Source organism: Garra rufa, chromosome 21 (genome assembly GCF_049309525.1).
Source record: "Garra rufa chromosome 21, GarRuf1.0, whole genome shotgun sequence".
Lineage (NCBI taxonomy): Eukaryota > Metazoa > Chordata > Actinopteri > Cypriniformes > Cyprinidae > Garra > Garra rufa.
In genome coordinates, this window is record NC_133381.1 from 6,151,584 (window position 1) to 6,295,762 (window position 144,179).

Consider the following 144,179-nt stretch of genomic DNA (forward strand, 5'->3'; position numbering starts at 1 on the left):
CATTCACTGCAGAAGATCAATTGGTGCGCAAGTGATATACAGTAATATAGTCTCCAAATCTGTTATAACGAAGAAACAAAACCATGTACCACTTGGATGGCCAGAGGGTGAGTACATTTTCAGCAAATTTTCATTTCTAAATAGAGTGTTTTCACGACGCGTCATCAATCAGCCATATTGGTAGCACTTAGCAGAAACAATGCCACTAAACCGAATGTAACTTGCATATTTTGCTGATTATTGCTGCTGAAAATAGTCAATTATTGTCATGTTTTGGGCTGTACTAATCGGTCGTACTGAACAAGAAAAAAAAAAACATTTGGAGTACTAAAGACTGCCAAAGGTTATAACAAATCAAAGAGCAGAGTGCAAAAACCTGTCTGAGGAACTAAAAGTTGTTTGTGGTGGGCCAAACTGAAAATAATAATTAATAATAATAATAATAATTTGCTGATTATTGCTGCTGAAAATGGTAAATTATTGTCATGTTTTGGTCTGTACTAATTGGTCGGACTGGGAAAAACATTTGGAAAAAAAACTATTTGCCCAAATTTATAACAAATCAAGGAGAAGAGTGCAAAAAACTGTCTGAGGAACAAAAGGTGTTTGTGGTTGGCCAAACTGAAAACCATAGTACCGAAGGAACAAAATCATCTACCACTTGGATGGCCAGAGGGTGAGTACATTTTCTGCAAATTTTCATTTCTAAATAGAGTGTTTTCACGACGCGTCATCAATTGGCCATTGATGGCACTGAGCATAAACAATGCCACTAAACCGAATGTAACTTGCATATTTTGCTTATTATTGCTGCTGAAAATGGTCAGTTATTGTCATGTTTTGGTCTGTACTAATTGGTCTGACTGGGAAAAACATTTGGAGTACTACAGAAAACTGCAAGTTGTAACAAATCAGAGAATAGTGCAAAAACTGTCTGAGGAATAAAAGACATTTGTGGTTGGCCAAACTGAACCAGGATTTTAAGGTCAAGAATCTTGACAACATTTGTGTTTGTTCTTATCCTTTCCGGTCAGGTAGTTAATACTGCGCGTACGTACCTTTAACACCAAATTCTTTAGTTTGTCAAAATATTGTAGCCTTTTTATGCTTACTAAGCCCTTCTCTATATGATTTAGCAGCTTCAACACATTTTTTTCCATGGTATAGAGAGCATAAATTAGTATGAACCATGCAATCATGCTGTTGTTTACATCAATGTGGCCGCATCCTGGATAGCTGACCAAATCGTGACCTGAGTGCAAACCCTCTTCATTTAGTAATAATCTGGACAATACAATGACATAATATAATAATAATTTTATAAACCTGTTTTCATTCTTGAGCACATTACTTAACAATCCCCTTTCTAATAACTTTTTAATTGAATAACAGTTCTTCAGCCACAACACTTTGATGCAACAGTGTCTTCTTGTTTTCTCACAATACTAACATGGAAATCTGCCAGAAAAGGTAAAAGCGCTACACCTGTACAACCTGTCTAGCAGCGCTAACAGATGGGAAGTGCTTACGGCCCGAGACGGGAACATTTCTCGTGCCTCTGGGGGGAACGCGTCAGACCTGTGCGACAAGATACACTGCCACGTACGAGCACAAAATCCGTTCAAACCTGCTTTTCCATGCACAGAATCCTGAATATGCTGTCAACGGATGCCTACAGTAGGTTGAGGCTGCTATAGAGGCTTGAACGCAGTATTGTTTGCTCAATATAGTCCAGATCTCTGGGGGGAGCATCAGAACGCTGGAGTTCTTCACATTCACTCAAAAATGCACGGCAAAATTGGGTCATGCTGGGAACGGCTTCCTATTTCTGTGACATGAACCATTGTGTATGGAAGCTGTGCATCAGGCTGTGGTGTTTGATCGCTCCCCTGACCTGGATAATCGCTGTATGAGGCACATTTCACTTTTACTATTTTAAATAATTTATCATTTTATAAACTTGACAAAATAGAGCAGGGCATTGGGATTGATTAGTGTATGTTTTTAGTATCTCTCAAGTACTAAAGTTGCAGAAATTATGCACTGAAATGGAAATTATGCCAGTTTTTGTCAAATAACGTAAAGAGAGATATATTAGCTTGCGATCTGAGACACAGCATTACACATTTATGCTTTTATGGGAAATTAATTTTGTAACACAGAAGCCCTGATGGAATATGGAAGCTACATTTATTTTTCATTAGTGTAACTTCATTAGATTTATTTTTCTTTTTAAACATTCTCTCCTGCTATTTCCCCAAGAAAACAAACTTTTGACGGCTATATATGAAAATATAGGCCAAGTCCCTGCGCACGCTGCTTTCTGCAGAGAGAAACATAATGAATTTGGCATCCTGACAGCATTTCTGTTCACTCCTGAAATGTTTGAGGGTGAAGTGTGTAAGGCGCATCTCAGTTAGTCTTCTTCCATGCTGATGTATTTAATAACCCGTGAGCATGTAGCAGATTAGCAGGGGAAATGAGACACATCGCCACAGAGGTATTTATTAGATACTCAGCATGAAAAACGCATTCAACATGGTACTCGTTCATGGTCCCCAAAATGTTTAGTTGAGTATTAGTCATTGACAATAAAATAAAATATATAAAAAATACAAATTGCAAAATGATGCACTATAGAAAACAATTCTGCACAGTTATGTACACTCTGGGAATACTGGGATTGTGAATCAGCAGCAGGTAGGGTTGGTCTTTGACAGCTGTTGCAGGTTGATCTGAATGCTCTGCTCATCTTCTTTCACTGATTCCTCAGCATTTTGGAGAATGTGGTTTACAAGGAATTTAGCAGCTTTTTCCACATTGATATTCTTCTAAAACACAAACACAACAGCAAAACTCCATTAAGTCTAGCTGCTTGGAAGTGACATTACTGTACATTTTACAGTATAGGTGCCCAACCCTGTTCCTGAAGATCTACCTTCCTGCAGAGTTTAGATCCAACCCTGACCAAACAAACCTGTCTGTAATTATCAAGTGCTCCTTCAGATCCTAATTAGTTTGTTCGGTGTTTGATCAGGGTTGGAGCTGAACTCTGCAGCAAGGTAGATCTTCAGGAACAGGGCTTAGCATCCCTGTTTTACAGTATGGTAGTATAGGCAATATTATAAATGTAGTATATATATTAGTGAAAGAGAGAAAATAATAATAATAATAAATATATATATATATATATATATATATATATATATATATATATGTGTGTGTGTGTGTGTATATATATATATATATAAGTCAAAAGTTTGCATACACCTTTTGGAATCTGCTACTAAATTTTTTTTTTTTTTTTTATAAATTCAACTATTATTTTCTTTTTTCTATATGCAAACTTCTTTTATGTGAAATATCTTATTCAGGCATTAATGCATTTTGTATGATCCCTCTTATTTTGCTAAAAATAATTAACATTTTGCAGATTCTGCAAGGTGTGTGAAAACTTTTGACCTCAGCTGTACATATTGATAGCCATTACTTCAGTTTTCAGTGTGGTCAACAATTTTTAAGTGTTGAAAAAGCTGCTTAATATTATTTATTTTTTTTCGTAATTATTATAGGCCTACATTACCGTAAAAAATTGGGTTACGATTTTTTTTTTTAAAGAAATTATTTTTATTCTGCAAGGACACATTAAATTGATCAAAAATGACAGTGAAGACATTTATAATGTAACAAAAGAATTCTATTAAAAAAAATGTTTTTTTTTTTACTTTCTATTCATTAAAAAATCCGGTTTGTTTCCACAAACAGGTAAGGCAGCACAAGTGTTTTCAACAATGATGGTAATAAGAATTAATAAGAAATAAGTAAGTTTCTTAAACAGCAAATCAGCATATTAGAATGATTTCTGAAGGATCATGTGACACTAATATAATATAATAATAATTTATATATTTATTTAATATAATTATCCAGAATTGGTCTAAATATAAAAATGATTGTATGATAATAATCCATTCACCTTTGCTGATGTCTGAAACCATCCAACAAAGCCCTTCTCCAAAGTTTCTCCAGAAGAGAGACATTCCTCTGGCTCATTTTAGTTTCATCACATTTATTGGCCAGTAGAACAACAGGGATCGGATGGCCATTTTTCAGAATTTCTTGAGCATCGAGTTCACGTTTCCAGTTTAGAGCTCCATCCAATGTTGACTCGTTTGTCACATCATACACAACAAACGCACCACAGGATCCCTTGAAGTACACACGGTTTAGTCCTTTTACACGCTCTTGACCTAGATAAACGAGAAGAAAACACTTTTAATCAGAAAGCACCAAATTAGTTTTGAGATGCAGAATTATGGTCCTAATTTATAGGGAAACACTGATTAGTTTACAAACGTTTCAGATCCTGTGGCAATGCATGTTTTTATTGCATGGAGTTTTATAATACAAAAAGTAATAGCGAAAGTAAAACTGTGCCACTAAATGGTTAATAATTACCTTTTATGTACCACTAAAAATATTTTTTGTCAAAGGTAGACACATTTTTGTCATATTTTGCTCCTGGTATCAGTTTCTCAGCATAGTACATTGAGGTCAAAAGTTTACATACACCTTGTAGAATCTGCAAAATGTTTATTATTTAACTGAAATAAAAGGGTTCATACAAAATGCATGTTATTTTTTATTTAGTACTGACCTGAATAAGATATTTCACATAGATGTTTACATGTAGTTCACAAGAGAAAATAATAGTTGAATTGATAAAAATGACCCCGTTAAGAAGTCGTTACCTGATTGATATTTGTTTATGAGACACTTGTTTGTCCTGAACAGTTAAACTGTCTGCTGTTCTTCAGAAAAGTCTATCAGGTCCCACAAATTCTATGTTTTTTCAGCATTTTTTTTTCTAATTGAACCCTTTCCAACAATGACTATGATTTTGAGATCCATCTTTTCACACTGAGGACAACTGAGAGACTCATATGCAACTATTACAGAAGGTTTAAACACTCACTGATACTTCAGAAAACAACAATGCATTAAGAGCCGGGGGTGAAAACTTTTGAACAGAATGAAGATGTGTACATTTTTCTTATTTTGCCAAATTTTTTTTTTTTTTTTTCATTTAGTACTGCCATTCAGAAGCTAAAGAAGATACATACATGTTTTCCGGAAGACAAAATCAGTTGCATTTACCCTATTCTACAAATTCTCTTAACGCATTGCGTTTCCTTCTGAAGCATCAGTGAGCGTTTGAACCTTCTGTAATAGTTGCATATGAGTCCCTCAGTTGTCCTCAGTGTGAAAAGATGGATCTCAAAATCATACAGTCATTGTTGAAATTCACAAAAATGCTGAAAAACCAAAGAATTTGTGGGACCTGAAGGACTTTTCTGAAGTCTGCAGTTTAAAGGTTTAGGACAAACAAGGGACTCATGAACAACTAAATAAAATAAACACAGCTGTGGATCATTCAGGTAACAACACAGTTTTGAGAATCAAGTGTATGTAAACTTTTGAACAGGGTAAATTTTATAAATTCAGCTATTATTTTTTCTCATGGACTATATGTAACATCTTTTATGCGAAATATCTTATTCAGGTCAGTACTAAATAAACAATAACATGCATTTTGTATGATCCCTCTTATTTTGATAAAATAATTAACATTTTGCAGATTCTGCAAGGTGTATAAACTTTTGACCTCAACTGTACATGTACATTAACATTATTAGAGTTTTATGCCTATTATCTATTATGACATTTTACTAATTTTAAATTAAAACAAAGACTTACCTGCTATATCCCACAGCTGTAATCTAACCCGTGTGTGACCGTCCCAATCTATCACCTTCATAGAAAAATCCACACCTATAGTTGTTTTCAACTCCTCGTAGAATTGATTCTTCACATATCGTCTAATAAAGCTGGTTTTCCCAACTTTACAGTCTCCAATCACCAAAACTTTAAATAAATGTTCAGTGAATCCTAATTCTGGGCCTCCTGACATTTTCCTGGATAGCGATAGCGAACAAATCGCATCCGCAGTAAATGACTTAGTTAAGATTTATTCCACCTTGTCGTGTCTTCCAACCATGCCAACAACACAGACTGCTTCCAGCATTAAAAATAGTAAAACAGATTTTACAAGGTAAACCTGATGTCAAAGTTCATCCATTCATGAATAAAGTGACAGTGAGACACACAGGTGTTGAAGACGGTTCTTTAACATGGTCATACGAAAGCAATAACTGGTCACATTTTGGGAAATTATTAACTAAACACTGCAGCAACCACCCTGAGAGCTTATCTACAAAATTTACAGTATCATTAACCTAATAAAACATGCTTACTAAAATGATAAGCTAAGCAACTCCAGACAAATGCAACAGAAATAAATGTAATCTGTAGAAACGTAGTTTATCTTAAGATTGCTACATCTAGGCTCATACAGTATGCAGTGAATGATTCTTTTAAAAAATATAATAGCACAAATGTTTTCTTAAAGCTATAGTTTCAAGACTACAGTATCTGACAACACATATTGCACTGCAACAGAACAAAAGAAAACTTATAGCATAATAATTTCAGATACCTAAAATGTTACCTGAATACAATCCTCTATATTTGCTTAAAATTCCATAATAATTTAGTAACCTGCATGTCATATAGGACTTAAATGGTCATAACAAGAGGATTTAACTGTCTAGATATACAAGAACTCGTGGTACATTCTGGTGAAACTGCCGTCGGTGGGCCTGCTAAGCATTAGGGGATCTTGAATCTTTATTAACACACTGACTATATAAAGCATGTAAGTATTTGAAGCTGATATGAAAACATTTAACCAACAATTAAGAGAAGTTACCAAATACAGACAATAATGTCTAATGGAACTGTAAAAGTCAATGTACTGTAATACTACAAACTATGTTATGTTATGACCATTTAAATCCAGAGATATTTACATTTTCTTCATTATTTAAAAATCACACATAAATAAAACACAAATCATATATACACTTCCTATTGTACTTTAAACACAAAAAATACATTAAAAACAATACAGCATGATTGGTTTTGACGTTGGCACTTAAAAACTACTGATTTTTTGCTACATCTTGCTAATAAATTCACTAGGCATTTGTTGTCTACACTTACTGTAGTTTACTGCGCACATATGCTGAATGATTTAATGCTGTAAAGACTTAAAAATGTTTATTTGATATAGACTGTAGTTTATAAAAGTCATGATTGTATAAAACACCTTAAACACATATATAGGGTTGCTGCACATTGTTTGAATTCCTAAATCTTCATTTTCTCTTAAAATGGTTTCTGCAGCTCTTTAAATTATTTGATCTATTATGAAAAGCATAAATGGCTCAGAATATGCAGCATTACAATGACTGGTGTTGGTTTCATGTCAACTACTGCTGCCGTACTAAAGCAAGTGATAGTGACACAAATCAAAGGGCACCTACACATTTGGTTCCTGCTTTTACTCAATTCAGCACTGACATTAAGGTCCAAAATTAACTTTTTGGTCACATCTGCCAGTTGCAGGTGAATTGAGAGAAAATGTACTCACTATTCAAACAGTATTTTATAGAATTCAATATTTCAGAATTCATTTTTCATTTCATGGCTATTTATTTTTAACTAAATCTAAAAACATGAAAGAAAGAAAGAAAGAAAGAAAGAAAGAAAGAAAGAAAGAAAGAAAGAAAGAAGTGCTGGGCAACAATTAATCGCAATTAATCACATTCAAAATATCTAACTCAACATACTATAGCTTTCATTGATTATTTTAATTGTAGTTAATTTACTACTTTGAGTTAAACTAAGCGAAAATTATGTTGTCTGGGGAGCCAGCTGGGAGAAAAAAAAAAAAAAAAAAAAAAAATATATATATATATATATATATATATATATAAATTCCTTATTACAGTATATAAATTCCAAAATAACAGTTTTTGTTTACATAATTTATGTGTGTGTGTACTGTGTATATTTATTATGTATATATAAATAAATACACACACATGCATGTATATATTTAAGAAAAATATGTTTGCATATTAAATATATTTAAATATACAAATATACATTTAAATATATACATGTAAATATTTTAAAATATATACTGTATGTGTGTCTTTTATATACATAATAAATACACATATTTATTATATAAAAAAAAGTTTTATTTTGGATGCGATTTATCAGGATTAATAATTTGAACAGCACCAAAATAAATAAATAAATAAATAAATAAATAAATAAATAAATAAATAAAATATTTTATATGATTTTTTTTCAAGCTGGTTCCCAAGAGAATTTATAATATTTGTAATAAATAAACTCAAATTTAAATAATCAATAAAATATACAGTTTATAGACATTTAAAGAAAAAAAAATACAAAAACACACAAAATTACAAAACTTTAAACTGTAAAATTAACAGTAATACAAAAAATTATAAAAAATATATATATATAAAAACTAGTACAGTATATCAAACGTATACTATACTGTAAGTGTATCAATTATCTTTTTATTGCCACACCTGCCAATTCCAGGTATTTACTGGATTTACCAGACAATTTGTTTAAAAAAATAACTGAACGTTAACTGAAATATAAATAAATGATAAAAAAAATATTTCTCTTATTTTTAGTTTAACTTGAGGTTGATAAAATGGCTTAAAAATTAAATAAAATTAAAAATAAATAAATGTAAACAATATAAAAACAATTCAAAATATTACTAAAATAACTAACTAAAATGGTATAGCAATGGTTTAGCAATTGGCTCATTTAAAACGAATAGATTGTACACAGGCTTCTCCATGTCTATGTGGAAGAAAAGATGTACTGGCAAAACTGTGCTTGCGTTTGGCAGTTGGCAATTGTTAATTTTGGACCCTGGAACATACATTCACTTTCATACTGTCTCTTTAAATCAATCAAATATAATATTAAAGCTCTCCAGTGCAGACGACTTAAGTCACATTATTGCACGAACTACTAGCGTAGCTATTATTTCACAAATCTAGAGCTGACATGACCTCCTAAAATAAATTTCAAAGGGTCGAGGAGCTTTGCTTATAGTCTCTGAGAATGACAGACGCGTACGTCACGCTCGGCGGCGTGCATAAGATGGACTCGGACACCGGGGAGTTGCGAACGGGGCTGCCCGAGCCGAGCGAATCCCGAAACGGAGAAGGTGGCATGAGAGCTACAGAGTCCTCCATTGACATTTTAATCTGCACCAAGTCCTCCTCGTCGTGGATCTGCGCATTGTCATACATGTAGCCGTGAAGAAGCCCGAAATGCTCGTTTTCAACCTCCTCCAAAGGGGAAGTGGGTTCGTCCGGGTACGCGCCCAGTTGCATGGGCAAAATCGGATGCGGGTGCAATATTTGGGGCTGAAGAGGCAAAATCACCCCGTCGCCCGGGTCAGACAGGCTTATGATTTCATCCAAATCTGGCATGTTTGAATTAAACTTAAGCACCTCTTGATCTGAGATGCCATATTGAGGGAGAACACTGTTTATTTGTGGCATGTGTTGCTCGGGAGTGTAAAAGGTCATATCGGCGCCCGCCTCCTTCATAGGCTTGATGACAGGCGACTGCCTGAGAGCCATCAGAGGAGGGCTGCCCGAGGGATTGTATCTGATCGGGTCGCCCTCGTCCTCCTCGGCTACATTGTACAGAGTCTTGGTGCTTAAATTGGAAAACTCCATGCCGGGGTTATTGTAGGTATTAGTTAGGGGTTTGATGACAGCCGTCTGATTGGATCCGGCTTCCTGCCTCTTCACATGTACAGACAGTCTGTGCCACATGTGTTCCCCTTTCGGAGGATGTCTTGAACCTGGTTCAGACCATGACACAGACTTTCCATTAGAACTATGAACAAAATAAAGACGACTGTTATTTCACAGGAACCGAGAAAGGTGAACACAAGAACAACATTTCTGGTTCGTGTAAAAAATTGTGTAGGAAATATGCTGAATATTATTATTCAGATATTTGGTGTATGCTTAAAAATATTTATTTTTACAGACCAAAATCTTAATCACAGTATATTTTATTTATATTATATTACAGTAACAGTTTACAGTGAGGTCCAAAGTCTGAGACCACCTTGAAAATGTGGTATTTTTTTAACATAAACTTGGAAATGCACGTTTTTTTAGATCGTACACTTTGAATAAATGATTGTAAAGACGGTCCGATTTTCTTCCATTAACCCTCAAGATGCTTTTTGGAATATCTCAAATCACGCCAAAGATTATGATTTCCAGCTTCAGTGCTACAGTCATTAGAGAAAAACAATCAATCAAACAAACAAACAAACAAACAAAAAAACAGTTAAAAAATTCAGAATTTTTCCTCAAAAAATAAATAAATAAATAAATAAAATAAATTATACACACACACAAACACATAACATTATAAAGTAACATTTAAATATTTAATTTAATATATTACAATACACAACCAGTCAAATGTTTTGAACAGTAAGATTTTTTAAATGTTTTTTAAAGAAGTCTCTTCTGCTCACCAAGCCTGCATTAATTTGATCCAAAGTACAGCAAAAACAGTTAAAATATTTTTATTATTTAAAATAACTGCTTTCTTTTTAAATATATTTTAAAATTAAATGTATTCCTTTGATTTCAAAGCTGAATTTGTTTTGCATCATTACTCCAGTCACATGATCCTTCATAAATCATTATAATATTCTAATTTTCTGCTCATTTTATTATTATTATTGTTATTATTATGCTGAAAACAGCTGAATAGGAATTTTTCAGGTTTCTCTGAGGAATAGAAAGTTCAGAAGAACAGCATTTTTCCGAGATAGAAATCTTTTGTAACATTATAAATGTCTTTATCATCATTGATCGATTTAAAGCATCCTTGATAAATAAAGGTATTATTTCCTATCATTTCCCCCCAAAAAATAAGAAAAAGAAAAAATACAGTGTACTGTATAATGTTACAAAAATATTGTTTCAGATAAATGCTGGTCTTTGGATCTTTCTATTCATCAAAGAATCCTGAAAAAAATGTACTTAACTGTTTTAAATATTGATAATAACAATGATAAAAAAAATGTTTCATGAACAGCAAATCAGCATATTAGAATGATTTCTAAAGTGACACTGAAGACTGGAATAATGATGCTGAAAAGTTAGCTTTGTTCCCAGGAATAAATTACATTTTGAAATATATTCAAATAGTAAAAATATTTCAAAATGTTCTTATTTTGCTGTACTTTGGATTAAATAAATGTAGGCTTGGTGAGCAGAAGAGACGTCTATAAAAAACATTAAAAACATTTAATATAAATCTTACTGTTCAAAAAATTTTGACTTTGATATTACATTAAAACACAGCAAAATAGAACCATTTCTATTAGTGCTCTCAAACTTTTGGACCACACTTTATATCACAATATACATTACAAATAAAAGGAAATTTCATTTAATTAAATGTTTAGCATTTTCCTGTTTTATCTGGAAATTATTTAGACTTAAAAAAATATCAGAATATTTATAACAAATGAATTTGTCTGGCATCAGTGCAGAAACACCTTCACATTATTAAAACAAAAGACAAATATTATAAAATAAATAGTTGCAACCACAGCCATTGCAAGACAGCTTATATAATAATATTATGCATACTGTATTTTCACAACCATAAAGACACTAGGCACAAAGATCTTGGACTTCTCACTATTTTTCTGCTGTGGTATAAAAATGACAGCAAAATCTCTTTTGGTTGACAACTTCATAGCATTATCTAATATACACCATCATACCACCCAGCAACCAATGGTAATTCTTGCTCTTGCCATTACATACATCTAAAGCTATAGTCCCACAGTCTCTCCCAGCCGTGCTGCTCAGAAACCCCGGGTGTGCATGTTTTAATTGCAGTTGACCTGCAAATTACAAGATGTCTGAGAGAGCCGTTAATTCAAGAAGCTCCTGAAAATGGCATGATCTTAAGATCTGAAGAGAAGCTGGAATAACAGGACTAGACCCATGGGCTCTAATGCAACAGGACGGAGAGAGACTGCTCTAACACAGCTAAGCGACTTACTTGGCATTTCCAGATGCGTTCTTCTTGCGTTTGAACATGTTTAGCAGGCTGTTGCTCCTGCAAGCAATTTTTCCATCGCCCACATGCATGCGCACCACGTCGGAGGTGGTGAACGCGCTGCGTACGTTCCTCTCGGGCTTGGCGAGGATTATGTACATTTTTGGCGTGAACATGCAGCCGAGAGCCACCGTCACGCTGAGGCTCACAGAGAACGAAGTGGTGATGATCTTGTAGTTGGAGCCGAAGTAGATCGGCACAAACGCCAGCCAAATAATACAGGTGGTGTACATGGTGAAGGCGATGTATTTGGCCTCGTTGAAGTTGGCAGGGACGTTACGAGTTTTAAAAGCATAATAGGTGCAGCTGAGAATGAGCAGGCCGTTGTAGCCCAATGGCGCAACCATGCCCAAATTGCTGGTGTTGCATATTAGAAAAACTTCTCGAATACTCGGGTAGGATTTGATAGGCTCCGGAGGCTCCAAGATGATCAACGTGACCTCTAAAGTCAGTTGCACGCTGATGAGGATGAATGCGATCACCACTTGTGCCCAGGCGCTCATGAAGCGTGGCTTGCGTGTGCATATTTTCTTCTTGCTGCCGGCCAGAATTCGAGCGATGCGGTTGGTCTTGGTGACGAGAGCCGAGTAGCACATGGAGGCCGAAAGGCCCACGAGGAGGCGCTGTAGGTAACACGAGGCTAAGGTGGGACGGGCGATGAGAGTGAAGGGGCAAATGTAGCCCAGGAAGATGCCGGCCAAGATGATGTAGCAAAGTTCACGGCTGGAGGACTTGACGACTGGCGTGTCTCTGTACAGTATAAAGATGAAGGTGACAAAACTGGTCACTAGGATGCCCAGACATGAAAAGACGACAGCTGCGACGGATTCAGGATGACCCCACTCCAGGTAGCGCAGGGGAAGGGGCTCACAGACTGAAGAGACAAGACAAAATTATTAGATCGTAAGTGAGACTATGAATAATGTATGAAATTATTAGTAGTAGTGTTTGTAAGAATCACTATTAATATTGCTTATATTGTGCTATTAATAATGTTCAATTAATTTTCTAAGCATCAGGCTTTTTTATCTGGTAGATAATAAATCTTAATAAACCTTAAAATTACTGATCAGAATATCAAGGGACACTTTTGACTTGGGCAAGTAAGCAACCATTTAGCAATGCCCTAGCAATGACTCAGAGCACCCTAGAAACAGCAAAGCAATGCACTAAAACCCCAACTACATAACAACAACTTGCAACAACTCAAAGTACTTCTGCAACCACATTGCAACATCCTGGCAACTGTGCATAAAATTTTGGGATTTTATGTTCTGTTGATTTGGACCATGAAATGACATTTAGAACATTTAAAACTACTGCACAGCAACAACATTTTTTTTTATCAAGGAACAGTGGACAACTACTTTGAATACGTTGGCAAACACATAGCGACAACCCACAAAACCTGGGGTTGTTATAAATTTTTTAAATTATGATCCAGTAAGTAACCACCCAGCAACACCATAGCAATCACATAGCAATGTACAAAACATTTAAAATACTTTATCAAGCACACAGCTCCATTGTTTCCACTGTCCATAAAATCTTGGGATGGGTTCTGCTGACCATTAAGTAACCAACACCCTAGCAACTAATTAGAACATTCAAAACTACTGTATAGCAACGCCCTGGCAACAACATTTTTTATTGAACAGTGAGCAACTACTTTATACACCCTAGCAACCACATAGCAACAATCCACAAAACTTGGGGTTGTTATTATTATTATTATTTTTTTTTAACTTGGACTAGTACATAACCATCTAGTAACACTCTAGCAACCACCTAGCAATGTACAAAAACACTAAAAACACTTTGACAACCAAATAGCAACATCCTGGCCACTGTCCATAAAATTTTGAGAGGAGTTCTGTTGATTTGAACCATTTAAGTAAACAACACCCTAGCAACTAACTAGAACATTCATAGCAATGCCCTGACAACAACTTTTTACATGGTTTTTACACAGTAACCAATCACCTTGAACACCCTAGCAACCACATGGCAACACCCTGACAACAACATTATTTAATTGAACAGTGAGCAACTACTTTAAACACCCTAGCAAAAACATAGAAACAGTCCACAAAACTTGCGGTTGTTATAATTTTGTTAACTTGGACCAGTAAGTATCCACCTATGAACACCCTAGCAATCACATAGCAAAGTACAAAAACACTCAAAATACTTTAGCAACCACATAGCAACATCGTGGCCACTGTTTATAAAATTTTAAGATGAGTCCAGTTGATTCAGACCATTAGGTAACCCATACCCTAGCAACTGAACATTCATGCAACTGCATAGCAACACCCTGGCAACAACTTTTTTTACATAGTACAGCGAGCAACCACGTTGCTTTTTTTAACTTGAACAAGTAAGTAGGCACCTAGCAACACCTTAACAACTATTTAAAACATTCAAAACTACTGCATAGCAACACCTTGGCAACAACTCTGCTTTTTTTTACACAGAACATGAGCAACCACTTTGAACATCCTAGCAACCACATAGCAACATGCTGGCAAAAATCTACAAAACTTTTTTTTTTTTTTTTTTTTTTTTTTTACTTGGACCAGTAAGTAACCACCTAGCAACATTCTGGCAACCACATAGCAATGTACAAATATGCTCAAAATACTTTACCAACCACATAGCAACATCCTGGCCACTGTTTATAAAATTTTAAGATGAGTTCAGTTGATTCAGACCATTAGGTAATCCATACCCTAGCAACTATTTAGAACATTCATGCAACTGCATAGCAACACCCTGGCAACAACTTTTTTTACATGGTACAGCGAGCAACCACGTTGCTTTTTTTAACTTGAACAAGTAAGTAGGCACCTAGCAACACCTTAGCAACTATTTAAAACATTCAAAACTACTGCATAGCAACACCTTGGCAACAACTCTGCTTTTTTTTTACACAGAACATGAGCAACCACTTTGAACATCCTAGCAACCACATAGCAACATGCTGGCAAAAATCTACAAAACTTTTTTTTTTTTTTTTTTTTTATACTTGGACCAGTAAGTAACCACCTAGCAACATTCTGGCAACCACATAGCAATGTACAAATATGCTCAAAATACTTTACCAACCACATAGCAACATCCTGGCCACTGTTTATAAAATTTTAAGATGAGTTCAGCTGATTCAGACCATTAGGTAATCCATACCCTAGCAACTATTTAGAACATTCATGCAACTGCATAGCAACACCCTGGCAACAACTTTTTTTACATGGTACAGCGAGCAACCACGGTGCTTTTTTTAACTTGAACAAGTAAGTAGGCACCTAGCAACACCTTAGCAACTATTTAAAACATTCAAAACTACTGCATAGCAACACCTTGGCAACAACTCTGCTTTTTTTTACACAGAACATGAGCAACCACTTTGAACATCCTAGCAACCACCTAGCAACATGCTGGCAACCACATAGCAATGTACAAATATGCTCAAAATACTTTAGCAACCACATAGCAACACCTTGTTGATTTGGACCATTAAGTAACCAACACCCTAGCAACTATTTGGAACATTTAAAACTATAGCAACACCCTAGCAATAACTTGTTTATTTAGATTTGGGTCAGTAAATAACCACTTTGCAACCACTTTGAACAATCTGGCAACTGCACAACAAACTAAAACACATCTGAACACCTTACTAAGCCCTGAAAACCACTTTAAAATGTTGTGCCTTGGTTGTCTTGAATTTGGCCAATCTAGCAAAACCTCAGCAACCATCGAGCAACAGTCCAGAATCACTAAAAACACACCTGCATTGATTTATCAGATTTTACTCTCGACTATTTTCATAGAATATGAGACATTATGAATTTGTGCTTTCACCTAAGAGGTCAACAGTGGGTGGAGATCAAGGCATGCATTGTTGAATATGCATTAAAAATGGCGAAAACATACACTTCGCATTGCCGCTTGTCTTTGTAGGACTGGCCATCTGAGTGTGACCAGCTCGCTTATGCACCAAGAGCTAAAGTAGGTTTCCAGCTCACCTAAAAATAAACAGCCCTCCACTAAGGGACCGGCCGTAAGAAAGAACCAAGCCAAAGGAGACTTGAGAGACTGCAGCAGGAGAGAGGAAACGAATGCTTCCTCATTACCAACACCAGTATTCATGAGAGCCAGACACTTTAACCAATTATAAAACTCAAGGAGAGCTTAAGGACAACAATTTGTATTTAGAAATACATAAATCAATAATAAAATCTGTATTTGTCCAATGCACATGGGATATTCTTGAGCTACAGTGAATCCGTGCATTACGGCAGTAGCAGAGAATGGAGCTACACTGTAGTATAGTATAGAACTGATGAAAAATACATTGCTAGGACACTCCAGGCTGCTGCATTGACATTGACCATCATAGTGTATGAAAATAGGCCAGAGAAGTAGGCAGTGAAGTAGGGCTGTCACTGGCGATAAGTTGTACGGCGCAAGCAATCTGTAAAAATGATAAATGGCCTTCAGGTGTCATGGGAAACCTTTTGAAAATAGGACAGTGAAGGTCTTTTAAAAAGCCAAATCAGTAATGTAAGACTTGGAGAATGCATGGATATTTGATGACGCATCTATGATGCTTCGATTCAGACATTTATGTTTTCTTTGACTTTTAAATTAAAAAACTAATTAAAGTAATTCAAACTTTGGCCAGAAGTACTAGTAAGAAAATCATTTGCAACATTTTAACATTTTCTGAAGAAAACAGACTGTGCTTGTCTGTGCAAAAGTCACCACTATAATTCTATTGTCATATAAAAATAGTAAGTCTGAAAAATAATATCACACCTCTTCCTGACAAGCTGTCATTCTTGTCTGGCACAAATGGTGACACTGGATTGTTTAAGGCTGTAGACCAAGTTATGTATTTTAAAAGGTCAGTTATACCACATACTTTACTTTTAGTTTCTCAAGTGTTTCTCTATGAAACCAGTGACACTTTACAATATCATTTGTTAACAAAAGTTAATGTAGTAAGTTAACTAACATGAACAATACATTTGTTACACTATTAATTATTCTTGGTTAATGTTAGTTAATACAAATACAGTTGTTCATTGTTTGTTCTTGTTAGTTCACAGTGCATTAACTAATGTTAACAAACACACCTTGTGATTTTAATAATGCATTAGTAAATACTGAAATTAACATTAACTATGTTTAATAAATGCTGTAGAAGTATTGTTCATTCTTAGTTCATGTAAACTAATGTAGTTAAGTAATGTTAACTAATGTAACTTATTGTAACGTGTTACCATAATTTCAAATAGAGATCAAATGGAGACCTGCAACTCAGATTTTTTTTATTAAAAATACTCCAAGACACCAAAGCCAGCACTCAAAAATCTGATATTTCAGTATGAACTCAAACATTTCACATCAGAATATTGTTTACTTGCTCAACTATAGTGTCTATTGTATTTTAGCAGAGTCGATTTATTGAACATTTTGGCTAATATGATACTCCAGCTACTCTAACATGTGCTGTACGCAGTAGACCAATCACAACAGACTGGGCCATCTGACCAATCAGAGCAGAGTATGCTCACAGAAAGGAGAGGTTTAGAGAGACTGAATCTTAGGGTGTGTTCACACTTGTCATGTTTGTTAAAACAAACTCTGGTGAGATTGCTCCGTTAGTGCAATTTATTTGAGTAAGTGTGAACGCTGCAATCCGAACCCTGGTGCGCACCAAACAAGCGGACCCGAGACCACTAAAAAGATGAACACCAAACAAACTCTGGTGCGGTTCCAATAAAATATGAATGCAACACGGACCAAATACTTCTAAACGAACCAAAAACAGGAAGTAATGACAAGCTGCAATGCTATGCGACATGATTTAATGATTTTACTTTGATGTCATACACTGATCGGTCTACGCTTTAAGTTAAACAAATCTTTTTGTTTGGGGTGTTCGGTGAGTTCCGTCACGAGATACAGTGACATGCAAAAGTTAGGAAACCCCTTGCAGAATCTGTAAAAATGTAAATAATTTGAACAAAATAAGAGAGATCTTACAAAATGCATGTTTTTTTATTTTATTTAATAGTCCACAAGACTAATGCTGAAATTCTTAAAATAACCCCCTTCAAAACTTTTTGAATTTGAAAATCAAGGTAAATTGTACTTAATTTCAACTTCCAGGAAACATGCAAGTATCTTCTGTTGCTTTTGAAGGGCAGTACTAAATGGAAATAAAAATGATATTTCAACAAAATAAGAAAACTCTGGACATCTTCATCCTGTTCAAAAGTTTTCACCCCCCGGCAGTTAATGCATCGTTTTACTTCTGGAGCATCAGTGAATGTTTGAACCTTTTTTTAATAGTTGTGTTTTAGTTCCTCGGTTGCCCCCAGTGTGAAAAGATGGATCTCAACATCATACAGTCACTGCTGGAAAGGGTTCAAATATGCAAAATATGCTAGAAAACTGAAGAATCTACAGGACCTGGAGGATTTTTCTGAAGAATAGTGTTTAGTTTAACTGTTCAGAACAAACAAGGAACTCATGAACAACCATCACAAAACAAAAAACAGTCATAGATCATCAAGGTAACCATACACAGTATTAAGTGCTAAGGGTTCCCAAACTTTTGAATTTTTTTTTAAATAATTTCAAAAAAAAAATTGTCTTGTGGACTATATGTAAACATATTTTATGTAAAATATCTTACTCAGGACAGTACTGAATAAAAAAAAAATAACATGCATTTTGTATGATCTTTCTTATTTTGTTCAAATTATGCCACTGTATACGTCATTTGGACCCGATCAATCAGGCTGTGAATGTGTCACTATGCTTTTAGGGTCGGGATCTTTAGGTTCGCTGTCAAAAACGCCAGTATGAACGTTAAGCGGACCAGGACCAAATGTAATATTTTCCTTTTTTGTCTGGACCAAATTAACCAAAAGAAGTGCGAACACTGCTTCTAACAAATCTTTTGAGAATTGTTGGAAAATAAGGTGATATTAAATCATTTTAAGAAATCTAAAGCGTTGTTTGACCTCGCATGCATGTAAACCTATTGTAAAGACTGCCAAAACAATATTTAAAACCTTAAAAATGGCATATTAGGGGCACTTCAAAGGTAAAATATTTAAACATATTTAAAGCTTTCCCTGAGCACAAAAAACAAAAATCTAAATAATGACTATTGCAAATGAAATACCTTGCAGTTCTGGGTCCGGCCACCATCCCAGCTCACAGGCTTTGCAGGTGAACTCATCCAGGACATATTCATTGTCCTTACAGGGTGTACAGATCCAACAACAGCTCACCTCGCCTTTCCTGATCACCTGCGTGGACACAAGAACACATTATACATATGCACTTCACTGATAATATAAACTGTTTTTCATAAGTTTTTACTAAGAAATATACAAACTCACCTTGATCTCTCCTTTGGAGCAGGGCTCACTGCAGACAGAGCGAACCATCTCACTGCGGTTCATCTGGATCATATAATCATCGATACTTAAAACGCCTTCATGCCACGAGCCGACGTTTATATAGTCATAGACTCCAGGCTCGACATACTGCAAGTTCATAATGTCATACCTGCAAAAAAAAAAAGAGAGATAGAAATTAATCTACAATACAAGGAGTTTTCTCAAAGGTATCTAGGTCAAGCAAAACTTAGGGTTAGCAATTTAAACAAACCCCTAAAAAAGTATCACACTTCAGCATGTAAGTCATCTTAAATTTTCATTGGAATAAATATACTTCACTAATGCAAAATGTCAAATTTTGCTACCAAAACATAGATTTATAGACAAAACATTCAGAAATGTCTGCAAGCGAGTGTTTTCCAAAGCCAGGCCACTGGACTTATTTGGACGCACACTCCATGGTGGTTTAAAAATTAATTAATAGCTATTTTTGTGTTATTCATTTAGTGCATAAAACGTAGCTTTATGTAGGCCAGTAAGTAAGACTGACCTGCCTGGCGAGTCCCCGTTTTCATCGAACCACACATCTTCTCCAGACACGCCAGTAAACGAGGTCTTGAGGAGAAAGTCCAGCAGTGTGCTGCCATCAATGGGGTCCATGGCCTCACACAGTCCCACGTGACCCGGACACAAGTACTCATGCATATCGTGAAGACCGTGAGCCATGGCGTAGATGGCATTAATGACGAACCCCATTTTACTGTCCTGGACATAGTTGTCCTCCAGGCTTTCATAACCTGTGAGAATCAGCAAACCAGAATGCAATTATTAGACCATCACTGCAATGCAGCCTGAGTGTTTTAGTCAACATGAATCAACATTCCCAGCCCGTTTTACTTCCTTATAGATCTAAAGAGCTATTTGACTACTGGTTGACATTATTCCCAATCTGCATGGCTTAAGTGATGTTAGTCTTTTCATATAAGCAATGAAGACAAACAGTTTAGTACTTTAGAATAATATGCGCGTACTAAATAAAGAAACATGCATTAAGAAAGTAAACAGGGTCACTATTAATTTCATGTTGACTGCTTTCAGCAATATCTGCAAATTTGGGAAAGTCCTACATTTTGCAGCTAAAAGGCTTTTACTAAAATAAAAACCACAATGAAAATCCCCACTGTAACAGTTCAGCCATGATATATCCAGACCCCATTTTATAGTCATTTCTGAGCACTTGAAAGGGAACGATAGGGTGTCCAAAGACATCATTATTCCTAAGCCACAGGCGACAGGACAGTAAAGTGAGTAAGTTCTGTCTTTTTCTCTTGGACAGTGAATCAAAAAACAGCAGCATAATAAAGAAGATCTAACAAGATGCAGTTGCCATGGCAAAGCAAACCATTTATGTAACCCAACTCAGCATTTAATTAGTAATGGACATGATGGTGACATTATTATTAATTGAGCAAGGAAATTAATTATTCATCAATGTTCTCATTCTTGCATGTCTCCCTCATGAATCAAAGTAAATATGGCTGACAACTGAAGAAGAAAAAAGATCGCTGTATTAATTCAAAGGAACGGACAATGTCAAAGGACACCCTATCGGCTCATTATCTGGTGATCTGTAACAAGCCAGCAGAAAGCAGTATCAGGCACCACAGCTGATAAATATGGTGTATTTCAAAGATAACAAAAAACAGATATTCAAAGAAAACGCTCATTGTAACATGGCTCTCACATTATATCTGTAAATTAAAGTGCATTGCAGCAAGCAACGGGCGAAGGCTAAAACCTAAGCATGCTTCGCTGGTCAATCTCTATTTTTTTATGGGCACAAACCATATTAAACATGACACTTTGAGAAAAACTTAAACATTAAATACATGTTTTATTAATAATAGAAGCAGATTGTAAGGATTTCTTAGTGTTTCTTACCCCTCGGCTCTCTAATAGATCATTTATGTTCAAAAACAACATATTTTGTTTGGTATGGCAAAGTTTTGTTTACATGCAAAGTGAAATAATTAGGACTGGAGGCTTCAGGATAAGGATATGATACTGTGATATGATAGCTTTAATCCAAATATCATCTCATCAAATCAAATCAAAAATTGATCAAAATCAGTACAATAATTAGATAATGTGCAAAATGTGCCAACTCTTTAACATAATTTAATTAACCATTTTTTTTTTCTGAGTAAAGAAGTCAATTTTCCCCATACGTGACTGTGGACCACAAAACCAGTCTTAAGTAGCACAGGTTGGTAGCAATAGCCAAAAATACATTGTATGGGACAATAATTGATTTTTTTTATATATATATATATATAAATCATAAGGATATGAAGAAAGATTATGTTCCATTAAGATGTTTTGTAAATTTCTAAACTCAAATTTTTGATTAGTAATATGCATGGCTAAAAACTTAATTTGGACATCTTTAAAGGCCATTTTCTCACCTTTTTGATTTTTTATTTTGATTTTTTAGATTTTTTTGCAGCCTCAGAGCCTGTTTCCGCCACTGAATAAAAAACAAAAAAAATGTATTGCTACTTGTTATCTCACAATTCTGACATTTTTTCTCAGAATTGTGAGATATAAACTCACAAATGCGAGTTATAAAGTCAGAATTCCGAGATATAAACTTGCAATTTTGAGAAATGAAGTCAGAATTGTGTGATACAAAGTCGCAATTACGAGTTATTAAGTCAGAATTGTGAGAAACTCGCCATTCTGTGAACATATCAGTCCTTTTTTTCCTCAGAACTGGACTTTATAACTCGCAATTGTGTTTATATCTCACAATTCTAAGACAAATGTCAGAATTGCGAGATACATGCTCGCATTTGTGAGAAAAAAGTCAGAATTGTGAGTTACAAAGTCACAACTGCAAAGTTTATATCTCAATTTTGTATCGTTTCGCAATTCTGACTTAATAACTCACAATTGTGCATTTATATCACAGTTCTGAGAAAAAAAGTCTGAACTGCAAATTTATATGATGCTAATTTTGAGAAAAAAGTCAGAATTGTGAGATACAAACTTACAATTGCGAGAAAAATAGTAAAAATTGAGTTTATATCTCACTATTCTGTATCATATCGCAATTCTGACTTTATAACTCGCAATTGTGCGTTAATATCTCACAGTTCTAAAAAAAAGTCAGAATTGCAAATTTATATGATGCAATTCTGAGAAAAAAGTCAGAATTGTGAGATACAAAGTCACAATTGCGAGAAAAATAGTCAAAATCGAGAGTTTATATATCACAATTCTGTATCGTATCGCAATTCTGACTTTATAACTCGCAATTGTGCGTTTGTATCTCACAGTTCTAAAAAATTGCAAATTTATGATGCAATTCTGAGAAAAGTCACAATTACCTTTATCGTTTTTTTTATTCAGTGGTGGAAACGGGCTTCCATAGATTTTCAGATAGTTGTATCTCGACCAAATATTGTCCTATCCTAACAAACCATAGATCAATGGAAAGCTTATTTATTCAGGTTTCAGCTTTGTATAAATCTCAATTTTAAAAAATTTACACTTATGATGTACATTTATGATGTACATTATTATGATTTTTGGTCCTGGGTCACATATAATATACTAAAACCCCCGTTTTCCCAATTTAAAATACATTGCTGGATGATAAAGTGTCTGGTCACTATTATTTTTGTCACAAATAGGGAACACCAAAATATTTTTTTCATCATAGTCACAGTATTACATCGATACCATCTTTTTTTTTTTTTTTTTTTTAGTGGTGCATATTTAGCAGATGCAAGTTGTAAGTGGAGCCAAATCTATAGAAATAAGAAGCATAACCTCTTAATTTCTTCTCTCTGAAGGATTTATATTAGCATAAGCAATACAAACAAATGTTTGGAGCTTAAAAGAGTTCCCCACTGGAACATGCAGCAAAGCCAACTGGCATGATAGATCTAGCTGTTATTGGGATATAAAGTTCAAACCGAAGTGCCCTTATAGATGCTCATTTAATTTTCAGGGGGGAAAAACAACATCCCAATAACTTCATATATTAGAGGTCAACCGATATCCAGTGCTGCATTGTGACGTTATTGACTATATTAAACTCTCTTATGTAAATAACGAAAATATACAGTAAAATACACACTTTATGCAAGTCAGAGAACATGATTTATTTTTAAATCATATGGTTGTATCATATCAGTCGACCTCTATCTATATTGCTGAAGTGAAGTGCCTCCATGTTAGCTCTTCAGAAAAATATTCACTTACCATCTTGGAGTTCTAGACAAAGAAATAATAACAGAATAGCAGACTATGACTATTTCTCTGTTTGATTACTTGTAACAGTTTTCATTTCGCGTTCACATTTCAAGAAGTTAAAATTAACATTTTGCATACAGTTCGCCTAAAACTAACAAAAATGTAAAATAAAAATCATTTTAAAAAATGATATAGCAAAGCAATGCTGTAAATAAATATGGACAAACAACATGAAAATAGCATAAACATAGATCAGATACTACAGTGGCATGCTTCCCTGTAATTATGACACTTTATTACGAGTCTAGTTGTGTGTCCAAAAATGTAAAAGCATCTATCAAACTAAAACATAAATATATTGCTCTGTGAAACTAAATATGGCACTGCAAATGCAGAAAATAAAATCAGGTGTCATTAGACAACATGCTTACTGAGTGTTGTCTCAAGACAGTGCTTCAGCTGATGTTAAATATCAACCCAGCCAGATAGAAATGTGCTATAAAAAGAGTCAATTTACCTAGATCACCTTTTCAGTCAGCAGAGAAGGTTTCAAAGATAAAAAAAGACCAAAAACACAAAAATATAGTTTTAAATGATTATAAACTCAATAGGTATGTGTTTCATTTCCTTCTGTTTTGGGAAATAATAGCATGCAGAATGGGTCATTCCTGTTCTGCCGTACTCACTTTTGAACTCTGTAATTTGATCAAACAGGGTGATTTGTTTTGTATGACAACTATTTTGCATGTTTGTTCCAGTCCAAAAATACAAGTTCATAATTTAAAAATGGTTCTTAAACAGCAAATCAGCATATTAGAATAATTTCTGAAGGATCATTTGACACTGAAAACTGGAGTAATAATGCTAAAAATTCAGCTTTGAAATCACAGGAATAAATTGAATTTTTTTAAATTATTTTAAGTAGTAAAAATATTTCAAAATTGTATTATTTTTGCTGTACTTTGGATCAAATAAATGCAGGCTTGGTGAGCAGAAGAGACTTTAAAATACATTAAAAATCTTACTGTTCAAAAACTTTTGACTGGTAGTATACATCTTATATTTTATCAAATATTTAGCTAATTTTAATTTCTGTATGACGTTTCTTCTTTTGTTTTGTTTTAGAATGTAACATTTGTCTTAAAGTAATTTATTCTTTAAAATGAACCACTGTTTCCTTATTTGTGATTTTTTTAATAAATTAAAAATTTTAGTTAATATACAGGTGCATCACAATAAATTAGAATGTCGTGGAAAAGTAATTCAACTCAAATTGTGAAACTCATGTATTTTTTTCAATTGTGATGATTTGGCTCACATCTCAACAAATTAGAATACTTCATAAGACCAAAAAAAAATACATTTTAGTGAATTGTTGGCCTTCTGGAAAGTATGTTAATATACTGTATACTGTATATACTCAATTGGTAGGGGCTCCTTTTGCTTTAATTATTGCCTCAATTCAGCGTGGCATGGAGGTGATCAGTCTGTGGGACTGCTGAGGTGGTATAAAAGCCCAGGTTTCTTTGATAGTGGCCTTCAGCTCATCTGCATTTTTTGGTCTCTTGTTTGTCATTTTCCTCTTGACAATACTCCATAGATTCTCTATGGAGTTCAGGTCTGGTGAGTTTGCTGGCCAGTCAAGCACACCAACACCATGGTCATTTAACCAACTTTTGGTGCTTTTGGCTGTTTGGGGAGGTGCCAAATCCTGCTGGAAAATGAAATCAGCATCTTTAAAAAGTTGGTCAACAGAAGGAAGCATGAAGTGCTCTAAAATTTATTGGTAAACGGGTGCAGTGACTTTGGTTTTCAAAAAACACAGTGGACCAACACCAGCAGAAGACATTGCACCCTAAATCATCACAGACTGTGGAAACTTAACACTGGACTTCAAGCAACTTGAGCTATGAGCTTCTCCACCCTTCCTCCAGACTCTTGGTTTCCAAATAAAATACAAAAAACTTGCTCTCAGCCTCAGTCCATTCCTTGTGAAGTTCACCCAAATTCTTGAATCGATTTTGCTTGACAAGCCTCTAAAGGCTGCGGTTCTCTCGGTTGGTTGTGCATCTTTTTCTTCCACACTTTTTCCTTCCACTCAACTTTCTCATGCTTGGATACAGCACTCTGTGAACAGCCAGCTTCTTTGGTAATGAATGTTTCAAGGGTGTCAATGCTTGTCTTCTGGACAACTGTCAGATCAGCAGTCTTCCCCATGATTGTGTAGCTTAGTGAACCAAACTGAGACACCATTTTGAAGGCTCAGGAAACCTTTGCATGTGTTTTGAGTTGATTAGCTGATTGGCATGTCACCATATTCTAATTTGTTGAGATAGTGAATTGGTGGGTTTTCTTTATCACAATTTAAAGAACCAAAGACTTAAACTACTTCAGTCTGTGTGCATTGAATTTATTTAATACACGAGTTTCACAATTTGAGTTGAATTACTGAAATAAATGAACTTTTCCACAACATTCTAGTTTATTAAAATGCACCTGTATTAGGTCATCTATGATAGGGACACAAAACTGCATATTAGGAATGACCCATATACAGCCTCTCTCTCTCCTCGTACCTGAGCAGTTCTTCTTATAATTTGTGTTTTCTTGTGGATGTCCCGGGAGGCGGCACTGGAAACGATACTGCCAGAATTCAGCAAACCAGGGGTTTCTATTGTTGGTGCTGAGCCGTAACTTCAGGTAATAGTCATCGAAGGACGTGACCTCCTCCGACTGTAGCTTCATAGTGATGCCGCCCACAGCTTCCTGCTCGTAGCCCTCCACGACCTCATCCCTGTCCGCCCAGCCGTCACTGAAGGACATGGGTCACAAAGTGTCTAATTAGTCACCTAATTACCACAAGCTTCCTCTTCAGTCTCTCACCTGCAATGCCTGAACAACACTGACTCTCAAGTGCATTGACCTACTTTAGCACAGGCTAAAGAACAAACTCAGCATGCACAACACTTACTGTGTGTTAGACGGTTCATCATTAGGGTATAAGTGATCTGATGATGGCTGCCAGCAGATTGATATAACCTTCTCTGATGATTTTAGCTATAACATTCAAGGTAAAATATTGCATAAACTGCTATTTCAGGCATATCAAAAGAGCATCAAAATATTTATATGAACTATATAATAGCAGGATGTAATCCCAGGCTTTTTATTCCCAGTCCATCCCTGCTGGAACGTGTGTTGCTTGGACTCATAATGAAGGTGTCTTTCTGTGGTCACGGCATCATCAGCACCATCTGCCTCTCAGCATCTTCTCGGCAACACGCCAAAAACTGACTATTATTAGTTGACACTTCATATTTCACAGATGACAATTTACCACGAGCAGCTGACAAGCATTGTGTGTTCTCAATGCAGTTACAGCCTACCAAAGAAATGCCACAATCAAGTATTTCTCCAACTTCAGGCACTTTTATGTCCTTACAGTTGGTTTTAATTCATTATTTAAATAATTAAATTCAAAGGTCAAATTAAATCAGTCAAACTTTTTACCAAGTGTCAAACTTTTTACCATGTGTGAAAAAGTAAATTTTTTACTCATATAGACAGATCTAATCTAATAGCCTAATATCAAATAAAGTTAGTATATTTAAACATATGACAACTCAGTAGTTTTATACATCATTTGAAACAGCCATGGCAGCATGGAAGATGCATTAGACACTGATTTGCCTTTAAGTTTAAATGATCTAAAGTAGCCTAAAATAATAAACTAACTATTTTTTGTCATAGTGATGGACACTTTAGAAATGCCGCTTCATTAAGCTTCAAAACCTTTGCGAATCAATTGTTTCAAACCAAGGGTTCAGAGCATGTATTAAACGGACAAATATGGTATTTGATGATTTGTTGATTGCATTTAACAGATTACACGTGAATACGTAAAAAAAAAAAAAAAACATTAATACGGTTGAAAAGTACGTCCTTAAAAATTTTGTCTTTCAAAACTCCTAATCAGTTAAAATAATTCACTGTTCTGAAGGATCCAATCGGATAGTGAATCACAAATCATTTAAATCAGGTCGGGATTCGGGACTTCAAAGCGCGTATTGTGAATCATTTGAATTAGATCCGGACTTCGGAACGCTTATTGTGAATAATTGAATTCAGACTGGGATTCGGGACTTCAAAGCACATATCGCAAATCATTTGAATTAGATTCTGACTTTTGAGCGTTTATTGTGATTCATTTGATTCAGATCAAGACTCCAATGCGTATATCATGAATCATTTGAATTAAATCGGGACTTCGGAGCATTTAGTGTGAATCATTTGATTCAGTTTGGGACAAATTGTGTATTCGCGAAGCATTTGAATTAGAACGAGACTTCAGAGTGCGGAATGCGAGCTATTTGAATTAGATCAATTCTTCAGAGCGCTTATCGTACATCTTTTGATTCAGATCGGGACTTCAAATTGCATATGGCAAAGCATTTGAACTAGATCAAGACTTCTGAGTGTTTATCGCGAATAATTCAATTTAGATCAGAACTTCAGAGCTGGTTCGCAAATCTTTTGATTCAGATCAGGACTTCAGAACACTTACTGCAAAACATTTGATTCAGATCGGGACTTTGGAGTGCGTATCATGAGTCATTTGAATTAGACCGGGGCTTCGGAGCACTTATCATGAATCATTTGATTCAGATTGGGACTTCGGAGCACGTATCTGTTTCACTTGAATTAGATCGGGACTTTTAAATTGCGTATCATGAAGCAACTGAATTAGATCGAGACTTTGGATGGCGAATGATTTGATTCAGATCTGGATTTCAAATCATGTATTACAAAAAATTTGGATTAGATCGAGACTTCGGAGCGTGGCTTGCCAGTCATTTAATTCAGATCGGGACTCCGGAGCACGTATCGTGTATCATTTGATTTAAATCGCAAATCTTTAATTTGTGAATCTTTTAATTCATATCGGAACTTTGGAGCGTGATATCAAATATTTGATTCAGATCGAGACTTTTGGGGTACTAAATTTAGTCATTAGTAGCTTATTTCTTGTATAACACAAAGGCTTGACCTTTGACCTCATTTAATACATTTGGAACTTCTGCAGTTTTAAATATTTGAAATTTGAATTCAGAGTTCTAAATTCTTTAGTTTGAAAACTCAATACAGCTAATTTCACAGTTTCACAATTCTGAATACAAAAGAATACAAATCTATAAAATGCCACAAAACACAAAATTTTGTTAAATTGTGTATGTCTTACAAAATAATTTACTAAATTAATCTAAAAAAATATCATATTCAATATTCATATTTTTTGTGTGTCCACTCAGTTAACTAGTCAAATCAGCCTGATGTGTCTTTCACTATGTTAAAGTATACAGCTTCAGTCTCCTTGACCCAGAATAAAGCAGCCTTGTCCAAATGATGCTCCTCTTTTCAGTCCACAGAGACGGCATTGGCATAAAGACAGAGATATAAAATACTTTACACCAACAAGAGAGGGTTCTGCTGATTAAAAAAACGAAAGGGACAGCCATTCATCATTTTAATATCTCATCAACAGAAACCAGGAAATCAGGAAATTATGATCATTGCTAAGCAGAATCCCTCTGATAGATCTGGAGCTTTATGAAACTATCCAGGATTATGCTTTAATGCCTCTAAATGTCCCCAGTGTCCCTGGAGTGTCACATTTCATTAAATTAAAAACGAAACTTATATTCACCTGCCAATGAGGAGAAATTCTCCAGCTACACCAAGGCGTCTCATGGCCATGAGGAGACCACGAACGGTCATCCCCTCACAGAAACACACCACCACGCGAGCTTTGGGCAAACGCTCTCGCAGTTTCCTCAGCAGCCGGTCAAAGTGTTTCTCCCCAGCGTTGCTGTAGATCTTGTCAGAATGGGCGATACACAAACCTTCCTGAGATGCCAGTTCCTTAAAGGCCTCCATCCCACTCTCACCATAGTTTCCTGAGGAACAACATCCAACATAAGAACATCTGCATAAGAGAGTCTCTCATTGCCTCAATCTAGTTCAATGCATAGAGTTTGGCAACTTAACCTTGTCTTAAAACAAAGTTCTTCTGCCATGCAGATGAAGACTGCATATCGCCTTTAGTCCGACTTACATTAAAAGTGTCATATCCTACGTTAAAATTTTACACAAAAAACATTCCTGCTGAGACTGTGGCCCATTTTTTGACCTAAATAAGCAGAGTTGCTCAGTTCATTAGTGTAACATCCACATAATATTGAATAGTATTTTTATACACATAAAATATGTGAACCTGGACCACAAAACCAGTCATAAGGTCAGTTTTTTTTTAATTGAGATCATCATTTGAAGCTGAATAAATAAACTTACCATTGATGTATGGTTTGTTAGGATAGGACAATATTTGGTGAAAATACAACAATTTGAAAATCTAGAATCTAAGGGTTCGAAAAAAAATCTAAATATTCAGAAAATCACCTTTAAAGTTGTCCAAATGAAAATCTTAGCAATGCATATTACTGAATCATAAATTAAGTTATGATATATTTACGGTAGGAAATTGACAAAATATCTTTATGGAACATGATCTTTACTTAATATCCTAATGATTTTTGGCATAAAAAAATGTTGTGGTCGAGGGTCACGTATATTGAACAAATGAAGAAAAAAATGACTGAAGAAAATAATGAACAAATAAATGAATAAACTGAAATCTACAGATGATGTCACTGACATTTATTTCATTGAATGATTTGAGAGCTCAGCTTGTGACCCTGATTGTGCTTTCAAATGTTATTAAGAGGATTACAGTGCTACTTTTTAATCACAGATTGGGTCATATTTGAAATAATGTGCTGTGCTCGATATGAGACCAGCATCAATCTCTTGATAATGATGTGGTGATTAAAAAGTCTGTTCAAAGACATACATTCATAGTTTTGACCTTGATTGAGGATTCAAATGACATTTTAATTCAAAGAACTGCAAACTTCACTAATTCTTCTGGTCTGGTCTGTCCCAAACAGACTTGTTTATGCTTTTTAAAATGTCACCAGCTATTTTTGAATGTTATCTTAGGGGGCGATCTACTGTTAAATGGGGTGCATCACTCTTAAAAATAAAGGTTCTTTATTGGCATTAATGGTTTTATGAAGAACCTTGAACATCCATGGAACCTTAAAAATGCAGTAAAGGTTCTTCATAGTCAAAAAATGTTCTTTAGATTTTTAAAATGTTTAAAATGGTTCTTTTAGGAACTGTTTAACGAAAGGTTCTTTGGGGAACCAAAATTTTTACTTTACTTTTAGGAGTGTATGGAGATTTCTGCTTAATTCTCCAGAGTAAAAAAATCCCAATAATCTAAATTTGTCCCCCTAAGGGTTTCAGAAGAGATCTTAACATCCAAAAACAGTGCTCAAATTTGCTAAAATGACAAAGACTGTGGTTAAAAATTAAATGATCTCAGTAGTAACTCAAATGTTTCTCATCAAAATCTTCTAAGACTAGATGGTCTGAGTTGCGATCCACATTTATTTTAGAGCTCTATGTCAAAAATGGACTAATTTGTGTCTATTTTATTTCTTCTACAATCAAACCAAAAATTATTCAGACACCAGATATAATTTTTGTTCATTTATGTAAGTGAGGATAGCAAAATAAAGTAAGCTGTAACATATTATACCCAAAAATTCTTCATAAAGTAGACTACAAGTAAAACTGTTTAAAATTCGGGACCAAAAATTATTCAGACACTTTGATCTGACCATGTTTTGCTTATTAGTTCATTTCCAGAACAAGAATTTACATATCATTTACTCACCCCCTTGTCATCCAAGACATTTATGTCTTTCTTTCTTCAGTCATAAAGAAATTGTTTTTTGAAGAAAACATTTCAGTAATTTTCTCCATATAGTGGACTTCAATGGTGCTCGCAAGTTTAAACTTACAAAATGCATTTTAAATGCAACTTCAAAGGGCTCGTAACGATCCTAGCCGAGGAAGAAGGGCCTAATCTAGAGGAACAATTGGTCAATATTTCTACACTTTTTAACCACAAATGCTCGTCCTGTCCAGCTCTAAGATGCGCATGCCTCCAGTTCAAGACAGTTAGGGTATGTTGAAATACTCCCATCCTACATCGCTGTTTTACCTTTTTTTTTAAAGGGCATTAGATCTTCTTTGCACATTCACTTTGTACACACTGGGTTGGTACTTCTGCAGCAATGTGGAATGATTTTAAAGTTGGAGTAGAAAATGAGATGGGAGTTTTTCGACATACCCTAACTGTCCTGAACCAGACGCATGTGCATCGCAGAGCTAGACAAGATGAGCATTTGTGGTTAAAAAGTGTATAAATATTGTTTTGCTAGATAAAACCCCTCTTCCTCAGCTGTTTAGAACCATTTGAAGCTGCATTTAAACTTTTTTTTTTTGCTCTGGAAGTGAACTAATCCTTTAAGCATTGCTTGGTAATTGCTCAACAAAGTATTGTTCGTTGTGTAAATATTGTCATACTAACAGTAATCCATTACATACCTTTCAATCAAAGTGATCTGACATTATCAAGATGAATTTGTTCTGACACAGTTGAAGTTCTTGTCATATTTTATTACCATCTTCTAAGCTGTAGTGAATAAGCTGTGATAGTGTGAGAAATGTCAAAGGTGTCTAAATAAAAGTGTTTATCTGTATGTATTTTAAAACTTGTGTACTTGTGTCTCCAGAGCGATAAAAGAGCTACAACTCACCCTCAGTGTGAACCGCTGACACATACGTCCAGTTGTAGCGTTTAACAATGTCCAGGAGAGCTCTGGCCTGAAGAGTGTCAGAGGGTACAACCCTAAGGAAGTATTTAAAGAGGGTTTTATCACTCAGATCAATGCTTGTAGCTGAGTATGCAATCTGTGGGATGTTAAACAGCTGCAGCAAGTTCTGAACTTGAATAGCCACTGAACTGGATCCAGGTCCAATCACACCAGCGATGGGCTTTTTGGTGGCCGGCGGCTGAGCTAAAGGATTTCCCTCAACGCACCACTTCTGGCCATCTTTGTCATCACGGATGGAAATAAGCGAATCTCTTATGAACTCAATACTCTGTTCCAAAGCCACTGATGAGTGCCAGCAGGAATCCCTGATCTCACAACCCAGAGTGATGTTGGGAAGAAGGTTTGGATCAGCGTTTATTCTATCTAGTGTATGAAACATTGCTTCCACTCTTTGGATCCCGTACTGTTCCCTGATTTCTCCACACTTTCTTTCCGCGACTTTCTCTGCCGCAGGTTGGTGATGGACAGAAAACAGAGCGCCGATGATGATATCCCCATCCATCCTTGCCACAGAGCGGGATGCTGCTCTGGGTACCACTGACCTCTGATGAACATCAGCTGATGAGATGGGACGGTTAAAAAACAATAAGACTGAGAGACACAAAATAAGGAGGAAATTCATTCTCAACATCATCATCCTCATGGTGTCAGAAGTCTTCGGCTAAAATCAGCTCCATCTTGCCGGTAAGAGACAGAGATATTTGTTGCATTCCAGTCCAGCCATGGTCATCCAAACAGGTTCCCTGCAGAATGAAGATGAGAATGAATCTCATTCTAGCAGCACCTACAGATGAAATAAACTGTCATGGTTTGTTATTTTGTAATTCATGCCAGTTTACAGTCACTGAATTGAGTGTGTACTGCATTCAGCACTGTGAACAGCATCTCATGCTTACAGATGAGAAAGAAAGTCCTTTTGTCAAGGGCAATGACATACTCAACCATAATATATCCTGATAATTTGTAGAAGAATTCTGATACAGACATTTGATATTCACAAACAATACAAATGTAAATCATCCTAGAAATCTGCTGCAGACATTTCCGAATCAAACAGACATTGAAACAACTGACAGAAAACTAAGTTTCCTAAACATGCAGCACGTGTCCTGTAGATGAGCTGTTCTGTGCTATAATTTAACTAAAATATAATAGCTAGTACAGTACAACAGTGATCTGGCTGATGTGTTATATATGTGTCAGTGCTCATTTAATCAGCTCATTCTCACCTGAAATCACAGCGCGTGTCGTCACATCTCTCTCCTGAGCTGCTGGAGCACAAACTGAGCCTCCTGTTTTCAGCCTCCAACATGAGCGCAGGAACCTCCTCCTTTATCATCACTGCATCTGAATGTGGCTCACACACCAGACACAGGGCAAACACACAAATACTGAGGAATATGACACAAATATTATATATTTATTACATTTAGCAAGTATGTATGTGTCTTGTTTAAAATTAACACCTAATCTAAAATGCATGCTAAATAGTACTTGCTGCAAGATTATGCACATTCTCCTTCAGTTATGAAAACATCTCCAAAAGACATCAGGCTTATAAATACAGATAGACAAAGAAAGTCACAGATGTCAGTGATAAAGTTTGCAATGAGACATATCACATATCACATTGTACAGAAATTAAGTATTAAATTTAGTAATACGCATTGCTAAGAACTTAATCTGCACAACTTGAAGGCGATTTTCGGAATATTTAGATTTTTTTTTTTTTGCACCTTCGTTTTCCAGATATTTAAATAGTTGTATCTCAGCAAAATATTGTCCTGTCCTAACAAACCATACATCAGTTAAAAGCTTATTTATCCAACTTTCAACCCTTCAACCTTTTGAGATTTCTCTGCGCTCATGTATTCATGATATCGAAATCAATTTGCATAGATATAGAACTGAATTATTACCAATACTTAAAATATTAGGTAATGAATAGCCTAATTGTGAGAATGTTGAATTGTGATGCATATTAGAGTCAATAATCAGGTGACAGAGCCATCTGGTGGTAAGATTAACATACTGTACTGGATTCAAACACGTTTGACCTTGAAATATTACTGATCAAACATGTCCTACGATTTCACTTGCCATTGATTTGTAAAACAGAAACATTGCTAGGTACTAAATTTACAAATGTTTAAAAGAAACACCTGACATTATAATGACGTTACATTTGCATGTGACAGATTTTGAAATATGAGTGAACATGAAAAACTTTTTCGTTGTTGTTGTTGTTGAAAACACATTTAATTGGCAATTAATTTAAAAAGGACAATGCTAATAATAACATTTATGTAAATTGCTTTGGGTATTTGGAATAAACATGACAAAATGCATAATTTGACAATAAAATATCAGTCAATAATAATGTTGAGCTCAGCTCAAGATGATAACTCTCCTGATTATTGAGTCTCAAAAAGACTAAATCTGACATGAGTTTGATCACATTTTCAACTCTATTGAACAATCAGTTTGACTTTAATTGTGAGATTGAGTGATTAGGAAAAGAAATCCACCTTGCACATAGAGTGTAAGATGAGCTCCAAAGCCTTTAACATTTTGATGAAATGTGTTTAGAAGATGAGCTTTGACGACCCTCAGTTACTATAGTAACAGAGCAAGCTTGCTAAGAACTATCTTCCTCCAGGTGGCGCTCTGAGACTCAAAAAGACACACTCTTGTTGAACCACATTCAAATGGCTATAAAAACATGTTTGCATATTAGAACTATTAAATTTGTGTCTTAGTTGTTTCTCCAGGGAGTATGTTAAATCTCACACAGAGACACTGAAGAGCCATAAGCAAGCCCAAATCCAGCATAGAGGGGTTCAGTGAATGTGGTGTTGAATGTGTGTAAGTGTGTGAGTGTATTTGTTTCAGAGACACTGTAGAAGGACAGAGTGCCGGCCGACCAGTTCAGATACACTCCTACTTTCTTAGAGTCACTTGAAGGGGCAGATGTGACTGTGCTTGTATTATTGTGTCTGGCAGTGAAACTGTCATTAAAACAGGACAGGCTCCAGGACTTTTCATTGTATCCAAACCAACAGTCATTATTCCATCCTTTCCTGCTGATTCCATTATATGCCACTGAAATATCAGCCTTCCCCTTGTATTCAGCCTCCCAGAAACAGCGTCCAGACAGACTCTCTCTACACAGAACCTGCTGAAACTCATCAAATCTTGCTGGATGATCACGATATGGCTGCTTATTTTTCACATAAATCACCTTTCTGTTATTCTTAGACAGAGCAAGGCGAGTGTTTGCTGTGTTTAAATCCAGTGTGAGATCACAGTTATCTGAACACAAGAAACGAGATTATAAATTTCATAGCACAAAAAACAACAATATATAAGGTGTGTAAATTTCTCCCGTGTGTAAAGGATCTCCCAACTAGCCCCACAGTACAAATACTTAAACCTTAAAATCCAAAGGTTCTTGTGAGATTTTGGTTGGTGTGCGATCAGGGAACAATTTCAGACAGCTAAACACATGTGACCTACATTTCTGGGGTCCTGCTGTAATTCTGAACTTTCCTCCATGATCCACACTATAAAAGCAAAATATATCACACTTACATAATGAAGATTCAATATAAATATAAAATGGTTGAATTGACATATGAGTTTTTGATTTTTTCATTGAGGTTGAGTTTTTGATTGATTTTTGATTTTATAGTGCACACATGTACAAACACAGATGTTGATGATTATTAGTGTTGAACATACTTGAGTTTGTCCAGTCTGTAGTTTGGATCAGAGAGCAGCTTGACTAATGATTGTCCTGGGTGATTGTAGCTCAGATCCAGCTCTCTCAGGTGTGAAGGGTTTGAACTCAGAGCCGAAGCCAGATAACAACAGCCTTCCTCTGTCACCATACAGCCAGATAATCTACAAACACACACAAACACTCAACATCACTTCACCTGAGACTAGAGTGTTCAGATTTCTGTAGCACTTTTTTCTCAGATCACAGATACTGAGAAGTAACAGTTTTCTTACCTCAGTATGTTGAGTTGACAGTGTGAACTCTTAAGTCCATCACACAGAAGCTTCACTCCTGAATCCTGCAAGTCATTGTGACTCAGGTCCAGCTCTCTCAGTGAATTTAATGATTGTAAAGATGAAGACAAACTTTCACAGCACTGATTAGTGAGACTGCAGTCTGCAAGTCTGTAACATAGGATTAAATTCAACTGACTGGCAATCATATTTTACTTTACTTGACTAGATCAGTAAATTATACCCACATAGCTTTTCTGCAGTTCACCACAGCTGGTATCAGTCTCCTTCTACCCTCATCTGATGTGTTGTATTTCTTCAGACCAAACTCATCCAGCACTGCCTCTGATATCTGCAACATGTAGGTTATTGTTGAGCAGTGAGACGGAGAGAGTTTCTTCGTTGAGTCATTCTCTGATTTTACAAATTCTTGAATCTCTCTGTACAGAGTCTGATCCTTCATTTCCAGCAGACAGAGGAACAGGTTAATGCATCCGTGATCTGAGAGACGTTCTTCACCTTTTATTTTGTCTTTAATGTACTGTGTCATTCTCTTGGTCTCTGAGCTGCTCACTGCACGTGTCTGTAGATCCTGTAAGAGTCTCTGATTGAACTCCAGTGAGACACCCAGCAGGAACCGCAAAAAAAAATCTAGGAGTCCATTTTCACTCCGTAAGGATTTATCAACCGCTGCTTTTAGTAGTTCATACAGAGAGTTTTTCCGACTGTAACACTGATATCTTTTCTTCAGAAACCACTTCAGGGATTCCTCATTTTTGTCTGCATGGTAGTAGAACAGATATAAAGCAGCTAGAAACTCCTGAAAGCTCAGATGTATGAAGAAGTAGATTTTCCTTTGATGGATCACAGATTCTTCTTTAAAGATCCCAGAATACACTGAGGTGTCAGTGACGTCTATGCCGCTCTCTCTCAGGTCCCCCTCATAGAAAATCACATTGCCCCTCATCAGCTGATTGAAGGCCAGTTTAGCAAGTTTCACAATCACATCTCTGTTGGACTTCAGGAGTTTCTCTGGATCTCTCTCATCATACTTCTGATTCCTCATGTTAATCTGAGTCAGCAGGAAGTGGATGTACATTTCAGTCAAAGTTTGAGGGATTTCTGGACTGTCATCTTGTTTTAGGAGGGTTTGAAGCACAGTGGCTGAGATCCAACAAAAGACAGGTATGTGACACATGATGTGGAGGCTTCTTGTTCTTCTAATGTGTGAGATGATTCTGCTGGCTTGATACTCATCACTGATTCTCTTCCTGAAATATTCCTCCTTCTGAGGTTCACTGAATCCCTTGATTTCTGTCATACGGTTGATGTATTTTGAGGGGATCTGATTGGCTGCTGCTGGTCTGGAGGTGATCCAGATGAGAGCAGAGGGAAGCAACTCTCCTCTGATGAGGTTTGACATCAACACACCCACTGATGAAGACTCATTCACATTACAAACTTGCTCAATGTCTGAAAACATCATTGTGATTTTGCTTTCATCCAGACCATCAAAGATGAACACAACTTTACACTCCTCATAAATCTTTGAATCCAGATCTTGAAGATCAGGATGAAAGTCCAGCAGAAGTCTGTGAAGACTGTACTGGTGATCTTTAATTAAGTTCAGCTCTCGAAATGTAAGCACAAACATGAAATCTACATCAAGATTGGCTTTTCCCTCAGTCCAGTCCAGAATAAACTTCTGCACAGAGATGGTTTTTCCAATTCCAGCAATGCCTTTTGTAAGTACGATCTTGATTTGGTCTTTCTCTGCACACTGTGACTCAGGTGGAGGTTTAAAGATGTCATTGCAGTAGATTGGAGTGTCTTGTGTTCTGGCTGTTTTCTCCATCTGTAAAACCTCATGTTCTTCATTCACTCCTTCCCTCTCTCCCTCAATAATGTAGAGCTGTAAGTAGATCCTGTTCAGGAGGGTTTGGTTTTCACCTTCAAATAATCTCTTGTACTTATTCTTCATGCTGGCTTTGTATTTGTCTTTGAGTCTTTGCAGGACATCATCTACTGATTGGTGAGAATCATGCTGCAGGTCTGCAGTTTCCTCCAACAGTGTGTTTATCTGTAGGACTCCATCTGTGTTGTGCCACCCCAGGATTGTCCAACAGTATGAGATGAGGCACGTCAGGTAGAACTTCACTAAACTTATGACATCATTTATTTTCTCTCTGCAAAAACAGTGAGTTGAACAGAAGCACTATGAACATATAGAACATTAAAACTGAAAAAATAATTTAAATGTTCCAGCACTCTAAACTCTGAGCTCTAATTTTAAATAATGCCACATTCACACAGAACTGTCAGTTCAAAAATAATAATCATAAAATATGTAAAACCCTGCACAACCTTCCTATGCTCACTGAAGATTAACAATCTTTAGAAATGTTTCATTAGAAGTTCCACTTCAGCAGGTCCAAAAACACATTTATACTCACTCAGGGTCAGAGGTCACTGCTTCATCACTGAACTGAAGTGGACAATCCATGGATGTGTTACTTATTACAGACACACAGCTGGGTTCTGGAGATGCTGCTTTATGTGTGTGTGAACATCCTCCTCCGCCTCTTTCTTCTCATAAACATTAATTTACAGGTAGTGCTGTAAACAGAAAACTGAATTAACTAATGTAGGCAAATAGGAGAAAAAACAAAAATGTAAACTTATTTAAGAGTTCTTATGCCACACAATATCGAAATATGTACTAAAACAAACTATACTTTTCTAAAAGACTCCCACACACAATCATACTCTAAGTCATAAAGCTTTGGATTAATAATCAATGAAAAGCTGTTTAATTTAAACCCCATTTCAATAGTTTTGAAAACATATTTATATATATATATATATATATATATATATATATATATATATATATATATATATATATATGTGTGTGTTTACACATGTAAATTCATACTGATTTACCATTGAATGAGAATAAAGAAACATATTGTTTTAAACCTACCTGAAGATCATCAAACATAAACTTCATTTAGTTCATAAATCTATTCTGTGACTAGATAACAGCATTAAATTGATCTCTCAAACTGATTCACATTATCCACAAACAGCTTTTCTCACCTGAAGTTGTTCACTTTAACACTTCATCCTTTAACAAAATGGAGTCTGTTGCTTCACTTTTGACAAATAGGTAATCTTGGTTAAACATTCACCAGCTAGCAAGGAAAACAATGTTGGGTGTGTGAGTGAAACACCTGCACAGGTGAAGCAGTTTTCTTTATTTCTGAATATGTTCACATCTAATCCAAATACAAACATAAAAGATGCTAAGATGACAACAACATATCTTGAAATACGTGAACAAAATATCTACAGTTTACAGCAAATGAATAGTGAATGGTCCAGTTTGTTAAGCGGATGACAGAGGCCTCCGGTGCATGATGAACGTACTGCACTAGATATCACACTCATTTGACCTTAAAAGAGTAGTTCACTTTCAGAACAAAAATTTACAGATAATGTACTCACCCCCTTGTCATCCAAGATGTTTATGTCTTTCTTTCTTCAGTCGTAAAATTTTTTTGTTTTTTGAGGAAAACATTTCAGGATTTCTCTCCATATAATGGACTTCTATGGTGCCCCCGAGTTTGAACTTCCAAAATGCAGTTTAAATGCAGCTTTAAAGGGCTCTAAATGATCCCAGCCAGGCAGAAAGGTCTCATCTAGCGAAACGATCAGTTATTTTCTTAAAACAATTACAACTTACATACTATCTTGCCGAGCTAGACAAGACGAGCATTTGAGGTTAAAAGTATATATATATATTAGTGGTGGGCCGTTATCGGCGTTAACGTGCTGCGTTAACGTGAAACTCTTATCGCGCGATAAAAAAAATATCGCCGTTAATCTATTCTCAAATTTGGGTTGGGAGCTGGGTCTAAACTACGCAAGCTATGATGACTTTCACCTTGATAGTTTAACGCGGATGTATACCGAAGACTGTAGAATATGGTCGCGCTTTTATGTCTCCTCCGCCAAAACACAGACGGGGTCGCGTCGTCCTCCATTCATAAAAACCGAATCTACTATAGCGCGAAATGCCACGTAAATTCGTCGTTTTTTGGATTCGTAAATCAAATGTTGGTCAGTCACTTAATTCAAATCGCGATATGGACTAGTGTATGTGAAAACTGAAATGCAAAAAGACCGTTTTAATATGAATCCGGTATGTTCCGTTTGCCTAGCTGTATGTATGCATGATGGAGACGAGCTTTTACTACACGCATACTGAAACACACATGATGCTCCCGGTAATTTTTGGCATTTTCATCTCACATGAACAGATAAACTCAATCTCCCAAACTGCTGTGAGTGTCACTTATACCGTTTCATTTGAGAAAACTAGCATCATATCATACTGTATGACACAGAAACTTCACGGCAACCTGTCAAAATAAAAGTACGGTGTAACATGTAATGGGCTGGGTAGGTGTTGACGTTAAAAAAACACAATCTAATAGGTAGAAAAAATAATTTCATTGTTAGTTAGTTAGTAAACACAAGTACATCTAATTGAACATAATTTATTTTCATCAACAAATTATCATAGAACAGCTTTATGAGCTTTATGATCCATTCTCAAAGACTTTAAGTCATTATTTGGGTAGCACACATATTTTGAATGCCTTCAGCAGAATTCAAATTAGCCATTTTAATCTAGATTAATCTAGATTAATTCCAAGATTTAATCTAGATTAATCTAGATTAAAAAAATTAATCTATGCCCACCCCTAATATATATATATATATATATATATATATATATATATATATATATATATATATATAAAATAACCCATCATTTTCTTTCCTCGGCTGTGCTCGTTTGGTGCCCTTTGAAGCTGCATTTTGGAAGTTCAAACTCGGGGGCACCATAGAAGTTCATTATATGGAGAGAAGTCCTAAAATGTTTTACTTAAAAAACATAATTTCCTTACGACTGAAGAAAGAAAGACATGAACATCTTGGATGACAATCTGTAAATTTTTGTTCTGAAAGTGAATTACTCCTTTAAAATACCAAACTTTAATGTCTTAATGTGTTAAAATTGAGCTGTTCAAAGTGTGAGGTCTTTCATGTAACATCATTGAAAATGATCCCTCTCCATAAAGGATTCTGTTTAATTATTTGTGGTCACACTGGTAACAGGTCATCAATTACCATAAGAGAGTAGATGATCTATAGAGTAGATGATAATAACTGATGATATAATAATGGTTTCCTAATGGCAAAAAATTAAGGCTGCATATGAAAGTTGAATAATAACGCTGCCTTTATTAAAAGAAAGTCTATAAATGTAGATACATTGAGAAATGCATATATAACTCAACATTATAAAGGTTTCTGAGGAGACATAACTATATAACTCAACATTATAAAGGTTTCTGAGGAGACACTAATACAGAGAACAGAAAAGCTTACATAACAATACTTCATATAGATTCAAATATATACAAATATATATATAAATGTATGTAAACATTTATCTTTTGAAGAAACTGTAAAAAAAAGTTAAAATATTAAAAAAAATTCAAAATATTTAATATTAAAGTCAATGCTAGATTTGACAATGTTATACATACACTCAAAAAGTCATTGGATGAACTCAATTTAATTGAGGGCAGGATTTCCATCCAATAAATATGTGTGACCCCAACTCATAAAAAACAAATTCATGCAATGAAATGTAATTGAGTTGGGCCAACTCAATTTGATCAAATATAGTTTCAATGAAATTGATACGTTTATGAAGTAATTATTGTATGCTTGTTGAACTCAATCTAAAACATTTAACTGGAAAACAAATAACTAGGCAGAAATTCTTCTACGCTCAAAAAATGATACATTGGATTTACTTAACTTTAGGCATTAACCAACTTATTAGGCATTAGCCATAAGATGGCTTTGTTACATCCATGGCATGCCCAAAGTAGTTGTTTATTTTATTATTAAAACAACTTTAACTTATGTTATCAGGTCCTCAACCCAAGCACATGCTCTATGCATTCACCACAATGGTAACCCCCAAAAACACTACCATACCAGAAACTGTTTTAAATACAAACATAAAAGAACATTAAACATTAACAAGTCTCCCAATTTTATCATTTTATTAAAAAAATGCATAAAATAAAATTTTATTTCAACATTTACTCTCCTTATCCAGCCGTGTGCAAAGCATGATGGGAAGGGGAAATCCACTTCCTAGTTACACAAGTAAAATAATTTATGTACTCTCAACTCTACTTAATTGAAATACGTTCTTTCAAAATGAAAATATTGAGTTGAACCAAAACGAAACTGTTTCAAATCAGTTTAACACAATGCAATTGTTTAAATGGGAAACCTAACACAATGGTGTTAAATGAAAAAGATTTTTTTAAATTAACTGTACAGTGTGGTAGAATCATTTTTTTTTTTTTTAGTGTATTTGACTTTTTTGTATCTGACAGTGCTAATCCTTATTTTATAAGTAAAGTACCATGAAAAGCATTTTGGGAGTAAATATCATATTATTTCCACTGATTTATTAACATAAACATAAAAAGGAACATTTATAACTTTTTTTAAATGTCTGTGGGAATTTGAAAGGAACAAGATCAAAAGAAATCTTCAACTCTATTAAACAATCAGTTAGACTGTGATTGTGAGAATGAGAGATCAGGAAGGGATGTCGACCTTTCACATTTAGCATAAGATGAGCTCCACAGCCTTTAACATTTATAAAGAAGTGTGTTTAGATGAGCTCTGACCTACCCTCAGTTACCATAGTTACAGAACTGTTCCCTGTGAGTGAGACACTAATCTTCCTCCAGGTGGCACTCAAAGATTCATAAAGACAAAACTCCTGATGAGCCACATTCAAATTTCTGTATGTAAAACACAGTAGATTTTGTGGTGTGTCTTATTTAGACCGAAGTCGAAGTATGTGTGGTTCTATATAAAAATTGAAATTAGGATTACAAGAGAAAAACTTTACAGCTGTCTGAGTTAAAAACAGAGATGTGAGACAAAGGCGTCTTTCTTTTTATCATCTGTGTGTCTCAGCTGTTTCTCATAGGATGCTGTTTAATCACACAGAGACACTGAAGAGCCATAATCAACCCCAAATCCAGCATAGAGGGGTTCAGTAAACATAGTGTTGGATGTGTGTAAGTGTGTAAGTTTGTGTGTGTCAGAGATGCTATAGAAGGACAGACGGCCGGCTGACCAGTCCAGATACACTCCTACTCTTTTAGAGGTATTTGAAGGGACTGGAATTTCTGTGCACTGATTATTGTGTCTGAAAGTGAAACAGTTATCATAACAGTTTAGACTCCAGGACTTTCTATTGTATCCAAACCTACAGTCATCACTCATCACTTTCCTACTAAGTCCTTTATATGCAACTGATATATTAACCGCAAACCCGCTCCATTCAGCCTCCCAGTAACAGCGTCCAGACAGACTCTCTTTACACAGAACCTGAAAACACTCATCAAATCTCTCTGGATGATCAGGATACAGTTGCCTCTCCTCCTCTTTCACAAGTGTCACTTTTCTGTTCTCCTCAGATAGTGCAAGACGCAAATTTGTTGTGTTTAAATCCACTGTGAGATTGCATGCATCTAACACAAAATATGACAGATTATAACATTTATACTACAAAACAACAGTCAATGTGTCTTGTGTGTGTGTGTGTGACCTACATTTCTGTAGTCCTTTTGTAATCCTGAATTCTCCTCCATGGGCCACACTATAACAATGAAGCAAACAAAAATAAGAACACAAATCAGAGAAAGTCTTTCACTGTTTACTGAACCGACACAATGTAGCAAGCAATTTCTTAAATATATTTTTTCACAATAAATACCACAGAGTACAATGCTTATTTGGACCTGTACTATGGTAATACTAAGATATGAAGTAACAACAAATGTAGATAAACAAGAGGCTAAGTAAGAGTGACTGAAGGTTACATTTTTAACTTTACAGTATATATAACCCTTACACATAAAACTGTAACTGAAAGTCAACACTCCTTTTGTTTTTCCCCAATTTCCTCCACTATTTATAATAGTTTTCAATTACTTTATACTGGACACATTTACTAGCAACAGTTTTGATAGTTTTCAACATACTTGAGATTTTCTAATGTGTAGTTTGAATCAGAGAGCAGCTTGACTAATGATTGTCCTGGGTGATTGTAGCTGAGATCCAGCTCTCTCAGGTGTGAAGGGTTTGAACTGAGAGCTGAAGCCAGAAAGCAACAGCCTTCCTCTGTCACCATACAGCCAGATAATCTATGAACACACACACACACACACACACACACACACACACACACACACACACACACACACACACACACACACACACACACACACAGAGTCTACATTACATCATCTGACACTGGAGATCAGACCGTCCACAAGTCTTCAGACACACTGGGGTCTGCTGATAAATTACACAAACCTAGAATGATCTTTGTCTTTTTTTTTTTTTACCTCAGTATGTTAAGTTGGCAGTGTGAACTCTTCAGTCCATCAGAGAGCAACTTAATTCCTGAATCTTGCAGGTCATTGTTACTCAGATCCAGCTCTCTCAGTGAGGAGTTTGATGATTGTAAAGATGAAGACAAACTTTCACAGCACTGATCAGTTAATTTACAGTAAGCAAGTCTAAAACACACAATGAAATATTGTTCAATAAATAAAATGGTGGGTTATAGTATTTTCTTTGTTCTTCACATGGCATTGATTGCAACAACAACAACAATAAAAAAAATTTGGAATCCAGGGACAATGAGTGAACACTGTTACTATATTTCTAACAGACCCCTGGTCACCTCTCAAAGTACACCCATCGCCTGTAACATAATCACCAAAGGAAGCCCTTAATCATGCTGTACGGTTCCAGCTAAAGAACTTTATAGCTGAATCAAAACATACCATGTCAATATCATCAATATTAGAATATTATTTTATTAAATAGTTCTGAAAGTCTTAATTTCTTTCATTTCAAAGTTGTGTTACTACCAAAATGTGAGAGCTCCAAAGAAATCCAAATCTTTCTAAATTCCAGAACTCAGGCCATCAAGGGAGGTGCTTGTCTGAATCACTCTTAACCTACCATTTGTATTTTCTTACTGCATTTACATAGTTTTTTTGTGTGTGTGTTTTAGAAACTGCCAAGCAGAAATGTGATCTTTGAATGACAAGTCTTCAGATTTTGTGTGATCCAGTTGAAAGGGGTGTAAAATTTGTTTACAGGTCATGTTTTTTTGGTGCATGGAAACGCACAGCATTTTAGTGACAGTCTTTGTGTATGCCTTTGTGCAGGCATTAAGCTAATACGTGATTCAGCTTGACTTTTATGGAAATAATTTCTGGACTTTGAGGCCTGTTAGGCAAGTCTGGAGCACTGTTCTCAGTTAGAATAAATCCCACTGTTAGAGACTATGAGCATCATATGATTCCTATTAATTTCACAACCAAGTGATCCTTAGTCTGTTTTTCTTACCTCAGTATGTTGAGTTGACAGTGTGAACTCTTCAGTCCATCAGACAGAAACTTCACACCTGAATCGCTGAGGTTATTGTTACTGAGCTCCAGCTCTCTCAGTGAGGAGTTTGATGATTGTAGAGATGAAGCCAAACTTTTACACGACCGACCAGTGAGTTTACAACATGAAAATCTTTATTAAAAAAAGAATAAAGCAAAGTATAAAATCCTTGTTTATCTTCACAAATCATGGTAATACTACTTTCTACTATATTTCTTATTACACAAAAGTGGCTGCCTCATATTTTGAAAAGCACAGATAGGCCTGATATGTCAATATATTGTTTCTGGATTACATTATATTTTGAAAAACATCTCAGACCTCAGTACGTTGAGTTGACAGTGTGAACACGTCAGTCCGTCAGAGAGCAACTTTAAACCCAAATCCTGCAGGTCATTGTAACTCAGGTCCAGCTCTCTCAGCGAGTTTGATGATTGTATACATGAAAACAAACTTTTATAGAACTGCCCAGTGAGATGGCAGTCAGCAAGTCTGTAACACAGGATAAAATGTGGTTCAAAAAGGGGAGATCAGCAACACTGTTTAGAAAGATATACACAGTGGAAAAGTCTGTGGGGTCACACAGGTGTCCCTGCATAACGCTAAAGAGTATCTGGAGATTATTTTAAGATCCCTTCACAGTCCGACACAAGGCTCATATTCTCTTTCTGAGTCTAAGAGGTTAGACATTGTTTGGAGTGAATAGAGGGGAACTAAACACTTCTGACATTGCAACAGTTTCAGCTTCTGATTTCTTTTACATTTCCTTCAAAGGGGACATCAGATGCCTATTTTCCACATTCTTTCGGGTCTTAATGAAAAGTCTATAACATACTATAGTTTAAATTTCTCAATGGTAGTGTAAAACAATATCCTTTTTACCTTGACAAAATCAGCTCTTCTCACAGCAACCCGTTTTGTTGCATGTGCCTTTAAATGATAATAAGCTCTGCTCACCTGGCCCTCTCTTCTGTGGGGTGACGAGCCATCCAGTTTACTTTAGCTGTGAACTTGCCAACTAGCACATTATTAGGAAAGGCGATTTGCAAAGATTCATATAAAACCCTTATACTCACTTCTCCTGTAGGTGAAGCTGGATCACAAATGATTTGTGCATAGACACATTTAGGTAGATCGGGAATGCAGGGTGCATTCCCTTCAAAAACGTTAATGTTAATCCTCTGCGGCTTCAGTGGGCGGCTTAGATGTCAGAAGTAAATGACGGCTGCTATGATCATTATTAAATCCAACAATAAAACATATCAATAGCTTAGGAGCCTTTTTTTTTTTACGTCCTTGCTCCGTTGTCAAAACAATGGCGCTCGGACTGTTCACAGCTCACTCAGGGCAGGTCTAAGATAGGATGGTAGTGTCCTATCTTAGACCTGCCAAAGAAGCTGAGAATGGCTTGATTTGAAATAGATGATATTATTTATAGAGATAAAAAAAATAAAAAAGATTTTTATCATAGGGTGGTTGTGTACACACACACTGCCAACAAACATTTATGTTAAAACAACATGTAAAAGTGAGTTTTGCATCTGATGACACCGTTACATTATTGCCATGATGGAAGCATTACAATGTTACTGTCTTTCAACAAAACAAACATTCAGTTTGTGACCTACAGTAATACTTACAAAGCTTTTCTGCAGTTCATCACAGCTGGTATCAGTCTTCTTCTGCCCTCATCTGATGTGTTGTATTTCTTCAGATCAAACTCATCCAGCACCTCCTCTGATATTTGAAGCATGTAGGCTATTGTTGAACAGTGAGATGGAGAAAGTTTCTTTACTGAGTGATTCTCTGATATCACAAACTCCTGAATCTCGCTGTAAAAATTCTGATCCTTTACTTCCAACAGACAGAGGAACAAATTGATGCATCTGTCAGCTGAGAGACGTTCATCTCGCTTAATATTGTCTTTAATGTTCTGTGCAATTCTCTTGATGGTCTCTGAGCTCTTCACTGTGTGAGTCAGTAGATCCTGTAAGAGTCTCTGATTGGACTCCAGTGAGAAGCCAAGCAGGAACCGCAGATAAAGATCCAGGTGTCCATTTTCACTCTGTAAGGATTTATCTACTGCTGCTTTTAGTAGCTCATACAGATGCTTCTGGTATTCTTCTTTCAAAAACAATTTCAGTGTTTTCTTATATTTGTCTACGTGGGAGTAAAACACAAAAAAAGCAGCTAGAAACTCCTGAAAGCTCAGATGAATGAAGCAGTAGACTTTCCTCTGATGAATCAAAGATTCCTCCCTAAAGATCTCAGTGCAAATCCCAGAATACACTGAGGCGTCACTGATGTCTATACCGCTCTCAATCAGGTCCTCCTCATAGAACATCACATTGCCCTTCATCAGCTGATTGAAGGCCAGTTTAGCAAGTTTCATAATCACATCTCTGTTGGACTTCAGGAATTTCTCTGGATCTTTTTCATAATACTTCTGATTCCTCATGTTGATCTGAGTCAGCAGGAAGTGGATGTACATTTCAGTCAGAGTTTGAGGGATTTCTGCACTGTCATCTTGTTTCAGGAGGTTTTGAAGCACAGTGGCTGAGATCCAACAAAAGACAGGTATGTGACACATGATATTGAGGCTTCTTGATCTTCTAATGTGTGAGATGATTCTGTTGGCTTGATGCTCATCACTGATTCTCTTCCTGAAATATTCCTCTTTCTGTGGATCATTGAATCCCTGAATTTCTGTCACACGCTTGATGTATTTTGAGGGGATCTGATTGGCTGCTGCTGGTCTGGAGGTGATCCAGATGAGAGCAGAGGGAAGCAGCTCTCCTCTGATGAGGTTTGACATCAACAAACCCACTGATGAAGACTCATTCACATCACAAACTTTCTGTCTGTCTGAAAACATCAGTGTAATTCTGCTTTCATCCAGACCATCAAAGATGAACACAACTTTACTCTTCTCATAAATCTTTAAGTCCAGATCTTGAAGTTCAGGATGAAAGTCCAGCAGAAGTCTGTGAAGACTGTACTGGCGATCTTTAATCAAGTTCAGCTCTCGAAATGGAAGCACAAACATGAAATCTACATCCTGATTGGCTTTTCCCTCAGTCCAGTCCAGAATGAACTTCTGCACAGAGACGGTTTTTCCAATTCCAGCAATGCCTTTAGTAAGAACAGTCTTTAATTTGTCTTTATCCTCAGAACTTGGTTCATGTAATGGTTCAAAGATGTCATTGCAGTTGATTGGAGTGTCTTGTGTTCTGGCTGTTTTCTCCATCTGTAAAACCTCATGTTCTTCATTCACTCCTTCACTCTCTCCCTCTATGATGTAGAGCTGTGTGTAGATCCTGTTCAGGAGGGTTTGATCCTCTCCTAGTTTGGATCCCTCAGATAATCTCTCATACTTGTTCTTCATGCTGGTTTTGTGTTTATCTTTTAATGTCTGACTGACGAGGGTCTGACAGTCAGTGTCAGTCAGTGAGTCAGTGCAGGTCAGATGAGGCATCACTGATCTGATCACATCATCTCTCTTTAATCTACAGAAACAGTGAGATCAACAGAAAAACTTTGAAGATGCTTTAAAATACAAAAATAATTTAAATATTCAAGCATTGACAGAGCTGACAGCCTCGTTAACAGCTCTTAGACATGTAGCTTTCTTGCGCTTCAGGTGACCTAAGGTTGAGTCCCAACTCATAGTCTTTCCCAATTACACCTCCTTCTCTTTCCCACTTTGCTTCCTGTCAATACGCTGTACTGTCTTGTCCAATAAATGTAAAAATGGCAAAAAAAAAAACACCACAATCAGATCTGTAATTAGAATCGGACCACATTCTAGAATTTCTACAGTCTCAAATGATTCAGCTCTTTATGCACAACTCCATCTGCATGAACTTCTGGCACTGACTGAGACATGATAGTCTAATGTTGTAATTATTCTTATTGTAATTCGTAGGGCAATCACTCAATTGCCAGTACTAAGAAAAATACACCACAATGAAAAATGTGGTGTATTTTTGTTATTACTGGCAATTGAGTGATTGCCCACAAAAAAACTAAACACAGCTGCAGCTTTATGTGTGTGAACATCCTCCTCTTCTCTTTTGTCATAGAGACTCATTTTACAGGCAGTACTTTTGAAATAGACAATAAAAACTTTTCAGTTATACTTATGCCATATAATATTAAAATAAATGTTTTTTTGCAAACACAGTATCACCAGAGGACAAAACATTACATGATTCCTCTGACCACACAATATGTCTTCATGGATGCTGGAGCCAACTTCAAATGGACTTTGACTCAATAAATCTATCACAGAAACTTCTTTATACATTACTTGCACAATTTGCATCACACATAAGGGATTAATCAGCCTGTGGTATTGGGATGTATGTTTTGGTACTGTACTGGAATGCTCTGTATTTTCAGTAAATTGTATATTATATTCTATATATTTTTTCAACTATTATTATTTTTTTTAAATATCAATTATGCTGCTGCATAATCTTTATCTCATCCACTAATAAACTAATGTCTTCAATTCTATACTATAGTTCTTTTTGAAGTTTAAAATTTTGCTTCAGTAACTGTATAGACAATTGTATTTAGTACATTTTTGTAGGGGGATATTTTTATTCTCTGTATCTGAACTTAAAATGCATATGAGCTACAAATAATTGTAAAATCAAAATGACAGAATCAGTATTTAAGTTGATACTGCAAAACATTACATTTAGAAGTAATCTGAGTTATAATGAATAATTTACTTATATTTAATTGCTAAATAGAAAGACAAGTTGTTTTTTTCATTATACTATTTTTCAAAACAGATATAAATTCGTTAATAAAAACGAATACAGTTTTAAAATATGAAACCAATTTAATACAGCTTTACGCAATATTTCAATATCTATTCCAGTGTGACTGCAAAAGTTTTATTTAAATCACCTTTTCTCTCCTTATGTTGTTCACATTCTTAAAAAATGCAATGCCATCAGACTGCTCAAACACTTTCATTTGTGTTTTAAACTGGCTAAACTGGTTGTGTCTAACACAGACAGAAAGACAGAAATCATAGCCCAGGATCACGCAAATATTTTAAACCTTCTGGCTTTATTTCTCATTATTATTTCTTTATCTCTCACAATTATGACTTATTTATGACCTTAAGTATCTCATAATTGTTGACTTAAGCAGCACATATTCATCTTTTTTTTGGTGGGATTGTCGTATTTTGGTTCCATTAGTATAAAGTATGAAGTCACAATTAGATTGATTGTGTTGTATTGTATTTTAAATCTGAAACTTAAACAGGCTTCCATAGTTTAGTGTTAGTTTGAGAAGCAGCAGTTAGGACCAACATTGCACACAGTCAACCAAAACATATCTTAGTATCTTAGATCTTATGATTGTGATGCTTTTAAAGCAAGTCTGCTGCTGAAATAGTTTCAGTTTCTCCATCAGCCTGTTTCTTATCTTTTCAAGTAAGAGATAAGATAGAGACAAAAAAACAAACAAAAAAAAACAATGTTGATGATTTATCAGACATGCACACGTAAACCAGTTTTCTTCCTTTTTACACGCAAAGACAGAATTCACAGTTCACAATCATTTAAAAAAAAACTTTGAATTAATGGCATAAATAATGGTTAAATACACCAAAATAACCTCACACGCAGTGTATTTTTTCTTCCATGTGATTAATAAAAATAATGAATTCAGATTTTTGAGTGCAAATCCCCATTAGATTCCTTATTGTAAGAAAACAATATATTTATATATTATACATTATATTCTCTTTGCATCACACAACACATTTTTTTATACTCACTCAGTCTCAGAAGCCACTGCTCCATCACTGAACTGAATTGGATAATCCATGGATGTGCCACTCTTCACAGACACACAGCTGGGTTCTAGAGCTGCTGCTTCGTGTGTGTGAACATCATCCTTCTCTCTCTTCTCATTGACACTCATTTTACAGGCAATGCTGAATAAAAATAAACAATAAAATAAATAATTGTATTAACTTGCACAGACAAACAAGAAAATCTAAAAATGCCACAAATTATTAAAATATATAGTAAAACAAACTTCACTTTCAGACGGTCTCAAACAGATTCACGTTTTGAACCACAAAGCTTTGGATGAATAACCACCTGTTGAACACTGTTAGTTCAACAGTTAAAAAAAAAGAAGTCAATCTGAAACTTAAAGGCTGCCAAGAGTAAAAGGCAGTCTCATAAAAAGACTTCAGTAAATACTCATATATTATAGTAAGACAGAAATATTTCTGTCTTACAGTAATAAATGAGTATTTACTGAAACTTAAACATTCACAGTACACATTCAGTCATATTGATTTGGCAATCCATGAGAATTCATTTATAAAACAAATAAATAAATACATGTGTTCTCCAAACCTACCTCTGTTTCAAAAATGAAGATCATCAAACACAAACTTTATTCAGTTCAAAAATCCATTCTGTCTCTAGATAGCAGCATTAAACTGATCTGTTCTCAAACTTATTCACGTTATTGACAAACAGCTTTTCACTCACTCATTCTTCCTTACACAAAGAGGGCATCTGATTAAATAGTTCTTATGACAAACTGGTTCAACTGGTTTGTTTACCTGTAAGAGAAGAGAACAATGTTAGTCATTTTTAAAACATATGCACAGGTGAAGCAATATTCTTTTGAATTTCGTTTTCTGACTATATGTCACATCTCATCCAAATACAAAAATGTGCTTATACTAATAATCTCACTTTACCTATGCTAAGATGCCAACAACATGTCTTGATATATATAAACATTTACAGTGGTTTTCCACCTTTTATGTCCACCTCTAATCCAGGTTTGTGATCTCATTAAATGATGCCTATTTAATTAAATTACTTAATTATATAAACTATTTGGAACACAATAATGTTCTAACTGCAGAATACACAAACACGCACAATATGGGCCCTATCATACACCTGCCAGGTGTGACGCAAGTGTTTTTTTTTTTTTTTTGCTAGTTTCAGCCTAATGCAGAGGATACACACAGGGACACACAGCAGCACACAAACATGCCAAATATTAAAATTTATTAAAAATATTAAAATATTAAAAATATTAAAAATTAAGGATTATAATGTAAAAGATTATTATTGAGTATGCTTTAACCTTGTGCATGAAAATAGCGAATCCGCCATGGTGCAAGCGCAACTGGATCTTAAAAGAGAAGTTCACTTCCAGAATGGAAACTAAAATTTTTAGATAATGCACTCACCCTGTTGTCATCCAAGATGTTCATGCCTTTCTTTCTTCAGTCGTAAAGACAATATGTTTTTTGAGGAAAACATTTTAGGAATTATCTCTTGGACAATTATGCCCGCAAGTTCGAACATCCTAAATGCAGTTTACATGCATCTTCAAAGGGCTCTAAACGATCCCAGCCATAGAAGAAGGGTCTTATCTAGCGAAATGATTGGTCATTTAAATGTTTAAATTTAAAAAATGTATACTTTGTACCCTAAAGCTGGTTTTAAATGTTCAGAAAACAAAACTTATGTTGTTATCAAATTCTAAATCTGTGTCAGATAGTTTGACTGCCCTCCAGACATTGCAAGGAAATTTGATTACTTTAGTATAAATATATATATATATATATATATATATATATATATATATATATATATATATATATATATATATATATTATAATTGATAACACATTACATTTTGGGTCACATATTAATTATTTGAAACAAAAACTGAGGAAAAAGTTAGGGTTTTATTTTAGAAATAAGTCTGGTTTCTCATTTAATGTATGTAGTGTACCAAAACGCACCATCTTATCTTCTTTCCTCTTTAGATGCTGTGTATCATAGTGCCTTAAAGGGGTCATCGGGTGCCACATGCACTTTTACAAGCTGTTTGAACTGAAATCTGTGTTGGGAGTGTGTGTACACAACCACCCTAGAATGATAAAGATCCACCCAGTAGTTTTCTTTTAATGTAGTAAAATAATTTGCCTCTTCTCATATCGAGCCGTTCTCAGATGCCTGTCATTGTGGCGTAACACCAACAGAGCCTGTTCCTGCGATAGTTGGTAGATAGTAGTGTTTTAGCATAGACTTGCCCCAAGTGAAAACTGACAGCACTGAGGGAATGTGACCGCTGATCTATCTAAATGGGTTCATCTTTACACAAATCATTTCTCACCATACTGCTTTATAAACAAGGTTTATAAAGGTTTACGCTGGATGGTTTAAAACGGTGTCTGTTAATGATTAAGATGTAACCTTAACGCAATACCTGCAAACGTGTTTACAGCCCGCAACTGCACATGAGTAAAGACTATAACACTCACATTTATGTATTTCAATATAAGGACGGAGTAAGTTATGTTACCGATGACTTTTTTGCTCTTGTTCAATCAGCTATGCCTCAGTAAACAGACCGCGTTCTTCTCTTTACCACAGTAAACACACCATGTTCGTCTATTTACCACAGTAAACACAGTAAACACATCGCGTTCGGATCTCTCAGTACTCTAACTCCGGTTTTTAAATTAAATTTTAAATGGATGGGGTTGTACAGTGTCTTCAAAGCCCCCCAAGTGTAATTTTCCCCCAAACTATACAACTAAACCCCCAACTGTTGTCTAGGCAACACCCCGTGTGCTGTATAATGACACGCCCCACAGAACTGGGGAGCAGAGGTTCATATCATTTAAAAGGCCAGGTACTGATATCGCTTGCTGAGAACAGAGGCATTTTTTACCAGGTAAAATTAGTGTTTTTTTACACTACCATAGAGAATTTTTAATCAAAGTATATTACAAACTTTTCATTTGGACCCTAAAGCATCGTATTAACTTGTGGAAAATGGGCATTGGATGACCCCTTTAAGGTTTATCACTGTTTGTAAACAATTAACACGTCATTGTACATTATATAGTAGAGTTGCTTGGTCCTCCCTTGAGGTTCGAGGAAAATTGCAAACTGCTGCCCGATTCAACAAAAACAGTTGGTAATTATTCACTGTTCACAATTGTATTATAATCTCAATGTACCTTCTGGTTGAACTAAACTAGGTACTAAAGCCTTTAAATATGCTTCCCCTTCGGAATGGAATTTTTTCAAATGAATTGAAGGTTGAATCAATTGGTGCCCTTTAGATATTTTAAAACACTTTTCAGTTTGGAGAAAGATTTAATAATCTGCAAGTGTTAACGGTTAACGGTTGTATCTTTAGTCAGACTTTTGCACAGTATTTCATTGTGTATTGTATGTTACTGTTTGTTATATGTATTTGCAAAGTTGGGCCGCCTATCTTGGCCAGGACACTCCTGCAAAAGAGATTTTAATCTCAGTGAGTTTACTTTCCTGGTTAAATAAAGGTTTAATTAAAAAAGATTTAATAAAATAAAACTTCTCACTCCTCACCTCCTCTCGGTACAAGTGGGATAGAAATAGGTATTTACTGTATACATGGAGATTAATATTGATATACCAATACATGAGAATGTTTAGTCAAACCTACCTTTCTCAGAACATCAGACACACACTTTCATTCAGTTCATAAATCAATTCTCTAGATAGCAGTATTAAACCTATCTGTTCTCAAACTCATTCGCATTATTCACAAACAGCTTTTTCTCTCCTAATATCATTCTTCAATTCACATAATTGGTTCTGATGTTTCACTTTTGCCAAATGGGTAAGATAAGAAAATTGTAGGCCGGGTAAAACCACTGCTCCTGTGAACCAGTTTTCTGAATATGCACACATCTAATCTAAATACAAACACACACATAGATGTGAAGAAAAAATCAGAGCTGTAAATGTAACTACAAAAACAACAGCTGAAAATTTTACTGTTATACTGCACTGAATGACATTTTTATTTAAATGCTTTAAATTATATACTAGCCAATCATAAAAGAACAGCAAACATAATGTTCTAGTCACTTTACTTTATTAATCCCAAAGACAAATCCACATTCACAGAGCTCACCACACAATAGATAAGTATCCAATAAATAGGAAATAAAATAAAATACTGCACAATACCATATTTCATACAACCCCCCTTGTTTTCAAGCATCAAGTACACACTACACCATGTTATACAAAATACCATCTAAGATTCTACATAAATCATCTAATGTGACACTGATCATAAAATCTAATAGCTGTTGGTAAAAATGACTTTTTATATCGTTCTTATAACACCTGTAATATTCTAGCTACTAACAGTGGTGTTAAATTTTTCCCATTTGTTGAATTCAATTAATTACTATTTTAGTATAATTTTGCTATCTGTATTAAATTTGTAACCTAATTGTTTTCCTTAACTACATATAATAAACTCCTTCACAATTCATGCTATAGAAACAAATTATGTCACATTTATTTTACATAATAAAGATTTTTAAATAAAAAAGTGGGAGAAAATTATGAGAAACTAATTTTGTGACAATTTTATTGGTCAATGACTTTTACAAATAAGATAGACATTAATAACTTCATATTAAATTACTGTAGGACACAATTTAATTTGAGGGTAAACTACCAATCCATAATAATGTTGAGCTCAAGACACAAGGTGATCAGTGAATATATTCAAGCTGTACAATTATGAGAGATTCTCAAACTCTCCTGATCACTAAGTCCCACAAAGACTAAATCACGAGTTTGATCCACATCTTTAACTCTATTGATCAGTTAGACTTTGATGACAGTCAGAGAATCAGAGAGACAAAACTGTTGAGCCAAATTCAAATGTCTTTATAAAAACACAATGGAAGTCTCCAAGTCAAAGAGTGTCTCATTTAGACCGAAATTAACTTATGTGTGTTTCTATAAACACACTGAAATTAAAAATAGAAGTGAGGAAGAGTTTACAGCTTGTTGAGTTAAAGAGAGAGATAATGTGAGTGTGCTTTTTATAAATCTCAACTGTGTGTCTTATTTGTTTTTCACTGAAACCTGTTTTATCTCACACAAAGACACTGAGGAGCAATTATCAACCCCAAATCCAACATAGAGGGGTTCAGTGAACTTTGTGTTGAATGTGTGTAAGTGTGCAAGTTTGTGTGTGTCAGAGATGCTGTAGAAGGACAGACGTCCAGCTGACCAGTCCAGATACACTCCTACTCTTTTAGAGAGATGTGAAGGGACTGATATTTCTGTGCTCTCATTATTGTGTCTGACAGAGAAACTGTTATCATAACAGTTTAGACTCCAGGACATTTCATTGTATCCAAATTTACAGTTGTTACTCTTCTCTTTCCTGCTGATTCCTTTATATGTCACTGATATATTTACAGCAAACCCGCTCCATTTAACCTCCCAGTAACAGCGTCCAGTCAGACTCTCTCTACACAGAACCTGATGAAACTCATCAAATCTCTCTGGATGATCAGGATACGGCTGTTTCTCTATCATTAGCGTCACTTTTCTGTTCTCCTCAGAAAGCTTGAGATGGATGTTTACTGTGTTCAAATCCAGTGTGAGCTCGCATGCATCTACACAAAAGATGACAAATTATAACATTTATACACAAAACAACGATGATGGTGTGTGTGTGTGTGTGTGTGTGTGTGTGTGTGTGTGTGTGTGTGTGTTTGTGACCTACATTTCTGCAGTCCTGCTGTAATCCTGAACTTTCCTCCGTGATCCACACTATAAAAATTAAAGAAATTTATTTTACATAGTATTAATGCAAACAAAAACAATAAGCTGCAAAGAGGTGTGACGTGAATAAATTCACGTTTTGTTTGTGAATAAAAAATATTACAAAAGAACTGTGCTTTTTTGGATATGTACTATAGAACATTTTAAATAAGTGCTGTTCTTTTTAATATTTTATTCATTAAAAAATCCTGTAACACTTTATAATAACGTTCAGTAACTTATAAGTTTAAGTAATTTATAAGTGGTTAGTTAATGATAAAATAATGATTTGCAAAACGTTCATAAATGTTTAATAAGTGATATGCTAACAATTTGTGTATGTTTTGTTAATTCATTTACATCTCATTTAGAAATTAATTTACAAGTAATTAGTTAATGATGAACTAATTATTTACAAAACATGACTATGCATTCATAAGTGATTAATAAGTGATATGTTAGTATTTTTATCTGTTTTGTAGATTAAGTTATAAATCATTTACAAGTGATTAGATAATGATGAACTAATAATTTACAAAATATGATTGTGCGTTTACAAATTATATTTAATTATGATGCTAACAATTTATAATCTGTTGTAATTTATCTTAAAACGCATATCATGAAATAATCAAACAGATCCTTAGTAAGTGGTTAATATGTTACTAGTTAATATATTATTTGTTACTTAAAAATAATTAAAATATCAATCATTTGCATTTTTATCCTTCACTGAAGATCGCATCATGAATAAATCATTTACCAATCTTTCTGCATCCCCTAATCTAAAGTGTAAACAATTCATCAGTTGTAAATGTTTTACTCATTATTCAAAGGTCTTTCACCCAGTGTGTATACCCACCTGACACCCACACAACCTGTAACCGGCAGGTTTGTAAAACATTTACAACTGATGAGTAGTTTACACTTTAGATTAGAGGATGCAGAAAGTGTTGTAAATGCCTGGTATACACCAGATCTTGTAACATGTAAGAAAGATCTACAAATGATGTGTAACACATTTTCAAATGATGAATTGTTTACATTTTAGATTAGGGGATGCAGAAAGATTTGTGAATGATTTATTCATACATTTACACAACAGCTTTTGAATACTTTGACGTGTGTACTGCAATGTAAGGGCTGACTGGTGAGGGTAAAGATGTCTTCTCTGGCAAACACGAGCTGCGCCCCAAATGACGCACTATACACTCTGCACTTATGTACTTATTGCACTAATGCACTATGCACCATGTAGTGTATGAATTATATAAGGTTATTTTGTATTTTATAACACTCTAAACAAACTTTCACAAGAACCTCAATTTTTTTTCATAGCAACTTCAAATTGGTAAAAAGATTGGTAAATCATTAGCATATTACTTACAATAAAATGAACATATCACTTATTAATCATTTATAAACACATAGTCATGTTTTGTAAATAATTAGTTTATCATTAACTAATTACTTGTAAATTAACTTGTAACTGACTTGTAAATGAATTTACAAAACTTACACAAATTGTTAGCATATCACTTATTAATCATTTGTGAATGTTTTGTAAATGATTATTTCATCATTAACTAATCACTAATAAAAGACTTACAACTGAACGTTATTATAAAGTGTTACCAAGAATCCTTAAACAGTATCACAGGTTTCTAAAAAAATATTAAACAGCCAACTGTTTCCAAAACTGATAATAAATCAGCATATGAGAATGATCACAGGAATAAATTATATTTAAGTATATTAAAATAGAAAACCACTAATTAAAATTGCATTAACATTTCACAATTGTAGGTTTTTTAACTGTATTTTTAATCAAATAAACACAGCCTTGATGAGCAGAAAAGTCTCCTTTTAAAAGCAAAATAAGATTATTTATATTGGGCAACATGTAATTCGCATATATCAGTTTTAATCTTTCTCTACTTGCAACTCAGACGAGGAGTGAATAAGACAATATAAAAAAACAGCAACAGAAAGTTACCTTACTAATTAACATGTGAATTCTGCATGATAGGTATAACAATCAATAGAGATGACATGGAGATGACATTGATTGTTTTAGGCAATGTATTTACACAAGTGCCATTTTGATGGCTGTAGCAATGCTGCTTTACATTAAGTGAATTACTGTAAGAGATGAGAGGGTTTCATCATGCTGACTTTTAGTACACTAAAGCACTGCAAAAACATCAGAAAAGTTGCATTTTGCATGTTATGTAAATCCTTTTAATTGAATTTGTAAGAAAATGTCTAGTTGTATATAATGGCTAAAGCATTTTTTTCATAAAAGGAAATCTCAATTTAAAGGATCCTTAGTAGGCAGTCTCTGTTCTGCATCCTTCATTGGCCCTTTGGTTGCATCCTTTGGTTGCATATAATTCTTTGCACAGATTCCAATTTACAAAAAAAATCTATTTGATTTAATTTAATCAATTTCATTGTTATGCAAGGATTTTTGAGGCAGTATGTTTTGTTTTAAATGAATCACATAATAGTAAACTGTGTATAATGGGTTGGTATAATATAAACCACTTGGAGACCACTTTTCAATATAAAGTATTCTGCTAATTATCAGTTATTTCAGAATTTTTCATGCTGTGATGTGGGGACAGAAACATTTATGATGTAGCCATGCACGCTTACTAAAAATCTTATTTGAGTATAATGCTAAGAAGGACTCTAGCTTTAAAGCCTCAGAAGGACTGGAATCGATCAGTGTATGACATCGAAGTACCACAAGAGCAATATGAGAGAAGATGGTTAACCTTATGCTTTCAAATCGCTCTTGCTGTACTTTGATGTCATACACTGATCGCTCTGCGCAGTGACACTTCAAGTCAAACACACCTGATGTCAAAAGGAAAACAAATGCAAATGCATTTTAGGCAATTTAGAAGTCCTGGCCAGGACATGTCTAGGAAAAAGAAGTAGTATGGTCAAACTAGTTAAGACGGTCTTTGTAAGTAGTTTGATTGACTAACTAGCAGTTAAGTGGTCTTCAGTCTTACTTTTCAAATTTAAATTAGATCAATCTGCATTCTTAAAACTGACTTTAAAAGTTATGACCATTCTTATGGAAGTTTTTGCATCCGAACACTAAATATTGAATGATAAATGATCAATTAACCAAATAACACTAAAATTCTAAGTAATCAATTCTGTAATCAGAAATACGTTTTTGAATAAAATAATCTGATTACCAAAGATTTTGACTGTAACTGCCAAGACATGTCTTTATTTGTCTTTGCAGTATGTTTATGCACACATATATGCTGTATGTAAGGATCTATGTACATATGTACAGTTTTCAAAGACTGCACATATTTACACATGACAGGATGATTATTAGTGTTGAACGTACTTGAGTTCGTCCAGTCTGTAGTTTGGATCAGAGCACAGCTTGAATAATGATTGTCCTGGGTAATTGTAGCTCAGATCCAGTTCTCTCAAGCGTGAGGGGTTTGAACTCAGAGCTGAAGCCAAAAAACAACAGCCTTCCTCTGTCACCATACAGCCAGATAATCTAAAAACACACAGAAACACTCTCTCTGGCACTGGAGATCATCTAAACTGATTCACATACGCAGTAGTGTTCACATTAATGTAATTCTGCTTTAAATCAAAAGATTAACTGATTCAATGTGTCACTTTTTTTTCAATTTCAGTTCAGTTCAGATGAGTAACTGGAGTGTGTAACTCAGCTGCTGAATTCAGAACCACATTCTATTCTTATTATTTCTGCCACAGAAAGACATGGTAAAAACAGTAGTAGTACTACAATAGTTTAGAACCCAGTCGGTGTCACAGTGTTGATGGAGCAGAATTAATCTCAGTACCTTTCTCAGTTCCTTTTTATATCTTTATAGAAAGAGGCTAAAAGAAATACAAACTGTCATTTGACGCTGTGGTCTGCTGATATACAAACTCACAGACCAGAGGACCAGAGAAGATGGCAACTTTAATTTTTATAACCAAGTGAATCTTAATCTATTTTTCTTACCTCAGTATGTTGAGTTTACAGTGTGAACACTACTTAAGTGTAGCTGCCTCAAATTTTGAAAAACATTGATAGGCCTGTTAGGTCAATTTATTGGCTCAGGTTTAAAATGTATTTTATAGAAAATCTCAAACCTCAATATGCTGAGTTGACAGTGTGAACTCTTCAGTCCATCAGAAAGAAGCTTTACTCCTGAATCCCGTAGGTCATTGTGGCTTAGGTCCAGTTCTCTCAGTGAGTTTGATGATTGTAGAGATGAAGATAAACTTTCACAGCATTGCGCAGTGAGGCTACAGTAAGCAAGTCTAAAACATAGCATTGAATATTGTTTAACAAAGATGAAGATGGTGGTTTAAAATATTGTTTTATATGTTCTATATCTATATGTTATTTCAAACTTTCAGACAAGGCTTTTTAGTGCCAACTTCAAAGGGTGTTCACAAATTTTACTCATCTAGTTTTTCCACATACTGTACATTACTGCATTATCTCTGTTCCCTCTCATTGGCCTGTTGACGCAATACGCTGTCATTGACCAAACTCCTCAAGCGTGTATTGAAAATGTAACACTTCCAAAGCTTCAATAGCGACTGTAAACACATAGTTTTAACCAACATTTCATTTTTTTTTTTTTTTTTGGACACAAAGTCGGGCTCAAAATCTTCAAGTGTGTGGCCAGCCCAGATACATTTCACACTAAAGGGAAAAAAACATTAACAAAATAACATATGACCCCTTTAATGACCTATTCTTCTTACTTTAGTATGCTGAGTTGACAGTGTGAACTCTTCAGTCCATCAGACAGGATCCTCACACCTGAATCCTTCAGGTTATTGTAACTCAGATCCATCTCTCTCAGTGAGGAGTTAGAGAGTAGAGATGAAGACAAACTTTGACACCATCGATCAGTGAGTTTACAGCATGAAAATCTAAATAGAACAAAGTACAAATATTCTCACGTATCTTTCCAAAATAAATTTTTAATACATTTTTTTCTTCTATTATTACTTGAAAGTGGCTGCCTCGAATTTTGAAAATCATTGATAGGCCTGTTAAGTCAATTTATTGGCTCAGGATCAAAATGTATTTTACAGAAAATCTCAAACCTTAGTATATTGAGTTGACAGTGTGAACATTTACATTACATTTACATTTACATTTATTCATTTAGCAGACGCTTTTATCCAAAGCGACTTACAATTGGGAATACAACAAATAATTCATCCTAAGGAGGCAGATCGACATAGGAAGTGCTCAAAAGTACCATATGTCAGGCGTTGTTAGATGAGTACGGGCTAGAAAGGGAAGATCAGGAAAGAGAGGAGAATTTTTTTTTTTTTTTTTTTTTTTTCAGATAGTCAGATAGTGTCGAAAAAGATGGGTTTTCAGCAGTCGCTTGAAGACAGTAATGGAGTCAGCGTTTCGGATGGGGGTGGGAAGATCATTCCACCAGGCAGGGACATTGAAGGAGAATGTTTTGGAAAGTGATTTCGTGCCTCTCTGTGGTGGTACAATAAGGCGTCTTTCACTAGAGGATCTCAGACTTCTGGAGGGAGTGTAGATGCGTAGTAGTGAATGGAGGTAGGCCGGTGATGAGCCGGTGGCTGTCCTATAGGCCAGCATCAGTGTCTTGAATTTGATGCGTGCTGTAACCGGTAGCCAGTGCAGGGATATGAAGAGAGGTGTGACATGGGCCTTCTTGGGCTCATTGAAGACGAGCCGTGCTGCTGCATTCTGAATCATTTGTAGAGGCCTGATTGTACATGCTGGAAGACCAGCTAAAAGAGCATTGCAATAGTCCAGCCTGGAAATGACCAGGGCCTGGACGAGGAGTTGTGCAGCATGCTCTGTTAGGAAGGGCCTGATCTTTCTGATGTTGTGCAATGCAAACCTGCAGGATCGAGCAGTTTGTGTAACTCCTCAGTCCATCAGACAAAAGCTTTACACCTAAATCCTGCAGGTCATTATGACTCAGGTCCAGCTCTCTCATTGAGTTTGATGATTGTAGAGATGAAAATAAACTTTTATAGAACTGACCACTGAGATTACAGTCAGCAAGTCTATAACACAGGATAAAATGTGGTTTAATAAAGAGTTCTTAAATACAAATTTACACATCAGTAACACTGTTCAGAAAGACAGACTGCCCAGTTTAAGTAAAAAACTCCAAACAGTGTTCTGTTCCTGCCTGTCACATGTCATTCTGTATAATGTTGGGAAAGAGTGTCTGAAGATTGTTATAAGGTCCATTTATAGCAGCCAAAAAGAAAAGAAAAGGAAATTAAGTTTAGCCTATTGAAAGAGGTTTAGTCAGCCAAATATCATTTAGTTGTTTGGTCACAGAAAAAAAAAAAAAACTCAACAAGGAGTAGTGAAGTTACACAGTCTGTCATAGACTCATTGAAAATTCAAAACAGATTTGTCCTCTTCAAACTGCTTCTGATTTCTCCTTAAATTTGATGATTTGATGGAGGATTTACAATGTCACTTTGTCTCAAGATAACAGAAACATTCAGGTACATTTCCAATCACATAAATGAATAGGCTACTCACAGGGCTTTTCTGCAGTTCATCACAGCTGGTATCAGTCTCCTTCTACCCTCATCTGATGTGTTGTATTTCTTCAGATCAAACTCTTCCAGCACCTCCTCTGATATCTGAAGCATGTAAGCTATTGTTGAGCAGTGAGATGGAGAGAGTCGAACAATTGAGTGATTCTCTGATTTTAAAAACTCATCAATCTCTTTGTAAAGAGTCTGGTCCTTCATTTCCAGCAGAGAGAGGAACAGATTGATGCATTTGCCAGCTGCGAGATGTGCATCCCTCTTGAATTTGTCTTTGATGTTCTGTGTGATTTTCTTGATGGTCTCTGAGGGGTTCACTGTGTGAGTCAGTAGATTCTGTTAGAGTCTCTGATTGGAGTCCAGTGAGACGCCCAAAAGGAACCTCAGGAAAAGATCCAGGTGTCCATTTTCACTCTGTAAGGATTTATCTACTGCTGCTTTTAGTAGCTCATACAGATGCTTCTGGTATTCTTCTTTCAAAAACAATTTAAGTGTTTTCTTATTTTTGTCTACATGTGAGTAAAACACAAAGAAAGCAGCTAGAAACTCCTGAAAGCTCAGATGTATGAAGCTGTAGACTTTCCTCTGATGAATCACAGATTCCTCCCTAAAGATCTCAGTGCAAATCCCAGAATACACTGAGGCGTCACTGACGTCTATACCGCTCTCAATCAGGTCCTCCTCATAGAACATCACATTGCCCTTCATCAGCTGATTGAAAGCCAATTCAGCAAGTTTCACAATCACTTCTCTGTTGGACTGCAGGAGTTTCTCTGGATCATACTTCTGATTCCTCATGTTGATCTGAGTCAGCAGGAAGTGGATGTACATTTCAGTCAGAGTTTGAGGGATTTCTGCACTGTCATCTTGTTTCAAGAGGTTTTGGAGCACAGTGGCTGAGATCCAGCAGAAGACGGGTATGTGACACATGATGTGCAGGCTTCTTGATCTTCTAATGTGTGAGATAATTCTGCTGGCCTGATGCTTATCACTGATTCTCTTCTTGAAATATTCCTCCTTCTGAGGATCATTGAATCCCTGAATTTCTGTAACACGGTTGATGTATCTTGAGGGGATCTGATTGGCTGCTGCTGGTCTGGAGGTGATCCAAATGAGAGCAGAGGGAAGCAGCTCTCCTCTGATGAGGTTTGACATCAACACACCCACTGATGAAGACTCATTCACATCACAAACTTTCTGTCTATCTGAAAACATCATTGTAATTCTGCTTTCATCCAGACCATCAAAGATGAACACAACTTTATGCTCCTCATAAATCTTTGAGTCCAGATCTTTAAGTTCAGGATAAAAGTCCAGCAAAAGTCTGTGAAGACTGTACTGGCGATCTTTAATCAAGTTCAGCTCTCGAAATGGAAGCACAAACATAAAATCCACATCCTGATTGTCTTTTCTCTCAGTCCAATCCAGAATGAACTTCTGCACAGAGACTGTTTTTCCAATTCCAGCAATGCCTTTAGTAAGAACAGTCTTGATTTTGTCTTTCTCTTTACATCCTGATTCATGTAAAGGTTTAAAGATGTCATTGCAGCAGATTAATGTGTATTGTTTTCTGGCTGTTTTCCCCATCTGTAAAACCTCATGTTCTTCATGCACCCCCTCACTTTCTCCCTTTATAATGTAGAGCTGTGTGTAGATCCTGTTCAGGAGGGTTTTATTCTCTTCTAGTTTGATTCCCTCAAATAATCTCTCGTACTTTTTCTTCAAGCTGGTTTTGTGTTGATCTTTGAGTATCTGAAGTCAGTGCGTGTCAGATTGGGCATTAAATCTTCTCTTTTCACTCTGCAAATACATTAAGATGAACAGAAATACTGTGAAACAACATTAAAACAAAGTCAAATCATTCAAATATTCAAACATTGCCAGAGCTGACAGCCTCGGAGGCAGCACTTAGACACTGTAGCATTGTTGCAATTAGGATGACCTAAGGTTGAGTTCCAGTTCATGGTCTTTCCCCATCCCATCCCCTTCTCTTTCCCACTTTGCATCTCTTTTCCAATTAAAGCATTTTTTTTTTTTTTGCCTCAAAGGCAGCCAGAATTTCTACAGTAAAATGATTCTGCTCTTTGTGTCAACTCCATCTGCATGAAAATGACAGTTCTGGCACTGATTGTGAGTGATGATATTCAATGGATGTATTTTTGATGTAAATTGTAGTGCAATCAATTGATTGCAAGTAATAACAAAAACTACACCACATTTTATAATTATACACATGTAATACTATTTCTGATTCATGAGGGGAAAAAAATAATAAATAATAAAATAATAGATCATGAACTGAAGCAAGATTATAATTAATATGTAACTATCAATGCCTTTACACTTATTTATTTTAGCAGATGTTTTAAAGTGACTGACAGTATGTATCTAAACAGATGTAGCAGAGAGCAAATAAGGAGGATATTTATTATAATAATTGCATTTAATATAATAATTGTGGATAATGGTATTCCCTTTACATCACACAACACATCTCATTTATACTCACTCAGGGTAAGAGATCACTTCTCCATCACTGAGATTAGCAGGTTTCTCTATGGACAAGTCAAGCATCATAGACACACAGCTGTCTTCTGGAGCTGCTGCTGCATGAACATGTGTGTTAACATCCTCCTTCTCTCTCCATCTGAATTTAGATTTTAAGACACACAAGAGAAACATTTAAATGAATGTTAATTAAACAATTACATTTTTGATTGTGCTATTCCTGTTTCTTTAACAATTATTTTGAAGTGGTATCCGTATTCTCAAAAATGAGGAGGGAGAAACTTTAACACAGATAGACAGAAATCATAGCCCAGGATCGCACAAATATTATAAACATTGCTCATAATTAAGCCTCTCTCTCACAATTTGTGACTTATGCCACAACCTATCACTAGAATCTCATAATTTTTGACTTAAGCAGTACAGAGTTGCTGTCCTTTTGGTGTGATTTATGGGCTTTTCTTATTTTAATTACATCCATAAGTATACAGTCACAATTAGATTTTTATTTTTTATTTTTGTTATTTTATTTTTAATCTGAGATGTTAGCAGACTTCCATTAAGTGTTTGTTTGAGAAGCAGCATTTAGGACCAACATTGCACACAGTCAAACAAAACAGATCTTAGTATCTTAGATCTTAAGATTGTGATGTTCTTCCTTCCAGGAGTAAGTCTGTGGAAATAGTTTCACATTTGTCATAACCAGATCAGCCAGTTCCCTTCCGGGAACTCGAGCCGCGTCTAGAAACGCTATGGGGAACGCCATTGGCGGGCCGCACTCTGAATCATGTCTACAACCAATGAAATGACGGGAGTGACGTCACAGGCGCGGTGACGTCATCGACCAGGAAGTATAAAGCACGTGCGTTTGTAGCCCGCGGCAGCTTTTGTCATTCAGCGAGAGCGCTCTGTGTCTGTCTGTCTGCCATTTTGCTGTTTATTGTGCAAAAAAGAAAGAAAATTGGGACCGGAGCACGCACAGTCAGCCCTGGAAAAGGCTGACTGTCCGCAGTGTGAACGCCTGCCGCTGCGGGTGCTCCGTTCCCGGAAAGCCCTCTTCGAGGAGGGGGCTTTCACCAGCGTGCCTCGCGGGTCTGGCCCCGCTGCCGCCGAGGCGGAGCGGTTGCGCCACTCGTGGGGCTCGCAGCTCGATCTGCTGGAGGGTTTGGAGACAGGTGACCCCCTATCTCCTCCCTCACTCAGCGGCGCGAGCGATCTCCTATTGGATGAGGAAGCCCGCACTGCGGCCTCTTCCCTCCAAGAAGAGATCCCAGAGCTCCACATATCTTCCTCCGAGGAGGTTGATATGGAAAGCCTGGAGGACACACCACAGCCACCCCGTTCGCCTCAGTACGAGGAGCTCGTGGAGGTGCTGACCCATGCGGTAGCCAAACTAAACATCTCATGGCCCGCAGAGCAACATCATGAGCCGCAGGGAAGCAAGTTAGACGATCGCTTCCTGCGGACAAGGTCAGCACCTCCCAAACGGAGCCTTCCATTCTTCCCAGATCTGCACAAAGAGATCTCAAGATCCTGGGGGAAGCCGTACTCCTTCCGCCTCTATAACCCCACTGAGAGTTATGCTAACGTGGGGGGTACGGAGGAGTACGGTTACAGGGCGATGCCACGGGTAGAACAGACGCTCGCGGGCTATCTGGCACCCGGTTCGGCATCGTCCCTGAAGGCTCCGTCCTTGCCCACCAAGCCATTAAAATTCACATCCATCATGGTGGGCAAGGCATATACGGCAGCAGGTCAGGCTGGTTCATGTTTGCACACCATGGCCATCCTTCAGGCTTACCAGGCTGACCTGCTGAAGGAGTTTAACGACGGCGAGGAGGTTAACATCTCAGAGATGCGGCGCACAGCAGACCTCGCCCTCCGCGCCACCAAGGAGACCGCCCGTGCAGTGGGTCGGTATATGGCAGCCCTGGTGGCCGCGGAGAGGCATCTCTGGTTGTCCCTGTCCGCACTAAAAGATAAGGACAGGGCAACACTCCTGGACGCCCCCATAGAGCCTAGCTCCGGCCTCTTCGGTGCCTCGGTGGACACAGTTGTCGCCAGGCACCAGGAGGCCAGGAAGCAGGCAGCGGCGTTCAGGACGTACCTCCCTCGCCGCGTTTACTCCTCTGAGGCTGCTGGACGGGAGCAGCCTCAGCCGTCAACGAGCTCCTCACACAGAGAGGCACAGAAACAGAGCGTTGCCGCCCGCGCTCCTCCGGTTCGTCCTAGAGGACGGGGCCGGCAACGCTCTAGGCCGGGGGCCTCTAAGAAGAGGCCCGACCTGAGGGTCGTCCTCCAGTCAAAGAGGTCCTCGGCCAAACGGCCCTGACGGTCAGGCACCAGGGTCATTGAGGGCAGCCCCTCTCGAGGGGGTTTATTCGGCGCCACAGTTTGTGGTCACCGAGCCCCCTCGGGGCCCTCAGGAGGTTTGTCAGCTAACTCTGCCAGTGTTAAAAAATCAGGGCGCGGCAATCTCCCGCGAACACCATTTTCTAGCTGTTCCACCCGGAAACGTAGTGGCCCTAGGAAGTTCGCAACCCCTACGGGGGTCTTCAAAGAAGCTAGTTCAGGAGTCTCCTGCCAGTACGCTGTTACAGGTCCCCGAACTAGCCCCTCAAACAAATCCAGAAGCCAGTCTCGAGAGGCTGGTTCCCTTAGTAGATTTTCTGGCAGCGTGGAAACTACTGCCGAACGTCTCCACATGGGTCCTGCGCACTGTAGAGAAAGGGTACTGCATTCAGTTTGGCGCCAAGCCGCCACCTTTCAGCGGGGTATTTCCAACTCTGGTGAGCCCCGAGCAGGGTCTGGTAATGGAACAAGAAGTAGTAACTCTCTTGAGGAAGGAGGCCATCTCAACACAGAGAATCCGGGTTCTACAGCCGGTACTTCATCGTTCCCAAGAAGGATGGAGGGCTTCGGCCCATATTAGATCTCAGGCAGCTGAACCGCTCAGTAAAGAAACTGAAGTTCAGAATGCTCACTATCAAGCATGTAGTGTCACAAATCAGGTCCGAGGACTGGTTTGTCACGATAGATCTAAAAGACGCATATTTTCACGTCTCCATCCTTCCTCAACACAGGAAGTTCCTCAGGTTCGCTTTCAGGGGCAAAGCTTACCAGTACAGGGTACTTCCTTTCGGCCTAGCTCTCTCTCCCCGCACTTTCACGAAATGTGTGGATGCTGCGCTGGCTCCTCTGCGACTCCAGGGCATCCGCATACTCAACTACATAGACGACTGGCTCATCCTAGCCAGCTCAGAGCAGTTAGCGGTTCAACATCGAGGTGTCGTTCTCGCTCATATGAAAGATCTAGGGTTGAGACTCAACGCCAAGAAAAGTGTACTTTCTCCACTACAGAGGACCACTTACTTAGGCGTAGTGTGGGATTCGACCACGATGCAGGCACGAATGTCACCTGCTCGGATCGAGTCGATCCTTACTGCAGTAAATGCGGTCAAGCTAGGCCAGTCACTCACTGTCAAACAGTTCCAAGTACTGTTAGGTCTTATGGCAGCCGCATCCAACGTGATACCTTTTGGACTGCTGCACATGAGACCACTACAGTGGTGGCTCAAAACCAGGGGGTTCTCCCCGAGGGGAAACCCGTTTCGCAAGATCAAGGTCACGCGGCGCTGCCTACGTGCCTTGGCCATGTGGAAGAAACCCTGGTTCCTCTCTCAGGGTCCAGTTCTGGGAGCCCCTTGTCGCCGTGTCACGCTAGCGACAGACGCATCCCTCACTGGATGGGGAGCGGTCATGAGTGGCCGCTCAGCCCAAGGCCTGTGGAGCCCTCACCATCTCTCATGGCACATAAATTGCCTCGAGATGCTAGCTGTGTTCCAGGCCCTGAAGTATTTCCTTCCAGACCTAAGAAACCGCCACGTACTGGTCCGCACAGACAGCACTGCGGTAGTTTATTATATAAACCATCAAGGAGGGATCCGCTCACGCCCCTTGTTCAAGCTGGCGTACCGGATCCTCCTGTGGTTTCAAGGAAAGCTTCTCTCCCTGAGAGCAGTCCACATTCCTGGACATCTGAATGTGGGAGCAGACGTCCTGTCGAGGCAGGGGCCGAGGCCCGGGGAATGGATGCTTCACCCAGTAGTAGTGAAACAGATTTGGAGAAAGTTTGGCCAGGCTCAGGTGGACCTCTTCGCGACTCGAGAGACATCGCAATGTCCCCTCTGGTTCTCTCTAGTTCCTCCAGCTCCTCTTGGACTGGACGCTATGGTACAGACGTGGCCGAGGCTTCAACTGTACGCCTTTCCCCCGATCGCTCTGCTCCCGGGAGTTCTGGAAAGAGTACGCCGGTTCCGAGTACGGCTGTTGCTAGTAGCCCCGTACTGGCCGGCCCGAGTATGGTTCTCAGACCTAGTCTCCCTCCTCGACGGCTCTCCATGGGAGATTCCCGTCAGGAGGGACCTCCTGTCTCAGGCTGGGGGCGCGGTTTGCCACCCCCACCCAGAGAGGTGGAAGTTATGGGTGTGGCCCCTGAGGGGGCGCAACTCATAGAAGCTGGTCTCTCAACCGAGGTTGTTGAGACCCTTCTTCAATCCAGAGCTCCCTCTACGAGGAAACTTTATGGCCTTAAGTGGAACCTGTTTGTTAGATGGTGTTACGAACACAGCTGTGACCCAGTTAACTGCCCGATCGGTACAGTTCTGGAGTTCCTACAAACTCGCCTCTCCGCAGGGCTAGCTCACTCCACTCTGAAGGTGTACGTGGCGGCTATATCTGCCTTCCACGCCCCTCACGGTGGCCTCTCAGTGGGCAGAGACCCCTTGGTCATTCGTTTCCTCCGTGGTGCACTCAGGTTGAGGCCTCGAGTGAAACCCAGGGTTCCCACGTGGGACCTAGCTGTCGTGCTAGAAGCTCTATGCAAGCCTCCATTTGAGCCCATAGAGGAGATCACAGATCGCATGCTTACCATTAAGACAGCGCTCTTGTTAGCTCTCACCTCTCTAAAGAGAGTAGGGGACCTTCAGGCCCTTTCAGTGGCCCCTTCTCACTTAGACTTTGCCCCTGGGATGGCCAAAGCTTTTCTTTACCCCAGAGTCGGGTACGTACCGAAGGTCCCGTCCCTAGCACCACAGCCTATCACGCTACAAGCGTTCTATCCTCCTCCTTTCCTGGAGCCGGATCACAGGAAGTTCAATTGCATGTGCCCAGTCAGAGCATTAGATGCATACGTCCACAGAGCTGCCCTGTGGCGCAAATCAGAACAGCTGTTCGTCTGTTATGGCCCTCCAAAGAAGGGCCTCCTGGCTGCTAAGCCTACTATTAGTAGATGGATCATTGATGCTATATCTACTGCTTATGAGTCCTCTGGTCTCCCATCACCGATCGGAATCAAGGCTCACTCCACTCGAGGCCTCTCAGCCTCGAAAGCTCTGACGGCAGGTGTCCCCATCCAGGACATCTGCAATGCTGCGGGTTGGTCCTCGCCCCTGACCTTCGTCAGGTTTTATGAAATCGACCTCAGAGCCGCTCCAGGCTCCTTCGTCTTAGACTCAACTTAGAGAAAAGCCACTAAGATCAGCCATCTCCCTAGCCAGGAGGAGACTTCTCTAGGCGCATTCTTTTAGTTAAAAGAAGAGAAGTCGCTACTCGCCACATCCTCCTCGTGTGCCTGAGGGCCGAGGAGCGTTTTTCGGATCTTTGAAGCCTTTTGTCCGTGGAAGACTAGACAAAAGACAATTCTCTCGTGTCCTGCGATGGTTTCCAGGCCGAGCTCACTCAGTCCCTCTTGGGCTGGCGAATTCCAGACAAAGGACTATTACTCCCCGTGGGCCTGAGGGCCGGGGATCACTTCACCTCTTGTCCGTAGAAAGCTAGACAAAGGTTCTCCCTCTTAAGCCCTGGTAGGCTCACCAGGCCAAGTTCATTCAGTCCCTCTTGCTCTGACGTAACCCCAGGCAAAGGACTAAGACTCCTCGAGTGCCTGAGGGCCGAGGAGTACCTCTCTCTACGGCTTACGACCTGGCAAGGCTAAGACAAAGTATGGCTCGGTCCCTCTTGTTCTGGCCTCCCCAGACAACGGACTAAGACTCCTCGCGTGCCCGAGGGCCGAGGAGTGCCCCTTGCATTGATTACGTAAGCCCAGTGGAAGGTCTGCTTTATCCTCGTGTGCCCGAGGGCCGAGGATCTTACAACCCTCTTGTCCGCGGAATGCTAGACAATGGTCCATTTCCCTCGCGTGCTGGCAAGATTACCAGACCGAGCGTAATTCGGTCCCTCTGATTCTGGCCTTTCCCAGACCAAGGACTAAGACTCCTCGTCTGCCTAAGGGCCGAGGAGTGCCTCTTGCACTGGATGGCTACCAGGTAGAGGCCCATACTGTCCTCCCCGTGTGCCTGAGGGCCGGGGACTGCAGTGCCCTCTTGTCCGCACAAAGCTAGACAAAGGCTTATTCTCTCGCGTCCTGGAGCAGTACCAGGCCGAGCTCTTGAGTCCCTCTTGCTCTGGCAGAACCCCAGACAAAGGACTACCTCTCCTCGTGAGCCCGAGGGCCGAGGAGTACCTCTCGTTCTGGCTGGCGACCAGACAGAGGTGGACCACCTGGCTGAGGTCCGTCTCTCCCTCTGCACCTATTAATGTAAACAGGCAAAGGTCGAGAACTCCATCCTCGTGAGCCCGAGGCTGCGGCTGGGTTCTGGAGCTTCTACTTTATTTCTCTGAACATCTTTCTTCTCTCTATTCTTATAGAGACTCATTTTATAGGCAGTGCTGCAGAAATAAACAAATAAATATACAGCAAAATTAACTTGTTTAGACAAATAAGAATATAAAATGAAACTCCTGTATTATTTCCTCTGCACACAATATTAAAATATACTGTATAGTAAAACAAATTACTTTCCAGACAGTCTCATAAAAAGATTCACTCCCAAAGTTTTTGATGAATACCCACCGTTAAAAACTGCTCAACTCAACTCCCACTTCAAGTTTCAGAAACAACTTCTAGAATCAATCTGAAAACTTAAAAGCTGCCAATTAAAATAATGTATCAGCAGAAAGACTTTCCTTTTTGTAAATACATTTATATTACAGTAGAATAGAAATAGAAATATTTACACATGCAGAGTCATACTGATTTATAAATGCTTAAAAATTTATCCAGAAATGTGTGTTCAAACCTACCATTCAGTTCATTAATTCCCTCTGTCTCTAGATAACAGCTTTAAACTGATCTGTTCTCAGACCAATTCATTTTAATCACAAACAGCTCTCCTGATGTTCTCCTTGTGTTTTTTTTAAATGTCTGTTGAAATACTTTCTCTTCTGACATAAACTGGTTTAGCTGGTTGAAGGTTTTACCTTTAAGAAAAGAAAATGTTACCATTACAAACCATTACAAATACCATTTCAAACATTACAAACCATCAACTATTAATGACTAAAACAATTTATAAAAATGTAGTGTGTTTTGGTCCATTTAGTGTTTTTAACAACCCAACCATTACAGTTTTCATTAAAACCAATATAATTCCCATTTTAACCAGTAAAACCATTGCAAATTTTCAGCAAGCTATATAAAACCCCTGCACAGGTAAAGCAGTTTTCTTTATTTCTTTTATATCCACCTCTAATTCAGGTTTGTAACTTCATATGTTGCCCTTGCGCCTCAAATCTGCACAGGGTCCCACAACGACATTGACCGAGCAAATAAATATAGTAAAAAATAAGATGAAAATGACCAGTTATATTCATGCTTTTGCCACAAAATTACATTTATTAAATTTGGAAAACATATACTTTCTTTCTCCCACTCTCTTTCCTTTACAAACACACATAATACTCAGACACACACCCAGAAACATACAAACAGACAGAAACGTTGTCTGCACTGCTCTGATGATTTTATCTGTAAAATAGATAGCAACTTAAAAGCTACATAGCATTTCTCACTAGCAAGGTAATAAAGGCACAGTTGTTGGAGCAGTTTGAGACACTGAGATACCTTGGGGTGTGCATTATTATTTTCCAGCACTTTTCTGATCATGTTCACGCAGCACCAGAAAATGGTTGTCAGTCTTGTTTTAGACCGATAAATACTGTTGCCTTCACATGTAGGTCAGTTATTAACGAGATACCAGAAGAGAAGATCAACTGTCCAGATGAGAAGACTTGCAACCATTTTTCTGTTGTCAAAGTATTTTCAGATGCTTTCTAAATAAATGTTTATATCTCTTAGTAACCTCAGTAGCTGTAAACTGCAAGTAGACAGGGTCAAAGGAAAATGGGCCTAAACCCACTTCTCGTTCCTTACCTCCTCCGGGTACAATTCAAAAATTGAGGTGTCTTTCAAGATGGCTCACTTTGATTCATTTCTGGGTTACAGGGTGGAGGACAAAGGATAGGAGAATCAAGAATGCATGAATCTGAATACTGAGGAGCACTCTAATCTTAGTATACAGATTTGAGAAAACAGAAACACACAAGTATATTTTAAAGAAACACCACTATGTTTTTACAGATGTTTTAAAAATACAAAATTAAAGTTTCACAGCTGTGTCCCCACTATCAGCACTCTCAAAAAAAAAAAATCTATATAAAATATAAAATCAATGTTAGACTCGTTGGTGTTTAAAACTTCTGACACTATCTGTATTAACTAACATTGAGTGCAAGACAATGACAAACACATTTTTTAAGCAACATTATTTTTATTAGCCATTGGTTTATAAAAATCAAAATGAGAAGAATAAATCATAACTGCCTATTAAATGCTTGATTATTTGGAAGTAGTGAGTATTTAATAAAATATATACATATTAATCACCATTAAGAAAAAACAAAAATTGACACATTTATCTTTTAAAGAAAGTTTCAAATTCACACGATTATGTCTTTGCAGAAGAAAGTTCTTTTAAAATGTTTCATAGCTTTTGCACATTTTTGCTACACCATCAGATATAAATATTTCAGTTAATATCAAAGTCAATGCTAGCTTTGTCAGTGTCATAATAAATATTTTACACTTTTGTATCCATATTGAGTAAAGAACGCTAAAAAAAAAAAATTGTGAGAAAATAACATTTCATTTGTCAATGATCATTGAATGCATTTAAACTCCCAACTTCCCTGTTCATTGAGACCCACATCCACATCTTCAACTCTAGATGGCACTCAGAGACTCAGAAAGACAAAACTCCTGTTGAGCCACATTGAAATCTCTTTACAAAAAGACTGAAGTTAACATGCATGTGATTTTATATATACACTGAAATTAAGATTAAAAGATAGAAAGAGTTTACATCTGTGTGGGTTAAAGACAGAGATGTGTTTATCTCAACTGTGTGTGCTTTCTTCAGAAATATGTTTAATCTCAGGCAGAGACACAAAATCATCAGGATAATAAACCTCAAATCCAGCATAGAGGGGTTCAGTGAATGTGGTGTTGAATGTGTGTAAGTGTGTGAGTGTGTTTGTGTCAGAGATGCTGTAGAAGGACAGACGGCCAGCCAACCAGTCCAGATAAACTCCAACTCCTTTAAAGCATGAAGGGGCAGATATGTCTGTGTAGTTATTATTGTGCCTGACAGTACAACTGTAACGAAAACAGCTCAGACTCCAGGATTTCTCATTGAATCCAAACCTACAATCATTACTCCATCCTTTCCTGCTGATTCCTTTATATGCCACTGATAAATCAGCAAATCCCATTAAATCAGCCTCCCAGTAACAGCGTCCAGTCAGACTCTCTTTACACAGAACCTGAAGACACTTATCAAATCTCTCTGGATGATTAAGATATGGCTGCTTCTCTCTTACACGTGTCACTTTTCTGCTCATCTCAGACAGAGTGAGATGAGTGTTTGCTGTGTTTAAATCCATTGTGAGACGACATGCATCTGAACACAAGAAGAAAGAATATAACATTTAACAATAAAACAATTCAAACGTGTAAGTGTGTTACCTACATTTCAGTAGTCCTGGTTTAATTCTGAACTCGCCTCCATGTTCCAGACTATGAAAACAAACAAGAGATTTCACACTCAATATGCATCTCTATTCAAATTCATTTGCTAACTGCAGAAATCTTATGCTGCTCAGCTGCATTAGTCTGCTTTATTCAGTGTCATGATGACAAAACATAATATCTTCTTACTCAGACTGTGACCTGAGTCTGTATATTGGACCTGTTTCTGCTTCATGTTTCTGACAGCAATACGAATATACTTCTAAAGCAGCAACAAGCTTTACATTGATATTTTGATGTTTACATACTTGAGTTTGTCCAGTCTGTAGTTTGGATCAGAGAGCAGCTTGACTAATGATTGTCCTGGGTGATTGTAGCTCAGATCCAGCTCTCTCAGTGAGGAGTTTGATGATTGCAGAGATGAAGATAAATTTTCACAGCACTGACTAGTGAGATTACAGGCTGTCAAACTACACAGAAATACAAATATACATTAATCTCCTGTACTTTTCCAAAACATGGTATCATTTATAAGTCAATAGCACATTTTAATGACTGCAGGAGGAGAAACTGATGGGCCAAATAATTTTATCAGTACTAAATCACATTTTACTGAAAATCTCAAACCTCAGAATGTTGAGTTGACAGTATGAACTCTTCAGTCCATCAGACAAAATCTTCACACCTGAATCCTGCAGGTCACTGTGACTCAGGTCCAGCTCTCTCAGTAAGTTTGGTGATTGTAGACATGAAGACAAACTTTCACAACACTGATCAGTGAGTTTACAGTCAGCAAGTCTATAACACAGGATGAAATATAGAGATGGTATATTAGGTTGTTAATGTTTTCTGTGTCCTGCACTAGAGGTCAACCCATAGTTGATTTTACAGATAGGCTACTGATAAGAAGGTTGATCCACACTGCCCAGTTACAAAGTAACCAACCAGTAGTTTTTAAAATTGATACTGATTGAAAACTAAGACAGATTTTATTTTATTTTTAGTATATGCACTGCAGTGTTTTTAGTGCTGTTGAGTGACGCATATCAGGGAATGAAATGTCAAATTTTGCATTTTGCTCTGAAAACCAGCCGTGTGTACCAGCAGTTATACTTTCAGTTAGAATGGAAATAGAATTAAAGTTAGTCGATCAAAACCACTGATTGTGCATTAACAGCAGTTAATGACGTTGATATTAAAATGAGCGAATTGCAATGTTACTGTGGAGATGAAACTGAATGTCTGTTTTGTTGAGACAATCACATCAACTAATACTCACAGTGCTTTTCTGCAGTTCAGCACAGCTGGTATCAGTCTCCTTCTTCCCTCATCTGATGTGTTGTATGTCTTTAGATCAAACTCATCCAGCACCTCCTCTGATATCTGAAGCATATAGGCTATTGTTGAGCAGTGAGATGGAGAGAGTTTATTCAATGACTGATTCTCTGATTTTACAAATTCTTGAATCTCTCTGTACAGAGTCTGATCCTTCATTTCCTGGAGGCAGAGGAAGACACTGATATATCTGTCAGCTGAGACACAAGAAAATACAGGACTACTACCCTTGATTGTGTCTTTAATGTACTGTATGATTCTCTTGATGGTCTCTGAGTGGTTCACTGTGTGAGTCAGTAAATCCTGTAAGAGTCTCTGATTGGACTCCAGTGAGAAGCCCAGCAGGAACCGCAGGAAAAGATCCAGGTGTCCATTTACACTCCGTAAGGATTTATCAACTGCTGCTTTTAATAGCTCATACAGAGAGTTCTCATGATTGTACCAACAATACCAATAATCCAGAAAGAACTTCAGTGATTCCTTTTTCTTGACTGCATGTGAGTAAAACACATAGAAGGCAGCTAGAAACTCCTGAAAGCTCAGATGAATGAAGCAGTACACTTTCCTCTGATGAATCACAGATTCCTGCTTAAAGATCTCAGTGCAAATCCCAGAATACACTGAGGCATCAGTGACGTCTAGGCCACTCTCAATTAGGTCCTCCTCATAGAACATCACATTGCCCTTCATCAGCTGTTTGAAAGCCAGTTCAGCAAGTTTCACAATCATGTCTCTGTTGGACTTCAGGAGTCTCTGTGGATCTCTCTCATCATACTTCTGATTCCTGATGTTGATCTGAGTCAGCAGGAAGTGGATGTACATTTCAGTCAGAGTTTGAGGGATTTCTGCACTGTCATCTTGTTTCAGGAGGTTTTGGAGCACAGTGGCTAAGATCCAGCAGAAGACAGGTATGTGACACATGATATTGAGGCTTCTTGATCTTCTAATGTGTGAGATAATTCTGCTGGCCTGATGCTTATCACTGATTCTCTTCCTGAAATATTCCTCTTTCTGTGGATCATTGAATCCCTGAATTTCTGTCACACGGTTGATGTATTTTAAGGGGATCTGATTGGCTGCTGCTGGTCTGGAGGTGATCCAGATGAGAGCAGAGGGAAGCAACTCTCCTCTGATGAGGTTTGACATCAACTCACCCACTGATGAAGACTCATTCACATCACAAACGTTCTGTCTATCTGAAAACATCAGTGTAATTCTGCTTTCATCCAGACCATCAAAGATGAACACAACTTTACACTCCTCATAAATCTTTGAATCCAGATTTTGAAGTTCAGGATGAAAGTCCAGCAGTAGTCTGTGAAGACTGTACTGGCGATCTTTAATCAAGTTCAGCTCTCGAAATGGAAGCACAAACATGAAATCTACATCCTGATTGTCTTTTCCCTCGGCCCAGTCCAGAATGAACTTCTGCACAGAGACTGATTTTCCAATTCCAGCGATGCCTTTAGTGAGAATAATCTTGATTTTGTTTTTCTCCTCACAGTCTGATTTATGTAAGCTTTTAAAGATGTCATTGCAGTTGATTGGGGTGTCTTGTGTTCTGGATGTTTTCTCCATCTGTAAAACCTCATGTTCTTTATTCACCCCTTTACTCTCTCCCTCTATGATGTAGAGCTGTGTGTAGATGCTGTTCAGAAGGCTTTGATTTTCTTTGATTCCCTCAAATAACCTCTCATACTTGTTTTTCATGTTAGTTTTGTGTTGGTCTTTGACTCTCTGTCTGATGAAGGTCTGACAGAGGAAGTCAGTACCGGTCGTAGGGGGCATTACCGATCTGATCATATTATCTCTCTTCACTCTGCAGAAAGAGATGAACAGAAAACCAGTGAAAATCAGTGTAAATTTTTTTTAACAGCACTTTTTTCAACAATGAAAAACATGACAAAAACAAAATAAATAATTTTGAATGACAAAAACTATGATAAAATCTTCTGACATTTTAATCAGTAAATAAAAATTGATACAAAAGTTTTAGTGTGGGACGATTTTGGGAGAGATCCAGTCATAATTAATCTCTTGGAAAGGAGGATAGATTGGTACATTTGAACTTTAACGCATCTACCTGGCGAAACTGTTGGAATACACTTACTGTACATTTCAAAAAACATTAAAAAATATCAATGTCTGGGAGCAAACATACAGACAAATTTGTAAAAGCGTGATGACACGAATGCCTTACACTGTAACTGAAATGGCATTTTAGACAAAACTCTAAGACAAAAACGTAATTAAAATTTGCTGTCAAAAAACAACTAATTTGGAAACATTAGGTTACTTGCGTAACCCCGGTTCTCTGAGAACAGAGCGAGGTATCTCACTATGGGAAACGCCCCCAGGCGTGATAGACTATGGAAGCACCAATTACACCACGTCTGTCCGGAGGATAGACCAATCACAGCTCATACAAGGAGCCCACCCCTCTCCCTATATATACAGCTGTGATCCCCAAAAACGGCATTCTAAGCACGCTCTTCCCCCGTGTTATGCGAGAAGGGAAGCCTGGTGAGATACCTCGCTCTGTTCTCAGAGAACCGGGGTTACGCAAGTAACCTAATGTTCTCTTTCAAACAATCGCTCGGTATCTCACTATGGGAATGATATAGCCAACTCCCGTAACGCATGCTTTCCGAAGCCGCCTGAACAGACTCGAAAAGGGAAGACAAGACTTTAGTCCTCCAAAGAGCCAACTCTAAGAACTGCATGAGCCAATGAAGGCGCAGTGACATCAAGACGGTAAAATCTGATAAATGTATGGGGTGAAGCCCAACTAGCCGCCGCACAAATATCTCCCACTGAAATCCCCTTGAACAGGGCCCATGAGGTAGAAATACCTCGTGTGGAATGTGCATGAAGGCCCTCTGGGGCCTGAAGACCCATAGATGTATAGGCTAGTTCGATCGCCTCGACCATCCAATGGGAGAGGCGCTGCGAGGAGATCGGCTTACCCTTACAATGAGTGGCCCATGAAACCAATAATTGATCATTTTTCCTGAACGACTGTGTCCTGTTTACATAAAAGCGTAACGCTCGTACAGGACACAAAGTGTGCAATTTCCTCTCCTCCTCTGAAGAAAATGGAGGAGGGTAGAAAGCACGTAACTCCAAAGCAGAGCAGTTATAAGCTGAATCACTGACTTTGGGAACAAAAGCTGGGTTTGGCAGCAGTGTAACTTTGCTGTCATCCGGACTAAATTTTAGACATGTTTGATGAACCGACAAGGCATGTAACTCCCCCACTCGCTTAGCTGAGGCTAAAGCAAGTAGTAAGACCGTTTTCAATGATAGGAACTTAATATGAACACTCTCCAGAGGCTCAAACGGGGTCTGAGTCAAAGCATTCAAGACCATAGACAAATCCCATGATGGGACCAGTCGCTTCGACACTGGTCTCAAACGCCTCACCCCCTTCATAAAACGGCCTATAAGAGGGTGCCGGCCCACTGAAACTCCTTCGAAGCCCACATGACAGGCTGAAATTGCAGCCAGGTAAACCTTAATGGTAGAGAACGCTCTCCCATTGTTCAGTAAGCTTTGCAAGAAACAGAGAACCTCACTCACCGCACACTGAAAAGGAATAACTCCTTTACGAGTGCACCAGTCATCAAAGACCCGCCATTTCAAATCATACAGCGAGCGCGTTGATGGAGCTCTAGCACTCTGTATAGTATTTATGACCTCCTGGGGAAGTCCGAGTGCGTTTAGATTCAACCCTTCACGGGCCAGACCCAAAGATTCATCCGTTCCGGATGGGGGTGAAAAATTTGCCCCTCCGCTTGGGACAGCAGGTCCCGACGCAACGGAAGTTGCCAGGGCTCTCCCCAAAGGAGTTGGACAATCTCTGCCAGCCACAGCCTCCCTGGCCAATGAGGGGCTATCAGAAGGAGAGATAATCCGTTTTCTCTTATTCTGTCTAGGGTGGGAGAAATTAGACTCAGTGGTGGGAACGCGTATAGCAACACGTTCGGCCACGGGTGTGCCAGCGCATCCACACCCAAGGGTGCACTTTCGTCTCTGAGAGAGAAATACAGCGGACATTTTGCGTTTGCTCGCGAGGCGAATAGATCTACGGCAGCCCTGCCATATATTTCCCAGATCTGATTCACCACCTGCGAGTGGAGTACCCATTCTCCATATAACAGGTTGCCCCTCGACAGGAGGTCCGCTCCCACATTCAGGACTCCCGGGACGTGCGTTGCGCGCAGCGAACTGAAATGCGCTGCGCTCCAGACAATCAGCTTGCGCGCTAGATTGTGCAGTTGCAACGAACGCGTTCCCCCTTGGCGATTGATATATGCCACCACTGTTGTGTTGTCTGTCCTGACTAGAACATGAAAACCCTCCAAGAATGGACGAAAATGTTTCAGTGCTAGAAAGACTGCCATTAACTCCAGCATGTTTATGTGAAGTCTGCGAAATTGAGGCGTCCAACGACCGTTTACCGATCTGCCCTGAAAAACAGCTCCCCATCCCATTAGGGATGCGTCCGTAGTCACTACTTTTCTCAGAGACACGCTCCCCATCAAGATTCCTGTCCGGAATACACAGGGGTTTCTCCACTGATGAAGTGCCATCACGCACTCCGTGGTAATTTTCACTCTGCGTGCGAGGTGCCGGCGTGGGCACAGACGCTTCGCTGCAACCCAATGCTGGAAGCTCCTCATTTTCAGCAAGCCCAGCGGGACCACAGACAGAGACGAAGCCATCATGCCCATAAGGCGGAGACAGGTCCTGTACGAGACCAGGTTTCCCATGCGAAACTGGGCTAGGCACTGATAAAACGCCATTATCCTCCTTTTCGAGAGCATAGCGCGATATTCCACCGAGTCTATTCGCAAGCCTAGATACTCTATCTCCTGGGACGGGATCAGCTGGCTTTTGGCAAAGTTGATCCTGAACCCCAGATTCGTGAGATGAGACGTGAGCATCTCTATGTCTCGCTCCGCGCGCTCCCTCGAATGAGCGCAGATCAGATAATCGTCCAAATAAGCAGATATTCTGAGACCCCTGTGTCTCAGAGGAGATAATGCTGCTTCTATGCATCTGCTGAACACCCGTGGAGCGAGGCTGAGCCCGAACGGGAGAGTAACAAATTCGTACACTTCGTTCTGAAAGGAAAACCTGAGATATTTCCTGTGCGCCGGATAGATGCTTATATGAAAGTACGCATCCTTGAGATCGACCGTGGCAAACCAATCTCCCCGGCGGATTGAACGAGTGAGAGCCACGACTGTGAGCATCCTGAATTTGTACTCCCTTAAGTGCTTGTTTAGAGCACGTAGATCCAGTATCGGGCGCAGTCCCCCGTCTTTCTTTGGAATTAGAAAATAACGGGAGTAATAACCCCTCTGAGTTTCCCCCACTGGAACTCGTCTTATAGCTCTTTTCTCTAGAAGGGAGGATATTTCCGCTTCTAACACCCGAGCTGAATCCCCGTTTGCTGCAGACGCTATAACCCCGTTGAAAGGAGGGGGTTTTACAGCGAACTGAAGCCTGTAACCCCTGGTTACAGTCGTAAGGACCCACGGGTGCGGAGAACACTCTCTCCATGCCTCCTGATGAAGAGCCAGAGGGTTCGGATGAACCGATTCCATAGATGGAGCGCTGGCGCCATCTAGTGGACAGAGAGAAAAACGGCCAGGATCTGTGTGGCTCAGAGACCGAATTATCTCTTGGTTCTTTGATATTATCATGTTTTTGTCTCCCTGCGCCCTCGGCATTGAGCCTGGATGCGACAGGGGTGTTTTTATTGACTGTGAACCCAGGGGCTGAAGTGCTTTGTGACAATACACTTGTGAACTTGTGCTTGAACTCCGCACACCACATTTGTTTGATGGTTGCGTTCTCAGCCCTTGAACATGTGGAATTGCTGTCAGCAATCCACGGAACTTTGTGTGTTGAGGGGAAACTGAACTGGCCTGAACACAACTTAGAACCGTTTCTCCGTCCAAAATCCACATCCTCCGCTTCTTCGCGGGTGGGAGAACAGACGTGGTGGACTCGGGAGAGGACATCGCAGAAAACCCTAGGTGCTGCCCGTCCCTCCCCTGCGGAGCCTGTGTCCTAGGTGTCCCTCTTCTTTTTGCTGGAAGGGTTAACGGACCTGGACTTTGCGGCCGCTGCCGCGAATGACTGCTTTCCCCACGGTTTAGCATTCGGAACAGCAGGGGGCGGGCTGGCTGCTCTGTGCTCTGGGGTTTTGCAGTTCTGGACGCATTCAAAAACCTCCTGTTCTGTGTCGGAGGAACAGGCCGAGGGGGAACAGGAGGACGGGAAGCTCTTTTACGAGGCAGACAGATGTCGAACGCCTCACCCTCCTTCTTCTGGAGGTCGCACCTCTGTCTCATCGCCGCGACGGCCGGGCCGAACAGCCCAGTCGAGTCTACAGGAGCGTCAAGAAAATCCAGTTTCTCCCTGTCACCAATACTCGACAGATTTAACCACAGCGACCTCTCGCCCGCGACAGCGAGAGCCATGGAACGGCCGCTGCTTTGCACCGCACCACGTGAGGTGCGCAGATTGAGATCTGTAATGTTGCAGATCTCCTCCCAGACCGCCGGGTTTGGATTGCCGGCATCGAGCTGCGTGCCCAGCTCCTCCAATAATTCAGCTTGGTAAGCCATCAACAAGGACGTGACATTCAATGCCCTCACCGCTAACGCAGATGACTTATAAATCTTCTGGTACATGGAAGCGGTAAAGCGTTCCATTTTCCCAGGGAGGGAGGGGCTGGCCGATGAGAGAGTGGTCCGCCTGTTCGGATGCAGGTGGTGGGCCACTGACTGCTCGACCGTGGGAGGGTTAGAGAGCCCAAGCCCCTCCATTTCACTCACATCAAGAGACGAATAGCCCTTGACGGGCACGCGATGAGAAAAAGGTTTATCCCATGAGCGCTTCATCTCTGCTATGCACGCCGGCAAAGCGGGGAGCAGTTGTTTTGCCGTGGGAAGGCGGGACGGGAGCCTTTTCCCGTCATAGATATCACGTTTAACTCCCGGATCCCCAGGAGTTACGGGCCAAGGGATGTCAAGCTTAGCTGCTGCACGCTTACAGACCTCAACTAAGTCGCAATCCCCCACCGTCGATGCCATATCGCCACTTTGCACACTCACTGGCCTGGATGTTTGGGCTGCCGACAGGATAGCATCATCTTCCTCATCATCCGGCTCGTCTCGGAGGAGGCGAGCTAGCATCTCCTCATCCTCCTCTTCATCTCCCTCAACCTCATCGCCGCCCGCCAGCAGCTGCTGGTCGAAAAGCGGTGCAAACTCCGGAGACTCCGAATCCATTATATCTCCCCACGAAGAAAGATCACGCGGGGGAGAAGGTTGGGTCCCCTTAACGGAATGAGGGACAGCGGAGAGAACCGGATCGTCTTTGGAAGATGCCGCCACTCGAAGCCTTCTCTCTAGAATCCTGGCCGGCATTACCCGACAGTGCGGGCAACTTTCCGCATCCGCCAGCGCAGCCTGAGCATGCTTTACGCCCATGCATGCGATACACATCGGATGCGGATCCCTGCCCGAGATCATAAATCCACATGCTGCCGGACATGAGCGCGAAGGGGCCTCCTTTCCCTTCTCCGCAGTGACTTTGGACACCGACATGGTGAGTCAAAATCTCCTAAACTCAGCTCGCCTTAACGCGTTAGCTAGGGTAGGAAACACCACTAATAACAGTAATGCAAAGAGCTCAGTGACGAGCCGAAAATCCGCAACAGATTTTCTAACCAGGCAAATAAAAACTCAGTAACGAGCAGAGAATCCGTAACAGATTTATTTGACTACACTGCGTTCGGCAACGTCGACCTTGACGGCACGTTTAGGAACTGAAGCAGCGCAGCCTAGGTGCTGATGGAAAGTCCTCACGGGGAAGAGAACAAGAATGCCGTTTTTGGGGATCACAGCTGTATATATAGGGAGAGGGGTGGGCTCCTTGTATGAGCTGTGATTGGTCTATCCTCCGGACAGACGTGGTGTAATTGGTGCTTCCATAGTCTATCACGCCTGGGGGCGTTTCCCATAGTGAGATACCGAGCGATTGTTTGAAAGAGAACACATTTTAATAGAAGATGTCAAGCATAAGTTTTTGTTGCCATGGATAGTCCCCTCCAATTCCCAAACCAAGAAATTTAGAACTGAAAATTAGCAGCAGACTATAAGACATAGCTGTGTTCATCATCACAGATGATTATAATGGTGTAAAGTGTGTTCTTAGAGGAGGCTGAATGTGTTTTTTTTTTATACCCAATGTGAATGTTCTAATTTAACTTAACATTTCAAAATAAATAATAAATAAAAACCTATGCTATTAAAACAACCAATATTTTATTTGTCTACATTAACCGGGTATTACATTTTAAATTTATTAAAATCAAGTATAAATCTTTAGTCAGCATAATTAAGAAGTTTTACAGTTATACAAAATATTAACTATAAACTGTTACAGTTTTATTTGAACTGAAGTTCAGCTTTGAACTGAGCTGAAGTTTAGCTTTTTTTTTTTAAACAGTGACTTTCTTTTTGATTCATTTGACATGTTAATAAACACTGCTGGTGTCATGATGGTCAAAGACATAAATTAAATATGTTTAATTAATGGGCGGTTGTAATTCTTGCTTTGTTTCTCTGCATTTACTGTACATAAAAAATAACAACAAGAAGATCATTGCTAACTAATTTTATAAAACAGAAATCACTATAAATAATCTGGTGTCAAAGAGTTTTCTGTTTTTGTGTCTGAAATGTTTTGTGCTATGAATACATGACATACATGCTAAGAATAGCTAAAATGTGCATGTTAATTTATGTTTTTGCTGACAGTGACAAAAAAAAACAAATTAAGATTAGAAATCATGTTTATATTATATTTGAGAAAAAAAAATGCATTAAGCCTTGTTTGTTTCTTTATCTGCATAACTCACTCAGGCTCAGAGGTCACTGTTCCATTATTTAACTGAAGGGGAATGTCCATGGATGTGTCACTCTTCATAGACACACAGCTGGGTTCTGGAGATGCTGCTTTATGTGTGTGAACATCCTCCTTCTCCTCTTTCTTCTCACAGAGACTCATTTTACAGGCAATGCTCTACAAATAGACAATACAAAACATGCCACTGAACTAACTTCTTTAGACAATCAGAATGAATAATGAAAGAGGAAACATTAAACAATTACATTCTCAGATGTGCATTTTTAAATGTTTTATGACTTATTCTGTTACACTAATGAGACACAATAGCAATCTGATCTGTTCATCTTCTATACTGCTGAAATAGTTTCACTTTTATAATGAACTGGCTTGACCAGAAAATAAAATGCTATCAAACATGCATAGGTACAATAATTCAAACACACCCAAAGACAAACCCAAAGACGTAAAAGAGATCTTATTACAAACCTTGTATATTAATTGGTGTTTTCAAGTTCTTAATTTCACAAAATGCAGTAAATCTGCTGTGTTTCACTATACAGGTATATAAAAGGGGACATTTAGTAAACATACACAAAGACCAAATTTACACACGTCATGGCAACCTGTGGACCAAAACATGAAGTGTATGCAGGAACACTGCATATCCTCACACAAAATAGATGAATATGAATGCACTTTTTTTTTTTACTACTTTACTACTTTAGAGTGCTGCCATCCTGAAGCGCTAATTTAATTTCTCAGAAATCACTGATCACATTCAGATAAATCACTAATCTATAAAGCTGACTGAAACCGATATATTTTTATATTATGGTTCCATTTCTATAATATACATGCGTGTTATAAGCAGGTACTTGGTATGGAAGACTATCAAGACAAAGAAAAACAAACTACAGAGAATAAACCGTCTTAAAACAAATTCACATTACAGTAAATTATTACAGATGTTTACATATATTAATATTAAATGATGCATAAGAAAGAAAATAGAAACGTACCTCTGTCTCAACAAAGAACATCAAAAGCAAACCTACTCTGTCTCCATCGACGATGTTGTTCAAATTCTTTTCACAAAATAGAGTCTGTCTGCTGAAACAGTTTCACTTTGGTAAATTGTTGAACCGGTTTCTGTTTGTACAATAACCAAGGAAGCAAACATTGTTGGTTGAGAATTAGTTTTTAGTCTCTGTCAGTCATTCACAAACAAAGTATCAAAATTACCACAACCATTTGCATTAGTCTTTTTGAATTATGACAACAAATGGAACTGTCCAGTCTACAAACTACATTAAATTAGAGGAACTTAAGTAGCTTAAACATTTTTTTTAAGTTGATTATTCATGTAGTTCACTCTTCAGCACAACAGTAATTACAAAAATGTCATAACAGAAACTATTTTAAACGTCAAGCATAATAACAATAAACACTAACAGGTCCTTCCCTTCTCTGAAAACAAACAAACAAAACACACACAGAAAAGCATTCATCTGAAACAGTTTCACTAAATTGCTGAACTAGTTCCTAGTAGAACTAGTAGAGGCAAGCCAAACAAAATGTTGGTTGAATATTGCATGTTAGGTCCATTACTGGACATGTATACACTGTGTGCTCATACCTGTCTGTTATAGGACATCACAAAAGATCCCTCTCCTCACAAGAGAATGATGAAGCAAACACATGCAGGGTACCACTATAACTTTATTAAAGGTAGGGTGATTTCGGAGAGGCTACTAATAATAATATTACCTAAACAAGCAAAGTAAGCATCTCAATTGCAATGTAAATGGTTCAAAAGTAAAAAAAAAAAACAAAAAAAAAAACTGAATGTTATTACTAATTTCACATGAATAAAATGGCAAAGAGGTACAGTAATAGCAATTAAAAATACTGCAGATAACAGATTTATTTTGGCAGCCACCAAAATGTTTTCAAATGCAAGAAAACCCCTGTATAAGTATGCAGAGAGAAGCACAAAATAGTATGTATGTGTGTGTAATGCAATTGCGTGCTTGTGTCCTCTGCATACTATTACTTCCTTACATTTATCTCAAATTCTGTTTCAGAAAAGCAGCATGCTTGTGCCGAAGTTTCATAGTGATTGAAATACTGTGGTACTTTGGGTACATTCCCAAACATTGCTTTTAACTCAAAGTATACTTTAAAGAATATTACAGTATTGTACAGTTTTTCATACTTTTTTATTGGAAAATGTTGGAAAACTTGTAGTACAGAAACAGTCACAGACAGGTGTTGAACTTTATAAAGATATTCCTCATCGCTCTCAGAATGCATAAATTTGGTGGATTGTAGGTGAATATAAATTTATCTATTGCTCTTTTGGCCATATTCACACAGCAGTCGTATTTGGTTGTCAGTCCTGTTTAGGACATCCGAATAATAAATAAATAAATAAAATAAATTATCAAATAAAAAAAGGCAACATTAGATGTTACACAAAAATGGCTTTAATTTTACACAAATGTACTCTGATGGTTTCTAGCCTCTTATATTTTACATCATAGAAAGCATTTGGCCTGATATGAACAGGCAGAGAGATATTTGGTATATCCTGCAGTATTTCAAATCTGGCAGTCTAACAAGTTACAGAAAGCTGGTACCTGCCTCTATTTTACACAGAGAGGTTTTACTGTTTTCCAAATTATTTCTGGAGATGGCTAAACTCATTTATTTTATATCCTTGAAAGCATTTTAGTCTAATGTAAATAATTAAAGATGTACAACAAGGTCACCAAATCCAACAAGGCAGACAAAAAATGACTAAAATTTGTTAACTCTCTCACTTTAAGGTTACCCAAATTCACTCTTAGTGAGTTTCACGTCCTGTATTTTATACCAAAAATGTGAACCAGGGGCGATTCTAGGATATCCATTTTAGGGGGGCTCAGCCCCCGGTGATGATTTAATCATTTAAGACAAAAAGACAACAAAATTTACAGCAAGGTCACCAAATCCAACACTAGAAGTTACTGTTATGTGTTACCCTCTCCAATGTTGTCCAAATAAACACCAGAGATATCTAATTTTCTCTTTAACAAACCCCGAAAAGGATTTTGGTTCAGTGCAAACAGCAACAGTACAGACATACAGCAGTTACTATGCAGCCAAAATATGCAACACCTCTTCATAAAATGATGTCTATTGTAAAATGGCAGACATGTCATGTTGTTATTGTAGCTTTTTTCGAAGGCTTAAAATGTGTCTTACCTTTCAAGCGCTGTTGTATCAATAAACATCAAGCTTGTTCACTGACTTTGGAGTGGCCTTTATTATTATTTTTTTTCTCTGTCGTTTCGTCTGTATTATAGGTGTTAAGATTTTGATCTAAAAACCTGGATCACTTGCATTCCATAAGCTATACAGTAGCTTCACTGGGAATCGTTCGCAGATATGCGTTTAAATTATTTTATGGGAATTAAAACTTATGTAATTTCAACCAAAGCATGTTATAGATTTCTCATTATGACCCCAAAGAATCATATCACCTTGTGGAAAATTAGCATCTGATGATCCCTTTAAGGCCAAGACACAAGTTGATAAAAAAACATAATTCAAACTATGCCACTATGATGTCACAAAGAGATTCTAGAACTACAATATATAGAACTTTAGAGTTCTGGGATGACTTCAAGGTGAGAAGACTAACTAAAAATCAACAGATAGTAAAATGGAGAACATTAACTTCAGTCACACAGCCTTTAATGTGTTTGATGAAGCACGTTTATCGGGCGAACACACTGATCTGATCATCAGGGCAGATGACAGAGAATTTCAAGTGCATAAGATCATCTTGTGTGGCTGCAGTCCCTATTTTAGGTGAGGGGAAGCATTTAAACTGCAACTATGTGCAAAATACCAAGAAATAATTATAATTGTATATATTATTTTTACCTCTAACATCATAACTTTGAAACTCCCTAAGCTGTCTATTTATAAATGGAAAAAAAAAATGTGTATTGCCAGAACACAGAACATTACATTAGTATTTAGATAATTTTTTATTTAAAATGAATTCCTATTTTGGAATTGCATGTATGTTTATGAGTTTAACCAACATATTAAATTAATCCGTTACAGTCTGTGAAAATTACAGTTTATTAAACCAGCATGTTCCTCTACATGCAAAATTAGTCTGAAATTAAAATGTAAGTCGTCTTTTTGTGTGTGTGTGTGTGTGTGTGTGTGTGTGTGTGTGTGTGTGTGTGTGTGTGTGTGTGTAACACAAATAGTCATTAATAATGCCTGTTTGTCTTTTTTACATTTGTTCCCAGGGTTCTTTTCTCCACCAAGTGGACCAGAGACACAGAAAATTTCTATGATATTCCAGGAATGTCCCGAAACGTCATGTCTCTTATTATTCAGTATGCCTACACAGGATCTATTCCCATTACAGAAGAGAATGTGCTGGAGCTCTTAGTGGCGGCTGATCAGTTCTTAGTCTCGGGTCTTGTAGATGCCTGCTGTCAGTTCCTGGAGTCACGCTTATGTCCGGAGAACTGCATTGGCATCTGTAAGTTTACAGAGGATTTTCACTCCTGCTCAAAGCTCCGCCATAAAACAAAACATTACATCCTGAAGCACTTTGAGGAGGTTCTGCAAGTGTCTGAAGAGTTCCTGGAGCTCTCACTGGAACAGCTTGAGGAGATCATTGATAAGGATGAGCTGAATGTCAAACAGGAGGAGGTGGTTTTCGAAGCCGTCCTCCATTGGATTGATTATGCACCTGAAAACAGGGGAAAACAGATCGCCATGCTTCTGCCAAAGGTAAAACAGAGAAAGACGGCAACCTTTAATTATTCATAAACAGCCTGCATTGCAAAATGTACTTTTTTAGTCTAAAACTTCTTTTAGTATTTATGTCTTGTTTTTCATTGCAAATATCTAAAAAGTCTTATCAAGATGCATTCACTTGAGAAGGAAAATAACTTGAGAAACTAAGTCTTGTGTACTAAACAAATATAAGTTGATAACAAAATTAAGTGAGTTTATGCTCATAACAAGAAAGAGGTGTGTTTTCATAATTTTTATTAGTTTTAGATTTTTTTAAATAAGATTTTTAATGTTTTTTTAAAGAAGTCTGCATTTTTAAACAAGCCTGCATTTATTTGATCCAAAGTACAGCAAAAAACACTAATATTCTGAAATATTTTTACTATTTAAAATATCTGTTTTGTATTTGATTATATTTTAAAATGTCATTTATGTCTGTGATTTCAAAGCTGATTTTTTAGCATCATTACTCCAGTCACATGATCCTTCAGAAATCATTCTGGTATTCTGATTTGCAGCTCAAAAACATTTTTTGCTGAACATAAAGTTCAAAAGAACAGCATTTATCTGAAATAGAAGTCTTTTATAACATTATAAATGTCTTTATCATCACTTTTGATCAATTTAAAGCATCCTTGCTAAATAAAAGTATTAATTTCTATAATTTCTTTCCCAAAAAAAAAAAAAATTATAATGACTCCAAGCTTTTTAACGGTATAGTGTATAATGTTACAAAAGCTTTTTATTTCAGATAAATGCTGGTCTTTGGGTCTTTGTATTAATCAAAGAATAATGGTAAATATTTACTCAACTGTTTTAAATATTGATAATAATAAATGTTTCTTGAACTGCAAATCAGCATATTAGAATGATTTCTAAAGGGTCATGTGACACTGACGACTGCAGTAATGATGCTGAAAATGTACCTTTGATCACAAGAATAAATTACATTTTAAAATATATTCAAATAGAAAACAGCCATTTTAAAAAAGTAAAAATATTTCACAATATTACTGTTTTTGCTGTATTTTGGATCAATTAAATGCAGGCTTGGTGAGCAGAAGAGACATCTTTCAAAAAACATTTAAAATCTTACTGTTCAAAAACTTTTGAGTTGTAGTGTATATAGTTTTTATTATTTATTTATTTTAGTTAAGTTGTTATTTTAGTACATCAAATTAAACTAAATGAAATTGAGAAACTATCTTTGCAACTATCTGAAATTTAAAAAAAGTTTATGTTTTTATTTATTTATTTTTAACTGCAGTTAATGTTAACTGCGTTTTAGTTTTTCCATATTATAACCTTGCCAATGTGGTTTTGAAGTACTTGAAGTAAGTTTATTTTTATTAACCCAAGCATAATTTCTTCATAAAACAAGGCTTAATGTTTTAAATAATTTGTCTTTATTTTGCTAAATCCATCTTGATTTTAGAAAGTTTAGATATTTGTACTTGAAACAACAAAAAATACTGAGTAAATTTTGTAGCGTTGCAACCATTTCGGACACTTTGAACTGCCTATAGTAACAATATTGCAAGTCTGAAAGTCTAAACTGTCTTCAGGTTCGAATGGGATTGATGACATCAGACTACTTCATCAATAATGTAAAGAGCAATCCTCTAGTGAGGGAGAATGAAGAATGCATGCCTCTTATCATCAATGCAATGAAGGCTTTGTTTGAATTTGACATGGATTTACATGGACCCATCAGCTTAGAGCTCATACATCAACTGACACGCCCACGTCTGCCCTCTGAGATCCTATTGGCCATCGGAGGATGGAGCAATGGCAGTCCCACCAATATGATTGAGGCATATGATGCCAATGCAGACTGCTGGCACACAGTGACTCTTGAGGATGAGCGTCCCAGAGCCTATCATGGCACAGCGGTCCTGGATGAGTTTGTCTACTGTGTTGGTGGTTATGATGGTGTGGTGTATTTCAATAGTGTGAGGAAACTCAATCTCATCACTCAAACTTGGCATGAGGTGAGTAATATTGTAGCGCAACAGGTAAATTTAATTTTGCTTCTGTTACAAAAAAAGTACTGTGGTAAAATGTAATGAGTATCAGATTGTGCTTTGATATGGACCACAGTACTGAATTAAAATGTTGTTCTTTAAAGTTATTTTAAAGAATAACACTGTATTAATAATATAATATAATATAATATAATATAATATAATTGGATCCGTGTTACTCAGGTATATTTCAGATTCTATTGTTGTTTTTATTAATATTTTTTATTGTTTTATATTTACTTTCATTTTAGATTTTAGTCAGTTGTGTTTTTGTCATTTTTGTTAGATTTTGTCTACGTAGTTTTATTTTTTTAGTTTTAGTTTTAGCCTTAAACTATAAGCTTTATTTAGTTGTAAACCAAAAAAAAAAAAAAAAAACAGACATTTTTTTCTTGCTATCTGAAATGAAATAAGTTTAAGGTTTTTATTTGTTTTATAAATACCCTTTTTTTCACTTACACATTTTTATTTTATTTCATGCAGTGATCTTTTTGTATGGCTTTAGTTTTAATTAATAACCCTGATTTTGATACAATACAATATAATATAATATAATATAATATAATATAATATAATATAATATAATATAATATAATATAATATAATATAATATAATATAATATAATATAATAATTGGATCTGTGTTATTCAAGTGTTTTTGAGATACTATTGTTGTTTTTATTAATATTTCGATTTTTTTAATGTTTTCCTTCATTTTAGATTTTGTTGTGTTTTCGTCATTTTTTAATATAGTTTCTATATAGTTTTATTTTTTAGTTTTAGTTATTTATTTTATAAATAAGTTTACGTTTTTTTCCCCCTTTTTTTAATTCCACATTTTTGTTATTTTATGCAGTGACATTTTAGTATGACTTTAGTTTTAGTTAAATATAATAACCCTGATCTGGATATAACACAATACAGTATAATATAATATAATATAATATAATATAATATAATATAATATAATATAATATAATATAATATAATATAATATAATATAATATAATATAATATAATATAAAATAATATAATATAATATAATATAATATAATATAATATATTAATATAATATAATATAATATAAAATTCAAGTATATTTGAGATACTGTTGCTGTTTTTATTAAAATTTTGATTTTTAAATATTTAGTATTCATTTTTATTGCTTTTGTCTGAATTTTTGTCTATATGTGTGTCTATATAGTTTTAACTTTTTAGTTTTAAATGAGTTATAGTTAACTATAATAACACTGATTTAGATATAATATAACATAACATAACATAATATAATATAATATAATATAATATAATATAATATAATATAATATAATATAATATAATATAATATAATATAATATAATATAATATAATATAATATAATATAATATAATAAATATGATTCTTGCACCAAAATAACCAGTTAGCTTCATGAATGTTTTTGTTTATTGTTATTATTATTATACACATTAGTATTTTACACTGTAAAAAAATCAACAACACAATTTGTTGAGTCAACTTAAAATAATTTGTTACCCTGCTGCCTTAGATATTTGAGTTGATTCAACTTAAAATTTTAAGTTTTCACATAGTGCAACTTAACATTTCAAGTTGACTTAACTTATTTGAGTAGACTAAACTTAAAATTTTAAGGCAGCCAGGTAACAAATAATTTTAAGTTGACTCAACAAATTGTTTTTTTTTTTTACAGTGTACAAGTACATTTAAAAGTACATCAAAAATCACAGTAATACCATTGTACTTTTTTACAATTAATAGGAGAGGACAATGAGATGGTATATTGAGATTTTACATTGAATTATATGATGTGTTGTAGGCGGCTCCCATGTATGAAAGACGATGCTATGTTAGCATTGCTGTTCTGAATGGGTTCGTCTATGCAATCGGTGGCTTTGATGGACATGGACGACTAAAATCAGCAGAGCGCTACAATCCTGATACGAACCAGTGGACACTGACCACCTCCATGAATGAACGGAGGAGTGACGCCAGCGCCACCTCACTGCACGGCAAGGTGAGAACATTCCCCAATGACCTGTAAAGCAGATAGACAGGTGAAATAGAGAATAGACCCTGGACTAAAGCAGAATATTGTATGTTGTATACTAAGTGTTGTGTTTTTCTGAACAATCCGTAACAGTTGCATAAAAGGCTGTAGTCAGGCATATCATGTGTATTATATCTGTGTGTGTTTGGCAGGTTTATATCTGTGGTGGTTTTACTGGGACAGAGTGTCTCTTCTCAGCTGAAAGCTTTAACCCTGAGACAAACCAGTGGACGCTCATCGCTCCCATGGGAAGCCGCCGCAGTGGTGTTGGTGTGATCGCTTATGGAGGTCTAGTTTATGCCGTGAGTATTAAACACACATCTCTGTTATTTTAGAATCATTGAAATTCTTTTGTTAATTTATTCATATTTCACATTAACTTTTTTAAGTGGTAGTAGTTTTGGAATTTTTATTAGATTAAGTTTTTTTAAAATGTCTATACAGTAGTCGTTTTTTTAATATTTTGTACATCATTTGCGTACACCGTTTAACTAAATTATTTATTTTTAAATACCTATTTTTTAAAATAAATTTATATTTTATTTTTAATTTTTAAGTTTTTGTACATAATTTTAGTGCAAGTTAAACTAAATTAAGTATTTTATTTCTACACTACCAGTCAAAAGTTTTTGAACTGTTAGATTTTTAATGTTTACTATTTAAAATAATAAACTAAAATAAATAATAAAATAAAATGCTTTCTATTTGAATATATTTTAAAATGTAAACTATTCCTGTGATCAAAGCAAATGTTTTTGCATCATTACTCTGTGTCACGTGATTTTTCAGAAATCATTCTAATATTCTGATTTGCTGTTCAAGAAAAATGTTATATTATTATTATCAATATTTGAAATAGCTGGGTTATTTTTTTTTATTCTTTGATGAATAGAAAGATCCAAAGATCAGCATTTATTTGAAATAAAAAGCTTTTGTGACATTATACATAATATAATTTAAAAGCTTGGAGACGTTATAATTTTTATTTTTATTTCTTAGAAAGAAATAATAGAAATTCAGCAAGGGTACTTTAATTGATGATAAATAGTGTTAAAAAAGATTTCTATTTTAGATAAATGCTGTTTTTCTGAACTTTTTATTCATCAAGGAAACCTGAAAAGGTTCTACTGTTTTCAACATAATAATAATAATAAATGTTTTTTGAGCAGCAAATTAGAATATTAAAAGGATTTCTGAAGGATCATGTGACTGGAGTAATATTGCAAAAAATTTAGTTTTGATCACAGGAATAAATTACATTTGGAAATATATTCAAATGGAAAACAGTTATTTTAAAAAGTAAAAATATTTCAAAATTTATATGTTTTTGCTGTACTTTGGATCAAATAAATGCAGGCTTGGTAAGCAGAAGAGACTTCTTTAAAAAAAAGATTAAAAATCTTACTGTTCAAAAACATTTGACTGGTAATGTATGTAGTTTAAATTATTTTTATTTCAGTTTTATTTTATTGTAGTACCTCATGTTAAACTTAATGAAAATGTAAAGGGTTGTCTGGCTGAACTAAATATTTTTTAAATATAAAATTTTATCTCAAGAACAATTTTTAAATAGTTTTAGTAAACTGTAATAACCATTACACACATGCAAAATCATTAAAGCATTCACAGTTTAAAGGTTGAATGTATGTAAATGCATGCAGGAATGGATGTGCATTAAAATGCACAAAATACATAAATAAAGATTAGTTTATTCAAAGGTTGGTGGTTTTGATGGTGCCAGTCGTTTGCGGACTGCAGAAGCCTACAACCCACTGACTAACATCTGGTGTGATATTGCATCTATGTACAGTCCACGCAGCAACTTTGGCATTGAGGTGAGATGTGCACAATAAATGTATATCTGCTGGAACTATGAAATAACATATTTTGGTACAATATCTTGGTAATTGCGAATATAGAGAATCTGTATTGGTTCCATAGTTGCATCTGAAAAACTTGGAAAACATCTACCTAATTCCAAGAGTCAAGAAATTTTATGTTGTGCATTATTAGGTTTCAGAAGTGTTTATTCCATATTAAGATTTATTCATTTAAAGATAAAGATTCAGCTGAGCATTATTTAATTTACTTTTTACCTTCTTCAAAATCCAGGTCGTTGATGATCAGTTGTTTGTTGCCGGGGGGTTTAATGGACTCGGCACCACGTCTAATGTAGAGGGCTACGATGAGAAGACAAATGAATGGTAACATCCACAAACACTACATTTTACAGATCATTTGACACTGCATGAGCTAAGGCCTTCAGATGAGGCCTATACAGTGCCTTGCAAAAGTTTTCATACCCCTTCATTTTTTTTCACATTTTGTTTTGTTGCAGCATTATGTTAAACTGCTTTAAATGAGTTTTTCTCCACATCAATTTACACTCCTACACCATAATAATGACAAAGCAAAAATCAGATTTGCAAATTTTACACATTTATTATAAATAAAACACTGAAATAAGTACATTGCATAAGTATTCATACCCTTAACTCAATACATAGTTGAATCACCTTTACAGCCTCTTTTTGGGTATGATGTGACAAGCTTTGCACATCTGCATTTGGCAATTATCTGCCATTCTTTGCCTCACCTTTTCACCTCTCAAGCTCTGTCAGCTTGGATGGGGGCTGGCAGACATTTTCTAGAGTCCTAGTTGTTCCACTCATCTTCCATTATGGAGAATCCTTCTGTGAACCTTCAATGCAGCAGATTTTTTTCTGAACTTCCCTAGATCGTTGTCTTAACTCAAGTCTGTCACTGAGCTCTACAGGCAGTTATCTTGACCTCAGGACTTGGTTTTTGCTCTGATATGTATTTTCAGCTGTTAGACCTTTTCGGTGTGTGCCTTTCTAAATCAGACTCATTCGAATGAATTTGCCACAGTTTAACTCCACTCGAAGTGTAGTAACATCTAGAAGCAATATGAATGCTCCTGAGCTAAATTTCGAGTGTCGAGTGTTTGAATACTTATGCAATGGGATCTTTTCAGTTTTTAATTTCTAATAAATTTTCAAAGTTGTTACAAAACAGTTTTGTGCTTTGTCATTCTGGTGTATGAGATGTAGACTGATGTGGAAAAAAAGTAATTTAAAGCAGTTTAACATAATGCTGCAACAAAACAAAATGTGAAAAGGGTATGAATACTTTTGCAAGGCACTGTATGTACACGAAGTAAATGAACAAGCAATATCACTCAATATAAGTTTAATGTAGATTTCTTTGCATTCTCAATATCTGTTTCCTGTTGTCTGCACAGGATTGATGCAAATGAAATGGCCGTTTTACGCAGTGCTCTGAGTTGTTGTGTCATATCAGGATTACCTAACATGGCCCAGTATTCTGCCCAACGAGACGCAGTTCAGCTACAAGATGAGTCTGACATTGAATGACCTGCTTTCAGCAGCATTCTGACCTTCTGACAGCACTTGAGAAGTGTCACATAAATAAATGCAGTTATAAAATGAGTTTGTATTGTGGGTGTTAAACTTCCTCTCAGGTGTGGTGTTGTTCTTCAGATTGAAGGTTCAAATCTTGCAAGTGTAAAAGCAATTGTTGACCCATGAAAAAGTTCCTAAAATTTTATAAATTACTCCAAAAATCTACACTACCAGTCAAAAGTTTTTAAACAGTTAGATGTTTTTAGATTACTCTCTTCTGCTCACCAAGCCTACATTTATTTAATCCAAAATACAGCAAAAACAATAATATTGTGAAATATTTTTACATTTTTAAATAACTGCTTTCTATTTGAATGTATATTATTAAATGTAATTTATTCCTGTGATCAAAGCTACATTTTCAGCATCATTACTTCAGTCTTCAGTGTCACACGATCTTTTAGAAATCATTCTAATATGCTGAATTTCTTTTTAAGAAACATTTTTATTTTTTATGTTGTCAATTTTTTAAACAGTTGAGTACATTTTTTCAGGATTCCTTGATGTATAGAAACATCCAAAGATCAGCATTTGTCTGAAATAAAAAAGCTATACACTATAACATTCAAAAGCTTGGAGTCAGTATAATTTTTTTTTTTTTTTTGGAAAGAAATTATAGAAATTAATACTTTTATAAGGGCAAGGATGTTTTAAATTGAAACCTGAATGAATGATTTCTGAAGAATTATGTGACTGGAGTAATGACGTTTTGATCACCGGAATAAATTACATTTTAAAAATATATTCAAATAGAAAACAGTTGTTTTAAATAGTGAAAATGTTACTGTTTTTGCTTTACTTTGGGTCTAATAAATGCATGATTGATGAGCAGAAGACACTTTTTAAAAAAACATTACAAATCTTACTGTTCAAATACTTTTGACTGGTAGTGTACACAGGGGCGCCGCTAAGGGGGGGAAAGTTAGGACAATTCTAAGGGCCTACGCCCTTTAGGGGCCCCCAGAGATCTGCTTTGGTGTGGTAGGGGGGCCCAACCTCATATTTTGTCATAGGGCCCAAAATTGCGAAGGGGGCCCCTGAGTGTACATATTAACAAAGTGAAAGTGATACATTTCTGTGATAGAAATGACATTAAATGAGTAAAAATAGAACGTCTAATATTATAATGTGTTATAAAATTATAAAATTATATATGTTTACTGAGTAAACTTTTTGTTTTATTACACTGTTTAATTATCACTTTAATTTACTGGTTTCTTTCAGGGTGACCGGTAAATGACTTTTGGTCTTTTATAATTGATTTAACTCCTAAACAGTTTTCGCGAAAATGTTTTAATTACTGTAAGTGTAATAAAGTAATAAATAAATAATAAATACCACTTTTGATACCTTTTGTGGTACATGAAAGATTGAGAAATGAAATAATTGATTTGCAGTGCCATTTACTTAAAAAAAAAAACATAAAACCTGGAAGTAAGGTAGTTCGGTGTATTGAATATGAGTGTAACATTAGGCTCAGTCGAAGTTCTGCTGTGTATTAAATACACAAATTGAGTAAAAACAATAATCATTTTATCAGACAGTTATCAAGTATATTTATTTATAATCAAAAACAACTATATCTTGACAAAAACAGTCCCATTCTTGGCTGTTTAGCGCTATCTAGTGTTTAGAATATTACAGCGCCTTGGCATTGTTTTGCTTCCGACTGACGTCACTTCCTGTATTTTAAATATGGCGGATAAAGGCATGAAAATGTCCCGCAGGTTTTGGAGCTTATGAAAGTTATTACATGACATTTACTTGCAGCTGATTACAACACATTCCAGAGCAAAACAAAGGTACGTTTCGACTGCTAATGAGGAGGGATACTAATATTATGTAATCTGCAGCGTTTGACTGAATGAATAGAATATATCATATCATTTCTGTATTGTTATATATACGAGCATTGCACGAACATAGTCTTTGTAATAATAATAATCGTTTATATGTATGTTTATGAAGTAAATAGGTTCGTGCACTAATATCAGTCTTTTACCACAACTGTTTTCTGTATAGAATTAAGCAGAATTAAAGCTGCAGTCTGAAATATTTAAGTGCACAGCAGCATAAGTGATACTGTAAAAGACACAGCTTTTGTATTTTTGTTATTTATTTGTATTACATATTAAAATATTGATATAATATTCCTGTGTATATATATCTGTTTCAAACTGAAGGGGTGTATAAATTAGCCACTTAATCTTAAGCTGTTTACATTCTGTTTTCTGTTACATTTAGTAAGTTAAAGCTTATTTAATGTAAATAATTTTAATTCAAAATGCTAAATAAATAGGAAACATGTTAATAATGAAACTTTGTGTCATCCTACCTCAGCAGCAAGTTTTCACAATGAGCAGCAGGAGGAAACGTGCGCCGCCGGTGCGCGTGGATGAGGAGGCCAAGAGGAAACTGGAGTGGAATATGCATGAAGATCGGAAAAATGATGGAAATTGTGAAGACATTCTGGAGTCAATCTCAGCACTGTCTGACAGCTGTCATCCTGGACCGGTGCTTAAGAGCAACCTGGAAGAAGCAAACCTTTGTTTGACATCTTCTGCAGGCACAGAAGAAGGACCATCAGAAGAGCGTCCAAGCTGTTCCATGCAGGATTCTCTTCCAGATACACTAGAACTGAATGTGATGCCAGTTTCTGCTCTGGATCAGGGGTGGAATGCACTGATTGGAGAGTTTAACCTGTGTCCAAAGATTCCTATTATGCTAGGAGACGATTCCTTCTGCTTGCAGCAAACAGGTGACACATTCAGTATGAGTCTGAATAGTCATGAGATGGAGGTTGAGATGGGCAGAAGTGATCCTGTCTGCCTCGTGCCGGTTGAGTGTTCCTTTGGTGGGATATTGTTGGAGGATCTGGATTGGCTACAGAAAAGGAAAGTCATTAAATTGTGCCACGCATCAGGAGATAAATCCGTAAAGGTGAGTATTTCAAAACCATCGGGATTAAGCTGTTTTGTGACTGAGGACATAATGTAAACATAATGTTAACTAATCACTGTGTATTCTCTTCATTTGTTTTTATGAACAGCTGAAAATTTTTCTTATCGAATCTGGGTTGGGCAGACCAGAATTCCTGAGTGAAGGAAATGGGCGCATTAAAAAAGCCAATCAGCTTCTGCAAAAGCTAATGGAATTCTTCTACGACTTCATCATTCCCGGTAATCTTCAGTTTATGGGTAGAAATTTATTTTTAATAAACCAATTTATCAGACATGATTTATTAATCTGAAAAAGCAATACACAGCCTAGAGGTGGAGCTGCACTCTAAAGGCGTAAAAAGACTATTCTTATTTATATTGTAAAAACAAACAGGAAACACAATACAGTAATACACTTCAGCCTGGAGGTGGAGCTGCACTCTAAGGCCCACTAAGCCCAGAAGTGGAGCTGCACCACAGGGCCCTCTGAGAGTTAGTGTGATGTCATTTATTTAAACAACCAGTTTACCAGACATGATTTAATTAGCAGTAAAAGACTGTTCTTAATTATTTTGTAAAAACAAACAGGAACACAAAACAGTAAAATAGTTGAGCCTGGAGGTGGAGCTGCACTCCAAGGCCCACTAATCCCAGAAGTGGAGCTTCACCAGAGGACCCACTGAGCATTAGTGTGATGTCATTTATCTTAATAAACGTGTTTAGCAGACATGATTTAATAAACCGTAAAAGACTTTTCGTAGTTATTAAACTGAAAACACAATACAGTAAAACAGTTGAGCCTGTAGGCCCACTAGGCCCAGAAGTAGAGCTGCACCACAGGGCCCTCTGGGAGTTAGTGTGATCTCATTTATTTAAACAAACCAGTTTACCAGACATGATTTAATAAGCAGTAAAAGACTGTTCTTAATTATTTTGTAAAAACAAACAGGAACACAAAACAGTAAAATAGTTGAGCCTGGAGGTGGAGCTGCACTCCAAGGCCCACTAATCCCAGAAGTGGAGCTGCACCACAGGACCCACTGAGCATTAGCGTGATGTCATTTGCATAAGTGCAAATGCGAAAAAACACAACCATCTTATAAAGTAATTGGTATCTGCTTAAGCAATGGTTTTCAAACTAAGGGCTGGATAGGGAATGCTAGGGGTTCTGTAAAAATATTCATAGAAAAAAATTTTTATTGTACAAGTAAATAAAAAATAAGATCTAAATGTATAAATAAATATTACTTAACAAAAATTAGTCAATAACAAATATATAATGAGCTTTAAAACACTTACCATTAGGGCCAAAATTTGCTAAATAAAAATATAAAATAACAAGTTATCTTTCCTACGGCAAAACATGAGGTCTTTCCTGTTTATTTGACAAGTTAAAATTATTGCTAAGTGGAAATGATGCAGATACTGTCCATAAGCATGAATCAGAATATTTCCTGTAATATATGATTTTAATTTATTCTAATGTGATTTCTTATTTCCAATCAATGGTAGAAGTGATGGAGAATGAAGAGGAGGAGTGTGACACTGATCTGGAGCGGCAGAACGTGGAGGAGCTGTACGATCATGTCAGACACCTCCACCAGACAGAAGCAGCAGAGCAGAGCTTCGATGTCCAGCACCCGGGCCTCATCCCCGTGCTGAGACCCTATCAGAGCCAGGCGGTCAACTGGATGCTCAAGAGAGAGAAATACAAAAGCAGTAACTCTCAAGGTCCAGACATGTTTTTTTTATATGTTTTATCATCATCTTTGGTGTATGTCAGTGCATGAAAAGAGTTCAGTGCTAATTTACAGTGTTTGTATTCCTTGCACAGAACAAAGGTTGCATTTTCTTTGGCGGGAAATGGTCACGATATGTGGCAAAAAGCTCTTTTACAATCCCTACACTGGATGGTATGAACATTGTACAGTATATTGTTTCCTGGAATGCAATGGATATATCAACAGCTTTTAGTTTTGCACCATTTTAATTACTTTGAACTCACTCACAGCCTAATTCGAGAGTTTCCTTTGGCTGGAGTGGACTGGCCTGGCGGGATCCTTGCTGATGAGATGGGACTTGGGAAAACTGTGGAAGTACTGGCCCTTATTCTGTGTAACACCAGGCAAAACCTAGAGCATGGCGTTCTCACTTTACCTGTGGTAAGTTGACGATTGGATGTGTCCCTAAATGCATGCAAATTAGTCAAAAAGCTCTGCAATAATGTAATTTCGGTAACACTATACAACAAGACTCCATTGGTTCATTTTAGTTAATGCATTAACCTTTTAACCTGACACTTAACTAAATAGTTGTTTGTATTGACTCCATGCTCCAGGTCATTGCAGTGTTACTTGACAAACTGTGTATCATTAGAATGATATAACACAATTGCAGTGACAGCAATTCCTTAATTTATGTCAGGGGGAAAAATCAACATGCAATGCCAATCTGTAGTTTTTTTGTACAGTTTGAATAGAATAATTTTTCCTTTGAGTCCAAAGTTCTTCACTAAAAGGCATCCATTAGGACATTTATCAATTTTTATTTATTTTAATAATGTATAAGTAAGTCTAAATTTTTCATTGTTAGTTTAAGTTACCTAATGTAGTTAACTAATATTAGCAAGTAGAACCTTTTAACAAAAAGCAAAGGACAATTAAATATTTCCAGAAATGATGGTTTTTGTTATACTCTTGTGTCTCTGTCCTCTCCAGGGACGATCTGTGAATTACTTTGTCCCTCCTCCACCATTAGAGAGACAACGAACCATTAAACATGAGGTGAGACCCAAGGAGAGGATCATTTTTCCAGGTAAAAATGTTTTTAAAAATGTTCCATTCTGTCAAATGTCAACATTCCTATAAACCATGTTTTACTAAAAATGGCATCTAACCAAATACCCTAAGTTAAGGTACTTGAAGTTTTTGATCCAAGAACATGTCCTAATTGTAACCCTGAACTACAATACCAGTCTTAAGAGTCAATGAAATTTTGAAGTTGAGATATGTACATCAGATCTAAACCTAAAAGTGGAATAAATAAGCTTTCTATAGATGAATGGTTTGTTAGGATAGGACAATATTTGTCCAAGATACAACTATTTGAAAATCTGGAATCTGCAGAAAACTCAAAATGTTGAGAAAATCTGAATGAAGTTCTTAGTGATGCATATATCTAATCAAAAATTTCGTTTTTGTAGGAAATTTACCAAATATCTTCATGAAACATGATCTTTACTTAATATCCAAATGATGTTTTGCATAAAAGAAAAAAATATTATTGCTACATATAAGCAGTCTTTTGTTTGCAGTTTTGTGGTCCAGGGTCACAGTTGTATTAATAAATGTGTGTAATAATTGTATAATAAGTAATTTAATGCGATTTCTGTCTTTTTCCAGCTGTGCGTGAAATGCTGTTGACTGCGATTAAGGAAATGAGGGTTGGGAAAGGAGCATCAATCAATGCCATTTTTGCTTATCTAAGGACCATGTACAAGTACGACACTCTAAAAAACCGGAACCACATAAAGAAAATCCTGACCAAACTTATTAGTGAGAACATTGTGGAGCAGGTCAAAGGACGAGGGTTAGCAGGATCCTTCAAACTGGGGAAGAACTACAAAGAAAAGAAGAAGAAACCTGCCACTCCTCGAATTGTACGTATGTTCTATAGAGAATTTTTAGAGCAACTATGCAGAAATTATTATGATTATAAAACATATTAAATTACTCGTCCAGTCAGTTTTTGAACAGTTTAATGTTTTTTAAAGAAGTCTCTTCTGCTATATGATCCAAAGTACTGCAACAACAGTAAAATTTAGAAATAGATTTACTATTCAAAATAACAGCTTTATGTTTGGATATATTTTAAAATGTAATTTATTCCAGTGTTTTCAGCATCATTACTCCAGTCTTCAGTGTCACATGATCCTTCAGAAATCATTCTAATATGCCGATTTGCTGTTCAAGAAACATTTATTATTGTTAGTATTTTTATCAATATTTGAAACAATTGAGTAATTTTTTTTCAGGATACTTTGATGAATTGGGGAATTACATACATTATCAAAAGTGGTGATTAAGACATTTATAATGTTACAAAAATGTTCTATTTCAGATAAATGCCGTTCTTCTGAACTTTCTATTCATCAAAGAAACCAGAAAAAAATATACTCAGCTGTTTTCAACATAATAATAATAATAGTTTTTTAGCAGCAAATGAGAATATTAGAATGATGATGTGACTGGAGTACTGATGCTGAAAATTCATCATTGAAATCACATGAATAAATTACATTTTAAAATATATTCAAATAAAGAACGGTTATTTTAAATAGCAAAAATATTTTAAAAAAATTTCTGTACTTTGGATCAAATATATTCAGGCTTTTTAAAAAAAAAAACCATTAAAATCTTTTGACTGGTAGTGTATACATTTATATTAATATTACAAAAATTAATAGTAGTAATAGCTTTCTGATTGAAAAGGCACACAAAGATACTATTAAATTCATATAACATGTAAAAGAACTATATTTTTCTATTTTAAGGATGCCACTTAAAGAATTACCTTTGCCTTTAAAAATACAAATTTCTTTTTATTATTTTGCTATTTTATTTTTTCTTCTTTCTTCTATTATTTTATTAATTTATTGTAATTTTGTTTTGTAGTACCCTTTTTCTAAAAGAAACACTTTAAATATTTAGAATGCATACTGTAATGTACTTCTGCATATGTTTGTATTATTTTTCTAGAAGTCAGTTGACAAAGCCACTCCCAGGAGAACATCTCGCCGGGTTTCTGGTCAGGAGAAAGAGGCATCACAGACCTCGTATACGACAGCATCAGATTCTGAAGACAGTGTGGATCCTCCTCTCCTCACAGAGGAACTGAAATGTGAGCCAGATTCCCTTATAGACTCAGAAAATACACCGCAGAAGACTTCAGCAGACATCACAGATGAAGATGAACAGATGAACAAAGAAACAACAGACAAACCCCAACAAGAAACAACCAAAGACATTCATGCTAAAAGTACAGACTCAGATCCTGCACAAAACTCTAAACCTGAACCCGAAACACCAACCAGAGCATCTGTAATCCCATTTAATACTCCAGATTACCGCTTTGAGTGTATCTGCGGAGAGCTCGGCCTGGTGGACTACAAACCTCGGGTCCAGTGCTTGAACTGTCTGCTGTGGCAACATGCGGAGTGTGTCAACTACAAAGAGGAGAACCTGGAAACGACCCCGTTTTATTGCCCTCACTGCCTGGTGGCCATGACACCTGTGTCTACTGGAGCCACGCTTATCATCTCACCCAGCTCCATCTGTCACCAATGGGTGGATGAAATTAACCGGCACATTCACACTTCTTCCCTCAGAGTGCTGGTAAGAACCAACTAGAGAGCTGAAACTACTATTTAGCTATTTAAATTAACTTTGTAGTTATTGTCCTTGGTGTGAACAGACTTTATCCTCTGATAAAGAAGTTTATTTCCAGAACAAAAAAATTACAGATAATTTACTTACCCCCTTGTCATCCAAGGTGTTAAAGGAGTAGGTCACTTTCAGAACAAACATTTACAAATAATGTATCCACCCCACTTTTTCATGTCTTTCTTTCTTCAGTCATAAAGAAGTGGTGTTTTTTGAGGAAAACATTTCAGTATTTCTCTCTATATAATGGACTTCTATGGTGCCCCCAAGTTTGATCTTCCAAAATGCAGTTTAAATGCAGCTTCAAAGGGCTCTAAATGATTCCAGCCAAATGATTGGTTATTTTCTAAAAACATTTACAACTTACATACCTTTTAATCTCAAACGCTCGTCTTGCCGAGCTAGACAAGATGAGCATTTAAAGGAACACTCCACTTTTTTTGGAAATAAGCTAGAGTTAATAAGTTGATTTTTACCATTTTGAAATCCATTCAGCCGTTCTCCTGTTCTGGCGATATCACTTTTAGCATAGCTTAGCAGAGATCATTGAATCCTATTAGACCAATAGCATCGCGTTCAAAAATGACCAACGAGTTTCAATATTTGTTGTATTTAAAACTTCTGTAGTTATATCGTGTACTAAGACCGGTGGAAATGCAAAGCTGCGAGTTTCTAGGCTGATAAGATTAGGAACTACACTTCCATTCCGGCGTAATAGTCAAGGAAGTTTGCTGCCGTAATATGTCCGAAGCAGGCGGAGTATTATCAGAAATGAGTTCCCAGCTAGTTTAGCATTTGCACATGTGCTGCGTGGTATTACTGCTCCTGCTTCGGCCTTATTACGGCAGCAAACTTCCTTGACTATTACGCCGGAATGGAAGTGTAGTTCCTAATCTTATCAGCCTAGAAACTCGCAGCTTTACATTTCCACCGGTCTTAGTACACGATATAACTACAGAAGAGTCAAGTTTTAAATAGGACAAATATCGAAACTCGTTGGTCACTTATGAACGTGATGCTATTGGTCTAATAGGATTCAATGATCTATGCTAAGCTATGCTAAAAGTGATATCGCCAGAACAGGAGAACGGCTGAATGGATTTCGAAACAGTAAAACTCAACTTATTAACTCGTTGGGAGTTGGAGAATGAGCCTATTTCCAAAAAAAGTGAAGTGTTCCTTTAAGGTTAAAAAGTATATAAATTGTATTTTTTTTTTAATAGAAAATAATCCATTATTTTACTAGATAAGACCCTTCTTTCCATGGCTTGGATCATTTACAGCCCTTTGAAGCTGCATTTAAATTGCGTTTTAGAAGTTCAAACTCGAGGGCACCATTGAAGTCCACTATATGGAGAGAAATCCTGAAATGTTTTCCTCAAAAAACAAAATTTCTTACAATTGAAGAAAAAAGACATGAACATCTTGGATGACAAGGGGTTGAGTAAATTATCTGTACATTTTTGTTCTGAAAAAAGTGAACTCCTTTAATCTTTTTATTTTTTTTATTTTTTTAAGGTGTATCAGGGTGTAAAGAGACACGGTTTCATCCAGCCTCACATTCTAGCTGAGCAGGATGTGGTCATCACCACTTACGACGTGCTGCGCACTGAACTCAATTACGTCGACATCCCACACAGCAATAGCAAAGACGGTCGCCGATTCCGCAACCAGAAGCGCTACATGGCTATACCGAGCCCTTTGGTGGCTGTGGAGTGGTGGCGCGTCTGTCTGGATGAAGCTCAGATGGTGGAGTGCACCACAGCCAAGGTGATCACATTATACTCATTCGCAGGATTTAATCCTGTTCAGTTTTAAAGCCGGAAACAGCAGTCACAGATCAGCTTCATTTGGAATCAGTGGAAAGGCAAGGACATTCCTTTTTAAGAATTGCAAAATCTGTTGTTTTTCTGTTCAGGCTGCGGAAATGGCTTTGCGTCTCACATCTGTTAATCGCTGGTGTGTCAGTGGAACACCTGTGCAGAGAGGTTTGGAAGGTGAGTGGAAAAAATGTGAAGTATTTTTCAGCATTTTGCCAGTGCTGAAAACTGGTACTCAGTGCCATATATGTGACCCTGGACCACAAAACCAGTCATAAGTTGCACAGGTATATTTGTAGCAATAACCAACATTGACCCAAATGGAAAAGATTTTATAATAAGTCTTATATTATCTTTTAGAATTTTTGAGGTTATGAATTATTTTAAATTACTTTTACTTTTGTAATTCATTTTTACGTTTTAATGATGTTTTTATGTTATGCCTTACTTTCTTTTTTTATTCATTATTATTATTATTATTATCTTTAATATTTAATTTATTTATTATTTATATGTGACCCTGGACCACAAAACCAGTCATAAGGTAAAATTTTACAAAACTGAGATGTATACATCATATGAAAGCTCAATAAATAAGCTTTCTATTGATGTACGGTTGGTTAGGATAGGACGATATTTGGCCGAGATACAACTATTCGAAAATCTGGAATCTAAGGGTGCAAAAAAATCGAAATACTGAGAAAATCACCTTTAAAGTTGTCCAAATTGAGCTCTTAACAATGCATATTACTAATCAAAAATTACATTTTGATATATTTATAGTAGGAATTTTACAAAAAATCTTCATGGAACATGATCTTTACTTAATTTCCTAATGATTTTTGGCATAAAAGAAAAGTCAATAATTTTGACCCATACTATGTATTTTTGGCTATTACTACAAATATACCCCAGCGACTTTGTGCTCCAGGGTCATATATTATGTTATTTCAATTGAATCTAATTTATATTTATTTATCAAATTTATATCTAATTGATTCTAAAATTCATAATGCAAACATTCTTTAAAATAATAATACTAAATTAACATGTGAGAATTATATTATAAATGTATTAATGCATTTACAAATGTATTTATAGGCAGCAGTGTAGTATAAAGCAATAAAATACAATATTAACCAATATATATATTTTACTGACACATTTTAAAGTAATGTAAAACACCACTTGGGGACTTTCTTCAATTTTCCTGTATGACGGCATACTGAATTTTTTTAACAAACATAAAAATGAAGATTTGAAAGAACTTACCAGTTCTTTTGCAATGTTTCTACTATGATCACTATTAAAACTTATTTTAGCATTATCATCCCCATGAGTCGTGATGCAAGAAGCAGTTATGAAACTGACTTAATGGTTTTATATAACAGCTAAATAAAAAAGATAACTAAATTAATTAATTAACTAATAATTAATTTTAATTGTATTGGTTAATTTTACATTGGCAACAAAATGATAGGGAATATACAGTATATTGTAAATATTCCATATATAATCCAGTTTATGTGACCCTGGACCACAAACCTCTTAAAAGTCTAAAGTAGCATGGGTATATTTGTAGCAATAGCCAAAAATACATTGTATGGGGCAAAACTATTGATTTTTCTTTTATGTCAAAAATCAGTAAAGATCATGTTCCTTGAAAATATTTTGTAAATTTCCTCCTGTAAATATATCAAAACTGTATTTTGACAACTTTAAAGGCGATTTTCCCAATATTTCGTTTTTTTGCACCCTCAGATTCCAAATTTTCAAATAGTTGTATCTCAGCCAAATATTGTCCTAACAAACTATACATCAATGGAAAACTTATTTATTCAGCCTTTAGACAATGTATCAAAAAAGCGACCCTTATTACTGGTTTTGTGGTCCAGGGTCACATGTGTTATTGGAATACTGCAAAGACTGCCTTATGGAATCAAACATTTTTTAATGCAATTATAACTGTTTTTGTCTTATATGAAATCTTTTAGACTTGTATGGTCTTGTCCTATTCTTGGGAGTTGATCCCTATTGGGTCAAGTACTGGTGGGACCAGTTACTTTATCGCCCGTACCGCCACGGCAATACAGCACAGCTCTACAATGTCATTGGTCAACTACTATGGCGATCGGCCAAAAAAGATGTCATCGATCAGGTTAGTAGGTAACACTTTCAGTTAACTAACTTATCCATTATAATCTTGTCATTGCATTTATTTGATGTCACAAACTTCATTTTTAGATCCAAATCCCTCCTCAAACAGAAGAGACCCACTGGCTTAACTTCTCTCCAGTAGAGGGACACTTTTACCACCGTCAGCATGAGGTTTGCTCGCAGGATGCTCTTGTCAAGCTAAGGAAGATCTCTGATTGGTCAATAAAGCTGGGTAGTCTGGACCGACGTACCGTTACTACCATATTATACCCCCTTTTACGTCTGCGTCAGGCCTGCTGCCACCCGCAAGCTGTCAGAGGAGAGTTCCTGCCCTTCCAGAAGAGGTATAAAGAGATTTCAGATGTTATTGGTCAGTTTTTTGAGAGATGAGGTTCTGGTTTATTTCATCAACACTGTGTTTCCTGTTTAAGCACTATGACAATGGAGGAGTTGTTGAAGTCGTTGCAGAAGAAATGCCGTGTTGAGTGTGAAGAAGCTCACAGGCAGCTGGTGTGTGCTCTCAATGGTCTGGCTGGAATCCACATCATCAGAGGTATTGTGAGCCCCGTTTGTTACAGTATCAGTATTCATCTACAGTATTTAAAGTAGAGGTTCACTTAGAAGTTCATTTACAGATAATTTACTCACCCCTTGTCATCCAAGATGTTCATGTCTTTCTTTCTTCAGTTGATATGAAATTATGTCTCTCCATATAATAGACTTAAATGGTGCCCACGAGTTCGAACTTCCAAAATGTATTTTTAATGCAGCTTCAAAGGGCTCTAAATGAGCCCAGCCAAGGAATAAGTGTCTTAAATCTGTCATTTTCTGAACCCTAACTGTCTTAAACCGAAATACACAGATTTCATGCAGAGCTAGACAATACGAGCATCTGAGGTTAAAAGGTATATAAATTGTCAATTTGTTTAGAAAATAACCGATTGTTTTGGTAGGAAAGACCCTTCTTCCTCAGCTGGGATCGTTTAGAGCCCTCTGAAGCTGCATTTAAACTGCATTTTGTAAATTCAAACTTGCAGGCACTATAGAAGTCCACTACATTGAGCGAAATACTGAAATGTTTTCCTCAAAAAACAATTTCTTATGTACCGAAGAAAGAACGAAAGACATTAACATCTTGGATGACAAGGGGTGAGTGAATTATTAGTTAATTTTTGTTCCGGAAGTGAACTTCTCCTTTATTAAACTGTTTCCTGTCCTCGGCAGGCGAGTTTGTAGATGCAGCGGAGATGTACAGAGAAGTGCTGCGGTCATCTGAAGAACATAAAGCAAGACTGAAAACAGATTCCCTTCAGGTAAACAATAGCAAATTAATTTAAGGCAGGACACTACTGGCAAAACCTTTGTTTTTTTCAGGAACTGGTCAACTTTGAGATTTTTGGGGTGTCTGGGCTAGATTTAGGGCAGACTAGAAAAAGAAAACATCTAAAATACACATTTAGGTGTTTATTTTTTTCACATCTGTCTATATGTGTATGTGGATTGAAGTTGAACTACATATCTTTAAGGGTGTTTTCTCAAAATTATTTTTTTCTGAATTTTGAGGGATTTTAAAGAGGGTCTGGTTCATATATCATTCTTAAAAATATGGTATGGTAATATAATAATGTTATATTTAAATATTTAAAAATTATATTTAAAATATGGTAATATACATTTTCCGGCTGTTGAGAGTGATTAAAATGTGATATCCCTAATCGAAATTTTTTTTAACTCTGTCAATAAAATTAAACAAAAATGCATTTCAGAAAACTTATCATACAAAACAAGTGTCTCTGTTATAATAGTTAAAATATTTACCAATTTGATTTGCCTCAATCCCAAATGTTATTTTATTTATTTGTTTATTTTTTCAGTTCCAAATCCAGTTCTCTCTTTTATAATGAATTCATTTTAGTTCAGTTTCAATTCAAATATACAGTCAAACCAAAAAAATTTCAGATACCATATATAATATTACTAGTTGTATTTTTATACTAGTGGGTGCTTTGGTTGATTGTAATCCATTACATACCTTTCTATAAAAGTTACCTGACATTATCAAAATGCATTACTCATTTGAGTTCTTGTCATATTTTATTACCATTTTCTAAACTATAGCAAATAAACTGTGATAATGTGAGAAATGTTGAAGGTCAAATTTGGTCACATTCTTTTCAGTTATTTTGTGTGCATTTTTATTGTACTTAACCTTTTTTGTCCAAAATATATAGAGGCTTCATGCAACCCACAATCTGATGGAGCTTCTGAATGCAAAGCATCCTGGGATCCCTCCAACCCTGAGAGATGACAGTCTCAAAGAAGAGGTTGGATAATCACTCGTAGTCTTCAATATGATATATTTTTAAAACGAAAATTAGATCAATTTGCTAATAATTTCTATTGCTCTGTGTTTTCATCCTAGGCTGAGCAGCTGAAGCAGCATTACATGGCCAAGGTGAACTCTGAGGTTTCTGAAGCACATCAGAACCTACAACCTGTTCTTCAGCATATCAAAGAGCTAAAGCGTAAGGTAAATGCTTGGCTTTCACACATTTTCAGCTTTGTGTTTTCACTTATTAGAGTTATTTTTGTACACTAGTTTAATAATGGTGTGCTGTGCACTAGGTGAACCTTCGATCTCCCTGGTGGCTAGATGTCATACAGCAGGCCATTCAATATTCTATGGACGATGACCTTGTGGGCCGCATCCAAAATGAGCTAACCTGCAGTTATAAACAACAAGCCAACAAGCTTTCAATGGCTGACAAGTAATCCAGCATCCATTTACTTGACGGATTGCAGATATATAGTTTTTGATGTTAAATATATATTATTTAACAAATACTTCTCACTCATAGGTTTCGAGACGCTCGTGGTCTTCAGTTTCTGCTCAGCACTCAAATAGATGATTTGATGAAATCGCAGAAAACGGTTCAAGATGCTGTTAAGAATCTGGAGGGGCCACCATCTCAGCAAGTCATCGAGGAAACAACACTTTGCCACCTGCGACCTGTTCGTCTGCCACTGAACAAGTAAAATCTTTTAAATGTTTATGGATTAAATGCATACTTTATATTATAGTAGCAATGCAACAATAATTGCAATTAGTGAAAATGGATGAATTTTATTTTTAATTCCACGTTATATGTGACCCTGGACCACAAAACCACTCATGAGGGTCAATTCCCATTGATGTATGGTTTGTTAGAATAGAACAGTATTTAGCAGAGATACAACTATTTGAAAATCTGATCTCTGAGGTTGCAAAAAAAAATATTGAGAAAATGGCCTTTAAAGTTGTCCAAATGAAATTCTTAGCAATGCATATTACTAATAAGAAATTAAGTTTTGATGTATTCATGGTGGTAAATTTATAAAATATCTTCATAGAACATGATATTTACTTAATATCCTAATGATTTTTGACAAAAGAAAAATCAATAATTTTAACCCATACGCAGTATTGTTGGCTATTTCTACAAATATACCCGCGTGACTTATGACTGGGTTTGTGGTCCAAGTTGTTTGTGCATTTTCTTGATTTTGAGCTTCTAGTCCATAAGAAATTACAGATTATGATTAGGTTAAATGTAGGGATGCTCATTTCGGTTAATTTTCCTGACCGACAACCGCTGCTCGTTATCCGATCATTAACCGTTAACTGATAAAATTAGAATAATAAATTCGTTTAAAATAAAAATAGAATGCACGAGTATCTGTGATGATACATAAAAATACAAGCAAATGTTTTATTTTAACGTGCAAACAGCAGCATACAGAGCAACTACAAAAACTGCATTCATATACTCAAATTATCACGCATCAGCAGCGCTTCTGAGAACAGAGAAAATCAGAATAAAATAAAAAAAGGAATAATATAAATAGGCCTACACTAAATATGTATAAATTAAATAACTACCTAATTAAGATGACAAAACTAAAACACACTGAATCCTTCTATGCGCTTTGAAGAACTGTACCGGTCTTGTTCTTCTCGTCGGACATAAAAACATATAGCAGGCCAGCCTATACCTCAGTTTTTAACATGTGGACATGCTGTACGGATAGACTGGGACGCTGTCTGTTAACGCTTAGATCCATGATAAAAACACTTAACAAAAATCCTTTCAATTTGCGGTTCGGGTCTTTTCATCCACTAGTCATATCTGGAGAAACGTGTTTTCACAGCGTTCAATAGCCAATCACAGACATTTCTGTTGATTACATTATAGCAATGGCCAATCAGAGGCGGCTATGTTACGATCCTCTCACCACTCAAAGTGCCGGTTTCAGTTCTGCTGAATTCTATACCTCCACGAACTCTCTCATCAAAACAAAGAAAGTGTAGACATGATGTAAATAAGAGATTCATTGTACAGAGTAAAGGTTATTTTATTACTTTTTATTAACTTTGTGAGATTGCGATTAACTACAGTAATGTATGAGTGACAGCTTTCCAGTGATTGTAAGGGGAGCGCGCACTTTTTAGACTATAATTCATTCAGAATTTGAATACATTTATTCATGGATTCACTCTCTGATAACCCAATATCGCCACTTGCCATCATGTTGCATAGGCTACTTACATGAGTTACACAAACTAAGAGAAGGTAAAGCAGGTGCTTACTCAACGAAATATTTCTGGACAGCCGCACTTTTACACACGCCCGCGAGTAAACATTATTTTTTCTTTCACCATGCAGCAAACTATATAAATATATTATATAATTTTATTATTATTATTATTTTTTTTTTTTTAACCGTTTAACTGATAGTAATAATCGGTTAAAATTCTTACTGACGGTTAACGGTTAAACGGTCAATATGAGCATCCCTAGTTAAATGCCATATTTGCAAATGATGATAATTGTTCACCTTTGAATTTAACATTTGTTTCTTTTAATTTTCGTTCCATAGTTGTGTCTTTTGCAAAGCAGATGAACTTTTTACAGACTACGAGTCAAAACTCTTCTCTCACACGTAAGTTATAAAACACAGAGAGTTTGCCATTTAAAATGGTAGGTCATCCAAAAATGTGTAGTTAAAATCAGTCTTAGCCAGTAGACTAAAACAGTAGTTTCGGTAGTGACACATTTTTTTACATAAAGTTTCCTAATTTACAAAGAAAATATCAAATAATTTTTTTTACTTCACTTTTTAAAAGAACCAAAAGATACTTTAAAAAACAATGGCAAAAAAATAACACTTTTTTTTCAAATATAATTTTCACAAGTTAAAATTTAGAGGTTAGGGTTCAGCCAGCTATATATAGCCAGCTCCCAATTGAAAGTAAATGATGCTATTAAATATATTAAGCTTATTAATAGAGAATAGATAGAGTTTCAATAGAGAATAGAAGGCGCTTAGTAAACATCTATGATTTAAATACTTAAATGCTTTTAAATGTGCTTTTTGGTTGTGGGACAGCAGTTTGCACCAGTTCTGTAGAATGGCCCATATACAGAAAGTGTAGTCAGTAAACTTTATTTTTAATGCATTCTGGGCAGAGTGAAGGGGCAGACGGCCATCTTTGAGGAGATGATTGAAGATGAGGAAGGATTGGTAGATGACAGGCTCCCCACGACCAGCAGGGGTTTGTGGGCAGCCAGTGAGACAGAACGAGCCCTTAAAGCTATCCTGTCCTTCGCCAAAGCACGTCGCCTGGAGTCTGGCCTCGTGGAGGAGGGAAACTCCTTCATGGAGCTCTTTGAGTCCTGGAAGAAAGAATATAAGGTTGGAGGTTGTTTTTTTAACTGCATGATAAATTATGCAGTTCTTGAATGTTTTTTCATCAAAATGTCTGTAATTTTTCAGCTGCTGCATGAGTACTGGATGTCACTTCGGGATCACGTGTCGGCCATAGATGAGCTGGGCATGGCCACCGAGAGGCTGCGTGTGCGGTTACCTGATGAGCCCAAACCCAAAGTGCTTCATATCATAGAACCTCATGAGGTGATGACGACAGAAAAGGCCTTATCTGTTATACTATTTGTGGTTTTTAGACTAAGAGAACTATGATCATTTTTTTCTGCTTTTTACATGTGAACAGGTGGAGCAGAACAGGATAAAGCTACTCAATGACAGGGCAGTGGCCAAATCACAACTTCAAAAAAAGCTTGGCCAGTTTCTCTATCTTACAAATCTGGAGAAGGTAAAACATGCTGTTTTAATTCAACTTTATTTTTTATTTAACACATAAGGATTAGTTCACTTTCAGAACAAAAAAAAAAAGAAAACGAGATGGGAGTTTTTGACATACCCTTACTGTAGTGACCCAGATCACAGACTACACATGCGCATCACAGAGACAAGTATTTGAGGTTAAAAAGTACAGAAAAAGTATAGAAAATAACTGATCATTTTGCTAGATAAGACCCTTCTTCCTCAGCTGGGATCATTTAGAGCCATTTGAAGCTGCATTTAAACTGAATTTTGGAAGTTCAAACTCGGGGGCACCATACATATTCATTATATGGAGAGAAATCCTGAAATGTTTTCCTTATAAAACAAAATTTCTTTACAACTGAATAAAGAAAGACATGAACATCTTGGATGACAAGGGGTGTTCTGAAAAGTGAACTCATCCTTAAGTAGCATTTTAACCTAATTTCCACCAATTTTCACCTTCTCAGTGATCCTTGAAGTGTTTTTTGCTACTGTACCTTTAAGACTTCTGTTCTCACTTCTTTACTCACCTTCAAGTTGTTCCAAATCCATATGATTTTATTCTTTTGTTGAACACGAGATATTTTGAAGAATGTGGGCAATCAAAATGTTTTTGGTCCCCGTTGACTTCCATACAAAAAAGAAGAAAGAAACTCATACAGGTTTGGAAAAACTTGAGGTCAAGTACATTTCCAGCAATTTTAAATTTTTTGTTGAACTGTTCATTTAAGGCAACACACAGGCATGCAGTTGTCAGTTTTGAGATTTTAGCATATTTTATTTCCATAACTTGTCTTCTTTAAGACTAGTGGAAAGGTGGAAATAAAAGACACATTTAAGTGTTTATTTTATTACAAAAATTCTCCATTTTAGTAGCAATTTTGTTTATTTCTGTCTATATTCTGAAGGTATTTACAGAACTGTTTGTACAGACATAATTTGCCTGATTTATACAGCATTTTATTACACTTTATCTAATTGCACCTGTAGATTTCAATTATGATACATATATTTAAAGGCCATTTTCTCAAAATGGGTTTTTTCTCATACACCAAGTAAGAAATCTCCTGTTTTTTAAAGAGGAGTCAGTTATTATTTACCTGGTTTATATAAAATGATAGTATTTTCTGATTCACGGAGTGATAAAGAGAAATGACCAGAACCCTCTGTGTGAGAAAAAAAACAAAAAAAAACTTTTAAAGCATGACATTTTAACTTGGATTTAATATATATATTTAGATTTATACATCATCTGAAAGCTAAATAAATAAGTTTTCCATTGATGTATGTTTGTTAGGATAGGACAGTATTTGTCCGAGAGACAAGTATTTGAAAATCTGGAATCTGAGATTTTTTTGCCTTTAATGTTGTCAAAATTAAGTTATTAGCAATGCATATCACTGATATGATTTTTAAATATATTTACAGGAGGAAATTTACAAAATATCTTAATGGAAGATGATATTTTTTTAATATCCTAATGATTTTTTTGCATAAAAGAAAAATCAATAATTTTCCCCATACAATGTATTTTTGGCTATTGCTACAAATATACCTGTGATACTTAAGACTGGTTTTGTGGTCCAGGGTCACATATGTTTAGATTTCTGTTCTGGAAATGCATGCAAATTAGTGCGTGTTCAGTTACATAATGCATCATTTGCATATTTAAACATAACATGTCAGAAGTCTTAAAGTACTGTGATAAATCAACTGGTTAAATATGGTGTTATTTTTTGGTATGGTAACATTCTTACCCTATTCAACTGGAGTGTCTTGCCTTAAACATATAGAACTCAAACCTCTGTTATGTCTGAACTGTTTGTATATGAAGTAAAAACTCTCTTTAGCTTCCACAAGTGTTTTAGATTTACATTTAGGATGGTATGTTGTGAATATGTGTCTGCTAAGTAGATCAAACTCTTAAAAGACAAAGAAAAATCCTGTTTTGCTTAAAATTAAAAAAAGGAAAAATTTTAAGATTTTATCTTGTATAGATGACCAAAACTGTCAGATCTGATGTAGTAATTCATGTATTGATTTTTTCAGTCTCAGGATAAGTCCACTGGAGGGTTGAATCCAGAACCGTGTCCCATCTGCGCTCGACCGCTGGGCCAAGAGGTAAAATCAAAGCAAAAATCAATCTGTCAAGTGTATATATGAGTATATACTCTGAACGTGACTTGAATCTGTTTTTATTGTCAGTGGGCCGTACTGACCTGTGGACACTGTTTCTGTAACGAGTGCATCGCCATCATTGTGGAGCAGTACAGCGTCGGCAATCGACGCAGAGCCATAAAATGCGCCATATGCCGACAAACCACTTCACATTCAGAGATCTCATATGTGTTCACCACTCAGAGTGCCCACCAGGGGCAGGACATCCCTGTGAAGGTCAGAGACAGTTCCTGCTTTTTTTAGGCATTTACAATGTAGGTAAAATACAACTGTACTCCAACAACGTGGCATTTGCAGTCAAGTCAGATATGATTTGTAGCATCCCTGTAATCTCTTCCCCTGTAGGGTAGCCACTCCACGAAGGTCGAGGCTGTGGTTCGAGTTTTAAAGAAAATCCAGATGACCAACCCGGGAGCCAAGTCTCTTGTGTTCTCCACGGTAACGCTCTCATTAAATGAGTTACTACATCAAACACCAGACTACTGCTCTTAACCTTTGACCTTACGTTTACGCCTCGTTTCTCAGTGGCAGGGCGTCCTGGACATCATTGCGAAAGCCCTTTTCGACAACAACATGGAGTTTGCACAGATCAACGGAATTCACAAATTTCAGGTTTGCGTCGAATATAACGACAGTGTTACATAAAATGTCGGTCTTTTATGAAGGATTTTTTTCTTTTCTGTGATTGCTTAAAAATCTCATCAAATGAGTAGATCTAATGCTAAAATGAGTCATATTTGTTGACTGGAAAAACTGACTGGAAATTTTTTGAAAATGTTTTTATGTATTTGTATTTATTAAAATTAAGGATTTTTTTAACACCTGTTCTTTGAATTTACTTTTTAAATGTGTATATCCAAATGTATAATATTTATTTATATTTATTTCAAATAAGAGACACAATTCTGGAAAAATAAATGAATCTGGAAATTAAATACATTTTGAAAATGACAAAAACTACCATTTCTGTCATTTAGCCAACTACCTAAAAATCTCATTATAAAACGAGTAGATCTGATGCTAAAATGAGCCATATTTACCAAATGTAAGTATTTCTGTTGCCTTTCAATTTAAGTTATTTATTAATTTATTTACTTGTTTATTTACTGTTTCTTTATATATCATTTAATGTTAATTCACTTTATTTCATTTCAGAACACCCCTTTCATTGGAAATTAAATTAGTTGATTTTGGAAATGTGTTGTATGTGTGTATTAAAATTAAGTGAATTTTATATATATATATATATATATATATATATATATATATATATATATATATTAAAGACACAAAATTCTGTAAAAATGGAAAATAAACAAATAAATTAAATGTAAAAAAAAATGTGAAAATTAAAAAAAAAACACGAGAATTTGTTATTTTGCCAACTGCTAAAATAACAGAATTGTGCTGGATTTTTTTTTTTTTTTTATATATAAATATTTTTTTATTTATAATATTTATTTATTTGTATTTATTTCAAATAATTCTGAAAAAAATAAATGAATCTTGAAATGAAATGAACTTTGAAACTTTTTTAACTATATCTGTTATTTAGCCAATTGAGCAGAGATTTATACATCTTTAAAGACTTTTTCTTTTTTAAAGAATATTTTCTTAATATTCCGATATTTTTGCATGCTCAGAGTCCAGATTTTCAAATAGTTGTATCTCGACCAAATGTTGTCCTATCCTAACAAATCATACATCAATGGAAAGCTTATTTATTCATATGATTTGTTAGGATAGGACAACTATTTGAAAATCTGGAATCTGAGCATGCAAAAATATCAAAATAATCGTCATTAAAGTCCAAATGAAGTTCTTAACACTGCATATTACTAATCAAAAATTAAGTTTTGATATATTTACAGTAGGAAATTTACAAAATATCTCCACGGAACATGATCTTTCCTTAATATCCTAATGATTTTTTGGCATAAATAAAATTTTTTGTATTTTTGTCTATTGCTACAAATATAGCCGTGCTACTTAAGACTGGTTTTGTGGTCCAGCGTCACATATGTGAAATGATGACTGTTGCATTCATTTTCAGGAGAACCTGAGCTCTTTCAAATATGAGGAAAAGATCAACATCTTGCTGATGCCGCTGCACACAGGCTCAAATGGGCTAAACATCATCGAAGCGACACATGTTCTGCTGGTGGAGCCCATCCTTAACCCCGCCCACGAACTGCAGGCCATAGGAAGAGTGCACCGGATTGGCCAAACAAAGTAAGCATCAGCCAATCACATAACATTCAACACATGCTGCTGACATGAGTTTGATTCTGGCTTGGAGCTTTTCTCTCATATTAGTTAAAATTGCACAAATTCAAAAAATGTTTTTGAATATTTAAAGGAATAGTTAATTCGGAAATTTGCATCACCAGTGGATCCTTTTCAGTGAATGGGTGCCGTCAGAATGAGAGTCCAAACAGCTGATAAAAACATCACAATAATTCACAAAGTAATCCACACCACTCCAGTCCTTCAGGGAATGTCCTGTGAAGCAAAAAAACTGTGTTTGTAAGAAACGAATCCATCATAAAGGCAGTTTAACTTTAAACCATTGCTTCTGGCTAAAATACATACATGCTCCATAATCCATAAAAATGTTACGCAAAGAAAAATCTCCATCTCACATCAAAATCTACCCACATGTTTATTTAGAACTGTTTTGGCTTGTAAACTGTGCTTGATCTCTGCAATGTTTTCCCTGGAGAAAGCAATATTATAGATATTAAAAATGTCGCAGCTTTTGACTTCACAAGATGTTAGCTGATGCTAACCATGTCTTGTCTTGTGGGATGTTATTAGTACATTCAATTAAGTTATTCGTATTATTTATGCAGACCCACATTTGTTCATCGGTTTCTGATCAAGTCCACCATTGAGGAGCGGATGCAAGCAATGCTTAAAACAGCAGAAAAGAGGTAAGTATCTGACACATTTAAATACAGTTGAGGTCAAAAGTTTACATACACCTTGCAAAATCTGCAAAATGTAAATTATTTTACCAAAAAAGAGGGATCATTCAGAATGCATGTTATTTTTTTTTTTTATTAGTACTCGCCTGAAAAAGATATTTCACATAAAATACGTTTACATATAGTCCACCAGAGAAAATCACACTGAGGACAACTGAGGGACTCATATGCAACTATTACAGAAGGTTCAAGTGCACACTGATGCTCAAGAAGGAAACACAATACATTTTGAATTCAACTTCTTTTGTCTTCTGGAAAACGTGAGAATCTTCTTCAGTACATTTTTTCTAAATCTTCAGTTTAATTGTTCAGGACAAACAAGGGACTCATGAACAACTATCACTAAACAAAAAACACAGCTGTGGATCATTCAGCTAACAACACAGTATTAAGAATCAAGTGTATGTAAACTTGTGAACAGGGTCATTTTTATAAATTCAACTATTATTTTCTCTTGTGGACAGTGTGAAATATCTTATTCAAGTCAGTACTAAATTAAAATAAAACATGCATTTTGTTTGATCCCTCTTATTTTGGTGAAATAATTAACATTTTGCAGATTCTGCAAGGTGTATGTAAACTTTTGACTTCAACTGTATGTCCCACTCCAATTTCCTGGTCTAAAAGGACACTCATCAACTCAAGAAAAAAACATTTGTCTGCATTTGTCAAGCAAATTAATGGAATCTTTAAACACATACAGTTGTACACTCAAGTCTTCTGCAGATTTGCATTGTTTGTGCTTGACTAATTTTGACCTTGACTGATCTGTCTCAAACCAACATCTTCTCCAGTCACAGTTCCACATCCATGAAGCATTCGGAGGCCTCCGTGTTTACAGTAGCAGACCTGGCTGAGCTGTTCACAGAGGACAGTGAGTCTCTTGAGTAAATGTCTCTCCAGACCTGCCAGTCCAAAGGCCAGTATTGTGAACACTACACCAACACCAGCCAGGAGACAAGCCTTCTGCTGCACTCCAACTCTCCTATATATTTGCTTTGCACATTCCCCTTTCTATATGGTCTGTCCCATGGTGTAATTTATTCATGATACTCAATGTGAAAAAGAAAATGGTTTGATGTACCATATATGCAGTACCAGTCCTGTATCTGTTTGTTTTCTAGATTGATTATAGTGGGTGTAATTTCTATCAATGCCATGTTGTGCATAAACGATTTTTAATATGATTTTAATGAACTGAATTGAAATTAGAATGCATTTCTAATGCAGTGCATTGGTTTTAACACTAGCACTCATGTATTTGTGATTGATCGAACAAACCTTTTATAAGAAACCCACGGTAATCACAGTCTATGCTGTAAAGTCGATTAAAAAAAAGACGTAATGAGACATTGTATTGGAATTATGCTCTTCTAATCTAAATGCTTTTTATGACGTTTAGGAAGGAAATTGCTCGATTTTACAGCACTGATCTTTGTCGGAGCGTCTTCCGTTCAGACGCTCCTTTCAGTGGATTGTCTGTACAACATTGTAGCAGACCATTTTGAACATTTATCTGGTGCTATTTGCAAAACAAAAGACTTGTGATTCAGTGTCCGTAAAACTCATGCAATAAAGAGCACTTGTAAAAAGTAAAACCAGAAAATAAAAGGAAAGAGACTTTCTTTGTCCTAAAATAGACAAGGACAGACAGGGAAATTAAACTCTTTCTGTCAAGCTGTACTAAAATGCATAATATCTTTCATGTCAGGTTGTGATAATCCAAATACACTACCAGTCAAAAGTTTTTGAATAGCAAGATTTTTAATGTTATTAAAGAAGTCTCTTTTGCTCTCCAAGCCTGCGTTTATTTGACACAAAGTAAACACAGTAAAATTTGAAATATTTTTACTATTTCAAAAACTGTTTTCTGTTTGAATACATTTTAAAATGTAATTTATTCCTGTGATTTTAAAGCTGAATTTTCAGCATCATTACTCCAGTCTTCAGTGTCACATGATCCTTCAGAAATTCTAATATGCTGATTTGCTGTTCATGAAACATTATCATTATTATTATCAATATTTAAAACAGTTCAGTACATTTTTTCAGGATTCTTTTGATTCTTTTGGGACAAAAAATATAGAAATTAATACTTCTATTTAGCAAGGATGCTTTAAATTGATCAAAATATGATGAAGATTTTTATAATGTTATAAAAAATTTGTATTTTAGATAAATGCTGTTCCTCTGAAGAAACCTGAAAAAAATCTACTCGGCTGTTTTAACATCATAATAATAATAATAATAAAGTTTTTTTTAAACAGCAAATTAGAATATTAGAATGATTTTGAAGGATCATGTGACTGGAGTAATAATGCTAAAAATTCAGCTTTTAAATTTTGGAATAAATTACGTTTTATAATATATCCAAATAGAAAATAGTCATTTTAAATTGTAAAATATATCACAGTTTTACTGTTTTTTTCTGTACTTGGATCAAATGAATGCAGGCTTGGTGAACAAAAGAGACATGTTTAAAAAAAAAAACATGAAAAATTGTACTGTTCAAAAACTTTTGACTGGTAGTGTACAGTATTGCACATTTTCTCAGACTTACAATTGTCTCAAATGGGAAAAAAAACAATGCTTTGTGAACAGAGGAATTAACCACAAATAAATGTTCTGTTTACAAGAAGAAATGCTTTTTTATTGTATATTTCCTTTAAATTTTGTGTCGTTTGTAATGCAAACACAAAAATGCATTGATTCCATTACCATCGGTTTACATTTTGCCATCTAACATTTGAAAACCACCCTCACAAGGTTGAAGTACTGACCTCTCTCTCTGTCCAAACAGTCTTAAAGACATCAACTCCATGGCAAAGGTGTCAGTGAACTGCCCTTGACTCAGTGTGACGGGATTTCTTTTCAAACAAGTCGTTGGGGTTCCCGAAACAGTAAAGCGTTTGCCATGCCCTTTAAAAACCTATACAGACAAAAGAGTGAGATAAAACTAGAAACCGCCCCTGTACCTCCATTCCCTTTGCATGACAAACAAACTCCTTGTCGACCAACGCACTAAGACCTGTAGTACGCTGTCTGCTAAGTGGGTTGTCAATAGTATTTTTTTTTTTCAGTTTTTGCCTGAAATCTAGTTGGTCAGTGTTACCTTGGACTCCCCCCAACTTGTCCTATTCATGTGTGGAATCTCATTGTTGGTGTGGACATCATTCAAGCTGGTGTTCCAAAGCAACTGGAGGTTCCCACTTCATTAGAGCTGTGTTTCGGACGGCTGGAGAGAGCGCAAGCACTACGTCTGGCTCTGACAGCTAGTTGTGGTGATAACCGAGAAGATTTGGTGGAAAGGGCCGGAGACGGGACTACATTTCCGGAGAGAAGAAGCCAGAAAACATCTGCTTTAAGGATGACACCTGCTACTCTGGCACTGACATGGACTTTGCTCTCAATATGGACAGTAACGTCTGCTGTGCAGATTGAAGAAGGTGGTAAGTCTGATTAAATAATTCAAATGCATAATTGTATAAACCACTTTGAATTTAGGATGCACATGTTGGAATTTTTTTTTTTAAATAATCCTAAAAAGAGCTTTGAAATGCACCAATGTCTTTCATGCATTATTTTTTATCTTTTGTAACACTAAAGCATCTACTATTGCAATGCAATTAATGTATATTTCTATATGTGATACTGGAACACAAAACCAGTCATAAGGGTCATTTTTTTGAAATTGAGATTTATACATAATCTCAAATCAGAAAAATTAAAATCTTCATTGATGTATGGATATGACAATATTTGGCCGAGATACAACTTTTTGAAAATCTGGAATCTGATGATGCCAGAAAATCTAAATATTGAGAAAATTGCCTTTAAAGCTGTTGAAATGAAATTCTTAGCAATGCATATTACTAATCAAAAATTATGTTGTGATATATTTACAGTAGGACATTTACAAAATATCTTCATGGATCATGATCTTTACCAAATATCCTAATGATTTTTGAAAAAATTGACCATTTTGACCCATACAATGTATTTTTGGCTATTGTTACAAATAATCCCATGCTACTTAAGACTGGTTTTGTTTTCCAGGGTCACATAGTATATATTTTTTTCTTGTTGAACATTAAAGCATATACCATTGCAATAACTTAATATTTATAATATATGTATAAGATTTAAAAAAATATATACAAAGTTAATACTTAAACATTCTTTCTCTCTATTTTCATCTAGAACTCAATGAGACAGTCATTTGCACTAACGATCAGATGCAAGTTATCATTCCCAGTGTGTTTTTTCTGAACAAGGAACCACCTGTTTATGTATGTTCAGTCCATTTATTTCACAAATTATTAAATCAGTTGCAGTATATCAGTGATTAAACTTGTTTTAAACTATTTTTATGGATCTCTCTTTAGGTTTGGGATTTGCACTTGAATGATCCTGACTGTCGAGGAGTTGAGGTCGGGAACGACTATGTCTTCAGCATCAAGACAAACCTCACAGACTGCGGCACCATTATGGTAATCCTCATTAGCATTGTGTATAATCATAAAACCTCTTCAGACAATCACGAGGACTGAAGAACGTCCTCAGGCGATTACAAATTGCTGTCAGGACATTAAAGACTCTTAAAAAGGTTGTAAACACTTGTTGCATTGGGACAAACTACAAACTGGGCCTCTTTGGCTGTTAAACTTAAAAATACAAACAGTAAATTTCTCTATTTTACAATCCCTTCATAGGTTGAAAGGTGACCATGTGCTTTGTTCATAGCATAGGCAAACCTTGTAAAAAAAAATCTTATACTAAAATATTATACATCTGTAGCATGCACATAATTATGTGCATTGTAATAAGCCACAACCATGAGATATCCTTTTAAGGAATACTTGTATTTATTTAATTATTTTTCAGTATGCAAATGCACATCGTTGTTCGTTTCCCTCCAAATTGGCTGGCTAGTCCTTTCAGAGCTCGGAGGGGAGGGCAAACAGCCATGCGGCTCTAAATTATCCTGATTTATATGGAAATGATTACTGTGTTTTCAGCCGTGGTGAATAGGCCGGCCATAATTCAGTGTCGTACTTTATAGTCTTTCTTTTATTCTGCCCTACAGCCAGCCTCAAACAGCGCTACCACAACCCAGAGGACAAGCTTCACTCTGGCACGGCATAAATCTCTACTTGAGACCACGAGTATCGTTGAAAGCCTCTCTCAGGGCTCACCAGACTATTTCTTGTAAAGCCAGCAAAAGGTTAATGTGGCTTAAAGAGGGGACGACTTCCCTCCTTTTCCCCCTTTAGGAGTTTACAAGGTTTTTTCATACTTGCTGGTTTAAAGTATGGCGTCTTTGGATTAGAAAATGAAAATCCTCGGTTGTTGAAATCAGATGCTTTTGAGAATTAAATCTAGACAGGCATTTTTGTGTCCCCTGTACATACAGGATTGATTTAAACTGAAAAATGTGAGGCAAATAGCTCTAACATTTGGTGACAGTGTTGAGAAGGTGCTTGTTCACTGAATCAGGAGGTGTGTTTGTTATGGTCGGGGGAAATAAAAGGGCAATAAAGTTTGTTTTACCGGATGTGGTAGAGGACATTTTAGCCCCTTCAATAACATGTTGATTCCTTATGTTGACCTTTAAATTCTTACGTTTTATTGGCACGTGAATGTCACTCAGACGTTATTAAACTCAATAATTATTATTCAAATTGAAGTTAGAAAAGACAAAATATATTAATGTAAGGCTTTTAAATATAAACTGAAAAAGGAAAATTCATAAAGATAACACAGTCAATTTTTGCTAGCCTATTTTATATGTTTATGACCATTTGAAGGTTATTTGGATGTTTGAAGGTTATTAACCCATATTTAGTTTGAATATTCAGATTAGATATTAGATAGATAGATAGATAGATAGATAGATAGATATTCGGATAGACATAGATATTTGGATAGACAGATAGATTAATAGATATTCAGGTATTTAGATATATTCAGATAGATGGATCGATAGATAGATATTAAGATAGATATTCAGGAAGATAGATATTCAGATAGATAGATCGATGGATATTTAGATGTTCAGAAAGATAGATATTCTGATAGATATTCAGATAGATAGATCAATATTCAGATAGATAGATCGATATTCAGATAGATGGATCGATTAATAGATATTCAGAAAGATATTTATTCAGATAGATAGATCCATATTCATATAGATATCCAGAAAGATAGATATTCAGATAGATAGATCAATATTTAGATAGATATTCAGATAGATAGATCGATATTCAGATAGATTGATCGATTAATAGATATTCAGAAAGATATTTATTCAGATAGATAGATCCATATTCATATAGATATTCAGATAGATAGATATTCAGATAGATAGATCCAAATTCATATAGATATTCAGATAGATAGATCCAAATTCATATAGATATTCAGATAGATAGATATTCAGATAGATAGATCCATATTCATATAGATATTCAGATAGATAGATATTCAGATAGATAGATCCATATTCAGATAGATAGATCGATATTCAGATAGATGGATCGATTAATAGATATTCAGAAAGATATTTATTCAGATAGATAGATCCATATTCATATAGATATTCAGATAGATAGATATTCAGATAGATAGATTCAAATTCAGATAGATATTCAGATAGATAGATCCATATTCATATAGATATTCAGAAAGACAGATATTCAGATAGATAGATCCAAATTCAGATAGATATTCAGATAGATAGATCCATATTCATATAGATATTCAGAAAGATAGATATTCAGATAGATAGATCCATATTCAGATAGATGGATCGATTAATAGATATTCAGAAAGATATTTATTCAGATAGATAGATCCATATTCATATAGATATTCAGAAAGATAGATATTCAGATAGATAGATCAATATTTAGATAGATATTCAGATAGATAGACCAATGTTCAGATAGATAGATCCATATTCATATAGATATTCAGAAAGATAGATATTCAGATAGATAGATCCATATTTAGATAGATATTCAGATAGATAGACCAATGTTCAGATAGATAGGTCCAAATTCAGATAGATATTCAGATAGATAGATCCATATTCAGATAGATATTCAGATAGATAGACCGATGTTCAGATAGATAGATATTCAGATAGATGGATCGATTAATAGATATTCCGGTAGATCGCTAGATATTCAGATAGATATTCAGAAAGATAGATATTCAGATAGATAGATTGATATTCAGATAGATTGATATTTAGATAGATATTCAGATAGATGGATCGATTAATAGATATTCATGTAGATCGCTAGATATTCAGATAGATATTCAGAAATATAGATATTCGGAGAGATAGATAGATATTCAGATCTATATGGTTATAGATATTCTGAAAGATTCTTATTTAAGGTCCTTGCACAGTGAGTCCAAAATTTTCGTACGAGTTTTTTTTTTTTTTTTTTCTTTTTCATATTCGTCATCCTTTCCTATGAAAATGCTTGCTACGGATGTGAAAACAGGGAAAATCAAACCTGATCCAAAAAATTTTTATGACGGACAAAAGTTTCGAAGGCAGTATGTAAACTCGATTGACACAACATTAGGTTGTATTTATTTTTTTAACGTGCAAAAATTCAGACGAAAATTTCGGACTCTGTGTGCAATGACCATTATTCAATCATTAAAAGTATTTTATTTTCAATTTCTGTTTCATGTTTTCCCCAGGCATCTGATGATACTCATATCATGTTCACCAACACAATCCGTAACAACGAAACAGATGTCATCACCAGAAGCTACATCAATATCACATTTGGTTGTCGATACCCCATAAACTACATGGTCCAGCAGCAAAACGGGGAGAATCTGATCAGAGTGGATGTGAGGTGAGTCTAGTGAGCTCTTGCTAGTCATGACATCACCAGTTAATTAAGTCTGAAACTCCTTTTGGTTCAAAGCTCTGTCTGTCTTGTACCCCAGCACTCCATGTGTAGTATTGGCTTTAATTATCACTATTTTTCCAAGCTTAAAAAAGGCCGAGCCCCCTCACTAATTGTTTGTTTGTATGTAAACACAATAAAGGAAGCTAATGATAACAAAAGACAGCCCTGGGGTCCAACTCAAGAGTTTCATTCAATATTCATTGAGCGAACCTTTCAGCCTCTTCAATGAGCCTTTTAACATTCTCTGCCCCGCAGGACAATCACTCTGAACACGGAGGATGGAAATTTCTCGGTCTCCATGCTGCTCTTTAAAGACGAAGAGTTTCAGGATAAATGGACCACTGTTCCTTCTCTCACACTTGAGGACAACATCTATGTTAAAGTTTACATGGTGTGTGTTGAGCTGAATAGATGACATTACTCACTGCAGGCTACTGGGGGCTTTCATGAATGCTGCTGTGCGTTTTCTTTACGCTGCAGTGGAGAACTTTGGCTCTTTGTTTTCAGATGAACAACTCTATCTGTCTAGAGCACTCGTTCATTTGTTAGGTGGTTCTCTATCTATCTATCGTTCAATCATTTGTTCGTTAATTTCTTTGATGGTTCTGTCTGTCATCTATCTATCTTTCTATCTATCGTTCTATTGTTCAATCATTTGTTCATTGGTTAATTCGTTCAGTGGTTCTATCTATCTATCTATCTATCTATCTATCTATTTATCTATCTATCTATCTATCTATCTATATCGTTCTATCTTTCTATTGTTATTATCGTTTATTCATTGGTTCATTCGTTCAATGGTTCTGTCTATCTATTTATCTATCTGTCTATCTATCCATGTTCATTTGTTCAATTATTTGTTCATTCATTCGTTCGATGGTTCTATCTATGTATCTATAGTTATTTCGTTCATTTGTTCAATCATTTGTTCATTCATTCATTCAATATCTATTTATCTATCTATCTATATCTATTGTTTAATCGTTCGATAGTTAGATCTATCTATCTATCTATCTATCTCTATCTATCGTTCTATCATTCTATCTATCTGTCTATCTATCGTTCTATCCATCGTTCTATTGTTCAGTCGTTTGTTCAATCATTTGCTCGTTGGTTCATTCGTTCAATGGTTCTATCTATCATTCGTTCAATTATTTGTTTGCTCATTCATTCGGTATCTATTTATCTTTCTATCTATATCTATTGTTTAATCATTTGATAGTTCTATCAATCTATCTGTATCTATCTATTATCTATCTATCATTCTATCGTTTGTTCAATCATTTGTTTGATGTTTTTTTTTGTTCAATGGATCTATCTATCTATCTATCTATCTATATCATTCGCTCAATCATTTGTTCGTTCATTCATTCGATATCTATTTATCTTTCTATCTATCTATATCTATTGTTTAATCGTTCGATAGTTCTATCTATATCTATCTCGTTCTATCTTTCTATTGTTATTATCGTTTGTTCATTGGTTCATTCGTTCAGTGGTACTGTCTGTCTATCTATCTATCTATCTATCTATCCATGTTCATTTGTTCAATTATTTGTTCATTCATTCGTTCGATGGTTCTATCTGTCTATGTATCTATCGTTCATTCGTTCCTTTGTTCAATTATTTGTTCATTCGTTCGTTCAATGGTTCTGTCTATGTATCTATCGTTCATTTGTTAAATTATTTGTTTGTTCATTTATTCGTTTGATGGTTCTATCGTTCGTTCGTTCATTGATTCATTTGTTTATTTCATTCATTCGTTTGATGGATCTATCTATATCTATTGTTTGTTCACTTGATAGACAGATAGATATAACTATCTATCTATCTATCGTTCTATCCATCGTTCTATTGTTCAGTCATTTGTTCAATCATTTGCTCGTTGGTTCATTCGTTCAATGGTTCTATCTATCATTCGTTCAATCATTTGTTCGCTCATTCATTCGGTATCTATTTATCTTTCTATATCTATTGTTTAATCATTTGATAGTTCTATCTATCTATCTGTATCTATCTATTATCTATCTATCATTCTATCGTTTGTTCAATCATTTGTTTGACGTTTTTTTTGTTCAATGGATCTATCTATCTATCTATATCATTCGCTCAATCATTTGTTCGTTCATTCATTCGATATCTATTTATCTTTCTATTTATCTATATCTATTGTTTAATCGTTCGATAGTTCTATCTATATCTATCTCGTTCTATCTTTCTATTGTTATTATCGTTTGTTCATTGGTTCATTCGTTCAGTGGTTCTGTCTATCTATCTATCTATCTATCTATATATGTTCATTTGTTAAATTATTTGTTCATTCATTCGTTCGATGGTTCTATCTGTCTATGTATCTATCGTTCATTCGTTCCTTTGTTCAATTATTTGTTCATTCATTTGTTCTTTCAATGGTTCTGTCTATGTATCTATTGTTCATTCGTTCATTTGTTAAATTATTTGTTTGTTCATGTATTCGTTTGATGGTTCTATCGTTCGTTCGTTCGTTCATTGATTCATTTGTTTTTTTCATTCAGTCGTTTGATGGATCTATCTATATCTATTGTTTGTTCACTTGATAGACAGATAGATAGATAGATAGATAGATATAACTATCTATCGTTTGTTGATTCGTTTGTTTTTTATGTTCATTAGTTTGATGATCTATTCATCTGTCTATCTATCTATTGTTTGTTTGTTTAATCATTTGTTCGTTGGTTCATTTGTCTATTCATCTATTAAGAATATTTCAAATTTTTTTTTTTTAAATATACTATTTCTACTCAAATCGATATAGGAAAGATTTCATGTAAACAAATCCTGCAAATTACTTTTAAACGCAAATAAATCATGCCACTCAAAATTCTGTCATTATAAACTCTATGGTCCTTTAATTTGTGGACAAAATATGTACCAAAAATGTACCATCTTTTTTCTTGTAAGATGCTGGCATATTCTGTATATCTTCATAGGAGCAGTAATTATTTTCTAATGTATTCACTTCTTAAAATGTGCTAATGAAGCTTTATTTTCTTTCATCCTGAAGATTCCAGCTAATCTGTTTCTGAGAGTGGAGAGATGTTGGGCCACACCAACCAACGACCCTTACAGCAACATTCAATACACCTTCATCAGGGAAAGGTCTGGGACATAAGTTTTCAAAACTTTTTTAATTTTAATAATTTGAAAACGTTTGTATATGAACTCCCTTGTATTGTCCTGTGTGTAAATGCCCTCCTTCACAGCTTCATTAGTCCTTTGCTCAGGTTTTAAATGCTTCATTCAGTCATAATTATCACCAGAGGTGTGAAAGGATGTTGTTGAGACATGCTATTGAGGCCGTTGCTAAAGGAACTGATGACAAAACAAAGCATGCAGCTTCAGTCATGTGACGACAGTCAGCGGCCGAATGCGTTTCAGTTTAACAGCTGTGCTCGTCCTTGACTTCCCAATGAGATTCTCCACCAGGAGAAAGCTATGAAACGTAGTGTCTGTGAGCAAACAGATCCAACTTAAATATAATTCCCTTGAGTACTAATATTACACTAACATTTCTCTTCACATTAGCTGTCCAGTGTTGTGGAATGACCAGACACTAGCTGTGATGAAGAACGGTCAAGGACCAGAAGCTCTGTTCAGGATACAAATGTTCAAGTTCGTTGGGAGCTCATACACAGATGTTTTCCTGCACTGCAATGTTCAGATTTGCCATAACACAGGAGGAGTGTGCCAACCTGTGAGTTCCCATCAACACCTACACTTTAAAAGGTTTTCACCCGATTCAACTTAAAAACGTAAGTTCAGCAGCTGCCTTAAAATTTTAAAGGTGCCATAGAATGCATTGAAACAATATTTTAAATTGTTCTCTGATATCTACATAGAAGGTATATGGCATAGGAAAGGGCAAAAAATCTCCAGAAATGGTTTTACAGGTCCATTTACAACCCTAGGATTTGTCCCTAGAATGAAATGCTCTGTTTTTGCCTTATTTGGAAGCTTCATGAATATTAATGAGCTCTGCTCTGATTGGATGTTTCACAGAGCTCAATAGCTCGCACATGGATAAAAATATATATTTAATTAGGAGCTCTAGCCGCTTTTAATATGCGGTTTGTTGAATCTGCCGTTTTGAATCGCCGACATTTTAGTCTCACGATGCTCATACTGTGATGCATGTGCTCTGTGTAAAGTTACAATGCAGAGACACAAGTACTTACCACACAAGTTGAGCTGCTTCTCAGTGATTCTCCAGATCTGTAAATCATTCGCCATCATCAGGCAGTTATTTCTCCATCATTCACCATCATCAGCGCAGGCATCTCTCTGTTTATGCGGTAAGTGAAATCCTATGTATTGCAATGTAACAGGCTAGTGCTAGCATTAAGCTAACCGTGTCCCTTCAATGGATTGCCTTGTTTTACTGATGTGCTGACGTTACCGATGATTGGGCGATGCAAATGTTGGAGGCGTAACTATTAACGATCCCGGGAGTTTCGTAACAGTCTGTTATGTTGGAATTGACCTATTTTTCGGTGGTCTTTTGCAAACACTAGATTTATATAAGAAGGAGGAAACGATGGTGTTTGAGACTCATGGTATGTCATGTCCAAGTACTGAACTGTTATTATTTAACTATGCCAAGGTAAACACAGTTTTCCATTCTACGGCACCTTTAAGTTAAATCAGCTTAAATCTACAAGTCATTTTAACTTATTACAGTAAAATGATTTGATTTAACTTGTGAGTTGAAATGACGTAAGTTGGTTTAATTTAAAATTTTAAGGCAGCTGCTAAACTAAAGTTTTTAAGTTGAAACCGGTGAAAACTTTTTACAGGGTATATAACTTCATAAGTTTTAAAATATTATTAAAAGAAGTCACCAAGACTGCATTTATTCGGTTAAAAACCACAATACTGTGAAATATTATTGCAATTTAAATAACAGTTTTCTATTTTAATATATTCCAAAATGTAATTTATTCCTGTGATTCAAAGCTGAATTTTCAGCATCATTACTTCAGTCTTCAGTGTCACATGATCCTTCAGAAATCACTCTAATATGCTGATTTGCTGCTTAAGAAACATTTCTAATATTTCAAACATCTAAAGTTCTAAAAGTCTTAAATCCTGCACTTTTTGAGCTTGCGTTTTGACTTATCAACTAAACCATTCTGCAAAACATCTTTTATATTCCATGTATAAGAAACATGCCAGTTTTAAACAATATGGGGTTGAAAAAAATGTTTTTCCTTAAAAATATAGTTGAGAAATATTGTTTGCATCATAGTAACTTTAAACCCTTGGTACATCACAGAACTGCTCTGCTGAAGATGCATCAGTACGAACACGCAGGGATGTTTCATCATCTCACACGGTCTCATATGGACCAATCAGAAGGCTCAAAGCTAATACAGGGAGTACTAGTCTGAGTAAGTCTTACACAAACTCTTGTCAACACACTCACCAGTGTGCTCAAACCTATTAATAATATATTTTTTTAAACATCATCTCTTCCAGGTTCAGATATGCCCCCTGTGGAAACTTTTGTGTTGGGTGGTCTGCTGTTCGTCCTGATTGTCATCACAGGAGTTTTTGGGAAACTCTGGCTCCAGAGCAGGAACTCGTATCCAGCCCAAGAGGCCCAGCTCACGCTTTCTAACATTCACCATATCTCAGAGGTGGCCAGCTAACCTGGGATCATATGTACACAGTGTTTTGTGAAACATGTTCAGTTTAAGCTTTTTGTCTGCAAACCTATAGTGCATTTTATGGTAGTTGTTCTTTTGTCTTTTATTGTGAAATAATAAAAATGCTTTTTGAATTCCTAAAAGCTTGCTTAATACACAGTTCAAAATGATGTATTGAGCCACTTTGTGGTTGTGAATCATCAGTTGAACATGGATGTAAATCATGTGATAAACTGACTTCATACATTATCCAGTCCAAAGTTTTTAAGTCTCTTAATAAATTATAGAAATGTATACTTTTATTTAGCAAGGATGCTGTAAATTGATCAAAAGTGATGATAAAGACATTTGTAATGTTACAAAAGTTTAAAAGTCTTACAAAAACTTTAATAAAGTACATTTTAAGTTATATTCAAATAGAAAATAGTTATTTTAAATAGTTTAAATACTTTATACTGGTTTTGCTGTACTTTAGATAATAAAAATTGCAGACTTGGTAAACGAGTTTGAAACTTTAACTCTTACTGTTCAAAAAGCAAAGAGAAAATCTCTAGATCTTGGTGTGACATTTAGTTATTTAAGCATTCTAAAGTGAGACTTAAGTGTCTATAGTTCTATAATAATAAATATCAGGTTTTAAACATATCTTTATTACTGTTCATTACCACTGGTATGCTAACCATCTTTATTAGTCAGATCAATGGAATGGTTTCAGTAAAGATAACCATGTACACTACAAGTGTACACAAGTTGTTTTGTTCTTTAAAGAAGTCTCTTCTGCTTACCAAGCCTGCATTTATTTGATCCAAAGTACAGATAAAACTTTGATCTATTTTTACTATTTAAAATAGCTGTTTTCTATTTGAATATATTTTAAAATCTAATTTATTCCTGTGAAAAAGCTGAATCTTTAGCATGCATTACTCCAGTCACATGATCCTTCAGAAATCATTCTAATATTCTGATTTCTGACATTTAGCATTTTTAATATGTTGAAAACAGCTGGGTAGAATTTTTTCAGGTTTCTTTGATGAATAGAAAGTTCAGAAAAACAGCATTTAGCTGAAATGGAAATGTAAAGCATCCTTTCTAAATAAAACTATTAATTTCTATAATTTCTTTCCCAGAAAAAATAAATTGACTTCAAACATTATACTGACTCCAAGGGTTTGAGTATAGTGTATAATGCTACAAAAGCTTTCTATTCATCCAAGAATCCTGAAAAAATGTACTCAACTATTTTAAATTTTGATAATAATAAAAATAAAAAGAATGTTTATTGAACAGCAAATCAGCATATTAGAATGATTCCTGAAGGACTCACTCAAGACTGGAGTAATGATGCTGAAAATGTAGCTTTGATTACATAAATTATAATTTGAAATATATTCAAATAGAAAGTAGATATTTCAAATAGTACAAATATTTGACAGTATTACTGCTTTTGCCATATTTTAGATCAAATAAATGCAGGCTTGGTGAGCAGAAGAGACTTCTTTAAAAAAAAAATTACGAATCTTACCATCCAAAAACTTTTGACTGGTAGTGAATTTGTTATGAAAAATAGTTTCCTGAACAAATGTAATACTAGTTGCGTGAATGAATGACTAGGACAGGTTTTAAAGTGTTTAAAATTTACAAAAACACACAGAAAAATCATTTTCAACTATGTACGTAAACCATTGTGTCTACTGTGATAATATATCTAAAGAATTACATGTGCAGCTGAATTGTAAATTAGAAAAAAATAAAATAATAATAAAAATAGGTAACGTTGGTACAGCATGGTGTTATCACAGTACATTTGTTGGTGTGTGTGTATGTTTGCGCTTAGTCTCCGCCCATCTATGGGCCTGCGTTCAGTTCAGTGTATCAGTACAGTGAGACACAGATTTCAACAGAAACACAGACAGACAGCTGTGAAAACAACATCGCTGTCATTTTACATGATTAATTATTATTTTTTCCAAAAAATAAACACTTCACTGCCCTCATTAAACTACTGAAGACTCGTCACAGAACAACGGTAAGATACTTTTATGTCTGTTTACTTTGACTAGTTTCCTCACCGGCTCCAACCGAATAGACCCGGTCTTTATAAAAATAGCAAAATACGTATTTTGTCTCTCTTGCTAGCATGGTGTATGTTTGTCAGTGTGAGACGTTTATTCATCGCGTGTATGTGTCATTTGCATTTAATCCTGCAGTTCGCGGCTAACCAGCTAATGCTAAAGTCATTGTGTTTGTTAGTTTCACAAATTAAAACATTTACCTGCCATAATATGAACATAAAGACGTTTGAGGATGGTTCGTTAGAGTTAAATTGGTGCTTTTTAAGCTATATGAGTTGATAGTACTGTCAGGTTCATGTTGTCAGTGGTTTTACTCCAGTTTAGGAAGAACAACAACAACAAAAGCTGCATCAGGTTTCATGAGTTTGACTGGATTGAGTTCAGTGCATCTGCAAAACATGTTTGGCGTCATGTCATATATTTAGGAAACATTTGAGGATTTGTGTCAGATCATATATGACCATATCATGCTTGGGATTATTAGGATTATCATATGTTGGATTATGTCATGTTTAGGATGATGCATCATGTTTATGAGCATTAGGATCCACAGGTTAAAGGCCCTTGATGACTGTCAGTTAGCAGTTATTGCATAAGAGCAATTGTCATTAATGAAAATGATAAAAAGTAGAAACTACTTTTTTAACCTGCCATAAAAAGTTTGGTATATTACACATTTCTATATGCACTCTACTTTTTGATTTCTGACCCTGAACCACAAGACCAGTCATAAGGGTCAATATTTTGAAATTGGGATTTATCTGAAAGATGAATAAATAAGCTTTGTAATCCATTGATGTTTGGTTTATTATGATAGGACAATATTTGGCTGATATACAACTGTTTGAATATCTGGAATATGAGGGTGCAGATAAAAATATTGAGAAAATTGCCTTTAAAGTTGTCCAAATGAAATTCTTAGCTATGCATGTTACTAATTTAAAATTAAGCTTTGATATATTTATATTTATTTTATCTTCATGGAACATGATCTTAATATCCTAATAATTTTTGGCATAAAAGAAAAATCGATTATTTTGTCCTATTTTTGGCTATTGCTACAAATATACCTGTGCTACTTCAGACTGGTTTTGTAGTTCAGAGTCTCAATTATGTATAAATGATTTAAACCTATTTCAATTCAAACAACTGGATTGCATTTTATTTTGTGATTTGCTGGAATGAGGAGCAGACCTTTTTAAACATACAGTCAAACCAAAATTTATTCAGACACCTTCAACATTTCTCACATTATCACAGTTTATTCGCTATAGTTTAGAAATTGTAATAAAATATGACAAGAACTCAGAGTTAAACTGTGTCAGAACAAATACATCTTGATAATGTCAAATAACTTTGATAGAAAGGTATATAATGGATTACAATCAACCAAAAATTCAAGCAACTGTTAGTTTGACAATATTTACACAACTATCAATACTTTGTTGACCAATTACCAAGCAATGCTTAATTTTGTTCAGTCTGTGGTGTAAAAGTTTGCATTAGCAATTAAAGAAACAAATACTTAAGCAAAACATGGCCAGCTCAAAATGTCCAAATAATTTTTAGTCCCAAATTTTTATCAGTTTTACTGTTAGTCCACTGTATGAGGATTTTTTTGGTATAATATGCCACAGTTTACTTTATTTTGCTATCCGCACTTACATAAATAAACTATAGTGTCCTGCACCCGCACAAAAAAAATATAAAAAATTATATCTGGTGTCTGAATAATTTTTGGTTTGACTGTATATCTAATAATAAACAAAAATGGCTAACTATAGTGTAAGTTCTTGTACGAAAAATGTAGCCTGCCTCAATATTGCCACAAATTTTAGCCCCTCTAAGACAGGAATCCTGAAGTCATGTCATGTTTGGGGTCATACCGACATGCTGTAAGCTTGCTGTCTGTTGTAAGTCCTTTTGAATGATTGCTTGTGCAACTGTATGTCATATAGCACATGAGCACTAGATACCAAACACCTCAGTATTCAGAAAACATCCTAAGATTTGTTTTGCTGTTTCAATAGAAGCCATCACAAGACATGTGGCCGGCTGACTTGCCGGCATTGTACACAAATGTTTCACAATGTTTATGCCAAAGCCCAGTTGGTATTACGAGGGCTATGTTGAAAGTCTGCTTGATAATTCAAAGCTTACCCCAGAGCATGACAGACCCCCCCCCCCCACCTTGACCCGACTGAGTCGAGACGGTTTGCATTTAGGTCATGCCGGCTGAGTCTGACTCCACATGTCCAGCCAAGTCCTGTCATGCTAGAGAGAGAGAGAGAGAGAGAAGCTTCTTGAATGACATTGCAAGATCCATATGGAAGTGTTTCTTTTGAGTGGAAGCCATGACTGATTCCTGTAACATACTGTTCAGAAACGGAGGGTCATGTTCCTTCTCAGTCCTCGAAGAACCGGCGTGACCGTGCAACTTTAGGAGAGTTGTGAAATGGCAGTGCAATAATTTGGTAAACACACAGCGAGAGGGCAACGGGGTCTGATTTACACTTATCCCTTTTAAAAGACCAGGGACTTTCCCCATGAATGGTATACCTAGATTTTAAGTCGTGTGGTGCTGTACACAAAGAACACCCCACATGTGTGTCCAAAATAGGATCAGGTCTAATGATGTGTTTTCTTTTCTTCCACAGCGTTTGGTGTAGCCTCTCTTTCACGAAAATTTGCAATGGAGGAGCTTCATATCCATTGCCTAAAATGTGTCAACCGCCGATGCATGATAAGACCAGAGCCTAGCGTTTCCTGTGACCTCATGGGTTGCCCTCTTGTATGTGGGGCAGTTTTCCACTCATGCAAACTGAGCGAACATCGCTTGCTGTGTCCGTATGAAAGAGTCCCGTGTCTGAACCGTGGATTCGGATGTCCGTTCAACTTTGCCAGGATCAAAATGGCACAGCACCTTGAAACATGCCCAGCTAGCGTTGTGTGTTGCACAATGGAGTGGAATCGATGGCCAGTGAGTTATGCAGATCGCAAGTCTTACGATAACTTGAGTAAGGAGGTTTGCGACGTGGAGCAGCTGGATATGGCTTTGGCCCTCCAGGATCAGCGGATGTTGCTGGAGTCGCTTAAAGTGGCGACCACTGTGACAAAAGCTCTGGAAGTGCAGAATCAGGACAATTCCAGTCCTCAGGAGTCGGAACCTGAAAATGAGCTCATTGAAACGGACGAGGAACCGTACGGTGGATCTTACACGACTTCGGTGGAAAACAGTAGAAGCTTTGCCGCCACTTTGGAGGTTCTCCGTAGTGCAAAAAATATTGATTTGATTGGTGAGGAACAGAATGACGGTTGCAACAGTGTCAGGAATGGTAATGGGGACTTTTGCATTGACACAGCGAAGGAAAGCGACACTGATTCGGATTCCGATCTGGGAGCAGTAGGTGGTGCAGATTGTCCTTTTCCAGTAGACCCTGAAGATGAAAGAGATGATTGGTTGGAGAACAGCGCATGCGGTGAATCTTCTGATGAGGAAGGCGAAATGAATGGTGGGATTGAACTTAGTGGACTTCATAATGAAGGTGACAGTGAAAGGGTCAATGGCTCTTCCAGCGCAAGGCAGGTTTTACCTGATCATTCCATACCTGAGCCTGAAATGGCCCACTTGCCCCAACTACCTCTTCCTTCCCTGCCTATCCCTGTGCCTAACCTGATGCACAACAATGTTCTGCACCATTTGCCCTTTAGAATTGAGGACCGATGGCTGGAGCGCAAGTTGGAAAACCTCCAGTTACTCAGGGGCATGAACTTGTTTACAATCAACGGGCGAAGGACTCTGTTTTCCGACCCCTATTTATTCAGAGCCAAGATGGAGGACAAGGCGGTGGACACGTCGGATCTTGAGGTGGCGGATGATCCGATGGGTCTTCATGGGATTGACCTGATCACCGCTGCCTTGCTGTTTTGTTTGGGAGACTCACCCGGAGGTAGGGGCATCTCAGACAGCCGCTTTGTAGACGGGTATCGCATTGATTTTGGCACGCAGACCTTCTCCCTCCCTTCTGCCATACTGGCAACCAGCACCATGGTAGGTGACATTGCCTCAGCATCTGCCTGTGACCATGCCAGTCCACAACTGTCCAACCCTAGTCCATTTCACACCCTCAGGTTAGACCTGGTTCTGGAGTGCGTGGCACGCTATCAGACCAAACAGCGCTCAATGTTCACATTCGTATGCGGACAGCTGTTTCGCAGGGATGAGTTCTCCTCACATTTTAAGAACGTCCATGGTGACATCCATGCTGGCCTCAATGGTTGGATGGAGCAAAGGTGCCCATTGGCATATTATGGATGCACCTACTCGCAAAGAAGGTTCTGTCCTTCGGTACAAGGTTTCAGGATCATCCATGACCGACACCTTGGCTCTTTTGGGGTGCAACCTGGGTTACCAGCTTGTCCCGATGAGCCTCTATCCAGAACTGACTCCTGTCACTTCAGATCCCACTGTGACCACCTTAGTGACCTGCCCTTTGAGTTGCTCCAGCACATTGCCAGCTTCTTGGACGGTTTTAGCCTCTGTCAACTTTCCCGAGTGTCTCGTACTATGAGGGACGTGTGCGCCAGTCTTCTTCAATCCCGTGGCATGGTTGTCCTGCTCTGGGAGAAGACAAAGCAAGCTGATGGAACCTCATCCTGGCAGATACAAGACAAGGTAATTCAAAGAGCATTCACCTTGTTGTCTTAAAGCACCATGGATAAAAAGCAGTTTTTCACAATCTAATCTTGCTGGTGTTTTTCATTTTAGGTGTGGCGGTTCAGCACGGCGTTTGACACTGTGAACGAGTGGAAGTTTGCCAACATTTCCAGCATGGCCGACCACCTCAAGACGTGCAAGTTTAACACCATAGCACGGAGAGAAGAGGCGGTTCCACTCCCATGTATGAGTTTTACAAGAGAACTTACAAAAGAGGGACGCTCTTTGCGTTCAGTGCTTAAACCGGTGATATAGACTCCAGTCAAAATGCGGATTTCATTTTATAATACAACATGCCTATGTGTTTAGGTGAACGGTGTTTGGCAATCTATTCATTAAAATAAGAGCCTCAACTTAATAAACCACTTTTGGAGAAGAACTTTTTTAATAAACAATATCTACCTGCTGTATTGATGATGGTTGCGCTGACTTGCGTTTTGATACGATATATTCAGAGTCTTTTTATTTACAAATTCATTGTTTCCATTAAGATATGTAGCTTTAAACCAGAAACATTGAATTGTTAAATGGTGATGACCAAACAGATAACCATTGTCTGCATCACAATGCAACAGTTTCTATCATGTAGATCAGTA

The 144,179-nt window shown here is 36.3% G+C and overlaps 8 protein-coding genes and 1 pseudogene across 9 annotated transcripts in view; 4 read left to right on the forward strand and 5 right to left on the reverse strand.

The window, feature by feature from the left end:
• Nucleotides 1-2,489: 2,489 nt before the first annotated feature.
• On the reverse strand, nt 2,490-7,606 carry rab32b (RAB32b, member RAS oncogene family). Its single transcript, XM_073827151.1, is given in 4 exon segments — nt 2,490-2,831; nt 3,977-4,017; nt 4,020-4,250; nt 5,758-7,606. Coding segments are annotated over 4 exon segments (627 nt in total). The 5' UTR covers nt 5,972-7,606; the 3' UTR covers nt 2,490-2,690.
• Nucleotides 7,607-8,532: 926 nt separating this feature from the next.
• On the reverse strand, nt 8,533-33,895 carry grm1b (glutamate receptor, metabotropic 1b). Of its 2 annotated transcripts, none has more exons than XM_073827191.1 (9): nt 33,856-33,895; nt 32,549-33,410; nt 29,527-29,776; nt 26,399-26,634; nt 20,113-20,359; nt 19,563-19,731; nt 19,343-19,469; nt 12,082-13,012; nt 8,533-9,873 (listed from the first exon to the last, which is right to left on the reverse strand). In XM_073827191.1, exons 2-9 carry the CDS (start codon nt 33,267-33,269, stop codon nt 9,048-9,050), a joined length of 3,507 nt encoding a protein of 1,168 aa, XP_073683292.1. In that variant the 5' UTR covers nt 33,270-33,410; nt 33,856-33,895; the 3' UTR covers nt 8,533-9,047. The 2 variants fall into 2 exon arrangements, with proteins under 2 accessions (XP_073683292.1, XP_073683293.1); XM_073827192.1 differs by having other exon boundaries at nt 9,578-9,838.
• A 1,042-nt stretch (nt 33,896-34,937) lies between these two features.
• LOC141296392 (NACHT, LRR and PYD domains-containing protein 3-like) lies at nt 34,938-39,253 on the reverse strand. Its single transcript, XM_073827641.1, has 6 exons — nt 39,094-39,253; nt 36,889-38,826; nt 36,641-36,811; nt 36,368-36,529; nt 36,143-36,189; nt 34,938-35,938 (listed from the first exon to the last, which is right to left on the reverse strand). The coding sequence occupies exons 1-6, from the start codon at nt 39,141-39,143 to the stop codon at nt 35,406-35,408; spliced, it is 2,901 nt and encodes a 966-aa protein (XP_073683742.1). The 5' UTR covers nt 39,144-39,253; the 3' UTR covers nt 34,938-35,405.
• A 4,494-nt stretch (nt 39,254-43,747) lies between these two features.
• LOC141296391 (NLR family CARD domain-containing protein 3-like) lies at nt 43,748-49,721 on the reverse strand. Its single transcript, XM_073827640.1, has 7 exons — nt 47,863-49,721; nt 46,544-46,714; nt 46,181-46,354; nt 45,166-45,339; nt 44,800-44,961; nt 44,368-44,414; nt 43,748-44,286 (listed from the first exon to the last, which is right to left on the reverse strand). The coding sequence occupies exons 1-7, from the start codon at nt 49,695-49,697 to the stop codon at nt 43,748-43,750; spliced, it is 3,102 nt and encodes a 1,033-aa protein (XP_073683741.1). The 5' UTR covers nt 49,698-49,721.
• A 7,438-nt stretch (nt 49,722-57,159) lies between these two features.
• Nucleotides 57,160-66,367, reverse strand: LOC141296265 (NACHT, LRR and PYD domains-containing protein 3-like; annotated as a pseudogene).
• A 24,380-nt stretch (nt 66,368-90,747) lies between these two features.
• LOC141296153 (kelch-like protein 10) lies at nt 90,748-99,435 on the forward strand. Its single transcript, XM_073827433.1, is given in 9 exon segments — nt 90,748-90,841; nt 90,844-90,997; nt 91,453-91,945; nt 93,517-93,942; nt 95,810-96,007; nt 96,193-96,342; nt 97,759-97,875; nt 98,153-98,244; nt 99,303-99,435. Coding segments are annotated over 9 exon segments (1,857 nt in total).
• Nucleotides 99,436-101,157: 1,722 nt separating this feature from the next.
• On the forward strand, nt 101,158-125,812 carry shprh (SNF2 histone linker PHD RING helicase). Its single transcript, XM_073826633.1, has 30 exons — nt 101,158-101,285; nt 101,827-102,423; nt 102,533-102,662; nt 103,935-104,153; nt 104,257-104,335; nt 104,434-104,584; nt 105,140-105,236; nt 105,824-106,080; nt 107,180-107,815; nt 109,382-109,633; nt 109,782-109,860; nt 111,678-111,841; nt 111,928-112,184; nt 112,272-112,393; nt 113,065-113,153; nt 114,072-114,164; nt 114,263-114,370; nt 114,466-114,608; nt 114,699-114,872; nt 116,758-116,820; nt 117,348-117,573; nt 117,655-117,792; nt 117,890-117,991; nt 120,055-120,126; nt 120,211-120,399; nt 120,529-120,621; nt 120,709-120,795; nt 122,237-122,415; nt 123,036-123,116; nt 123,965-125,812. The coding sequence occupies exons 2-30, from the start codon at nt 101,839-101,841 to the stop codon at nt 124,059-124,061; spliced, it is 4,962 nt and encodes a 1,653-aa protein (XP_073682734.1). The 5' UTR covers nt 101,158-101,285; nt 101,827-101,838; the 3' UTR covers nt 124,062-125,812.
• A 1,572-nt stretch (nt 125,813-127,384) lies between these two features.
• Nucleotides 127,385-136,935, forward strand: LOC141295265 (pancreatic secretory granule membrane major glycoprotein GP2). The gene is made up of 8 exons (XM_073826477.1): nt 127,385-127,459; nt 127,556-127,660; nt 130,893-131,053; nt 131,366-131,501; nt 134,154-134,248; nt 134,675-134,843; nt 136,422-136,536; nt 136,625-136,935. Exons 1-8 carry the CDS (start codon nt 127,406-127,408, stop codon nt 136,795-136,797), a joined length of 1,008 nt encoding a protein of 335 aa, XP_073682578.1. The 5' UTR covers nt 127,385-127,405; the 3' UTR covers nt 136,798-136,935.
• Nucleotides 136,936-138,681: 1,746 nt separating this feature from the next.
• Nucleotides 138,682-144,179, forward strand: part of fbxo30a (F-box protein 30a) — a 7,901-nt gene continuing 2,403 nt past the window's right edge. Inside the window, exons 1-3 of the mRNA XM_073826874.1 lie at nt 138,682-138,820; nt 141,524-143,541; nt 143,635-144,179. The exon at nt 143,635-144,179 is cut by the window's right edge and continues 2,403 nt beyond it. Of these exons, the coding sequence (XP_073682975.1) occupies nt 141,559-143,541; nt 143,635-143,838 (2,187 nt within the window). The 5' untranslated portion in view covers nt 138,682-138,820; nt 141,524-141,558 and the 3' untranslated portion in view covers nt 143,839-144,179. The remainder of the gene's footprint in view (nt 138,821-141,523; nt 143,542-143,634) is intronic.

Bases quoted from the DNA above. Each gene is read 5' to 3' on its own strand.
- LOC141296391 (XM_073827640.1), bottom strand. From the start codon at position 49,697: ATGCCTCATCTGACCTGCACTGACTCACTGACTGACACTGACTGTCAG. The intron at 46,715-47,862 runs GTAAGTATTACT...CCTGTGTTACAG, and splicing joins ATGAACTGCAGAAAAGCTTT to ACTTGCTGACTGCCATCTCA. The intron at 45,340-46,180 runs GTAAGAAAAACA...TGTGTGTTTTAG, and splicing joins TGTCAACTCAACATACTGAG to ACTTGCTTACTGTAAATTAA.
- LOC141295265 (XM_073826477.1), top strand. From the start codon at position 127,406: ATGCAAGTTATCATTCCCAGTGTGTTTTTTCTGAACAAGGAACCACCT. The intron at 131,502-134,153 runs GTGTGTGTTGAG...TTCATCCTGAAG, and splicing joins TCTATGTTAAAGTTTACATG to ATTCCAGCTAATCTGTTTCT. The intron at 136,537-136,624 runs GTAAGTCTTACA...CATCTCTTCCAG, and splicing joins TACAGGGAGTACTAGTCTGA to GTTCAGATATGCCCCCTGTG.
- shprh (XM_073826633.1), top strand. From the start codon at position 101,839: ATGAGCAGCAGGAGGAAACGTGCGCCGCCGGTGCGCGTGGATGAGGAG. The intron at 106,081-107,179 runs GTACGTATGTTC...TTATTTTTCTAG, and splicing joins AACCTGCCACTCCTCGAATT to AAGTCAGTTGACAAAGCCAC. The intron at 107,816-109,381 runs GTAAGAACCAAC...TATTTTTTTAAG, and splicing joins CTTCTTCCCTCAGAGTGCTG to GTGTATCAGGGTGTAAAGAG.
- LOC141296392 (XM_073827641.1), bottom strand. From the start codon at position 39,143: ATGGATTGTCCACTTCAGTTCAGTGATGAAGCAGTGACCTCTGACCCT. The intron at 36,530-36,640 runs GTAAGAAAACTG...GTGTGTTTGTAG, and splicing joins TGTCAACTCAACATACTGAG to ATTATCTGGCTGTATGGTGA. The intron at 36,190-36,367 runs GTATGTTCAACA...TTGCTTTTATAG, and splicing joins TACAGACTGGACAAACTCAA to TGTGGATCATGGAGGAAAGT.
- grm1b (XM_073827191.1), bottom strand. From the start codon at position 33,269: ATGAGGATGATGATGTTGAGAATGAATTTCCTCCTTATTTTGTGTCTC. The intron at 19,732-20,112 runs GTCAGTCTTACT...TTTTTTTTGCAG, and splicing joins AACGGGGACTCGCCAGGCAG to GTATGACATTATGAACTTGC. The intron at 13,013-19,342 runs GTATTTCATTTG...TTGTCTCTTCAG, and splicing joins GCCGGACCCAGAACTGCAAG to TCTGTGAGCCCCTTCCCCTG.